The 141,436-nt window shown below is 47.4% G+C and overlaps 4 protein-coding genes, 1 long non-coding RNA gene and 1 pseudogene across 7 annotated transcripts; 4 read left to right on the top strand and 2 right to left on the bottom strand.

The window, feature by feature from the left end:
* Nucleotides 1-3,604: 3,604 nt before the first annotated feature.
* On the bottom strand, nucleotides 3,605-4,052 carry LOC121448700 (huntingtin-interacting protein K-like). The gene has a single exon (XM_041652870.1). It carries the CDS (start codon nucleotides 4,046-4,048, stop codon nucleotides 3,683-3,685), a length of 366 nt encoding a protein of 121 aa, XP_041508804.1. The 5' UTR covers nucleotides 4,049-4,052; the 3' UTR covers nucleotides 3,605-3,682.
* A 17,472-nt stretch (nucleotides 4,053-21,524) lies between these two features.
* Nucleotides 21,525-36,783, bottom strand: Mfsd2a (major facilitator superfamily domain containing 2A). Its single transcript, XM_041652109.1, has 14 exons — nucleotides 36,525-36,783; nucleotides 34,835-34,966; nucleotides 31,932-32,056; nucleotides 26,556-26,694; nucleotides 26,371-26,449; nucleotides 25,725-25,882; nucleotides 25,194-25,284; nucleotides 24,951-25,072; nucleotides 24,694-24,777; nucleotides 24,243-24,326; nucleotides 24,030-24,142; nucleotides 23,681-23,824; nucleotides 23,412-23,588; nucleotides 21,525-21,975 (listed from the first exon to the last, which is right to left on the bottom strand). The coding sequence occupies exons 1-14, from the start codon at nucleotides 36,615-36,617 to the stop codon at nucleotides 21,912-21,914; spliced, it is 1,605 nt and encodes a 534-aa protein (XP_041508043.1). The 5' UTR covers nucleotides 36,618-36,783; the 3' UTR covers nucleotides 21,525-21,911.
* A 14,529-nt stretch (nucleotides 36,784-51,312) lies between these two features.
* LOC121448735 lies at nucleotides 51,313-53,762 on the top strand. Its single transcript, XR_005974386.1, has 3 exons — nucleotides 51,313-51,531; nucleotides 52,181-52,243; nucleotides 52,536-53,762. It is a non-coding gene; the product is annotated as an uncharacterized LOC121448735 (long non-coding RNA).
* A 1,599-nt stretch (nucleotides 53,763-55,361) lies between these two features.
* LOC121447822 lies at nucleotides 55,362-55,682 on the top strand (annotated as a pseudogene).
* Nucleotides 55,683-66,744: 11,062 nt separating this feature from the next.
* On the top strand, nucleotides 66,745-73,608 carry Mycl (MYCL proto-oncogene, bHLH transcription factor). 2 transcript variants are annotated; one of them, XM_041652919.1, is made up of 3 exons: nucleotides 66,745-66,933; nucleotides 67,635-68,142; nucleotides 71,055-73,608. In XM_041652919.1, the coding sequence occupies exons 2-3, from the start codon at nucleotides 67,644-67,646 to the stop codon at nucleotides 71,666-71,668; spliced, it is 1,113 nt and encodes a 370-aa protein (XP_041508853.1). In that variant the 5' UTR covers nucleotides 66,745-66,933; nucleotides 67,635-67,643; the 3' UTR covers nucleotides 71,669-73,608. The 2 variants fall into 2 exon arrangements, with proteins under 2 accessions (XP_041508853.1, XP_041508852.1); XM_041652918.1 differs by lacking the exon at nucleotides 66,745-66,933 and adding an exon at nucleotides 67,028-67,272.
* A 10,690-nt stretch (nucleotides 73,609-84,298) lies between these two features.
* On the top strand, nucleotides 84,299-131,437 carry Trit1 (tRNA isopentenyltransferase 1). 2 transcript variants are annotated; one of them, XM_041651981.1, is made up of 11 exons: nucleotides 84,299-84,494; nucleotides 114,318-114,458; nucleotides 119,798-119,896; nucleotides 120,594-120,739; nucleotides 123,140-123,282; nucleotides 125,354-125,465; nucleotides 125,796-125,908; nucleotides 126,115-126,192; nucleotides 128,703-128,812; nucleotides 129,115-129,232; nucleotides 130,617-131,437. In XM_041651981.1, exons 1-11 carry the CDS (start codon nucleotides 84,321-84,323, stop codon nucleotides 130,784-130,786), a joined length of 1,404 nt encoding a protein of 467 aa, XP_041507915.1. In that variant the 5' UTR covers nucleotides 84,299-84,320; the 3' UTR covers nucleotides 130,787-131,437. The 2 variants fall into 2 exon arrangements, 1 of the variants encoding a protein (XP_041507915.1); XR_005974347.1 differs by lacking the exon at nucleotides 128,703-128,812 and having other exon boundaries at nucleotides 130,617-130,755.
* The last annotated feature ends 9,999 nt before the right edge of the window (nucleotides 131,438-141,436 follow it).

Raw genomic sequence — 141,436 nt, 5'->3', positions numbered from 1 at the left:
CATTTATTATCTTTGCGTTTCATTTCAGAACAGTACTGGGCCAAGTTACAAAAAGACGTGTTATAAAAAGGGGAGTTGGTCCAGAATGTGGAACATTTTACAGGTCAGTTGAAGTGCTTCTGCAGGAAACCAGTGGTTTAAAAAATAACAAGGGAGAAAGAACTGCAGATTAAAGAAACTGCAGGGTTCAAGTCAACTCGCTGTAATATACAGACCTTTCCTAACTCTAAACGGGAGCCAACTCAGCCATAACGGGACCAGAGACTCAGCAGTGACAGGCTGGTCACTCAATAACACCAAAGAACTAACTTAAATTCTGTTAAACTTGACGTGGACACCATAGATAGGTAAGAAAATCGTCTATGCCTTCAGGAAGTGCATAATGAGATATGCAGAGGGAACGAAGACAGTACCCAGGATTTGCTTTACAACATTGTAACAAAGAAGCAGAAATCATGGAAATGGGCGGAGTCTTAGTCACTTTTCTATTGCTGTGATTAAGACGCCATGACCAAGGTAGCGTCTAAAAGAAAACATTTAATTTGGGGCTCACAGTTTCAGAGGGTTAGAGTCCATGGTCATGCTGATGAAGAGCATAGCAGCAGATAGGTAGGCATGGTGTTGGAGCAGGGCCCTGGAGCTCACAAGCACAAGGCAGACAGGAAGAAGAGAGTGAGAGCTAACGGGAAATGGCACAGGCTTCTGAAACCTCCCCCAGTGACACACCTCCATGTGGCCACACCTCCTAATCCTTCCCAAACAGTTTCACCAACTGGGAACCAAGCATTCAAATATATGAGCCTATAGGGGCTATTCACATTCAAACCACCACAGGTGCAAGTACAGTTAAATATTGAATTCCGGTGTCCATGCCCATGAACACATTTCCTTCCATTTTGTATGTGTGTCGTGACAAATAGATTACAAATCAAACATTCCTTGATTGGATCTGAGGCTTACTCCAGCCACGTAATGCATATCTCCATCTATAAACCTAGTCAAAAGTCCGTGGCAGGCAAGGTTCTGGGGGCATGGAGGAGCATACTGTTATTGCTTTGCTAGACATACATGTTATCAAAACACCTTCTAAATATTTATGTTTGTTCCTTGTCTTGTTAGGACTTCTATTGCTGTGAAGAGACTCCATGGCCACAAGAACTCTTATAAGGAAAACATTTAACTGGGGCTAGATCACAGGCTTAGAGGTTTGGTCCGTTATTGTCATGGTGGGAAGCAAGGCAGCATGCAGGCAGATATGATGCTCAAGGAGGAGCCAAGAGTTCTACAGCCAGATCAGCGGGCAACAGGAAAAGAAGAGACACTGGGCCCGGCTTGAGCATTTGAAACCTCAAAGCCACCGGGCAGTGGTGGCACACACCTTTAATCCCAGCACTCGGGAGGCAGAGGCAGGTGGATCTCTGTGAGTTCGAGGCCAGCCTGAGCTAGTTCCAGGACAGGAACCAAAAGCTACAGAGAAACCCTGTTTCGAAAATCCAAAACAAAACAAAACAAACAAACAAACAAAAAGCCCACCCCAGTGACACCCTTCCTCCAACAAGGCCATACCTCCTAATAGGGCCACCCCTTGATAACCAAGCATTCAAATCAATGAATCAAATCTCGGGGGCCATTCCTATCCTATTTAAATCAGTCAGTGCTGCCAGAGAAGCACATCTGCCCTGAACATCAACACAGACACATAGGTCAAAGTGCTGAGAATGAGTGACTTTTGGATAGTTGGCCCTAAATGGGACATCTGCAGCAACAACTCCGCCAGGTTCCTGGAGGAAGAGTTGGCTGGGCAGAAGGTAAGAGCCAGAGGATGGGGGGGAAGGGCTTGTCAAAGGCTCTCTTCTGACATTGTGTGGCGTTCATGAACTCACGAATGTTACCTACACAAGACCGAGACGAAGTCAAGCCCGCAAGATAGATCAGCCAACATCCCGGCGGGCAGCACTAACAGGACGCTGTGGTTATTTTAAGACAAAGGAGAAAACATGAGGGTGGAAAGGGGTGTTTTTGAGGGTTGTCCTAGGAACGTTGGAGGAGAAAGCTGGGGGTGGGAATGATCTAGAAACATTGTACACATGTATTAAATTATTCAGGAATTGTTATTCTAAAAACAGGAACTGAAGAGGCATTCACTACTCTTAAAGAAGACCTGGATTTGATTCCCAGAACCCACACGGTGGCTCCCTTCTTTCTGTAACTACAGTTCCAAAGGATCTGTTGCCCTTTTTCTGGCCTCTGGAAGAGGCAGGCACACACGTGGTACACGTACATACATGCACGCTGGCAAATCCCACATAAACATAAAATAACTTTTGTAAAGATATTCTAGAAACAAAAAGAAAAAGAAAATAAATTTACAAGATAAAATAATGTCCATTAAAAGGGACTTTGGTATGACAGGGTTGAGAGTCACCAGAAAACCAAGCAAAGAAACATGGATGAGAGAAGATACTTGAGACAGGGGCCTAGAAACTTCAAGTTGACTGCTGGAAAGATGGGAGCTGAAGCCAGGAGGCAGTGAGATTCTGAGAAGGTTGTGAAGGTAGGGTCTCCATGACAGAATTTGTGCCTTATAGCAAGTAAAAGGGAGATCAGAGGGCTCACTCTCTCTTTCTCCCTCTCTCCGCCCTCCCTCCTTATGGTAGCAGTTAAAGGGGAAGTCTAATCTGTAAGAGAATTTAGATCTGGGTAGGCACATGGGCATTTCACTGTCTTATGAAATTGTATTTGTTTTGTTTTGTTTTTCGAGACAGGGTTTCTCTGTAGCTCTGGAGCCTGTCCTGGAATTAGCTCTGTCCTGGAACTAGTAGACCAGTCTAGCCTCGAGCTCACAGAGATCTGCCTGCCTCTGCCTCCCAAGTGCTGGGATTAAAGATGTGTGCCACTACCACCCGGCTTGAAATTATAAATTTAATAGCATAAATTTTCCTTGAGACTGGCCACTGGATTACACTTCAGATGTCAATATAAAAAAAATCATAATATAACATTATATAATACACCATAAAGCATCATAACATAAACATTAAAAAAAAGTAATTATTGCCTGCTAAAGTATGGGAACCTTGCTTTGTTTTCAACCTTTTCTCTACCCCCAATGCTGAAAGTAGTATTCTTTTCTTTCTTAAATTTTTATTTTATGTGTGCGAGTGTTTTGCCTGCTTATGTCTGTGTACTGCTTGCATAGTTGGTGCCCAGGGAAGTCAGAAGAAGGCAGTAGATTCCCTAGGACTGGAGTTATAGACATTCTAGACCACCACATGGGTTCTGGAAGCAAAACCTGGGTCCTCTGCAAGAGTAACAAGTGCTTTTAACCTCAGAGCCTTGTCTTCAACTCTCAACAAAACATTCCTGAGTAACTTAAGCATTACCTACATACATGCCCAAATTTTACATAGTCATGAGTCAGAAGACTCAACAGTAGTTAGATATCATTTTGTTTCCAAAATGGCCAATTCAATGCAATAGTCAATTGTTGACTGAGGTTTTCTGTCCTACCCAGTCCTGCAGTTGTTCAGTCCCAAAGAAATACACAGAGGCCTACATTAATCATAAACTGATTGGCCCTTTAGTTCAGGCTTCTTATTAACTCTTTTTTTTTTTTTTTTGAACAGAACAACAAAACACTTTATTTCAGTAATCAGTCCAGAATGTCTGAAAATGCACATTATCAGTTGGTTAGGGCAATAAGAGCCTCCACAACGTTGCCCATGTGTTCCCGCAAGCTCCTTTCTGCTGCTGCTCGAGAGATCTCCATCTCTGTCATTATCAACTCCAGATCTTCCTTCTTGATCGTGACCTTCGCCAGTTCCTTTTCCCGCTCCTGTTTTGCCTTTTGCTCCCTGGACCGTCTGTCTCCAATGACGGACATAGCCGTCTCCAGATTCGAACTTTGGATCTCCTTCTCCTCCGCATAGTCAGTGACCCGCTCCAAGTCAGCAGCGCCACTATCATGCTTCCGTGGCTTCTTGGGAGGCCGCTCCGGGCCGCTGGTCTCGGTCTCTAACTCCAGCTCCACATCTCCCTCGGTCGCCATTTCGATCTCCTCTTATTAACTCTTATAACTTACATTAGTCCATAATTCTTGTCTGTGTTAGTCACGTGGCTCGGTACCTTATTTGGCAAAGCAGTCACATCTTGCTTGCTCTGTGTCTGGGTCATGGCTGCAGACTGAAACTCCCCTCTTTCCACAATTCTCGATGCCCCGTCTCTACTTCCTGCCTGTTTGCCCCACCTATACTTCCTGCCTGGCTACTGGCCAATCAGCATTTTATTATTGAAAATAATACAAGTGACATATCCTGACATACATCTTTTATCAAAGACCATTGTCCCACAGCATTCAGTGGTGAGCAATGCAATAGCGAATCAAACTCTCAGCAGGCATATTACCTCTGTGTGTGTGTGTGTGTGTGTGTGTGTGTGTGTGTGTGTAAGATGACAAGCTTATTCCCAAGTGCATATAATCAAAGGACCCTGAAATCTACTTATTAGTTTATTTATTTTTTTATTTTTGGTGTTTCAAGACAGAGTTTCTCTGTGTAACTCTGGTTGTCCTGAAACTAGCTCTGTAGACCAGGCTGGCCTGAAACTCCTGCCTCAGCCTCCTAGATGCTAGGATTAAAGGTGTGTATGTTTCCTACTGCCAGGCAGACACTGAACATTTGTTTAAATAATTTTTAAAAACGAAATTAAGGTTTGGGGAGATGGCTCAGTGTGTGTGTGCGCGTGTGCACACGCACGCGTGCACACATGCTGAATGTGTGCAGGTACCTGATGAGGGTGTTGGAACTGGAGTTACAGGCCATTGTGATCTATTAACTGAGGTAATGAGAACTGAATTTCTGTTCTCTGCAAGATCAACAATCCCCAGGAAGGAATTTTAATCAGCATAACTATACTAGGGAGACACAGGCAATCAGTAGCTAGCCCTGCCTTCATGAGGGACCAAGATGAGCTCTCAGGTTATATAGACAAGGGACATAAGTGGCTAGGTGGGGGGGAGGGGTGACAAACAATCTTGCATCATTATGTCATCTTGTCTGCTTGACTATCATCAGGATTGGTCAGGCAGGATCCTATAGCGATAACAAAGTCATTGCCACGTGGGCTTCATTTCCACCAGCTACTGCTGTCCGTGAAGCCCAGAGTGACTGCTGAGGAGCAAAGGAGATGAGTAAACTGGAAACAGAAACGTCAAGTTTTGTTTTCACTCATTTACTGTACGTGTATTGGTGCTTTGGTCTGCATTTGTATCTGTGCACCACATGCACACGTTACAGACGGTGGTGAGCTGCCATGTGGGTGCTGGAAAACATACCTGGGTCCTCTGGAAGAACAGTTGGTGCTCTTAACCTCTAACCATCTCTCCAGCCCCCAGAAAGGCCAAGCTTTAAATCCTGCTCTTAGCCACAGGACATTTGTAGGGCAGAGTAAAGAGTTGGTGCCTTTAGCGAAAGCAGACCCCGAGTCTGTGCATGTGTCTGAGTAAGAGTGTGTGTTTCATGTGCACAACGGTTCCAGCACCAGTGTATAAACACACAGGGTATGAGGAACTTGCCAGGAAGGTGCCAGGTCCTGTGTTTTCAGCTGGGAGGTGGCTTCATGAAGAGTAATTGAGCTGTGTGGTTGCAATTTATATACCTTCCTATATGTAAATTAAACTACAATAAATTTAAAAGTTTTTATTATGGGCTGGAGAGATGGATGGCTCAGAGATTAAGAGCATTGCCTGCTCTTCCAAAGATCCTGAGTTCAATTCCCAGCAACCACATGATGGCTCACAACCATCTTTAATGAGGTCTGGTTCCCTCTTCTGGCCTTCAGGCATACACGCAGAGTGAATATTGTATACATAATAAATAAATATTTAAACAAACAAACAAATAAATAAATAAATGTGATAGTTCTTTTAAAAAGTTTTTATTATAAAAACATAAGTGCACAATCCCACCGCCCACACACAAACAGAATATTAAAACAAGTATAACCCGAAGAATAATAAATGATTTCATTTCTAGGAATGTGGTCTGACTTGCAGTAATCTGCTAGTCTTTAATGGGATAGATGGAGGATGCTCTTGAGGCAGAAGCCAACTGTCAGATCTAGACACCGCGGGCGAGCCATGAGGAGATGCCCTAGCAACAGGGACCTTGAGTGAAAACTAGCTCCTCTTGGTCAGGAGGATGAAGTCTCTGGCTCCGTTGAACAGGTCCCTGACCTGGCTAAGGGAGCATTCTTTCTGAAGGTGGCTTCACCTGTGTTAAAGAGGTGTAATGGAGAAAGAATTGGTCTGTAATGAGATAATGTGCTTTTCCTTCCCAGAATTTCCACCCCTTGCACAGGACCATGAGGTTTAGCTGGGTCTCCTGCCTCAAAAAGGTATAACTAATCTTTCTTCTTATCTTCTGTTTGTGTGTTGGGGGGTGGGGGAGAGGGGGAGGGAGGGGGAGAGAGAGAGAGAGAGAGAGAGAGAGAGAGAGAGAGAGAGAGAGAAGGGTCTCTCTGTGTAACTCTGGCTGTCCTGGAACTTACTCTGTAAACCTCAAGCTCATAGAGATCTGCCTACCTCTGCCTCCTGAGTGCTGGGATTAAAGGCGTGCGCTACCACTGCCTGGCCTTCTGTATTTTTTTTTCTTTGAGTGCTAGCCATAGCCTAAGATAATTTTTCTGGTACCTTACTCGTACTTCTCCGAAGTCTTTGCCTCTGCCTGCCACGATGTAGCTGACCTCCACTCTGGCTCACCTCAAGTGAGCTGCTTCTCCATCTTCCCCCTCCTAGCTGTTGCCAAGATTTAGAGGTTTTTCTTTTAAATTCTAATAAAATTGCCCTTGAGCTTCCATTTGAGTCTGCTCTTAAATTCTCTTAGTAATGAGGCTAAAAACCCCAAGAGGGAGCCCTGATTTCCTGAGTATTAGTAACTCATAGGGGATTCCCCCCAAATTTTCAAGTCACAGAAATATGTGATACTCAAGACAGGAAGATCTTTTCAACACCACCCAAAGACAAAAGTCAGCCTTAGACCATAAAGAGCTGTCTGCCGATGTTGTATGCAAATAGGCCCAACCAGCTACCAGGAAGGGATGTTTGATCAGGCGAAGGTCAGTTTAGACAGCCCAGGCCTCTTCCTTGGCCACTGGATCCATTTAAAGACTATAGAGCAGGATCAACTCCTCCCTAATGACCAAGCCCATTTGCCTTGAAGGAAATGAAGGGCTGAAGAGCATTAGGTTTTGAAAGTGGGGGTGGAGAGGGAGTCAAGGGGACACTAAGATGGGTTCCTGGGGAATAAGGAGATTCTTGGAAGAGTTATGAATGCTATGGACAGACAGACAGAGGGCGAGAGCATGGTAGGGGCTCTGAGATAGTTCAGGCTCCAGCTCCGGAGACAGACAGTAGGTGGGTCTCTAGAGTGATGAGCTAGAGCCTCAGCAGAGGACCGACCAAGCCCCCTAGGGATGGTAGTACTTCACAGCAAGAACACAGAGCCAGGCTCTCTGAGTCCCAGGCAGGAGGCAGGTTGTGCTATGCTTGTGTCCCCTTTGATGTTGGAAAGAAGTTCGGGGTGGCAAGGAAAGAGTGTAGTCAGGGAGCAGAGGCAGGCAGATCTCTCTATGAGTTCAAGGACAGCCCGGTCTACTTGGGGAGTTACAGTCCAGCCAGAGCTACATAGTGAGACCCTATTCTGTCTTCCAAAGAAACAACTCACTGTGGGAAAAGGAAACCCACAGACGGAAAATACCCTTGGTTTTGATTCCAACTGAGTCTTTCCTGCTTTGGCTGGGGTCTGACCTCACAGTCTTTCCTGATTGACTAGCTTTAAAAGAATCTGAGCAAAGAAAACGAAGGAAATCAGGAAATCAAGTCAGACAGTTGAGTCCTGAGAATACAGTAGGGGCTCTGCAATATAAATTTTACTGGGCGGGGGTATTAAAACATTTATACGAAGGTATTACAAGGTGGGTTGATAAAAAGATTTGAATTCATGCTATAAACTAAATGCTTTACAGTGTTTGACAGAAGTGACATTACTGGCAGTTAGCATTTCTTACAACATTAACGCACTTCCCAGGTGAGAATTCTGGCGCCAGGATCATCTCACAGGCAGAGTTTTAGTGGGAGCCTGAAGGTATCTGATGGGGGTAGAGACACTGCTGCATAACTGTGGTCTAAGCACAGACATTAAAAGTCAAAGGAAACTCCAATTCCCCAGACTCCAAAATGCAGCCCAAATATCCAGAAATGAGCTCAACTTGGATTATCGGAGGATTCCTGGTGGTTAAATAAAAGCCAGTGTACCTCAGGACTTACGAAGCCAGCTCCTGACTGTGAAAGGAGTCATTTCCCTTACCTCTGGCCGAAGGGACGTGAGCCTACCCGTGGCACCTGTCAGCATATTAGAGCTCATGGCCTCTAAGCTCCTTCAGTATGTTACACATTTCAAAGTCCATGCTAGCATCCTAGCCCTTCTTACTGAAAGGAAGGGAGGGACGGAGGGAGGGAGGGAGGGAGGGGAAAGAAGCAGGATCACTCCTCAGTACAGTAGAGAAGAAAATTTGTTATAGATATTGTGGGAGAGCATATTCAGAGGCAGGGAGGCAGGGACATCAGGGAGAGTCCAGAGTGGACATGACCAGACTGAGCTATACCATGTGAGGAGAGGGGGGAGGGGAAGGGAGAGAGGAGAGAGAGGAACCAGGCAAAGCAGCTTGGAGGCCCAAAGTTACAAAGGGAGTGGGGTAACCAAAATGGTTGGATTATATAGGGAAGGGCAGCCCAGCCCTCTGGGCTGGAGAGTTCAGGGCAGGGGGCAGGTATGCCATCCAGGAGGTCCCTGTCACAGGTAGTGACTGAGGGACGCAGGGAGAACCTAGTAGCCGGTCCTTTGTTGAATAGGCACCTGGGTCATTTGTTCCAGGTTTGAAACCTAGCATTTATCTTCTCCCCTATTCTAACCTTTCCCTCTGCTCCTCACTCTTTTTTTTTTTTTTTTTTTTTTTTTTTTGGTTTTTCGAGACAGGGTTTCTCTGTGGCTTTGGAGCTCGTCCTGGAACTAGCTCTGTAGACCATCCTCACTCTTTTTATAGCCCCACTATTCTTGCTCAAGGAAATAGCAGAAACATAAAAATTCTAGTGAAAGAAGTAGACTTTCCCCAAAACTATCTGACATTCTATTCTGCTTCTGTTCCCCTTCCCCTCTCAGAACGTGGAGGTGCCGGGGTTTTCCAGATTCCGGGGTCCTTGATGCTGCCTGGGAGTTCCTGAAGGAAAGGTGTTAGGACAGTGTTTGCTGTGACTGTCCAGAAAGATGAGAGCCCCAGAGGCTCTGAGTTTTGTACCCCCTAGGAAACTACCAGGAAGGCAGATAATCCTGTCTCCTTCCACTTCTATCTCCTGTTCCTTTAGGATATCTCAGATTCTTCTCAAGCCACTTGGCCACATTGTATCACCTAGGTGGCAAGGACCTGGCACACCCATCCCAAGCTAGTTTCAAAAGGATTTCTGGCCGGGCGATGGTGGTGCACGCCTTTAATCCCAGCACTTGGGAGGCAGAGGCAGGCGGATCTCTGGGAGTTCGAGACCAGCCTGGTAGTTCCAGGACAGGCTCCAAAGCCACAGAGAAACCCTGTCTCGAAAAACCAAAAAAAAAAAAAAAAAAAAAAAAAGAAAGAAGGCAACTTCCCTGGGAGGTGAACAGTCAGGACTCACCCAAGGCCAAGCCTCTTTAGAGCCCACGCCTCTCCCGGAACCAGCCTGAGGCCACAGCAATTAGGGACTTCCTTGATTGCTCTGTAGATAGGAGCCCCGCACAGTCCGCCCTGGAGGAGAAAGGGGCTGGACTCTAGAATCTGGAGTTAGATCTGAACACACAGTCCCTTACGGCTTCTTATCTTTCTTTCTCTTTTCCCTGACTCCTACTGCCAGGCACTGATTTATATCCTAAGGACAATTTTCCTAGACCTTGCCCTAAGGAGCTCACACTCCAGCCAGAGAGACAGACCTAGTGCAATTGATTTTCATTTCTCTTCCTGTCTGTGCCCTAAAGTCTCCACCAGTAACAAATTAGCAAATACTAGACTGTTGATCTCTGGAGAAACATGAGGTTAGATTCCTGAAAGTCTCTGCTAGTCACATCATTGTCAATTGATCAATGCACAACATGTGTGCTTCTATTTAAAGACACTATTGAACAAGTATTGTCGACTCGTTGATTTCATGCCTGAATGAAGCTTACTTCGCACACGAATTCTCTCTGTAAGGCTTTATCACCAGCTTCTTGTCAACAGCCTTTGATATTATGGTTGAGAGCCATTTTAAATAGTGAACTCACCCAGAGGAGCACAAAGATGCCAATCACACCATGGCACTAAACAGACCACACATAGAACAATGGTGAACATGATGGATCAGAAAGAAAGAAGTCAAGAGAATGCCCTTTTCTTTTGTAGCTTATTACAAAGGTCAGGTGTGTCTAGTTGCCACTCAAAAGTCAGTACACAAAAATGTCATGTTCTTTCTCATGTGCGTGTATAAAACGTGAGAATGTGACCACCCCAAGGTGTGGCTGGGGAGGTGTCTTAGTTAGGGTTTACTATTGCTGTGGAGAGACACCATGTCCACAGCCACTCTTATAAGGAAAACAATTATTTGACTGATGTGAAATGTCTTTCTGTACACTATGAATATGTGTGACTCTCATTGGTTGATAAATAAAACTACTTTGGCCTATGGCAAGGCAGGATAGAGCCAGGTGGAAAATCTAAGCAGAGATGCAGAAGAAGGGTAAAGTCTAGGAGATGCCATTCAGCCACCCATAGGACAACATGCCAGCAGACTGGTAATGCCACAGCTATGTGGCAATACACATATTAATAGAAATGGGTTAACTTAAGTTGTAAGAGTTAGTTAGTAATAAGCCCAAGCCATTGGCCAAACATTTCTAAGTAATATTAAGCCTCAGAGTGCTTATTTGGGGACTTATAAACAGGAGAGAAACTTCCAATTATAATTGAGGGTGACTCGATTACAGTTTCCGAGGTTCAATCTATTATAATCATGACTGGGAGCAAGGCAGTACAAGCAGACATGATGCTGGAGCTGAGAATGCTACATCTTGCAGGCAACAGGAAGTCAACCAACCGTCACCCTGAGACAAGCTTGAGAAAAGAGATCTCAAAGCCTGCCCTCCACAGTGATGCTTTTCCTCCAACAGGGCCATACCTCCTTTGTGGATGCCACTCCCTTTGGGGGCCATTTTTTTCAAACCACAGAAGGGAAAGTTTTTATTATAGATATGAGGGAGAGTACGGTCAGAGGCATCTGGAAGAGTCCACAGCAGGGAGAGAAAGTAGTAAACTAAACCAGGCAAGCACATGGACTATTGGGGGGAGGAGGAGCAAGAGAATTGAGGAGAGGAAGACGAAAGAGAGAGCAAAGAGAGGAAGACAGAAGACCAAGGGAGTGCATGGCCGAAATGGCAGGGTTATATAGGAATGAGAAGCTGGGGGAAGAGAAGCCAATGAGCTGGAGAAGTTTAGGGGTAGGGGGCAGGCTGAGAAAAGCTGAGAAGAGCCTTAGGGACTTGTGATACTGAGGGCGGCTGGAGGCCAGCGTATGCTTTAGTATGCTAATATGCACCACGTTTAGTCATTTGTCCAGGAGTTTCTTTTGGACCTAATAATGCAGATCCTGATTTACAGTGTCATCTATTAATGTTTGTAAAGGATTAAGTAAAACACTGCAGGATCCCTGGATCCCCAGTGGCTGCAGCGGCAGAAATGCTGCAGGTCCCCAAGCGGCAGCAGTGGCCAGTGGGCCATGTGGGAGTAGGCAGCGAGCAGCGGGTCCTGAGAGCAGCCAGTCCCAGGCAGGGACAGCACAATTCGAATGGCTGCACTGGGCCACTAGGAGAGACTGATGGATGGGTGCACCACAAGACCACACTGCAGGTCTCCAAAGGCAGCTGATTCCAGGCAGGGAGCCACGCAGAGGTAGGTGAAAGACAGAGACATGGATAGGCACGTCGTGTAGAGTGAGGCTGGATATTTATTTAGTGGGTTATGGAAGGGAAGAGGGAGAAGGAGAGAAGAAGAGAGAGAGAGAGTAAGACACACACACACAGAGAGAGAGAGAGAGAGAGAGAGAGAGAGAGAGAGGAGGAAGGGGGAGAAGTGGGGAGAATGGAGCAAAGCAGAAGCTGCCTCTTAGGGGAGTGATGGAAAAGGAAAGAACTTGGGCTGCAAGCAGGAAGGAAGAACTGCCTGCCTCAGAGAAAGGGGGAGGGAGTGGGCGGGGCTTGTTTCTTAAAGGGACCAGACAGATCATTACAATGTCTATATGCCATGAGGGTAAGAGTGGGTTTAGACTATGAAACCAGCAAGGAGACCATGAGAGGAGGAAGGCTGTTGAAGAAGGGGATATGAGGATGGGGTAGATGAACTTAATTGTCAATTTGACACAGACTAGCCACTGAGAAGAGACTCCAGAGGAGGATTGTCTACATTGGGTTGGCCTAGGCATATAGTACAGGGCTATCTTAATTAAATTTATTGGGACAGAGTGTGCCGCCTCCTAGGCAGGGGATCCTGAAGTGTATCAAAGTGGAGAAATCAGACTGAGCACAAGCTAGCAATGAGCATCCCTGCACTTGTTTCTCTCTGCTCTTGACTGGATAGGGTGTGACTGTTTGAAGTTCCTCCCTTGACTTTCTCACATGAGACTGCAATCTAGAATTGTAAACCTGAAGTAAATCCCTTTCTCCCCTAAGTCACTTTTTGTCCAAGTGTTTTTATCGCAGCCACTGAAATGAAGGCGGAAAAGGAGCTATGGAGGGACAGACGTGGACAAGGGAGCCGGGGATGGCGTAGGAGAATCAGCAAAACGATTTTCTTTTCTTTTTAAAAATGTATTTATTTTGTATGTATGAGTGTTCTGCCTGCTTGTATGTATGTAGATCACATGTGTGCCTGGTCCCCTGAAAAATCAGAAGAGGAACGTGTCTCTCCCAGGACTGAAGTTAAGGATGGTTGGCTGTGAGTCACCATGTGGGAGCTGGGAATCCAGCCCAGGTCTTCTGCAAGAGCAACAAGTGCTCTTAATCACTGAGCCATCTTTGCAGCCTAGCAAAACAATTTTTGCTTGGAATATCAGAAATATCAGCATACAGTATATGCCAATTTTAAAATATAAGAAATAAAACTGATACCGATTTTAAAGAATATTCTTAAAGCCAACACTAGAGAAATGTGAACTGCATAGAAAGGCAATTTAGTCAAGAGCCAGAATTCTTAAAAGATAGAGGCATGTGCTGGCTAGTTTATGTCAACTTGACATAAGTTAGAGTCTTTGGAGAGAGGAGGGAGCCTCAGCTGAGAAAATGCCTCCTTAAGATCAGGCTGCAGACAAGCCTGTAGGGCATTTTCTTAGTGAGTGATGGGGGAGGGCCCAGCCCATTGTGGGTGGTGCCATCCCTGGGCTGGTGGTCCTGGGTTCTATAAGAAAGTAGGCTGAGCAGGCCAAGAGGAGCAAGCCAGTAAGCAGCACCCCCCCCCCCAAGGCCTCTGCATCAGCTCCTGCCTCCAGGGTCCTGCCCTGCTTGAGTTCCTGTCCCGACTTCCTTCAGTGATGAACAGCAATATGGAAGTTTAAACCTAATAAACCCTTTCCTCCCTGTTTTATGGTTTCTTTTTATGTGAAGAGACACCATGGCCACGGAGACTCTTATAAAGCAAAGTATTTAAATGGCCTCCTTACAGTTCAGAGGTTCAGTCCATTATCATCATGGTGGGACATGGCAGCGTGCAGGCAAACCCCATACTAGAGAAGTAACTGAGAGTCTACAGCTTGCAGGCAACAGGAAGTGGTCAATCTCACAGGTAGTAGCTTAAGCATAGGAGACCTCAAAGCCCAATTCCACAGTGACACACTTCCTTCAGCAAAGCCACAGTTCCTAATAGTGCTACTTCCTCTGGGGTCATTTCCATTCAGACTACTACCCTCCCCAAGCTGCTTTTGGTCACGGTGTTTCATCACAGCAACTGTGACCCTGACTAAGACAAGCAACTACCATCCTCAGCACCCCATCTTACAGAACACTGGTACAAGAAAACCCTGTTAGAGAAAGGAAAGAGGGGCCAGGATCAGGAGACTAAATGTTTGGTAAGATGCTTATCAATCAGGACTTTTCTAGCTAGAACTTTTCAGTTACCGTTGGCCTTTCAGTGCTGGTTCCTGCTAGACAAACACATTAGTTCTCTGCATATTAAATCTCACAGCATTTTAACTGCTTTCCTTCCACTGCTGCCCAGGATTGAAGAACAAGGAAAGCTGTTGTGCTCTCTGTTGCTATCCGAAGGTCTTTTGTCTAGATTCTGCACAGCTGAAGAAAGATCGCACAGCAGTGAACGTTTTAATCTCTCTGGTGAAAATTCTCTTTAGAAGTTAGATTGCAGCCAGACCATGGTGGCACTTGCCCTTAATCCAAGCACTCCGAAGCAGAGGTAAATGAATCCCTGTGAGTTCAAGGCCAGCCTGGCCTACTTCATGAGTTCCAGGACAACCAGGGATACACAGAGAAACCCTAACTTGAAAAAAAGAAAAAGTTAGAGTGCTAGGCAAAAGGAGTGAATACAACCTTGCAAAAGACAACCCATAAAGGAATGGCCACTGTTGCAGCTGGAATGTGTACATCAGGCTATGCAAAGGTTTGGCTTTTCTGTGCCTGCCTATGACTATATGTGTTGGTTAGGCACTACGCAGAGAAATCTTGTCTTGGAACTACACCCCCCTACACACACACAAAGTATTGGTTTTGGAGTTTCCACTAGTTTCTGCAAGTAGGCGACTTCACAAATATGGAATGTGCGAGTAATGAAGACCACTGTGTGTGTCCCCAGAGGAGTTCTGTGGCTTGAATCTAAAACACACCTGTTGAGTGTGTGACGGACGCTATTCGGGAGGCTATGGGAACTTCCCTAGGTGTGCTTAGCTGAAGGGGGAAGGTGACTGGGGGAATGCCTTTGATGAAGGGTGTAACTGATCCTCTCTTCCCTGCTCCCTGTCCACTGTGAGGGAAGTATGCTCTTGTGCTTGTTCCTTGTGTTCAGCTTGATCACAGGTCAGCATAAACAGAGGAAGCAACCGTGGACTGAAACCGTGAGCCAAAACAAGTCCCTTCTCCCGCAGGTTGTTTATGCCAGGTTTTTGTCACAGTGGTAACTGGTCTGATTAACACAGGGCCCTGGAGGAACCTTTCACCCAGGCTGAAGGAATCAGAGAAAAGTCTCTGTGTCCCAATGCTCAGGGAGGTCTGTGCATGAAGTCCAAAGGCTAAGTCATGTGGTACAACAAAGAACGGATTTCTTTCCTGTTGCCAGGTGATGCCTGGATTTATTTTGTTTTTTTTTGTCTCTTAGAAATGAAGTCCTTCTATTTTGCTGCATCTCTTCCCTCGATCCTGAACAGTAAAGCCTTCTGCGAAGGCGGGGGGTCTGTAGCCTCATGCAGCTCTGAGAACCTGGAAGGTGACTCTGTGTGACCGAGGAAATGAATTCTAATTTTTAATTGTGTTGAATCTAATTTAATCATAATGAATTTAACAGCCGCAGTGGTAGTGGTGATTATGGCCCACGATGTAGTTACGGCCCATTGCGTGTTGTCTATGCAAGGGTACGCCTTTGCACGTTATTTCTGAAACCTGTTCACCTTTGCAGTGGCAATGATACAGCTCCCACATATCCATTCTGTGCCCCATTTCTTACTGAGTTTACTTGTTTAGTTTTTCAGTTGATCTACTTGGATTCTCTTGGAATAAGCATATCTTTGACAAATGAAGGTAATTTTACCTAGCCTAGGTCACTTTTTGATTTATTTTCTTATCCAGTTGCATGGGCCAGCGCAGTTATTTATGTTATTTGCTTTTGTGGTCCTGAGGATCAGTCCCAGAGCCTTGCTGAGCAAGAGCTCTAAGGAGCTACATCTCCAGGGTCTTCTTACTGTAGCCCAAGCTGGCCGTTGAGTCATGATCTTCAGCCTCCTCCACACTGGGCTTACAAGCATGTGTCATTACTTCAAACATTGTCTAATGGAACTTACATGTTTATATTGGCAATGGGCAAGACTGATTATAATTATCCTTGTTCTCACCAGTGAGTTCCTTCCTTCCCAACCCCCACCCCGCCTTTTTTTTTTTTTCAGTGTAGGAATTGAACTAGGAGCCATGTGCACTGTAGGCACAGACAGCGGAGCACCTAAGTAAGTATGATGTCTTTCCCAGTTATATGGAAGTGGTAGAAACGTGTGGCAGATACTCCTCCTGAGCTCACTGCTCTTCTGGGGACTTCTGTGTCGCCAAATAGGGGTGTCACTCACTGTTTCCCGAGTTAGAACTCTGGGCACCATTTTCCCCTCTCCTTCCCTCTCTCTTCGCTCCCTCCATCTGCTCCAGGCTAACTCGCTGCCAAGCCATCCTCTCTCTTCTCTCCTGCCAGCACCCAGGTGGCATGTTCAGAACTTCATTCACTCTGGGAACATTGCACAAACAGCTTCTTCATTAAAAAAAAGGAAGAAGAAAAGTCTTCCTACTAGCCTGGTGAGATGCATGCGCAGATAAAGTACTTGCTGGGTTTCACAAAGGTAGAAGAACAGACAACACAAAGTTATCCTCTGCCCTTCACACACAATGCTATGGCATGTGTGCCCTCTCATGTCACATACGTACACACACAGACACACACACACACAGACACACACCGTGATCAGTGTCATCATTTTAAAAATTAAAATCTATATCTATATTTTGAGTTTTTCTGCTTTCTTTTCTTCTACTCTTGCTTCCTTGAGTCTTCCACTAGAAATAAGTTTGGGGTTCAAATAAAAGAGACCACAATTCCAACTGCAGCGTGTGGACAAGGAAAACTTTACTCCTGGTCAAGAGAGCAAACTCAGGGCAGAACCATGTCTTTTCCCTATTGGCTGTCATCCACTTCATAGTCTTATCCAATTGGCTAGTCCGAAAAGAACAGGAAATGAAGGAAGAAGGGAAAGGGATCTCTGCCCCAAAGAGGAAGGGGTCATTGCCCTAGGCCATCAGGTTTCTGGAATGCGATAGGAGCCTTTAAGGGGTAAGAGGGAGTAAAATGTTTGCATACAAGTCTTACTAGGTGAGGAAAATAGAAAGATTTTACTTACTTGCCCTAAACACAAGTTTCATAGTCCTGGGTGTAATGGTAAAAATAAAATGCTGCGGGATCCCTGAGTAGCTGCAGTGGCAGAAATGCTGCAGGTCCCCAAGTGGCAGTGACAGGCAGCGGGCCATGTGGTGGCAGGCAGGGGGCAGTGGGTCCCAAGAGCAGCCAGTCCCAGGCAGGGATGGTGCATGGGACCACGCTGCAGGTCTCCGAAGGTAGTGACTCACTACCCTGTCCCATAAGAAGGCATGGATGGGGCTCCATGTCCTTACTGTGAGCTGTGTGTCACTACCCTGTCCCATAAGAAGGTGTGGACGGGGTTCCATGTCCCCACTGTTTTTGTTCTTTTTTTTGTTTGTTTGTTTGTTTTCGAGACAGGGTTTCTTTATAGCTTTGGAGCTTGTCCTGGAATTAGCTCTTATAGACCAGGCTGGTCTTGAACTCACAGAGATTCGCCTGCCTCTGCCTTCTGAGTGCTGGGATTAAAGGCATATGCCACCATTGTCTGGTGAATTTTAGTTGACACGAGGTCTCATTATATAGCCCAGACTGCCCTTGAACTAGCTGTGTAGATCAAGCTGGCTTAAACTCACAGATCTGCCTGCTCTTCCTCCTGAGTGCTGGGATTAAAGGCATGTGTCACCACACCCAGCTAAAGATTATTTTTCTTAATTTGGATGTGTGTGTGTGTGTGTGTGTGTGTGTGTGTGAGTGAATACCACATGTGTGCAGGTACCAGATAGTCCAGAAGAGGGCAGTGGATCCTGTGGGTGCTGGGACTAACCTGGGTCCTCAGGAAAAGCAGCGAGCGCTCCTAACTGCTAAGCCAACTCTCTCACCTCTAGAATTGTGTATTTCATTTTATTTTTATTTTTTTTTATTTTTTTTAAATAAGAATGGAAAGGAATTTGGGAATCCTGAAAAGGTGTCAGGTATAATTTCATTCCAAGCTTTCTTTCTTTATTATTTATTTATTTATTTTGTATTTTTCGAGACAGGGTTTCTCCGTAGCTTTTTGGTTCCTGTCCTGGAACTAGCTCTTGTAGACCAGGCTGGCCTTGAACTCACAGAGATCCGCCTGCCTCTGCCTCCCGAGTGCTGGGATTAAAGGCGTGCGCCACCACCGCCCGGCTTTCATTTTATTTTTAATTCGTCAGTTTGTTTGTTAATGTGTACTGTGAGGGACACACACCATGGCACACATATGTGGAGGTCAGAGGACAACGTGTGACAATCAGGTCCCTTCTTCCACCATGTGGTTCCTGAGGATCAAACTCAGGCCAGGCTTCATAGCGAGACCCTTTACCCACTTAGCCATCTTGCTGGCCTTACGTCCTGAGATTATGTATTATATTCTGTCGGTTTACTGTGGTTCTCTACCAGAAATTCAAGCTCTGTGCCTGTCCAATGTCTTTAGAGCCTGCAGGTGCATTACGTACGACAGACTCCCTGTAAACATGGAATACTATTTCAGATAAATGACCTGATCTGGACCTTTTTTTTTTTTTTTTTTTTTTTTTTTTAACAATGTGGCCGTCTTGTCCTAATATCCCAGTAGGTGGCGCCAAGAGCACACCTGGTCCTCTGCAGTGGTGGGAGTTGGTGTGGGGGAGGGGGATGTAAATAGTTGAGGGCTAGGCCCTGCGCCAAGACCGGTGGCTGCAGTAATGCGGGATCCAGACCGATGGAAGACAAATAGTGCGTCTTCCAATGGATGAGGAAGCGTGAGAGAGGGAACTGTGAGGGCTCTAGAGGGGCCTGGGTGGCCAGTGCCCCTAGAGGCCATTAGTGAGATTTCTGGATTAAGGCTTTCTGGAATCCTAGATGACTTTCCCTCTTTCACTAGGTTATGTATCCGGTATCTGGCCGAGTCACTCCTGTGAATATAGAAGAGGCTTTTAAAGAGCATGGTACTTTTCTGTGAGCCCAGAACTGAAGAGAAGCACGGGTTGTCAGTTTAAATCTTCATAGGACATTTGGGGAAATACCCAGACAGGAGCAAATTAGAGGGCCCGGAGGAACCAGATCTGGCCTTTTAACCTAAGCATTCTCCAGTCAGCTTTCATTCATCCAGTTCCGCACACCCACCCTCCCATTCTTAGCCACGGGCTGTGTGTGAGAGACCACGCATGCAAGGTCAGGGAGGCAAGGGAAGTGGAGGCGCCAGAACTGCCTAGCGGAGGGAGGCTTGCTGGAACCAAGACCTGTTGGGTGAGCACTGCAGGTAGCAGAGCTGAAGCAGGGGAGTATCTTGGCTCAAGAGGTGGGCTAAAGAAAGGACTCAGATCTCAGGCCGGGGAGGTTGCAGGGCCGCAGAGATCCCCAGGGAGCGCGTGCATGAAGACCCAGGTGGGAAGAGGTCTGAGAAGTGATTGCAGAAATAGAAGAGGAGCAGGCTTACACAAATCATTTTTGTGGGTTTCGGTTTGCAGCGCTGGTGATTGAACACGGGGCCTCCTGTGTGGCAGCCAAGAACTCTACTGCTGAACTATTGGCACGGCCCCAAGTAATAATTGTAGCTATTATTATTGCTAGTGTTTTAAAGATAAGCCTTAGGCTATGGGTGTGGTTCAGTGGCAGGGCATTCTCGAGCTTGAGCAAAGTCCTGAGTTTGATGCCCAGGGGCACCATAAATGAACAAATAAATAAATAAATAAATAAATAGAGACAGACAAGCCTTAGTGGCTACTGGGTAGAATCAAGGGAAGAGAAAACAGGAGTGGGTCTGTGCAAACATTATAAAAATCCCTGAGCAGCGGGGGAGGGAGAAAAATTCCTGAGTACACAGTTGCCCATGGCTCCTGTCTTGTTAGGGAGCCTCTGAAGATGGCAGCTATTTTAAAGGCCGTGGGATTGGCCTAGTAGGATCGAACTTGTCATCAGTAAAGTGACTGGTGACAGATGTTGGAGCCTACAGCCAAACAGTGGACTTAAATCAACCCACCCATTTACTGATGACCTTTGTCAATCACTTAGCTTCCCCAGGCCTTGGCTTCCTCATCTGTAAAACCAGAATAATGGCAACACCTTCCTTGTCGGGAACTCCTGACTAAATGAATTAGTATGTATGAACACGTATAACATAACAGGGCCTATTAGAAACACTTTATGAAGTCAGGCGGTGGTGGTGCACACCTTTAATCCCAGCACTGGGGAGGCAGAGGCAGGCGAATCTCTGTGAGTTCGAGGCCAGTCTGGTCTACAAGAGCTAGTTCCAGGACAGGCTCAGAGAAACCCTGTTTTGAAAAACCAAAAAAAAAAAAAAAAAAAAAAAAAAGAGATAAACACTTTACGAAAATTATTATGTTTATCCATAACCACAGACCCTGAATCCAAGGACAAATCATTTCAGGTCAGGCTCCAAGAAACCCTGTCTTGAAAAACCAAAAACAAACAAACAAACAAACAAATAAATAAAAAGCCGGGCGGTGGTGGCGCACACCTTTAATCCCAGCACTCGGGAGGCAGAGGCAGGAGGATCTCTGTGAGTTCGAGACCAGCCTGGTCTACAAGAGCTAGTTCCAGGACAGGCTCCAAAACCACAGAGAAACCCTGTCTCGAAAAACGAAATAAATAAATAAACAAGGACAAATCAATCCCAACACTTCCCTCAGGGTCACTCCTGGTCCCGCCAGCTTTACTCCGCCAGCTTTACTCCCGTGTTTTCAGAGCCTGACTAGGGTGTGTGCAACCCAGTGGTATGGTAGGGTGACCCTTGTGGACTTGTAAGAGCCAACTATTAATTTCTCAGGAACTTACAAGAGTAACTCGAATTGGCTACCACTACCCAACACCCACACCTGGACACAAATAGTCTCCACCTTTAACATTACTGACAACAGTTATGGGAAGTCTTCAGGGACACTACAGACCCACAACTAATACACCTAGCCCCACAGGCTTGGGTATACACATGGTGACAGACACACATGATTTTTCACACATGGGGACACGGGGAGCAGTGGCTACAGTGCTCAGAGGCTCCCAGAGATGACACGGAGCACCACCGACATCATTCTTTGCCATGTGACTTTAGCCACATCCCTTTCAATGCTAGAGCTTGGGTTTTCATCTTTGATCTTTAAGACAGGGACAAGTCCTGCCACGACACAAGGGCTCCACAGGTCCAATGAGATCACAATGAACTGTGTGGCAAGCCAGCACAAGGCACCTGGGACAGAGTAAATGTCAGCAAAGGCTGCTATCATGCCCTCAGGCGCACTGTCCCATTTCCCTGGCACCTGTGGCTTTGTGAGCCCACGGACTATCTGGGTCACAACAAAGGGCTCCATGGATGGTTAAGAATGGAGATAGAAGCAGGCAGCTTTGTTGTCCAGTTTTTATGAAAATTAATAACATTAATAGCTCACAGACATATACATACACATATCACTATGTACATAGTCATTAAGTTATTAATTAGTCTCTGTATAAAACGTTTCTACATTAGTGTTCTGAGCTAGGCCCAGTCAGTCCTTGACATATTCACAGTTGCAGCCCTTGGGCTTGGCCCTGTGGGCAGGCGGTGAGGAGGTTACAGAGCGACCGTGAGCACAGATGTCCTGGGCCGCTCACCCTCCATCCAGTCCTTGGTCCCTGTCTTGACACAGGAAGAACAGCTGCTCAGTGTGAGGACAAAAAGATCCCGTGCCTCATGCTGCCTGGTGCCCCGGGTCCTTTGTGTGGTAGCTTCAGGTGACGTGTGGCAGGTCCTAGAGAATGCTGGCCAGCTCTGTGGAGTCTGTGTCAGAGCAACCTGAGCTGCTGGCTTCGTCTCTGCAACAGAAAAGACAGGTCAGGGGGGCTGGAGAGATGGCTCAGAGGTTAAGAGCACTGACTGCTCTTCCAGAGGTCCTGAGTTCAATTCCCAGCAACCACATGGTGGCTTACAGCCATCTATAATGAGACCTGGCACCCCCTTCTGGCTTGCAGGCACACGTGGAAGGAATGCTATACACATAATATAATAAATAAATAAATAAAAAATAAATAAATAAAAATTTAAAAAAAAAAAGAAAAAAAAGAAAAGACAGGTCAGGCCAAGCGTTTTGACACTCCTCTGCTGCCACCCGCCTTAGGAATCTTGGCCCTGAAGTCCAAGTCAGCTGTCAGTCTTATGTACACTACAGGAGTTTCCTCATTCCCACTGCCGGCCTGGAAACTTCTGGTGGCTCTTCCTGCCGAGCGAAGGGCACGGCAGACCTCAGAGAGCCAGTGGCTCTGGCTGGCTGGCATGGTGGCATGAGTCACTCCACCTTGCCCTATCACTTCTGGCCACACCGGAGGGCCTGTATGCCAGGAAGGCACCTGAGTACAGGCTGCAACTAGAACACAGGGCAGGGCTCAAAGCCTTATCCACATTTCCTGGCTCAACTTCAATTCCCTTCATATGCAGGATAGGAATCGTAAGAATCTTGCCATGGGAGTGGCTGTCGTATCAGCACCTAGAAGGCAGGGCCAGGTTAGCCTTGGCAACACAACTAGTTTGATGCCAGCCTGAGCTAAGTAAATGAAACCCTGCCTCAAAGCAAACAAATGAACTCAGCTGCCTAGGAATGGGTTTGTTAGAAGGTGGTGGGTAAGGATGGGGTCTGGAGGCACACACTAAACACAAGCTCCTTCAAGACGGGAAGTTTTGTTTGGTTTGAGAGACAGGGTCTCTCTACATAGCCCTGGCTGTCCTGGAACTCGCTACGTAGACCAGGCTAGCCTCAAACTCACAAAGATCCACCTGCCTCTGCTGCCCAGAGTTCTGGAATTAAAGGCGTGTGTCACCAGGCCTGGCCTTTTTCTGTTTGTTTTGGTTTGATTTCGGTTTTCCTAACACAATGCTGGCATTCAGAAAGTGTTGCCTGTGGAGTAACTACATACAAGGCTGTCAGTGTAGTGCCTAGCGTGTAATTAAGAATGATCTGGACCCAGCCATCAGTGGCACAAGTTGAGAACTTAGACTGGCACGTGCACACACACACACACACACATGCACACACATATGCACGTGCACACACACATGCACTGCACACACACATGCATGTGCGCACACACATGCACGCGCACACACACATGCACGTGCACACACACATGCACATGCACACACACATGCACTGCACACACACATGCATGTGCACACACACATGCACGTGCACACACACATGCACGTGCACACACACACATGCACGTGCACACACACACACAAACTCTCCAGCCCTCACCGTAGAGCCTGTAGAGCTTTCTTATTCTGTCGCCGTTTCTCCTCATCGATGGGGTACATCTTGAAGAGCAGCAAGCCCAGGAGGATGAGGATGATGGGAGCCATCGTCACCAGCATCTTCAGTGTAAACTTGACCTGTTCTGGCTGGGAGCAGCCCTGCTTCTTGTACTTGGCAAAGCTGTGGGACCCAGAGGGCAAAGAATGGTGAGGATGGAGTGCCTGGACCTTGACCCTGTCCCCAATCTTGCCCAAAACTCACAGGCCACTCACTCAAGACTGAGGGTAGAGACACCAAGGGAGACTCCAGAGGCGAACTTGGTGAAGAAGACATAGAAAGAAAAGAAGATGGGCTCGGTGCCAGGGGAGTGAGGGTGCTTCAGGTGGAAGTCATCGATGACGTCAGGCAGCATGGACCTACGCCGGGTGAAAGGTGGCAGACATGAGTGACCGCCACCTAGCCGCTAGCCCATATGGTATCCATGGCCATGAGAAGGAACTGCCTTCTGGGAACTTGCAAACCCGCCTCATCCCAGACCCATAGGAGAGCAGGGGGAGAAGCCAGCAGAGCACAATCCCCAGTATGCTGGGGAATAAACTCTATGAGCCTGTATATACCTACCAGGGTAGCAAGAAGGCAGCAGCTACGCTGACACCAGCTGCTATGGCCACCACGTAAGTGACAATTAGATTGCTCTTCATAAGGGCCACCAAGATGAGAAAAGGAACTGCTGACTACAACAGAGAATGAGGAAGTTGGGTTACCTAGGAGGCTCCCGTATGTAACCCCACCACCACCTAACCCAACCCAAACTACCCCTTGAGCCCCACTCACTGAGATCCCAACATAGACAGCTGTCTTCTTGCCAAACCGGGTTAGGAACCACTGCCAGATGGGAATGGTGAATGTGGCCGAGAGCTGTGAGTGACAGAAAAGGTGATGCAGGTGGTTTATTGCTGCAGAGGCCCCCAAAGATGCTCCCAGGTCAGCCACTGGCACTGAGGAAGTTGACGGGCATGTCAGACAGGAAGCCGAGAGCAAGCCATCCTCCTGGCTGTTCATAAATACGAATGCAAAGCTGCACTAAGTTGCTGGCGTCCTTGTTTTTGCTGTACTGGGCACCATAACCACTCAGACTCAAATTCTCCTTTTATAACCATCTCTAAGCGATTGTAGGTGAGGTCCGGGGAAACCCCCCTCACCCCATCATGATTAGGGAGCAGCCTGAAAGTATCCTCCAACTGTCCAAAGACCCATTCATCAGTACCATACGCCCTGTACGCACCATGATGGCCAGGAGGAGGTTCTGGAACTCATTTCGGAAGCCCAAGGTATAGGTGCAGAACAAGGCGAAGTTGCCCTCCACCAGCTGGGGAAGGGGCAGGACAAGGAAATGGAAGGGAGAGGTGACTTGGGGATTCCAGAGACCTTGATGTGTCCCACTCCCTCCTGCCTGCCCCTCAGCCTCACCCCAATCCAAATCCTCTCCAACCCCATCCAATTAGACCTCCTCTCAGGATGAGCATCTCAGGCCCCACTCACCATGAACGCCAGGGAGGTAAAGAGAAAGCCCGCAATGAGCTTGACGTAGGGGCCGTGGCTCATGACCAGCCGGAGGCCCTGAAAGAAGGGCATCGACTCGGCCTGCTGGGCCTCATAGGGCTCTAGGGATCAGAAAGGATAATGAGGAGGAAGCAGAAGTCCCTCCCAAAGACTGAAGACCAGGCAGAAGGGGACCACTGCTCCCTGGGCTGCGGGCTGAACCCTCCGCAGGATGTGTCTCACCTCTCTGCTCCCGCACGCCTAGAACCAGAATGATGGCGCAGATGACGTAGACAGAGGCAATGATCCCTGCTGCCAGCAGGTATGCATTTTGCTATGACATACAGAGACAGGGTCAGTCTGATCTCAGCCCAGCAGCCCCACTCCACGATCTCAGGCCAGGCCTTTCTCCTGTGGGGGCCTCACTGTCTCCATCTGTGGACCAGGGGGGGTCATCCTGGACCTGCTGCTGCTTCCCAAGGCTGGGCTAAGTCCAAGTATACAAAACGTTACACGGCCAGACTACGTAGTGTGTGAGCCCACAGCCCAAGTCTTCCCCCCATCTCTGCAACTCGCTGGGACCCCACACGAGTTACTCAGCCTCCCAGGCTTCACTTTCCTTGTCTATAAAGTGGGTATATGTACATACTATTATTTATATTAACCACATGCCCACAAATTAGTAAACACTAGCTCTATTACTACTTTTAGGATAACTGCAAAGCGCCCCATTTGTTCTCCCCCATCAAAGCCCTGCCCAAGCAGGAGCCTCACCGTTTCTTTGAGGGAGCCGGTGCTCTGTGTGCGATTGACAGCCTCTAAAGCCACTTCAGAGTCGTTCTGGTCCTGAAGGCAAGGTGCTTTGGCTTGGCCCACAATTTGTCCTTGGATCGCCGTGCCTATCACTGTACCCAGCACCTCCACAGTCATCCCTAGACAAGAAAAGGATCTTTTTGGATGTGCCTCAAGGCCCATGGGCCCAGGGAAGAAGGTCAGATGGGAACCACTGTTGGCTCCAGGTCAGTTGGGCTAGGGGACAGGGTGATGACATTTCAATCTACATTCACGGCCTTTTTCTGTGTAACCTTCAGAACAGTCCCTGTATCCCTCTGAGTCTCACTTGAGCAATAAAGGGATTGAAACATTTTTAATATGCTTTTATAGGCTGAGGGATGTAATTCAACGGTTAAGTGACTGCTTAGGAGAGACAAGGCTCTGGGATCAATCCCCGGCATCAAAGAGACAAGGGATGGCAGGAGGGGGGTTTGCCTCCCCCACCTTCCCAGGCACACACACGAGTAGAGCAAAGAGCTGGGCCCACAAAGTACAAGGTGTCTGTGGTGGTAGGCTAGGAGCAGAGCGGTCCAGCCCCCCCCCCCCCCCGCGTGGGCAGGGCCAAGCTGATGGGGAAGGGACTTACTGTAGGCCGTGGCGGAGTCGCGCTCACTCTGATCTGTGCTGATGAACATGGTGAGGGCTGAGTAGGGAACGTGGAAACACTGTTGTAGAAGAGAAGCTCTCGGCCAGTTAGAAGGATGGAGAGACACGCAGAGGCCCCAGGGCTCACCCTTGACTCCTGCCCCTCACCAAGTTACCCACACTCACCGTGACCAGGGTCTCAAAGAGGCAGTAGAAAAGCAGGTACCAAAGGAACCCATGCGACTTTTCCATCCCTAGTGGGAAGTCAGGCACGAACCAGATGAGGAAGTAGGCAATGATGGCCAGGGGAGTGGAGAAGATGATCCTGAGGAAGGAGGGGGTCTGAGCGGAGGCTGGAGAATTCTTTTTTTTTTTTTACCATTATTTTTTTTTATTTTTTTTATTTTTTAAATTTATTTATTTATTAAGGATTTCTGCCTCGTCCCCACAACCGCTTCCCATTTCCCTCCCCCTCCCCCGATCAAGTCCCCCTCCCTCATCTGCTCGAAGAGCAATCAGGGTTCCCTGACCTGTGGGAAGCCCAAGGACTGCCCACCTCTATCCAGGTCTCGTAAGGTGAGCATTCAAACTGCCTAGGCTCCCACAAAGCCAGTACGTGCAGTAGGATCAAAAACCCACTGCAATTGTTCTTGAATTCTCAGTATTCCTCATTGTCCGCTATGTTCAGCTAGTCCGGATTTATCCCATGCTTTTTCAGACCTAGGCGAGGCTGGAGAATTCTAAGAGCTCAAATCTGTTCCACAGGTGCCAATCAACAGAGAAGGAAATTTCAACTCTGAACCTCCCAACCCAGAGCCTCGGGGGAAGAGACTGAAGGCCTTGCCTGAAGGACCAGAGTGGGGCCAAGTTCATGAACCAAAATCCTGAGCAAGGAACTTGAAGGGGTCCGAGAGAAAGGAACATGAGACATATCTTTCCTGATGCGAGAGTCCCTGTGAAGGGGACAGGCCTAGCACCTGTCCTCTACCCTCCACGCTTCATTTGTACCCACACAGGGAAGCTAGAATGGGTGGGCGAGGCCAACTTGTGGTGAAGGAGGAGAGGAGAGCCACGCGGGAGGATTGGACCCAGTCACGGAACTATAAGGAGGGTGGGGACAAATGTCTGGCCTGCATGTGAGTTCGCCTCATCATGAGAGGTTATCAATACCTCAGGCTAGACCAACTTCACAGCATCAGCAGAGTACAAAGGTTAAAAGGAAGAAGGCCTCAGACCAGCTCAGGAGGTAAAAGCGCTTGCTGCCAGGCCTAACCTGATATTTTCCCCTGCAGCATGCACAGTGGAAGGGAAACACAAGTTGTCCTCTGGGCTCCACATGTACCACGGCATGTGCACGTGTAGGCACACATACGTGCACACACACACACACACACACACACACACACATACGTGCGCGCGCACACACACACACTAAATATTTTTAAGAAGAGGAAAGTCCTGTGTTACATATGCTTCTGGGACCCATTTCTGAGTCTGTCACTATAAAAACTTAGTCTTAGGCAAGTTACTTAACTTCTCTGAGAGTCACTTCTTCACATATGAAATGAAAACAAGAAATAGTACACTGCCTACATTCAACATTTGCCCAAGTATTTCTGAAGCTCCATGATGTGCTAAGAACTATTCTGAATGTTGAAGATGTGTCCATGAAGAAAAAGAGTGCGCTGATCTCGCAGAACTCACTCTAGTGGTGAACATAAAACGGCACAGTCAGCCCTAAAAACAAAACTCTTGACACATGCTACAACACAGAACCTTGGCCTTCATAGGTCAAATGAAATAGGACTGTCTCTAAAAAAACAAGTATTGTACAGTTTAACTTATAGGGGAGTCACCAAATCCATAGTTTCATATTCATCCTGCAAGATACGTCAGCTGCTAAGGGTACTTACTGTTCCTAATGACCTGAGTTCAAATTCACAAATCAACTCCTGAAAATTGTCCCCTGACCATCCCCCCCCCATATATCCTCCTTGAACCAAAAAAAAAAAAAAAAAAGGAGGGAGAGAGGGAGGGTTTGACAGATTGACAGGGGGAAGATAACGCAGGGATTACTTTTTTCTTTTTTAAAAAATTTATTTATTTATTAAAGATTTCTGTCTCTTCCCCGCCACCGCCTCCCATTTCCCCCCCCTCCCCCAATCAAGTCCCCATTTCTGGGATTATTTTTTGATGAACTCCAAGTTTTAGTTTGAAAAGAAGAAAAAGTATTAGGATACGCTGGGTGGTAGTGGCGCACACCTTTAATCCTAGCACTCAGGAGGATCTCTGTGAGTTCGAGACTACAAAATGAACTCCAGGACATCCAGGGCTATGCAGAAAAAGAACAACAAAAAATAATGGGTTGGAAGACAGTGATGGTCACACAAGGATGTGGACGTTCTTAATGCTACTTTATTGGACATCTTAAAAGGGCCAAGTAGTGATGCCTCATGACTTTAATCCCAGCACTGGGAAGGCAGAGGCAGGTGGAGCAGGTAGATCTCTGTGAGTTTGAGGCCAGTCTGGTCTATAAAGACAGCCAGGGCTACACAGAGAAACCCTGTTTTGGGACAGAAAAAAAAAAAAAAAGCTGGGCATGGTGTTACAGGACTATAGTACCCACATTCAAGAGACAGAAGCAAAAAGATCATGAGTTCAAAGTCAACCTGGGATACAGAGTGAGATCTCTTTAAAAAAAAAAATGAAGGGCATAGGGGCTATTGGGATAGCTCAGCAATTAGGAGCACTTGTTCTTGTTCCTAAGATTAAATTTTAAATAAGACCTAGATTAAATTTTTTCTTTTTTTTTTTCTCCCATTCAGGTCTTTATTAGGTAGATTAAATTTTCAGCACCCACATGGTTGCTCACAACCATTCATAACTCCAGTTTCCGGAGACCCAGTGTCCTCTTCGGACCTCAGGTACCAGGCACAGGTGTACATGCAAACAAAACACTCATACAGTTTGTGTGTGTGCACGCGCATACGTGTGCTGATGTATTTGGTGTATATAGTCACACACACACATATGTTCGATTTTGCTTTTTCATTTTTTTTTTTTTTGACACAGGATCTCTCTATGTGATCAGGTAGACCTGGCTGGCCTCTCAAGAGGCAGGCAGAAGCAGGTGGATTTCTGTGAGTTTGAGGGCTACCTGGTCTACATAACAGGTAGTAGGGCAGCCAGGGCTACATAGTGAGACCCTGTCTCAAAAACAAAGCAAACCAAGCAAGGGTTGAGCCTGGAGGGGATGGCACATGACTATAATCTGAGCATTCAGTGGGTGAAGAATCAGGGGTTGGAGGCCAGCCTGGGCTACACGGAGGCCAGCCTGGGCTACAGGAACCTAGTCTTCAAGGAACAAAACGAAGATCAAGGCTGTAGAATGTTTGCCTAGCATGTGCCAGGCCCTGCATTTGAGTTCTACCACAAATAAATCCATAAATAGGGTAAATGCTAAGCTTGAGGTTTTTTTCATAGTCTTTATACAGTTAGACAACATATTAAAAGGTGGCAAATGCCATGGAGAAAAGAAAGACGGCTACAGCAGGCTAGAGCTAACGCAGGCTAAAGCTACAGCAGGCTACAGCAGGTATGAGACTTGGGGTGCAGTTCACAGCCGGCTGAGAGGGCAGTAACTGAGAAGGCGTGGATGTGACCAGGGAGTCTGCATTGCAGATCTCTGAGGCAAGTGTGGGCTCAGGCAGGGGACAGTCAGTACAAAGGTCCTTAGGCAGGACCTGTGGGCTGAAGGGCAGTGAGCAAGGAAGATGGAATCAGGAGATAATGTGGAGAAAATGGGACACCTCACAGGCAGATGTAAGGACTTCAACTCTGTGGGTTGAAGTAGGCTCAAGTCTTAAGTAAGTTGACAGAAAAAATGTTGAACAGTACTTGGGGCATTAAGTGTTTGCCATGATCATTTCAGGAGGGCTCAACAGGAGAAGTGGCCTTCGGGAAACTACAGGCCAGAGCCACAAGTGGGCAATGCCTGGTAATGACTTCATCTCAGTCTCTCAGTGTGACCCTGCTGACGGGGTCTCACGGGTGGCCTTAGGAAGTTCTGGGGAAAGGAATGTCAGCATTTCGGTGGTTTGCAGGAGGGGTTTTGGAGTAGGAACTGCACTAACCTGGGAGGAGACCCAGCTAGGGCTAACACTAACCAACCGGCTCAGACCCAGCCTCTTTCTGGTCTCTGGGCCTGAGCAGATGCAATCTGGGAGGAATGCAAGGGCCTCTCAGCCTATGAGCCACCCCACGCGTTTCTGACTCTCACCCAGGCACTTGCTACCCAGACAGCAGCCTAAGGGGTTTCCAGCAACTTTCCTGGAGTAGCTGTCACAACTGACCAAGCAAAAGTCCTCAGGTCTCCCTCTCACAGGGAGGCCTTGCTGGCCCTCCTCCTCTTTCCACCCCATCACTTCGCCTCCTCAGAGAACAGGGCTCCTCCTCAATCTTCCCCAAACACTCCATCCTCCTAGGCAGGCAGCTGAACAGCAATGCCCGCCTAGGAACCCGATTTGACTGCGAGTGACCCTGTGCTGTGCGGCAGCGCATCAGACAGCGGCTTCCTATTGGCTGGGCCTCATGAGGCGATGTGGGAGCAGGGCCCCGCCTTCCACCAGCTGCCAGGAGGCCGGCATGGGGCCAAGTCTCACAGGCTGGCGCTCAGGGCTCCCTGAGCAGTTTGCCCAGGTAAAGAAGGCTCTCCTGCCCTCCTCTCCAGCCCCTTGGCCATGAGGTCTGGATCAAAGGCTCCAAACTGGGCTTCTGCCAGGGGCTGGCAGGATTGGGGTGGGTGGGGGGCCTCGTGGGAAAGGAAACTGTGGAGGTGCAGAAGCTGCTGGAAGAGCTTTGAAGGCCGGAGACCAGGTATGGGCGCCCCTGGGGCAGGAAGGCGCCCACTTAAGCTTGGATGGGCTGGAGATGAAAGGGGTACACCCCCCGCCCCCTGAAGCAGGATGTCCTGGAGGGAACCAGAGCCCCGGCTTGGCCTGTCTTGTGCGTCTCCACCGCTGTCTGATCTATGGTAACTGCCTCCCACAACTTGCCCCACAGGCTGAATCTGGCTCCGCGATTCCATTCTCAGAATGGCCCCTACCCGTGCCCTACCATTAACCACCCTGGAGGAATGTCAACTTGTATATCAGTACCTGCCCGGCACTCTTTTGAGTGCTTTCCCTATTAAAATCCTCACCATACCTCTGTTTTACCTTAGGATCAGAGATGTTAAGTAACTTGCTCATGACAGCACAGCTGTTGGTCATGAAGCTGCCATTCAAACCCAGGCAAGCTCCTGACCGGTCTAAAGACCTACTTCTGCCGCTATAGAAGTGCCGAGTGGGAGAAAGAAATGAGGGTTCCACCTTCACCAAAATAACTGGCTGGGTGTCCCAGTGTCCATGTCTGGGGCCGCTAAGGCCTCAGCCTGGGCTTTCGACACCTTCGAGCTTTTGTGTCCTTCCTTCCGCTCAAGCCCCAGACTGTGACAAGAGACAGGACCTAGGGCCAGAGAGCGAAGCCTGGCCTTCAGCACGTGGTAGGAGCGTCTCTACTTACCAGGGCATGAGGCGGCCCAGGCGGGTCCAGGAGGACTTGCTGATGCAGAAGCCCACCAGAGGGTCAGTGAAGGCATCCCAGGCTCGGCCCACGAAAAGGATAATGGAAGCAGGGAGTGGGTCCACCTGCCACGGGGAAGAGGACAGAGAAGAGTCATTCACCTCAGCGGGGCTTCCCTCAGTGCCACAGCCAGGCCGTCAAGACCTGCTCCCACCTGCAGCCTTTAACATTTCCACTCAACCCTTTCTCTGTGCAGCCCTGGCTGTCCTGGAACTCGCTCTGTACACCAGGCTGGTCTTGAACTCAGAGATCCACCTGCCTCTGCCTCCCGAGTGCTGGGATCAAAGGCGTGCACCACCCAGTTTCACTCACGCTCTTAATAGTGACAGAGGCGGATCCAGAGGTTTAGCTCAGTGGTAGCATGATTGCTTGCCTAGAATGGATGAGGTGTTGGGTTCAATTCCCCCACACTGTAAAAAACAATGACAACAGCAGCTGGGCATAGTGGTGCATGCCTTTAGTCCCTGCATCCCGTGGTCAGAGGCAGGCAGATCTCTGTGAGTTCAAGGCCAGCCTAGTTTACTAGTGAGTTCCAGGACAGTCTACATAGAGAGATCCAGTCTCCCAAAAGCAAAATAATAGTAATAATAATAACTAATAATAATGATGGTGATGACAATAGCATCTCTCTGGTAATTGTATTATCAAAGTAGGACGGTTTGAAGCATTTCTGGATCTTTCCTTCCTTCTGATGTCAGGGCTGCAGAGATGGTTCAGTGGTTAAGAGCATTGACTGTTCTTCCAGAGGACCACAGTTCAATTTCCAGCACCTACATGGCAGCTAACAACTGTCCATAACTCCAGTTCTAAGGGGATCATCTGGCACCTTCTTCTGGCCTCATGGGCACTGAACACACATGGTACCCAGAAGTGGTACATAGACATTCATCCAGCCAAAATACCCATCCACATAAAAAAATCTCACCTAACAGAATGAACACAGAATCATTTCCTTCCTTCCCTCTCACAGCTCTGAGCCCTGACCCCTTGATGACAGAGCTAGTATGACTGGGCAATCACAGTGAGCCTCAGTTTCCCCAGCTGCATAAGAGTTATGGGTTGTAGTGTATTTTATGAGGTCAGGCTTTATCCTGGGTATGGTAAAAGGAATCGATAGGTGCTTTCTTCATCTTCTTTTTAAGAATTCATTTTGGGCCGGGCGGTGGTGGCGCACGCCTTTAATTCCAGCACTCGGGAGGCAGAGGCAGGTGGATCTCTGGGAGTTCGAGACCAGCCTGGTCTACAAGAGCTAGTTCCAGGACAGGCTCCAAAGCTACAGAGAAACCCTGTCTCGAAAAACAAAAACAAACAAACAAAAAAAAAGAATTCATTTTGTTATTTTAAATCATGTGATTGTGTGTGTGTAGTGGGGGTGCTGTATGAATGAATACAGGAGGCCAGAGGTATTGGATCCCCTAGAGCTGGAGTTATAGGCAATTGTGGCTGTGAGTGGCCTAGCATGGGTACTCACAACTCAGGTCCTCTGAAAAAAGCAGTAAGCCCTTAACCACTGAGCAGTCTCTCCAGTGACTTCCCCACCGTGACACTGCATGTGTGCGTGCGTGTGTGTTGTGCATGTGCGTGTGTGTGTGTGTGTGTGTAAGGGGGGCAGTCTCCTTTGTAGTCCTGACTAGTCTAGAACCTGGTAAGTAGACCAGGCTGGGCTCTCACTTGAAGGATCCTCCTCTTGGTTCTCCCTTCCCAGTGCTGGGATTGCAGATGCTTGTCACTATGCCTACCTTATAGATGCTTTTTAGAAAGTGGCTGATCACCTCCAAACACTCTAGGTTCTAATACAGAATTTCCGGTTTCAACCTCATCCATAAAACCTTGATTGATTGATTGATTGGTTGGTTGACTTTTCCTTTGTTTTTGAGACAGGGTCCTGGGCTGGTTCTGAAATCCCAATCCTCCTGTCTCGGCCTCCTCCTAACCTAAGTGCTGGGGTAACAGGCTTGTGCTGCCATGTCCAGTTGTTATAACCCTGCTCTGGAAAGCTGGCAGCCTTCCTGAACTGTCACCCCACTTACTCTAACCCCACTTTATGCTCAACTGCAGGTTCCTCTTATTTATAACCCCCTTAGGGCCCAGCTATGGGAACTATTTGAAACCTAGCTACTGAATGGGTCTTCTGTCCTTTCTGGGGCTCATTGTTCCACACCTGCAAACGGAAACGAATATGCACTAATATGTCTCACTTGCCCAGGGATGCTACCCAGAAGAGAGCCAGCGAGGGCACCCTGGAGCCATGGTTACTCAGTCTCCCACTCTCTCATCCAGACAGGGTGAATTCTTTGGATGCCAGGCTGCTGGCCAAGGCTTCTCAAATACACACAGTAGCCCTGCTTCTTCCGATGAGACTCCAAGTACGGGGGCACATTACATATGCCCGCACCTTCAGGTTTTCCTACCCACCACGAAGCTGCCACTTCTCAGGTGAGGGTGGGATACAGTTCTTCCAAGAGCCTGGCAACACCCACTAAAAACCCTGAGCCAAGCCAGCTGACTGTCTTCCAGCCAGGGACATGGTGTGCCAGTCTCTTCTAAGAACAGCGTCACCAACGGGTCCCATTCTCCCTCACTGCCGCTGCTTAGTCCTCCAGGCTCTCTTGCTCCTGCCAGGCAAGGACGAGTTGCCAGCTGTGGTTCCTGGGGCAGAAAGACTCCCCTTCCTGGACACTTCCTAAAGCCTTCTTTCTCATCCACTGGGGCCCTGAGTGGCAGCCAAGGAACACGATCTGGTCCTGTTTTGCCAACGGAGAAAACTGGGTGAACCTACCAAGAGGAGCCTACCACTTCCCACCTCTGCATATTGGAGGTGCCTAGGCCCTCAGGACACTCACCTTAGCCACATCCAGCAGGTAGATCTGCAGGAAGAACCCCAGGGCACAGCCTGTCAGCTGGTAAGGGGCCCCTCCAACTGCATAACAAAGCTTGTTGCAAATGGACAATTGTTGCTTCTTCTTTGGTTCCTTCTGGGGAGAGAAGGAAAGACTGAAAATATGCTCAGGATTCTGGTCTCCAACCTAGAAGGTGCCAGAAGCACACAGCCCTTTCTCCAGCCAACTGGGCCAGGAGGAACGGCTCCACCTTGGGAAATCCCACTTCCCCTACCCCAGAGGAAGTTGCCCTTAAGCGCAGACTCCCCCACCCATCTCCAGACTCTGAGAAAAATTGTTACCCTCCATCTTTAAGGATCTTCTTCCTGACCAGGTGTGTTGTTACATGCATTTAATCCCAATACTTGGGAGGCAGAGCCGGACAGGTAGGTCTCTGAGTTTAAGGGCAGCCTGTCTAAGGAGCGAGTTCCTAGACAGTCAGGACTACATAGAGAAAACCTGTCTCAAACAAACAAACAAATACAAGAAAATCTCCTGGGCCCTCAGTCCTTGCTCCCTTCCAAGTTACTCAGAGAGAGCATGTTGAAGCAGTGGACCAGTTCCCACCCTGCACTAGCTGCCACAACCTGAAAATCCTCTTGCTGCCAAAAGCAGCCTGAGCCCAGCCCAGGCTCCCTCCCCGACACCCCTCAAGAATCCACCTGCCTACTGGGTGAGGACACCAAGGCTGCGGGGAGGCCCCAGTCGAACCATTGCAGCCACAGCTGTTCCTTCCATCTGTCCCAAAGTTCCCAGGTCCCTGCAGACAGTCTTTAGCTCCAGGCAAACCCTTGAGCAGTCCTACCCTCCGGCTCCCTGACACAAACCCATTCCAGCTCCTAGGGGACCTTGGAGAGGGGTGGAAAGGGCTCCAGGTGCAGGGCTCTGCCTTCTCCAGGCAGAGCACTAGGGGAGGCTGAGGTTGCCCGGGGAAAGTAGAGATTACTCATACATGGTAACAGCATAATTGCTCACTGGCTCCTTCCAAGATCAGTTAATAAAATTAAAAGGAAAAGTTAGGCACCTCCCAAGGAGATCTATTGTCAGCGATCCTTTTCCTGGGGCCGCATGGTTTCACCGGGGTGGTTAAATAGATCCACAGAGCTGGCACCCGTCAGAGTCGAGAGACAAGCGACAAGCAATGAACGCTGTGCGTGTTGAACGCTTAGAGTCACACAAACGCTTTCGGTATGCGGCTCCTTTAAGAGCAGAGCCCTTGTTCTTATGAATGAACTTGAGTGGCCCTTCTCAGAGTTAAAACGTGAGAGTAGAGGGGGCGGCGGGGGTGGGGGAAGAGATCGAGAACGAAGGGGACTCTCAAATTTTGGGGATCTCCCCAGATCTAAGGAGAGGAACAGAGTGGCCCAGCACAGGAGAACCTAGAGCTCTAGGGAGAGCCCCACGCCATGTAGAGTTGCCGCCGCTCTTGGCGCAAACCCAGCGTAGGGGTGAGCAAAGGGGCTATATATACAGACTTTCTCCATCACTCCCCGGTTCCGGAACACCCCTTGGACTTTCTTCTTTTTCCAAGTCTCACTGTACCCTGTTACACCCCCCTCCCCTCAGTGTCCCAAAGACCAAGCCTAATCTCAGACGCCCCTGTGCCCACCTCTCGGTCTGCCCACCACCCTTTACCCTCCTCTCGGCACCTCACCTTCACCTGGACCGGCCGTTCACTGGCTTGGAGGATGCCGGTGGGGAGCAGTCCCGCCGCGGAACCGCTCTCGGCGCCCTCTCCTTTGGCCATGACCCGCGGGCCACGCCGTCTGGAACCGGGACGCCGGGATGCTCCTGTGTTCTGACGGCCCGCACTCTCCTGGGGCTCCCCGTTGTAGACGCAGCCGCAGCTACCAGCACGCTCGTCAGCACTGAGTAAACTGCGAACGCCGGCAAGGAAAACTGGCGTGCCCCCTCCGCGCCTCTTAAAGGTTTGGTCCTGAAGCCTCCAGCCAATCCCCGCACGAGCCTGCCCTACTCGTCTGGCGGAGCCTAGCTGCACAGCCACGTTCTCAAAGCCGGCATCCGGCAACGCGTGCTCCTAACCATCTGAGCCAGGCTGAGACACCCACCTGACTCGCCCAAGGAAACTGAACCCCAAGGCTGAAAGTGACCTGCCCGAGGTCCCCCAGAGTGAGTTCTCCCCGAGTCGAGCCTGCTAGCCCATAACTTTTGAACCCCGATGCCCCCCCCCCCTTTAACAAGCGGGAGTCAGGTGGCTTCTCCCTTCCCCCAAACCTGAAGTCATAGGCTGTAACTTCACTATCAATGTCCCTCTTTTATATCTCAAGATCTCTCATTCCTTCTTTTTACCTGTGATATTTAGGGAACCTTTTTCAACGGGACAGGAAAATTTGCCAGCTCAGTGGCTGCCCTTTCCAGCAAGGAAGCTATGAAGTTCTACGAAGAAGTCAGGGCCACAGCAGCCTTTTATGGATAGCTTCTAAGAGGCTTGACACGATTTCATTGGGTGCTCATGAACTCCATCTGAGGGTGGTACTATTATTAACCCCATTTTACAGCCGAGGAAAGGGGGACCACAGAGAAGAGCAGCAGCTGTTATGACAGAGTGTACAGGCCAGGAAGGTTTTGTCCAGTTCCTGAGTCTGTGCTCATGACTCTCCTGTTCTGCTCCTCAGTATAAATTACAGAAGGCTGAACTGGGTATATGTGCTCCCAGACAGGAAGCCCTGGGAGATACAAGACTCCAACAGCCCTCTGTGTCGGGGGGGGGGGGGGGGGGGGGGGGGGGGGAAGGAAGCTCTGAGAAAGAGAATACAGAGGAATGTGGTCCTTGAAAGAAAGGAGGACCTTCATCTAAACAGGCCAAGCATAGCTGCCAGCAAAGAATGGCCTTTTCTTCCACCTTTGCTAAAACGTCACCCCAGGCTTCCCAGATCCCCAGCAGCCTGGGTGAAGTCCAGCTCTCCTTCATCAGTGAAGTTACTGCTGAGATTCTCAGAGGCCGCTTACACAGGACCTGTGTTTCTCCATGCTGGGCTCCTTTTCTTCTTCTTCTTCTTCTTTCTTTTAATTCAAATTGCAGGGAAGAGATATTGAGATCTGACTCCCCCACGATGACCACGGCACACTCCCTGGTGTGCCCTGACCAATCCCATCTGGGCACATCACTGTACAGAAACAAACAGTGTAACAGTGAAGACCCTCAGAAGGCGTGGATAGGACTTTATATCCTCACTGTGAGCTGTGTGTCACTAACATGTCCCATAAGAAGGCGTGGATGGGGCTTTGTGTCCCTGCTGTGAACTGCGTGACACTACCCTGACCCATCAGAAAGCATGGAACCCTTTCTATGTCCCCACGGTTTTGTTTTTTTGTTTTTTGTTTTCTTTTTTGTTTTTGGTTTTCTGAGACAGGGTTTCTCTGCAGCTTTGGTGCCTATCCTGGAACTAGCTCTTGTAGACCAGGCAGGCCTCGAACTCACAGAGATCCGCCTGTGTCTGCCTCCCAAGTGCTGGGAGGAAAGGCATGTGCCACCACAGCCCAGCCCATGTTCCCCACTGTGAGCTATGTGTCACTACCCTGTCTCTCTTCCCTGCTCTAGTCTTGATTTGGCTAAGGAGTTCTCTCTGATCCCTCCCAGCCCTAAATTCTTCCCTGCCTTGAATCACAGCATTCCATAAACGATCTGAATCACCAGGCCAGAGCATGCCCTCCTTGCAAATAAAAACTCTATCTCTTTTACTTCCACATCCCACTAGACTCCAGGGAGTGAATGTGCAAAGACCAGAGGAGCCCATTCAGAAAAGCCACAGCGTCTTAGTGCACCAGCTATCCAGCCGACCCTGGGCATTTCTGTTATCCTCCCTGTGTACAAAGTAGGGACCTGCCTAATAGGGTTGTTTGGGGGCTATGACAAGAAACTGTACAGGAAGCATTTAGCGCTAGAGATTGGGAGCTGAGGCTGGGCTGGTCCCCTCCTGGCCTGATTCCAGTCTGTCAGTGTAGCAGCGCTAAGATTCCAGATATGGCCTGACCAAGCCAGCACAATAGGCCTATTATGTCCCCCAGTCTGGACACGACACATTGTTAATGCAGCCTAAGACTGCTAGGCTTCAGAGCCTTCTCTCCCATGACTAGGTCCCATCAGGTTACGGTTAACTAAATCATTCAGACCCTTTGCACCAGAGCTTGGGGTCAAGTCGCTTCACCATCCTCTACTTCAGGCTCTCGGCGGAAGAATGTCATCTCGCTTATTTCAGCTTGCAGAAATTGTTTTGGACTCCGGCTCTATGGCCCACGATTTTCTTCCACTCTAAATTTAGGTCCAGCTTGCCCTTACAACTTCAGTTCTGTCCATATTGGTCAGGACAGAGCCCGGTAACGCAGCGCTAGAGACACTCATTCACCATGAGCTGAGTCAGGGCAGCTCTAACACAACAATTCCCAAGTACCACACACCCGCCAGGCACGGGGCAAGCCTGTCCTGGAACTAGCTCTTGTAGCCCAGGCTGGCCTCGAACTCACAGAGATCCGCCTGCCTCTGCCTCCCGAGTGCTGGGATTAAAGGCGTGCGCCACCACCGCCCGGCTGAGTGAGTATATGAAGATCAAATGGGAATGCTTAAAATAGTGAGTGTGACATACTGGAAGCCAGTGGTTTTCAACTCGTGGGTCCTAAGCCCTTTGGGGGGGGGGTCACATAGCAGATATTCTGAATATCAGATACTTACATTGCAGTTCGTAACAGTAGCAAAATTACAGTTATGAAGTCACAACAAAATCATCTTATTATTGGGAGTCGCCATGCCATGAGGAACTGTGTGGAAGGGTCTCAGCATTAGCAAGGTTGAGAACCACTGCTGTAAGCACTTTATGAAGGGCTTCATTGTGGCTGTTGTTGTCGCCCCTATTTCTATACTGGGCCAAACCTCACTAAGCCAGGCTCTTTTCGCCTAAGAGATAAAATTTGCATCTAACCAACCAGCTGTGTATCTTTAATCCCAGCACTCAGAAAGCAGAGGCAGTCAGATAGATCTCTGTGAGTGTAAGGCCAGCCTGATCTACACAGACAGGTCCAGGACAGCCAGGGCTATAGAAAGACCTTGTCTCAACAAGAAAACCTGTTTCTGTTGTAGATGGTTGGGGGCTAGATTACATCTAATGACTCAAGATGGTGTTTCTGGCCCAGGAGGATGCTGCCAGGGCAGGTTAGCAGGAGTTGGTACTTGCACGTATTTGTGGAGGGCAAGCGTCGCTGAATGCCATTGCTGCGCTCCGTCACTTAGTGGTGAGATTGATCTATAGTGCCAACCTGTCAGATCTAGGACCCTGACTTCTGGAGACGTCAAGCCCACGCTTTGCTCAACAACTCACTCGCAAATTTACATCCTGTGTGGAGATGCTGTAGGGAGCTGGCAGGTCCTGGAGCAAGGACTTCCTGGAGTAACTGCCCGTTTCTGATCTTGTCCCTTTGTCCCATGAAGAGGAGGTGGGGCCAGAAAATTAGAAGGAGGGAACTTTGAGGGTCCCGAGAGAGGCTCCTTGGAGAGGAAGTGTCTTAGGGCCCTTGAAGTCACTTGAGGCTGCTTGTTCCTGGAATATTGGTTAGGTAATTGTGGATCAGGAGAGGCCTCAAGACTGATCCACCTGTTCTCATGAGGCCGTGGACCACTGCACAGGAACACTGTCTGAGCTGGATGACAGGTAATTCTAACCCCCAGTTCTCAGGGAACTGAGGGATGTGGAGAGTACACGGGGATTCTGTGGGACAATTGGTGCCCCTGCTTCCAACTAGTGCCTGGGGGGGGGGGTCTTCTCAGTCTCCACTGTCACAAGTTCAAAGTTCCTGTCCCCAGACAAAAGAGACAGTCCTACTCCCACTGCTGAGGCAATGTAAAGATGAAGGAATAGCAGAAGCTGGAAGATGTCACCCTTGGCTCACAAGGCCACGCTCAGCCCCACAGTGCTGGGGAAGCTGCAGTGGTTTGTGCCAAGCTACAGATGTCCTCAGGGCTCATGAGATCAAATGAGGAGCTCCTTGAGCAAGAGCCCGGGCAGGTAACATCAGGAGAGAGGGTGAGGATTAGTGCCCGAGCAATACCTCTCCCTTCCTGGCTAGCCGGCATGGGCCCTCTTCATGCTCACACCATGTCTCTGCAAGGAGTCCCTGCCCTACTTTGATAGCCTTGGCCCATTCATAATTGGAAGAGCCTAGACTCAGGTTAATTGGATAGGCAGGAACAGAGCTTGCCTGGAGTTCCTGGAGTCCTACCCACTCTTTGGGCTTCCTTTTTATCCCTCCGAACAGATAGCTGTTTGCCATCTCCAGCTCATAAAAGGCATGCCAGGACCTTTTATGATAATGTTTGATCTCATCCATATTGATTAAAGGCAAGAAGAGATAATCGCGTAGCTGGGACCCATCTAGGTTCGCCGGGTTCCGTCACCGGTTACATATGTGATTTGGGGCAGGTCACAGCTTCTCTAACGCTTCATGTATCTCATCTGTGCTTCTGCTTCATGGTGCTATCCTGATGATCTAGAGAGACAACGTGTGTGTTCAAAACAAACTTTACCGGTCGCAACATATGGTAGCTTCTTTGCTTTACTGTCAAGATGCATGCATGCCTTTGATTAGTAGGCACTGGGAGAACAAACTTCTTACCATGTTTTGAATTGTAGAACTTAATGCACAGTGGCCTCGCGTGCTGTGAGTGGGTGGGTGGACGGAGGTAGGAGGGGTGTGGGCGCTGGAGAACACGAAAGGATGCTTAAAGGAAGCAGGGTGGCCTTGTGGGTACAGTCATGGAAGCCTTCTTTGAGCCAGCAAGGAGATGAACAAAGTATGGTCCATCTTGTCTTTTCAGAGATCACATCTAGTTGTGGAGGGAGATACAGGTTGAATATATCCATGTGGTAGGACCAAGGCCTGGAGAACTCTGTCTGGGTGCCCACACTTGAGAACCCCAGATTCCGTTTGAGGGATAGAGGTCTCGAAAGGCTTCCTGGAGGAGGTAATGACAGAGCTACGTGCTGGAGGCTGAGGCGAGGAAGTAGGATGTGAGGGAACGCCTGGGACGCAGAGGCATGATGGGGTCCGAGAGTGCGGGAGTTTGAGCAGGTTGCACTGGCTAGTGTGGAGATTGGTGGTCTCTGAAGCTGCAATGGCAGGACCTTTGCCTCCTATCCTACAGACAGAGGGGAGCCCCAGGAAGAACGCTAAGCAGAAGAGTGAAGTGACCGCAGCGGCAAAGGGAGGATTCCCATGCAGAGAAGGCATGTTTGGGGCCTGAGCTGGGGGATGGTGACTGCTGCTGAGCCTCAGTTGTGTACTTGGTGAAGACACTTGCTCCTCTTCCTCAGACTCTCATCCCAACCTCCCAGACGTCAGTGGCAGCATGTCAGTCCCTCTAATTCAAGTTTTCTTCTGTTTTCTTTTTGCCTTTTTGAGACTGGGTTTCCCTGTGTAGTCCAGAAACTCACCCTGTGGTCCAGGCTGGCCTTAAATTCACAGAGATCCTTCTGCCTCTGCCTCCCGAGTGCTGAAACTAAAGGCGTGCGCCACCACTATGCCCACCTCAATTCTTAATAATAATCAGAAGATTAAAAAAAATCTGAATAAGACGGTGGTCGTGCACACCTTTGATTCCTCCAGCAGAGTCAGGCAGATCTCTGGAGTTCGAGACCAGCCTGGTCTACAGAACAGCCAGGGCTACACAGAGAAACCCTGTTGGCCTCCAACTCACAGAGATCCGCCTGCCTCTGAGTTCTGGGATTAAAGGCTGCACCACCACACACAGCCTAAAGTTGGACTCTTAAATCTGGAGTTAAAATGGGGCCTGGCAAACCTGGCAGTGGTGGTGCACGCCTTTTAACCCTACACCTTTAACATGGAGGCAGAGGCAGGCAGATCTCTGAGTTTGATGCCAGCCTGGTCTACAGAGCAAGTTCCAGGACAACCAGGGCAACATACACAGAGAAACCCTGTCTCAAAAAAACAAACAAACAAACAAAAACAAAAGATGGGGCCTGGCCTGGGTTCTAGGTTTGGAGGTGTGTTCTGAGCTGAAATCAACTGCTTTGCTCTGCTTTAGCTTTGGTCTGAATTCTAGGGCTTTCTGAACACCAGGCCTTGAGTCTGTGAGCTGGATTCAGCTTAAGACTGAACATAAAATCTGAGCCTTGGTCTTTGGCTTGGGCTGGACTTTGGGCCTGGTCCAGGTGGTTCTCCAAGTTCTGCAAGCTGGGTCCTGGGCTTGAGACTTTGAACTAGGGTTGGGCCGGCTTGGGCTCTGGGTTCTGGGCTCCTAGTTGTATATTATTAGCACTGGGATGTTTTTGAGATCTGGGCTCTGGGTCTCATCTCTAGATGAACTCAGGGGCTGGGCAGGGTTCTAGACTGAGATAGTTAGCTGTAGTCTCTGAAGTGCAGTTTATGTTGGTTATAGCAGGGTACTCCTGAAGGGAGCAAGGCCTCTCACCCCACTCCTCTTGGGAGCTCAATCTTGCTCCTATTGGGACAGTGGAGCCAAGCGAAGGTACTACTAGGTTCATTGAGCTGCCAGAAGGAAGTAAAAGGTAAGGGTAGGGCAAGTGGCAAGTGGAATGTTCTCGGGTGATCAGAGACCATCCTGCCTGCTGTCGAAACCCTTCCACTAAGCAGAGAATACCCTCTAGCCACAGTGGGGTTAAAGCTTTCGGACTTCACAAGCGTCTATTCCCAGTGCCTACTCATGCCTGGATCACTTCTCCCTTGTAACAGACGTGTGTGTTGTGATGTGCATGCACACCTGAAGATGCACTTAGGCACACACATGGGAGTCAGAGGACAACTTTGGGTGTCACCTTCCATCTCATTTGAGACAGGGTCTCTGCTGTTCACAGTTCTGGGAGGCAGGTTAACAGGGCAGTTTCTTGTCTCTGCCTACCATCTCGCCACACGAGCACTGGAATGAGAGGCACATGTCACAGTGTCTGGCTTTCTGTAGGTTCTGGGTTTCGAGTTCGAGTCCCATGCTTACACGGCAAGCCCTTTACTCCTCCTAGTCCCACTCGTGTTTATTCCCTTGGCTGTCCCCTTCCACCTTTCAGGTGCTTCAGGGGTGCCTGCCCAGTGAGATTCCCCTGCTGGTCCTGTGCACTCTCTTCCTTCACAGTGACTTCCAGGGGTTGGAGAGCCGGCCTCTTTGCTTACCCTACACGTTCACTTACCACCTCCAGGGCAGGAACCCAAGGCAGCCAGCTTCATCGACATGACAGGAATTGCTACAGGGAAAATGTTATTAATAAGAGATTTCAAACTGTGCATGTCAGCCGGGTGTAGTGACACACACCTTTAATCCCAGCACTTGAGAGGCAGAGGCAGGTGGTCTCTGTGAGTCTGAGGTTAGCCTGGTCTACTTAGTGAGTTCCAGGAAAGGTAGGACTTCGTAGAGAGGCCCTGTCTCAAAATAAACAAAAACAAACAAATTGCAGGCATCATTCCTCCCTAAGGGGGTTACAGCAGCATCACCTGCTCAGTTTTTCACAGCTGTCTTTTTAGGGGTACACTCAGTTCCTAACTTGATCCACCCCGCTGTCCCAGATCCTCTTTACAGTCCCGGGAAGATACCACGGTTCAGTTCTCCACCAGCAAAATCCCCAGTAGCCTCTGTACAGAAAACCATACTCCCCAACATACACGGGGCAAGCTCAACAGGAGAAGAAACGGTAGGAAACTCCCAAATTCTGTTACTCATTCGGTCCAGAATCATATCACAGCAGGATGGCGGAGCGGAGGGAACAGGATGCAGCAGACAGCTTGGGGCAGGTGTGGCAGTTTTAAACTTCAAAGTTTTGTCCCTTTAAAGTCTTTCTGCCCATGAGAAATGACAAGCTATGCCTGCTCCTCATTGTTTAGTCTTGGCCTTTTGGAACAAGTGGGGATGGCAGTGGGGTGGCTAAATGTGGATCAAACAGACACTTTGAAAGTGGTCATTCTGTCCAGCAGTACAGTCTAAATCCATACTGAAGAAGAGCTGCTTTCTGAAAGGCCTCGGGTGAGACTAGGGCTCACATCAGTTTTCATAGCCATGCCAAAGCCTCTGCACGTGCCCTTCTGTTATGAGCCTGTACCACCGCCTACCATGCAATAGCAAGAGATCTGGCAGCAAGCGGGAACCTGTGATGGTTCCTTTCAGGTGCATAGTGTTCCTATAAGAGCTTTGTAATGACCCTATCTTTACCACAGATCAGGGCACTATCATGTCTTAGAACTGGAATTCGTACCGCCGCTGATCACAGTGATCCAGAGTGTGTGGGCCTTTGGTTGTTTAAGCACATCTCTCTTCCTTTTGCCTCCGTTCCAATCCCCACTGGGTCCCGTGGTCCTGGCAGCCCTGTTTATATGTTCTTAAAAAGCCTCAGGGTGTAAAAAAAAAAAAAAGGAAAGAAAGAAAAAAGAAAAAGGAACAAAAACTTCAAGGCTCAAACCTCTGCTCTCATTTTATTTTCTTCCTTCTTCCTTTCTTTCTTCCTATTTTTGTTTGGTTTTTTTTGTTGTTGTTTTGTTTTGTTTTGTTTTTTGTTTTTCAAGACAGGGTTTCTCTGTAGTTTTTTGGATCCTGTCCTGGAACTAGCTCTTGTAGACCAGGCTGGCCTTGAACTCACAGCTGCCTGCCTGCCTCTGCCTCCCAAGTGCTAGGATTAAAGGCATGCGCCACCACTGTCCAACTCTTTCTTCCTTTTAGTATTGGGGATTGAACCAAGGAGTCACACATGCTAGGATAGGAACTCTACCGCTGAGCTGTCCCAGAGCCCCTTTCCTTTAAACCGCATTTACTTATTTATTGCCTGGAGGGTGCACACACCACACTGCCAGCAAGTAGAGGTCAGAGGACAACTTGTGGGAGTTACTTGGCTCCTCTCCTGCAGGTTTCAGGAACTGAACTCAGGCTGACAGGCAGGGTAGCAAGTGCCTTTACCCACTGAGCCATCTCAACCTTCTTGGCCCTTTTTAACTTGTATGTCTCTGTGTGCACGCACACCCACAGGCATTTAGAGAAATATGTTTACGTCTTCCACCCTGTTTGCAGTGTCTTTTGTTGCTCACAGCTGCATAACCAGGTGTTGTCTCTTGAGTTTCAGAGGATTCTCCAGCTGCACTTTCCATCTTGCCATAGGAGTATCCGCTTATAGACTTGGGCTACTATGCCTAACTTTACACGGATGCTCGTCATTTGAACTCAGGTCTTAACCCTTGTGCAGCAAGCACTTCATTCACCGAGCCATCTCCCCACCCCACCCCCTATTTTCCCTTGTTATTTTGAGACTATCTACATAAGTTGCCAGGCTGTCTTTGAACTTGCTCCCGTAGCCCAGGCACACCTTGAACTTTCAGCCCTTCAGTTTCTACCTTTGCAGTAACCGGGATTACAGGCCTGGATTTTGCATTTAGTGCTGACAAGTCTCATGTTGGTCATTCTGTCTTCCCGGCCATGCAGTAACTAGTTGAGGATGCCTTCACTCTAGACACCATTTGTTGAGCCATCTGTCGGCCAGAGTCCCTCAGTTCAGAGTCTGAGGGACGGTAAACTTGTAGTTTTAAATCATTAAAGTAAGAGTAATAAAAAAAAAGCAAAAAATAAAATAAATAAATAAATAAAAAAGCTAGGTGGTGGTGGCGCTCACCTTTAATCTCAGCACTGCGGAGGCAGAGGCAGGTGGCTCTCTGTGTGTTCAAAGTCAGCCTGGGCTACAGAGCGAGTTCCAGGACAGGTTCCAAAGCTACAGAGAGATCCTGTCTCGAAAAACAAAACCAGCAGCCACAACAAAAAAAAGAGTAATAAAAATTACGACATAGAAGATAAAATAAATAAATAAATAGAATTTTTTTTTTAGATGATGACGTAGGGAAACAGGAGAGATAGGAGTAAAGTTGCTGTATTGCACAGCCCAGGGCCAGATGACTGGTTCGTTCCAAAGAGCTTGCAATGAGATGACCTTCAGCTTGTGGGGACCCAAAGAAGTTCCAGCCGGGCGCTGGTGGCGCACGCCTTTAATCCCAGCACTCGGGAGGCAGAGGCAGGCGGATCTCTGTGAGTTCGAGACCAGCCTGGTCTACAGAGCTAGTTCCGGGACAGGCTCCAAAGCCACAGAGAAACCCTGTCTTGAAAAAAAAAAGTTCCAAAAGCAAGTTCTCCAGGTAGCTGAGGAGGTAAGGGCTGTCAGCGCAGAGCAAACTACGTGTACCGTGAGGAAGTCTTCGGAATATATTGGGGCTGATGCACTGAGCCCACTCCAGGGGAGGATGCCTAGTGCTCACTTGCTAAAAGAGTTAATGAATGCAAGAACCATAATACTAAAAGTCACAATCAGCAACCTTTGTTGACTACTCATCTGAGGCCCAGCACCGAGCTAAGGGATTCATGTGCGTTTTCTCATTTTAATTCATAGCAATCCCAGGAGGTAGACTCTTTATTATCTTATCTCTACAGACAGGGAAACTGAGACTTGGAAAAGTTGAGCATCTTGTTGGTCCCAGAGCTACTGAACTACGGAGTCAAGATGCAAACCCAGGCCCCCTGACTCTAGAATCCTGTGCCTTTCTGTCAACACCAATGCCCTTGACTTTGGACAGTAGCCTCTGTGCAGACCAGAGATACACACCCACTCTCTGGTCAGGTCTTCTGGAGGTTTCTCAGCAACAGTGAGCCCCAGGGAGTATTGGCATTGATCAGACTCAACTCCACTGAGAGCTTCAAAAGAGAGAGAAAGCAGGGAGGGGATTGTGGGAGCCCAAGCATCTAGGAAATGACTCTGGGATTCTTGGAGTTCTACAAAAGAAAACAAAACAAACCAACAAACAAAAACAAATATAAAAAAAACAACTATTTGGTGAGTTTATCTTGAATCCTAGCTTTGGTGAGACTTCATTGTGCTTTTAAAAAGACTGTCTAGTTCTCAGCTCCTTCCTTCCCACATGGCCTGCTGCCTAAGCCCTTAGCACTCACCAGCCCTCTACCCCTCTGGCTTCAAGATTTTGTTATTGTTGTTGTTTGCTTGTTTGTTTTGTTTTTCAAGACAAGGTGTCTCTATATAATAGTTCTGGCTGTCCTGGAACTCTCATGCCTGTTTGTGGAAGGGGTCAGGGAACAGTGAGTTGTGGTGCTCTGTCAGGCAGTAAGCAGGTGTTGAAATATTCCCCATTTGTCACCAGTTCCCCAAAGTGGCACAAATGACTTCTGCCTAAGCTGTTGGCCAGGACTCAGTCACACAGCCACACCTAACTTCAAGGAATTCTGGAAAATAAAGATGTTTTTACTCCATGCCAGCCATTGGGGCAGCTACAAAATAAACTTCAGTGGCAAGTCCAGTAATGGCTCTTAAGGAACAGCAAGTAGTTGTAGTTTCAGAAAGGCTCCGGCCGAGCTGACACTGAAATTGAGATAAGAGTCCGAATTAACCAGGCAGAAAAGGGTGTTTAGACTACACAGGGCATTCAAGGATTTTGTTTTCTTTGAGACAACAGCGAGTAACCCAGGCCTTGAGTCAGGTCGGCAGCTGAGGATGACCTTGAACTGCCGCTCTACCTGCTTCTCACTCCAGAGTGCTAAGAGTCCAGGTGTGTACTGCCCAGGTGTGTACCGCCCAGGTGTGTACCACCCAGGTATATACCGCCCAGGTGTGTGCAGCCACGCTGCTTGTGCTTTGCTGTGGGTTGAACCCAGATCTCTGTGCACGCGAGTCACAGCCCCATTCACAGGGAGCCCTTCTGAAAGTGCTGGTGCTTGGGAGGTTGGGGGGATGTGCCCCGCATCCCACTCTTTCCCTCTCTGCCCTATCCCCTCTAGATAAAATCTTTCTCTAATCCTGGAACTAGGCTGGCACCTGGAAAGTCCCAATGGTCCCTGTCCCTGACCCCAGCAGTGCTGGGGTTAGAGAGACAGCGCTTTGTAAGGATTGCTGGGATCTGTGGGGGAGGCCCTCACATTTGAGCATGCATGCTTACCACTGGGCTATCTCCCCAGGCCCCAAGATCACACATTTTAGTCATCTTGAGAAGGGAGAAGTAGCCCCTGCCTGCTGGAGCAGAATTGTATTCCTGCAGAAAGCAGCCCATGTACATTTTGGACCTAAGAGTGTCCCTAGATTTCCCTGGCACAGGCTTGAGTTTCAAGAGATAACGATTTGTAATTAGACCAAGTGCCCTAGGCAAGGAAGCTCTGGAAAGCCAGAAGCTGGCCACACGCGCTGAACGAAGAACCCAGGAGTGGTCACTGGCAGGATGGCCATTGGCCCTAGCACCTCAGCTGCTGGTCAACAGCAGGGCAATTTGTGGGGTGCTGAGGCTACACAAACTGCCAGTTGGGGCCTCCTCCCCAGACATATCACAGGCCATCCAAAGGTTGTGTTTATTTCCCTGATGTGGCCACAGACATGAGGGCAGGGCAGCCAGCTGGGCACAGCAACTCTGGCTCTTAGGAGTGAACTCAGTCCCCACAGCTCTGTCTCTTCCAACCTTCTTTCTTCCTATAACAAGTGGACAATGACTTTGGCTCAGGTCACTCAGAGAGTTCAGCTGGACATCCCGAATATTTCAACACCTGCTTACTGCCTGACAGAGCGCCACAACTCACTGTTCCCTGACCCCTTCCACAAACAGGCATGCATAGCATACAGACTTAATACACATGGACACCCAGGCCCTTATCTGATTCCATGTCTTCATAGACATACTTGTTCTCACACATAAGTCTCATCTGCCACACACACAAGTCATCTGCCACACACCTGTGACATAAAGGCAGAGCCCTCCCCCTAACATATCACATATAGACCCTATAGACTCCATATCCCAGCACATGCATTGCAGACATAGACACACTAAACATGCAATATTCTAACATGTCCATGCTCTCTCTATATATTTCATGTTATATGTATGTATACCACACATGTACCTATAGCTAGCTACTCATTCACCCACACATCTCCAGGCCTCTACCAACACTGATCCCTATGTTTTCGAAGCAAAGTTCCCAAGCTCCTTTTTTTTTTTTTTCTTTCCAAGACGGACTTTCTTCGTGTACTCCTGGCTGTCCTGGAGCTCACTCTGTAGACCAGGCTGGCCTCAAACTCACAGAGATCTGCCTGTCTCTTTCTCTTCAGTGCTGGGATAAAAAACTTGTGCCGCCATAGCCTGACGTTTTTCTTTTGGTTGTTGTTTTTGAGACAAGATCTTTTTGTATAACATGTAGCCCTGACTATTCTGGAACTCACCATGTAGACCAGGCTGGCCTCGAACTCACAGAGATCCTCCTGAGTGCTGGGATTAAAGGCATGTGCCACCACTCCTGGTGCCAAGTTCTCATGTCCATAGGAATCTTTGCCCTTTGAGCTGGAAGGAGACAGAGACTCAGAGAGGAAGTTGGAGAAGAGTTGACAATGTCTCCATTACTCCAACCCAAACATATCTACATGGCCCATAGGAAAGAAGGAAGACTGGCCTTTCCCCTACTACCCTATGAACCATTGTGTGTTCCTGACGTCAGGGACATGGAGTTCTGGCAGGAGATCCAGCATGATGCCTGGGCTCTGTATCTACTCTACAAGATACCCTGGAGACTACAGTCCCAGTCAGCAGCCTGGAAGCCAACCTGTGCCTGGCCCACCAATGCCACGGGGGCAGAAGAAGCCCTTGTGCAATAGCAGTTGACCCAGGGGACCAGAGGACAGGGCAAAAGGCTTCATAGTCCTCACGTTGCAGGCACTGAACCTGGACAGTCACAGCTTGGTTTCCTGTCATTCCCACATTGGATCTCCTTTTCATCTTATTCTCTTCAGGCATGGAGGATAGAACCAGGGCCTGAGTGCATCATCAGCATCAGGCCTTTGCTTCTCTGTATCCACCCAGACACGGAGCCAGGGAGATTAAACCTCATAGCCAGTAAACGGTAGTTCCTTCTTCTTCCTTTTTTTGTTCTTTAGTCAGGGTCTCACTATGTAGCCTTGGTTGGCCTGGAACTCACTATTGGCAAGGCTGGCTTTGAACTCACAGAGATCCACTTGCTTCTGTCTGTTTAGTGCTGTGGTTAAAGGCACCACCCAGCCTGGCAATGGTAGTCTCTGACATTGAACTTGGACTGTTGGTTCCCACGGCACTCAGAGTATCCTGAGGGCTAGAATGCTGGCTGAGGCTAGGTGGTCCCAGGCCGGGTAATGACTGCAGGCTACGGGAAGCTGTTTTAGGCTTCTCATTTCCCATCCTCCCTGACTAGGAATACCGAGACAAGGGCCTTCTCCTAAGGGAAGTAAAATTGGGGATCAGGAGAGTGGGGAGACGCTTGGCTGTGCTAAGCTCTTAACAGACTGGGATATTGAGTCAACGCTGGCAGCAGGCCAAGACTAGAGCCACAGTTTGAGGCAGGTCAGGGCTAGAATCAGAGTTGGAACTAAATCAAGAACCAGGCCCAAAGCTACTGCCACTGGCTGGAAGAGACGCAAGCCAGGACAAGGGCTGAACCAGACCTGGGAGGGAGGAGATGGAGACCCAGAGAAAGGTGGTCTGATCACGTGTTGGCGAAACCGTCAGGCGCAGTGCTGCGAACAGAGGGAGGAATGCGGGTGCTCACCTGTCTACAGAGGTGACGGGTTTATCATGGCAAAGGACCCTGCATGGAGCTACGCCTGAATTGTGGTCCAAATGTCAGTTGGCAGAGTTGGGTAAGAGAGATCAAAGTGGGAAGAAACCGTGGAAGGTGGAATCGGTGGTCGGAGCCAAGATCCTAAAGCAAGAAAGCCCAGAACAGGGTCTGTTCTGAAAGGGTAGGCAATCTTTCCACCTGGCTAATGTGCGCAGCTGGGCTCAGGACAGTGGCGTTAGCTCTGATGATAAGAACTCGCAGACTCTGGTGACTTGGTGAGGAATGTGAACTTTATTCAGAGGGCAAGGGGATATCACTGGCAGACGTCAAGGGTGGTGATGTGGTCGGAATCGTGTTGTAGAAGAGCCCTCTGGCTGCTGATACAAACAAGGAACTGACAGTGGGGAGACCAGAGAGGCAGCCAACGACACAGTCAGGCCAGGAGTCCCAGATGGAGAGTCACTCATACGTAATGGGAAAGAGGGCAGATGCTGGGTCTGTAGAGAGTCAGGATCTACAGGCTGTGGCGATCCTCTGGAGGTGGGTGTGAAGGAGAGGTGGACCTAGCCAGACACCAAGTAGGCTGGAAGGCTGGAAGCCCATTGCAGAATGGGGCCACATCGGGAGAAACTAGAGGGCAAGCTTGTCCTTCCAGCTCTGCCTTTCACTAGCTGTGTGTCCTTGGACTGTGACTTCTGCTCCCTGAGCCTCAGTTTCCTCTTTTACAGAACGGGAAAAGTTCTATTGCCTCCAGAGGAAATGCACGAGGGCTAGACAAGACATTTCTGAAGGTGAGCCATGAGGGTGAGCTGTGAGGGTGAGCCATGAGGGTGAGCGAGCCATGAGGATGAGCAAGCCGTGAGGGTGAGCCGTGCATAGCCAGTTATTGCATCTGGTCTCCGGCTCCCAAGCAAGATGCCTGCTGACTGACCTCAGCCATGTTCCCGAGAGCTCCGGGAAGTGAGGCACGAACAGTCTGAGGAGCTGGCATGGCAGCCCTATCACTTCTGGCTGAGAAGAATGTCCTGGAATCCTATTTGCTCACACTCCAGCCAGGTGGGTCCTTCCCACTCTTCCCAGCAGGGTCCCTCAGCCCGTCAAGTGGCCCTGGATGGCTGGAAGAGCACTCAGAGGTCATGAACTTGCCTGGAACCTTGCCCCACCTCATCCTTTGTCTGACCACAGCAGGACCCAATCAAAGTCCCCTTGGCCTACTCCACAGTCCACCTCTGCAGTGAGATACCGGGAGCAGCCCATTTCTGCAGGATGGAGATATTTCCGATGCCTCTCCTCCTTTGACATCTTCCCAATTCTCTTCAATATACTTTCTTAACTACAAATGGATTCTCATGGCTGGTCCTACCTGACTCTACACACAATCCTGGGGCTGGTGGTAGCCCTCACTCTGTAGACCAGACTGGCCTCAAACTCACAGAGATCCCCCTGCCTCTGCCTGGGCCTACCTCTGTGCTGGGATTAAAGGTATGGGCCACCACAACCTGGCCCAACAATGACTCTTAAACCCAGCTCCCTCTCCTGGCCACTGGAGGTCTATTGGCACATCACTTTCTGTGTTACTGACCCAGATTCTCTGCCCCTCTGACTCTCTCAGGCTACAAGGTAGACCCTTCTCTAGACCCTCAAAACAGTGAATGCGACAACCTCTTGCCCATTCTCCCAAACCAGAGACACAAACATCAGTCTCGCCTCTTCCCAGCTCCGTGTTCTGTCAGTCCTATTTTTTAAGCAGTTGTCTGTCAGCTGTCCTCTCCACTCTCCCCATGTGAGATGGCTACATCTCCCCTGTTACAGACTCCTGGCCTCAGGGCCAGTTGTGCCAACTCGGATCTTTTCCTTGGTTTGGGGACTCCCATGGGTACACACGCTGCCCCACTATGACATATTTTAAAATTCTTTTATTACAAGATTGTCCCAGAAAGCCATTTTTGAGAAAGGTCAACCATTCAAGGATCCCAACCAAAAAACAAAACAAAACGAAACAAACAAACAAACCAGTGTTTCAAAATAAATTTATCTTTCAGATCCTTGCAACAGGGAATTGCCCAAGAGGTTTTCTTTAAACTTATATGACAATTAACATCATTTTGCAAGAGGACACTCGAAAATACAATATGAGAGAGAGAGAGAGAGCTGCCTCTAGGATAACCCAACAGCTTATAAAACACAGCCTTCCACATTTGTCCATTTTTTTTTCAAAAGACCCAAAACTCTGAGTTGAAATTTCACAACTTTTAAATGTTGCATATCAATTTGAAAGGTTTTTTAAAAGCATTGTGCAGCTTTAGGCTCTCCCACCAATGATCTTCTGTCATAATAAAAATAAAAATTAGTGTTGAAGATCCTTCCCTTGCCTGCTGGCGGCAGCGGATGTGCTGTGCACCGGATTCACCGATTCCAGCACTCTCTAGAGCAATGGAGCTCCCTCCACACTTTCCCTCCAAGGCAGAGAAATGTCTTGGAGCAGCTCAGAGTTTATTTGTCAGTTGCACGCTAGGTTGGTAGAGAAGCCATGATTCCAGTCTACTCCGCGGAGACCACCTCCAATTTCGAAGAACCAAAGGCTTATGGGATTATGGGCTGTTTTGCGTTTACTAGTGCCTCTGTTCAGTGATTGACGGGTGGAAGAATAAGCGAACTCCTTGGGGAGTGAAAGAGTAGCAATCCTCTTCTGGTTCGGTCTTTTTCTGCTTGAGAACCCTGAGCAGGGAACTCCCGCCAAGAATGTGCTTAGGGGGTCCTGGTGGCTCAGCGGGGAGCGGGCCTCGCACAATGCAGGTGCTGGCTGCTCCCTCCCTTCCGTTACTTTGAGGCTCAGGACTGTCCCAGCTGCTGCTTCCTGCAGAGCAGCCTTGGGCCTGCCACATCCGGCTGCCTGCATCCCAGCCCCAGAGACCCAGGCAAAGGTGGAGGACATGGCCATAGGGAAGAGGTGCCCCTTATCAGGCATGGAGCACGTGGCAGTGTCTTGGCTCAGAGAGCTCATGTCCAGACGAGGGTACATTTTCCCGGCTGTGTGACACTCTAACATACTCACTGCTGAACGTGTTAATTCCTTGTCTTTTGCTCTACCACTTCCCTACTTCCTTCCTTGACACACAATGTCAGGGTAGTGAGGTGTGTCCCTTTAACTTAGCACCTTTTACATCACGGGGCACCTTGTTGGGTATGGAAACAGCCGGCTGAGAGCTTTGCTTGGATGAACTCATTGTGTCTAAGTGGAAGTCAGACCTGATGATACACAAGGATTTACCTGGGTTGGGGAGTGACTCAACAGGAAAGGGTGCCTGTCTCCAAGTCTGTTGATTAAGTTCAATCCAAGGATCCCACGTGTCAGGGGACTCCCACAAGTCACACACAGACAGACACACACACTCACAGACACACACACAGACTCACACACACACACAGACTCACACACACACAGACTCACACACACAGACTCACACACACAGACTCACACACACACAGACTTACACACACACACAGACTCACACACACACAGACTCACACACACACAGACTCACACACACACAGACTCACACACACACACAGACTCACACACACACAGACTCACACACACAGACTTACACACAGAGACTCATACACACACAGACTCACACAACACAGACTCACACACACACAGACTCACACACACAGACACACACACACAGACTCACACACACACAGACTCACACACACACACAGACTCACACACACACACAGACTCACACACACACAGACTCACATACACACACAGACACGCGCACACAGACACATACACACACACACACTCGTGATTTTTTTTTTTTAAAGAAGTGTTCAGAGAGCAGGACATCAATCTCTGGGTCACAATGATTATGGCGTTGATCACCACCCAGGAGCAAATAAAAAACGGATGATGTTGAGAAAGGCAAGAGGATTTTTGCTCAGAAGTGTGCCCAGGGCCACATGGTGGACGAAGGAGGCAAGCATAAGACTGGACCAAACCTCCATGTTCTGTTTGGGAGGAAGACAGGTCAGGCAGCTGGATTCTCGCACACAGATGCCAACAAGAACAAAGGCATCACCTAGCGAGAGGATACCTGATGGAGTGTTTGGAGAATCCCAAAAGGTACATCCCTGGAACAGGAATGAATGATCTCTGGACTTAAAAAGAAGGGAGAGAGGGCAGACCTAACAGTTTATCTTAAAAAGGCTATTAAGGAGTAATTTATGTCTCATGATTTTTTAATGTGTACCATAATTTAATTCAGACACCAAAATTCAGATCACGAATGGCTAGGAGTGTTTCTGTCACCGTCTCAGAAACGAGAAGACTGGTCTGTGTTTCAGTGTGTACTCCCTGGTCTGTAGCAGGCAATGTCTAAATGTCAGGAAGCAGATGTCTATTCTTGACTCGATGCTATTTTAATTAGAATTCCCTAAGTCAAAGGATGCTGCCTTTTACTATTGAAAGGCACTTACAAAAAAAGAGTGAAAGAAAGAAAGAAAGAAGTATTCACCTTGTTTTTCCAAGTGGCAAAAGACCAGATCTGTTGGTTAAAGTACCTTTCTCTGGTCATACTGCTAACAGGTGCCACAGCTTAACTCTACCACTTCACCGTCTCCTTGTATGCTGTGTGGGGTTTTCTGTTTGTTTGTTTGGTTGGTTGGTTGGTTTGATTTGGTTTGGTTTTTAGTTTTTCAAGACAGGATCTCTGTGTGTAGCCCTGACTATCCTGGAACTCACTCCGTAGGCTGGCCTCAAACTCAGAGATCTGCCTGCCTCTTCTTCCCTGGGATTAAAGGCATGCTCCCAGCACTGCTGTGTTCTGAGGCCATCTTGGAGGCATAGATGAAGGTGGAAGCCAACCCTGGTCCTCAGGAAGCTCCCCTTCTGATGGGAAAGCATGTTCCATCCCAGGAGATGGCTGCGAGACAAGCAGAAAGGCAGGGCTGAACCGGAACAGGTCTCTGGAGCAGGCGGCAGACCCTGAGCCTGAGGCTAGCACCTTCAAGCCATGCTTGGACAATAATAGCACAACTGTGACTCATTCAAGGGGCTCCCAACAGCCTGGCCTGATGAAATGGACCAATCCCTTCCCAGGGATATCTGTGAGTGTGTCTCTGCAGACCTAGAAAAGCCCAGCCCCTCAGGACAGTGGCTGGTGTGAGAAAGACTTAAGCAGGCATTTAGATCAACTTATGGAGGAGGGGAATCAGAAATGGGAAACCCTGGTTTGTAGCTTGTGTGAGTTTGCATGCAGTAAATAGTCTTCCATGGCCAGTTTCAAGTTACCAGTTTTGAAGACAGACAGTAGCATACTACTCTGTAAGACTCCATGCAAAACAGAGAGGTGGTACCAGTTAAATAGAATAAAAATTAAAAATTTATGTTTAGAGTCATTATATTATTTATTTTGAGACAGGGTGTCAAGTGGTTTAGGCTGGTCTTGAACTCACTTCATGCCAAGAAGGACCCTGAACTTTACCTCCCAGATGCTGAGATTACAGGCGTGTGCTACCGTGCCCGCTGCAGTCATTTTTAATAGAGTTGATTTAAGTATAAGTTTGAATGGCTTAATTTTTAATGACTGTATTTAACAACCAGCTCCCATGAGCTCAGAAAATGCAACAAGTGGTTCTAGTCAAGCTGATACAAGCCAGCTCCCACACAGCACTGGGCTTGTATCATCACTCAGCTAGGCAGCTGTGGTCTCTCTGGCTTTATCAGCCTCCTGCTGGCTGGATTTCGCCGTCTCTCTAGCCTGGGTTTCCCTCTAGTGGACAGAGGAGTAATTTTCAAGTAATTCTGCACCTGTGCAGGGGAGTGCAGCAACCCAGAGCAAAGTCATGACTCATCGGCAAGAGTTTCTTTCTTTAAAAAAAAAAAATGTTTAAATTTATGTGCCTTTGTCTGAATTTATGTGCATAAGAAAGTTCCTTCAAGCTGGGCAGTGGTGGTGCATGCCTTTAATCCCAGCACTTGGGAGGAAGAGACAGGTGGATCTCAGTGAGTTCAAGACCAGCTTGGTCTACAAAGTGAGTTCCAGGACAGCCAGGCCTGTTAACACAGAGAAACCTTGTCTCGAAAAACCGATAGATCGATAGATCGATAGATCGATAGATCGATAGATAGATAGATAGATAGGTAGATTTCTTTAAGAAAGACCATAGTGCCACAGGGGTGGCACACACCTTTTATCCCAGCACTTTGGAGGCAGAGGCAGACAGATCTCTCAAATTGAGGCCAGTCTGGTCTACAGATGGAGTTCCAGGACAGCTAGGGCTACCTACACAGAGAAACCCTATCTCAAAAAACAAAAATCAAGCAAACAAAAAAAGGACAATAGTTTTTCAGTTGTCCTGAGGCACTACACACCTGATATTCCATCCCTGTGGAAGGAATTATCTCCAGAATTTCTGAAACCGTACCCCTCAACTGGAGAAATAGCTCAATGCATAAAGCTTCTGCTATCCACTTGTGAAGACAGGAATTCAGATCCCTCGAACCCACACAGAGCCAAAGACATCGTATGTTTCTGTATTCCCAGAATGCCAGTGATGAGAAGGGTGCTAAAAAAACAAGAGAAGCCCAGAAGGCCAAAGGGCAGCTAGTCTGAGCTAAATACCGTGATGTGCAACCCTCACAAAGAAGGTGGAAGGGGACTGCCACTCAAGGTCCTCTCTGGCCTCTATACAAATGCCATGCCATGTAATCTAGTACCCTGTGTTGCAGTTCAGGATGGCTACACCAGCCCTTCAGGCTTGAGGGCCAGCCCTCTCATTCTGCTTGTCTCTCTAAGAACGCAAACTGGAAGGGCCACTTTGGGAAGCAAGGCTGGATGGCCACACCGTGGGGAAAGGAGCCAATCAGATACCGAGCTGAGCTCAGACCACCCCTTCCCTCACTGAGCTTGGAATCTCTGTAGTGATCTTCCCAACGTGGAAATCCACCTGGCTTCTTCTGTCCCCAAACCCGTGACTGTCCCTCATTCTCCTTTTCAACTTTTCTGCCAAGGAGTCAAGCCTTACTGGGAAATCGGCAGATCATTTGCCTCAATTCTCGCTCCCCCTCCCGAAAAAAAAAGAGCAGAAAACTGACCCTTTGGAAGTTGTCTGCTCCAGGCAAGACAGCAGGCTAAGCAGACTGAGCTTTAATTCTGCATGGCAGCACAGCTGGGGGGCACCATCTTACAGACGGGGAAACTGAGGATAGGTACAAGCTAGCCTAGTTTGACACGGCTTCCAAATGGAGACATCCTCTGCGCAACTTGCTTCTCTATAGGAAAGCTCTTGTTGTCCCGCTGGGCCTGCCTGTTTCCTCGGGTTGTCTGCAGAGCTAAGCACAGAATCCCCAGAACCCTTTCCCACTGCGGCTTAGGGCAAGGCCACATTCCTTAGAGGGTTCTAAGGGAAGGGGTGCTTTGCAGGGAAACCCAAGCAGAGATAACAGAGCCACTAATATGGAGTGGAAAATTAGCCCTTAATCTGGTTAAATGCTCCAAATGTTCCTTTCTTGTTCTCTTCTACCTTTCCCTTTATTTCTGTTGGGAGACGCGCGCGCATGTGTGTGTGTGTGTGTGTGTGTGTGTGTGTGTGTGTGTGTTGTTTTGGTTTGCAGTGCTAGGCCTCAGACTAAAGCCTTACCCATTCTACATCCCCAGCTCCTGGAATCTTCAATATCTTTGAGGCTCAGATTGAATTTTCCTCCTCCAGAAAGCCCTTCACACTCCCTGACCCAGTCTGCAGAATGAGAGGAAAAACCGCACTGTGAAAGGAAGAGCGGGTTTCTGGCTGAGTGTGAGGGTTGAGCACACACTATTTATCCCCACTCACTCCTGCAGTTCACCCGTGCCACAAACAGTTTGGGGAAAAGATGTTTAAACTCACAAGGACAAGATGAAAGTAAAACTTTAAAAAGTTAGACACATGCCTATTATCATATATGAAATAACTCATGCTGGGTGTCGTGTCTCATGCCTGGAATCCCAGCACCCCAGAGGCTGAGGCAGGAGGATGGAAAGATTCAAGCCAACCTGTGCTACATAGCAAGACCTTCTCAAACAAAGAGAAGATAGAGGAAGAGAGGGAAAGAAAATTCACATGGATCTAAATATAGGGGCGGGAGAGATGGCCCTGTGTTCAAGAGCTCTTGTTCACAAGCAAAGGACTGGCAGTCAGGGGCCATCCAGGAGCCAAGTGCAGTCTCACACAGACCTATAACTCCGCACTGAGAGGGGCAGATGCAAGATGATTTCCGGGGCTTGTTGACTGGCTGCCATGCTATCAAAAACACAAGTTCCAATTTCAGTGAGAGACTGTTCCTCAAAGGAAAGGAGGGATGACAGAGGAGGACACCCCATGCCTTCCTCTGGCCTCTGTGCACACCTTTCACACATGTGCATACCACACACACATAGGCACCACACACATGCATGCACCACACACACATAGGCACCACACACATGCATGCACCACACACACATAGGCACCACACACATAGGCACCACACACATGCATGCACCACACACATGCATGCACCACACACACATAGGCACCACACACATGCACGCACCACACACACATAGGCACCACACACATGCATGCACCACACACACATAGGCACCACACGCATGCATGCACCACACACACATAGGCACCACACACATGCATGCACCACACACATGCATGCACCACACACACATAGGCACCACACACACATAGGCACCACACACACACAGGCACCACACACATGCATGCACCACACACACATAGGCACCACACACATAGGCACCACACACATAGGCACCACACACATGCATGCACCACACACACATAGGCACCACACACACATAGGCACCACACACACACAGGCACCACACACACATAAGCACCACACACATGCATGCACCACACACACATAGGCACCACACACATGCATGCACCACACACACATAGGCACCACACACACATAGGCACCACACACACATAGGCACTACACACACATAGGCACCACACACATATAGGCACCACCCACGCATGCACCACACACATAAATGCACCACACACACACATAGGCACCACACACACACATACATGCACCACAGGTACATATGCACCACACACACATAGGCACCACACACACACATGAATGCACACAAAGATCTAAATCTAAATAAAAGAACTAGAACTCTTTAAAGACCATAGGGATGAATCTATAAGGCCTCAGATTTTGCAATTGATTCTTAAATATGACATCAATATTTCTTAAGTAACAACAGCAAAAAAAGCAAATTAGATTTTATTAAAATTAAAAACTCAGACAGGCATGATGGCTCACACTTGTAATCCCAGCACTCTGAAAGTTGAAGAAGAAAGATTTTGACTAGTCTGGATTACACAGGCAACAAATCAGAAAAACTTCACACCCATATAATTCTTATAATTATATAAAATTATAAACAAAGCAGGGTGCAGTGGAGGTTCCTGTAATCCTGAAACTTGGGAGGTGGAGGCAGGAGAATAAGGAGTTCAAAGCCAGTCTTAGCCAGGACCCTGTGTCAAAGTGAAAATAAATTTAAGAGAAAGAAGAGAGAGGGAAACCTAGCAGGTCGTCTATTGTCACACAAGCCTGAAAGTCTGAATTCATCCGTTAACCCATGAAGGTGAAAGGAGAGAACCAACCCTGACCTCCACATGTATGCTCCAGGACGCGTGTCCACCCACTACCACTGCCTCACTATTACATAAAGGGAAAGGAGCCGGAGAGATGACTCAGCAACTAAGAGCACTAGCTGTTCTTCCAGGAAGCAGGAGTTCAATTCCCAAGCCCCCCATGGTGGCTCACAACCATCTGTAACTCCAGTTCCAGGGGATCTGATGCTCTCTTTTGGCCTCTAAGGGCACCAGCCACACAGAGAACCCACAGAGAGACATGCAGGTCAAACACCCATAAACATAAAATAAAATAATAAAAAATAAAACTTAAAAATAAATAAAAATTGATACCATGAAGCCAATTTTTCATAATTAAAAAAACTTTTATGAATCCAAGGCACTATCAAGAACGTGGGAAGAAAAGGGGCTGGGCAGGTGGCTCAGCGTAAGGAGCAATCACTGTTCTTTTTTTTTTTTTTTTTAAAGATTTATTTATTATATATACAACTTTCTGCCTCCATTTATACCCACACACCAGAGGAGGGCACCAGATCTCCTTACAGATGGTTTGGAGCCACCATGTGGTTGCTGGGGATTGAACTCAGGACCTTTGGAAGAGCAGCCAGTGCTCTTAACCACTGAACCATCTCTCCAGCCCCGCAATCACTGTTCTTAAAAAGGACCCAGGTTCAATCCCCAGCACCTACATAGTAGCTGGCAACCATCTATAACTCCAGTACTAGGGGATCGACCCTCTTCTGACTTCTCTTACAGTGCCAAGTATATATGTGGTGCACACACATACACACAAGCAAATACTCATACACATAAAATAAAATCAAGAAATCTAATTTTTTTAAATAAAAATTGAAAAACAAGACAGAAAGACTCATTATGCATTTGAGGAAGGCCTCCAACAAAACAAAACAAAACAACAACAACAAAAAAAAAACACACACACATAGCATAGCAAACAATGAAGAATTCAAAGGGAATAGAAAAAACAGATGGAAAGGGAAATTTTTCAAGCTTTGTAATTATTGGGAGAACAGGGAGCTACAAAAGAGAACATTGAGGGAAGTGTAGCATCATGTTCCACACCTGCGGTTCCAGCACGCAGGGGACTAACCTGGGCTCTACTATTATAAAGTCAAACCCTGTCTGAAAAACACAACAAAATAAAACGAAAGCAGAAAAGAAGAAGTGGGGAGAGAAGAGAAAGAGAGGGAATATTTAGGAAATGAAGAAAAACATTTAAGAAATACAAAACTATAATGGTAAATTAGTAACCCCACAAAAATCCTGAGCTTCATTGTTCATAGTTTGAATCGGGGGAGGAGGTCATGATCTGGTAAGGTATGATCACAGAGCCATTATCCAAATGACTGAACTCAACTCTAGCCCTGTATCACCTGTCCCAGAGATCAGACTGATACCAAATGACTCAAAGCACCAATTTTTAATCACATGGTTGATCTCTCTGGCATGAGTCATCTTAACTTTGTAAGGGTCTACCACTAATCACCTTATTAGTACAAACTATCTGGGGGCCACCATGAATAACGAACACACTCTGATACTTGGGGAATTCCAAGACTCACTTCCTGCCTCGCAAGGACAAAGCCTAGTCAAATTCTTTATTACAGTAGACCCACACAAGAGCACATTGTTGAATTCAGAATGCCAGAGTACAACCTCAAAGTGTTCATTAAAAAAAACAGGTGACATACAAAGGCTTGTAGAACAAATGATGTCTCAGCACACCACTGGGTGCCAGGAAACAAGGAAACAACACCTTTACGATTCTCAGGGGAAATCTAAAATTTTATACCAGGCCAAACTATCCACCAAAATTGAGGTTATGATAAACAGTGTTTCAGAAAGGCTGCATCTCAGAATCTTATTTCCAAGTACACTTTCTCAGGCAGATGTTGGGTGCTGTGCTTCACCAGGGTGAGGAAGTAAATCAAGAAAGAGGAAGAAATGAGTTCTGAATGACAGGCCATCAACGCAGGGCAGAAGCAGCGGGGATTTCCAGGATCAGAGAGAGGGGAAGTTCTAGCCTGAGAGTGGTGAAGCTGGCCAAGAAACCATGAAGTTCAGATTCCAATAGGAAGACGAATGGTTCCCAGACAGTGGTTCCAAGAAAAGAGAAGTGTAACTGACAGATTGATAGCCCGGTATGCTGGGCTGAATGAAGTAATCTTTGTAGCTGGTGTCTCGTATGAATGGGAGGCAGGTGTTTCAACACCTAGTAAGTCCACAGAAACAAAAGTGAAGCAATTCAATGCTGAAGAAGTGTTTTAAAAGGAGTGCTAAAGTCAGGCTGGTAACATACACACACACACACACACACACAGAGAGAGAGAGAGAGAGAGAGAGAGAGAGAGAGAGAGAGAGCTGAGCCAAGTGGGCAAGATAGTTCAGCAGGTAGCAACGCTTCCATGCAAACCTGACCACCTGAATTTGATACCCAGGAGTCCACAGAGGAAGAAGTAAACTGACTCCCAAAAGTTGTCCTTTGACCCGCACACTTAGAGGCAGTGGCAAGCATGCCAGTACTCATACACATCCCCCTAACTACTTTCTTATTACAGGCAATAATAAAGTTAAATTAAATATAGTCCTAAGGCTTGAAGGCCAAAACTCGGAGTTATCAAACTAGCTCTTTTTTTAAAAGGAAACAAATAGTCAATGTCCGTGCTATTTCATATGGTTATACCGTAACTAAATGCATAAGTCACCCTCTCTGTCTCTCTCTCTTCCCTTAGGATTGCCATGAGTTCAAAGCCAGTCTGGGCTACGGAGTGAGAACCCATCTCAAAGCAAAACAAAAATAAATAAGTAAATGATAGATAATTCCAGTACTTGGGAGGTTGAGACAGAAGGATTGACACACGTTCCAGGCCAGCTTGGGTTCAATAAGACCCTGTTTCAAAAACAAAACAAACAAAAATCTCACCTAGATAAATAAGTAACATCTTGAAAAATGCAGACCATGCCAGCACATGGGAGTGGAGGCAGGAGGATCAGGCGTTCAAGGCAGTCTTAATTACATAGTGTGTATAAAGGACAGCCTGCACTAGTTGAGACTCTGTCTCAAAGTAATAAAAACAGAATATCAGGGCTGGTGAGATGGCTTGGTGGGTAAAGGCACCTACTGTCAAACCCAGTGACCAGAGTTTAATTCCCAGAACCTACATGGCAGAAGAAAAGTACTGCCTCCCACAAGTTGTCTTCTGACCTCCAATTACCCCCCCTGCCATGTGTGTGTGTGTGTATACATGTATAACGTATATGCAAATTTTTATGAATTAGAACAACAACAACCAAATTGCAGATAATTTTGATGTCTCGAGGGTTGTATTTGTTACCTTGGTGAACGTTCTGGGTCCAGACATTAACTCAGAAACCACAGTTGTTAGTCCTAAAAGCAGCAGCGTCTCCTCGGAACAGACACACATTAACCAGGCTCCTGAGACTGATATTTCAAATCAGATGCCAATTCATTAATTTATAAGGGGAAGTGGGGCTTTGGAACAGCCTGGGTTTCTCTGTTTGTGGCTGAGTGCATTCTCTCCCAGTGGGCAGATTCACAAGGAGGGCAGAACAGCTTTCTGAGAACTGCTGTGTGACCCAGAGCGTAAGTAAGGTCGGGGAATGAATTGTGTTGCTCCAAACTATGATGCCTCCATCTCCCCAGTCTCTGAGGCAGCATTTTTGTAGCCAGAGACATCTTGATAGATGCTAGTGATTACTGTGGCAACCCTCCTTGACCTCTGACTTTCTCTGCTGCTCAAACCTTTTTTGTCTAGCACCAATACTTTCCTAGCTATAGTAATACTTTTGGCCTGGGTATATGGCTCAGGAGTAGAGCCTTTGTTCAGCTTACATCAGGCCCTAGGTTCAAGTCCCATCACTGAAGAAAAATCATTTTATTTTTGAGACAGGCTTTCAATATGTTGCCCAATGCTCAGTGATCCTCCTGTGGTTAGCTTCCCAAGTAGCTAGGATTACAGGCATGTGCCCACTGTCCCCTCATTACATTAATACCGTCAACCAGGCAGTAGTCTAGATTGTCTCCAGCAAGGGAATTGGTACATCGTCGTGTTACAGTTAGAAGTTTGTGTTGGGATTATAGCATAAGCCACCATACCTGGTCCTGTATAGTCAGTTCTAGGCCAGCCTGGGAAACAGAATGAGATTCTGTCTCAATAAATAAATAAATAAATAAATAAGTAAGTAAGTAAATAAGTAAATGAACAAAAGAAATAACCAAGTAGGCCCATTTTTCAAGCATATATTCCTAGCCTCCTATGAATTCTATGCAACAAATTCTTCCGGCTTATATTGGTGTCTGTCATCATGACCAAAACCCCTGGCCTCTACTGCAACCACCCCAGACAACATCCCAGACACCAAAATGAAGTGTAGTCTCTCTGCATCAGGGCTGCAATCAAACTTGGAGCCTTTTCTGGGCCTCTTGGTACAACACAGAACAGGGCATACAGGCCGTCTCAATAAAATCTGTTTGGCTAGGTCACTCAGAAGTCAGAGCACAAATATTGCCAGCCGTCATTCTAGATGCTGGGATTACAAAGCAACTAAGAGCCAATTTCTGCCTTCAAGGATTTCCCAAACACACCTTAGACACAACAAACGGAACACAGAGAGTCACACACACCCCTGCCTTCTCACCCAACTCATGGGTCATCTCACACCTCCTGTTCCCTGCCCCAAAACAAAGGGAAGTGTTTGTACTTTTGGCTTCAGTCTGTGGGGATGGCAACAGCGTGGAGTTTGGACTAGTCAGACAAAAAGGGTGGGAGGAAGAGAAAGATGGCAGACAACCAGACACCAGACCTTGATGCCAGGTGGAAGATTCTAGATGTGTTGGCTGCTATCCTAAGTTCCTTGGACCTAAATCTCAGGCTGTATAGCTTCTTCCTTTCTCTGAAGGTAGCCTGTGTAGGATAACACAAAGGAATTATACCGCCATTATCTTGGCCAGGGCTTCCAGGCAAAACTTGAGCCCACAGCTAGAAGGGCAAAACAGAGGCCAGAATGAAGTTACTACACCCCTAGGCCCCAATCTCTAGAACAGCTCTTAGGAGAGCTTTGTGTAGAGGATGATTATTGAGAGTCAGGGCAGTGAAGGAGGGGTCAAGTGTCAGTTATGACCTGGAAGGGGCGTCTCACTACCCACCCGAGGCTAAGCTGGTGCTGGTGCTGTTGGTATTCTCACACGTCCCTTCCCAAGATGCTCTTTTTAGTAAACAAATTCTCCCAGGCGACCCTCTGAAGTTATGGCCATCCCTTCATCTCACATGTAAAACCGAGGCTCAGAGACGTTCTGTGCTGCAGGCTTCATAACCTGGAATCTTCCCTTGCTGTTCAGGTTTGAGTCACCGTGCTAAGAAATGGGCTAACGGTTGCTGAAGCAATGGGTTAATTCAAAAACCCGGGTTCAGTGCAAGGGCCGCCAGGTGGCGCGGTGGAGGTGCAGTGTGTCCTCCCTCCCCCCCCCCCCCCAGCCCTACCCCACCTCTATCAGGGGTGGGACGCACCTGAACCCTTTGGGGCGCACCCTGGGAAGTAGGCTAGCAGGGTGGGGCGGGGAGCAGCTCTAGGCCCTGGGTCTGAGTAGGCGGAGAGAGCGGCGTTAGTTAGGTCGCCGGGACCGCAGAAGCCTCTCTGAAGAGTCACGCCTCCACCAGGAGACTGCGGGGCTGCATCAGCTCTTCTGCTCTGCGCTCCCCAGCGTGCAATTTATTAGGGGGGCTTCAAGGGATAGAATAGAAACGACCAGTGCAGCCAGGAGGTGGGGCCAGCCCCACCTGTCGCCAGCGGAGAGAGGGGAGGAAGGGGGTGGGGCTTGTCTCCTAGGGACCACCCCCCCTCCTGGTCCCCGAGCCCCGGGCACGCGACGAGATATAAAGCAGTCGGGAAACAATGCGCCTCCAGATCGCGCTCCCGCGTCGATCCCGGGAGCGTCCTGGCTGCCGTGTGCGAGCGAGGCGGGGGGAGCGCGCGCAGGGGGCGCGTTCGTGAGTGCGGGGCCGCGCGCTCGGTGGCGCGCATGTGTGTGTGTGCGGGCTGCCGGGCTTCCCCGAGCCGGCGGGGAGCCGCTCCGCTCCAGGTGGCGGGCGGTGGGAGCGAGGTGAGGTTGCGGGTGGCCCGGGCGCGGGTCCCCGTGGGACGGGCGGTCTACAAGGCTGCAGGCTGCCTTCGAGACAGCGCGCCCCCGCCCGGCCCTGCTGTGCCCCAGGAGCTGCGCTCCGGGCGGTGCTGGCAAAGTTTGCTTTGAACTCGCTCCCCGCAGCTTGATCGGCCCGCTGCGAGCTGCCCTGAGCGTGCTGACCCCAGGCCAGGCTCCCCGGGACCAGGGATCAGAGCGCGGGTTGCCAGCCGGTGGGCCTGGGGAGGGACCGGAGCCCCGCAGCCGGCTGCGGCGAGGGTCTCGGAGCCGCCTCTTCCCTCGGCCGGCACCGCAGTCAGCACGTCTCCCCTTCCCTCCCGCAGGGAGCGGACATGGACTTCGACTCGTACCAGCACTATTTCTACGACTATGACTGCGGAGAGGATTTCTACCGCTCCACGGCGCCCAGCGAGGACATCTGGAAGAAATTCGAGCTGGTGCCGTCGCCCCCCACGTCGCCGCCCTGGGGCTCGGGTCCCGCCGTCGGGGACCCAGCCTCTGGGATTAGTCCCGGGGAGCCTTGGCCTGGAGGGGGTGCCGGAGACGAGGTGGAATCTCGGGGCCATTCGAAAGCTTGGGGCAGGAATTACGCTTCCATCATCCGCCGTGACTGCATGTGGAGCGGCTTCTCTGCCCGGGAACGGCTGGAGAGAGTAGTGAGCGACCGACTCACCCCAGGCGCGCCCCGGGGGAACCCGCCCAAAGCGCCCGCCACCCCGGACTGCACTCCCAGTCTGGAAGCCAGTAGTAACCCGGCGCCTGCCACCCCGTGTCAGCTGGGCGAACCCAAGACTCAGGCCTGCTCCGGGTCCGAGAGCCCCAGCGACTCCGGTAAGGACCACACCAGGCTAGCTAAGAGGGAGGCATCCCATGGGTGGCCAGAGCTCTACAGCTGTCTGAGGTCAAGCATTGGGTCTTAAACCTTCCCATCACCTCCCCATTTTCTGACTGAAGCTGTCGGTGTAGCCCCCAGCTGTGTCTGTCTGGCACGTGGGTGTGTTGGTAAACAGTTTGGAGAAGTGGGGAGGGAGCCAGCGTCCCTCTGATGGTGATTGGAGCCCCAGGGGACAGGGGCGACATGCTGAGGGCTGGCGCTTAGAGAGGACAATACTGGGGTTGAACTGTAGGGGATTTCTGTCTTTGGGAGGTTTAAAAGGGTGCCCTTAAGAGTCACTTCAAGCTTGAAGCTTTTTTGTTGCTGCCTCTTTCTCTGGGAAACTCACACTTCCCTAAGGGAGAAAAGACTAAGGAACCTTTTGTGCAGAACCAAAGTCTTCATCCTCTCGGAAACCTCCATCTCCTGCCTGCGTTACCCTAAGTTGCTTAGTCTCCCCTCCTATCCCAGTTCCACTGGTTACCACTTAAGCACCCTCATCACCAGTGACCTATGAGACAGGTGGGGGAAGAATAAACGCTCCTCTTAACGGATGGGAAAACCGAGGCTTAGAGACAGGAAATCCGAAGAGTGAGCCCCAGCCTCCTACTGTCTATCCAGCTTCTTTTCCTCAACCTCAGTCTCCCCTGATATTTAGAGGGAATATTTATTCCCCGCAGCTTATTTGGGAAAGGCTCCACCATGCCTGTTGCTTTGGATTTAGCTAGTGTCCAAGCTCCCTCCCAGCACATCTGTGGGCTTCAGCTGCTCGGCTGCATTCAACAAATGTTCAGTGATTCCTACTTTGTCCCACCTCTGGGAGAAGAGCTGCCGTTGAGGTAACGGTCATGGTGCTCCAGGCCTCCCTCCGTGCCGATGAAGGGCAGACTTCGCTGAGGTCAGACCACCCAGCCTCTTAGCCCTCTCCCTACTCATGAGAAGGACTGGAGTGGGTGCTATTGCAGGTGCAGAGGGAGGCTTTGGGCACAGTCACTAATAGTGAAAAGTCACTGCAGAGATAAAAATACCTTACATGGGTGTTTGGTAGGGGACTGGGGAGTTGGCTATGGAAGCTGTTTGTATATTTATTGGGGGGGGGGTTGAGAAGAACACAATTAAAAGTCGCTTTTTCTTCGATCCATTGTGATAAAGTCATTTTTAACATGCAACAAGAGCTTTGTGTGTTTGTCTAACAGCTCGAATGGGAATCTTGAGATCAAGAAACTAATGAAGATGCAGCTCTACCGGGTGGGGGGTTAGAGTAGAAAGCTCATCATCTTGGAAGTTTGGAGTTCTTTATCTGAGGTCCAGACCGCTATCAAAATGACAGGGAGTGGGTCTGATCTGGGCCTCCGTTTCTTCTGGTGAAAACGAGGAGGGATGGACTTGGTTGTCCCGCTTGAGGACATCCCTTATCTTGTGGAATCTGAGACTATGTTCTGCAAAGGAGAATGGTGTCTTAAGTGATACCTTCCTTAGTTAGATACAGCCCTGTGTGCTGTGAGATTTAACAATGAAAATTAAAGGCTTGGGATGTACAGAAACTTAAATCATTTTCTGACCTGCCCTTTAACCTGAACCTGTTTGTGGGCTCCTGGGTCACTCTCTGGCCACATGGCCTAGAACAAAATGCAACAGATTGCAAACAATGAGGGGGTGGGGTGGGGAGTGTGACTGACGGCACAGATCAGCCAATAGGGATTGGGGCTGGGGAAAACAGCATTCCAAACACTCCTTAGCTAGCCAATCACAGGCTTTGAGGCCAGGGGGCTGAATGGTCAGGTTTTATTAATGGAGAAATAATGCGATTGTCCACACAATGGAAACCTTCCTGACAAAGGGGCTCAAGCCTCCTGATATGCAAAAGAGGCAGAGATCGGAGCTCTTCTGTTGTCAGCCAGAATGCTTCCAAGGTGGCCTTCTGTGTTGAGGGCTGCAGAATGTGGGGAGCAGGAGGTCTTTCCCTGATTGCCTGACCAGATTGGGTTCATCTCACAGACCCTCCAGCTAGGGAATGGTACAGACACTTCTTGGTGTCTCTGAGTCCCTGGCATGGTGGCCTTTTTATCTTGGTCATTCTGCTGTTCCTTGTCTGCCTCTGGTGCAGCTCGTTGGGAAACGGTTGTTTTTGTACCTTTGTGAAGTTCCCAAGGCTCTTGTGACCTGTGATTATAAATCCAACCCTCTTCTGGTCCAGTGGTGGGGGTGGGGCAGGTGACCTATACATGATGGATGGCTTTAGAAACCCATTGAACCCGGGGACAAAATGCTCCTGAGGGAGACCCTTCCCCTCCCCTCTGTGGCTGGAGAGAACCGGTTGTCGCCCTCCCTCCTCGGTGTCTTCAGCTGAAAGGATGGTAGAACAGAGAGGTGGGGAATAATAGGATTTATAACTTGTGAAAAGTAACAATTCCCAAGCGCAGGCTGTGCTGGGCAGGAACAAAGGGCAACTCTGCCCACAGACCCCTCATTTACAATTCTGATGGGGCATGAAAGAGCCCTAGTGGGGAAGATCTTTATAGCTAAACTTTGTCCTAGGCCACTGGCTCTTTCCATCCCCTCAGTGGGGGAGGAGGGAGCCTGTGCAGACTGGGGGCTGTTGGCTGGGGTCTGCCTTTTGTTCTTATCCAAGCCTTGTACAGAAGGAAACTGGAGACTATTTTCCTTGTTTATTTCCCCCTTCACTCTGCCATTTTCCTAGAATAAATGAGTTGGCGGTCTCTCTCCTCACTTGAGTTTGGTAATAACTAAACCATGGACACATCACCTATTCTCACAAGCCGAGACATTGCAAACTGAGGCTGTAGGGTGTGTGTATATGTGTTCCTCATGGGATATGTTTCTTCTCTTCCTATCTCTTCTTGGACAGAGGGCGAAGAAATCGACGTGGTAACGGTGGAGAAGAGGCGATCTCTGGACATCCGAAAGCCAGTCACCATCACGGTGCGAGCAGACCCCCTGGACCCCTGCATGAAACATTTCCACATCTCTATCCACCAGCAACAGCATAACTATGCTGCCCGCTTTCCTCCAGAAAGTTGCTCTCAGGAGGGGGCTCCAGAGAGGGGTCCCCAGGAACCTGAGGCTCCAGAGGTAGAAGCTCCCAAGGGGAAAGAGGAGGAAGAGGAGGAAGAGGAGGAGGAAGAGATTGTGAGTCCCCCACCTGTAGAAAGCGAGACTCCCCAGTCCTGCCACCCAAAACCTGTCAGTTCTGACACTGAGGACGTGACCAAGAGGAAGAACCATAACTTCTTAGAACGAAAAAGGAGGAATGACCTCCGTTCGCGGTTCCTGGCCCTGAGGGACCAGGTGCCCACCCTGGCCAGCTGCTCTAAGGCCCCCAAAGTCGTGATCCTAAGCAAGGCCTTAGAGTACTTGCAAGCTCTGGTGGGGGCTGAAAAGAAGATGGCTACAGAGAAAAGGCAGCTCCGGTGTCGGCAGCAGCAGCTGCAGAAAAGAATCGCGTACCTCAGTGGCTACTAACCCAGCAAAAAGCCTGACTTCTCTGTCACACACACACACACATGCACGCATGCACGCACACGTTTATTTTCTATCTTCTCTCCCCCTTTTAGTAATTTGCACATTTTGGTTACAGCGGGGCAGGCTGGACAGTCGATCCCAGAATGCATTGCAGCCAGTGCACACACAATAAGGGCTTGCATTCTTGGAAACCTCGAAACCCAGCTCGCCCTCTTGCCTGACTCATGGGAGTGCCGTCTTCTCTGGCGCCTTTGGCTTCTCAGCGGGCGGCTGACTGAGGAGACTCGGGGCCTGCCTAGCTCACTGGCTTCGGAGGAAAGGCTGATGGATGCTATGCAACAGGTGGTGGACGATGCCAGGGGCTGCAGCCTGCCTGAGATCTCACACTGTGCTAGAGCTTTAGGCTGGGAAAGGATGCTGCTCCCACTGGTGTCTCTGGGGATGACACAAGGACAGCTGGGCCTGGATACTGTCCCTGAGGCCCTGTTTTCCAGGACACAAGCGAGCTGTCCTGGGTGAAGACAAGCTTGCAGTCTTGATCAGCATGGACCATTACCTCACTGTCAGACACTTTACAGTAGCTGAGGAGTGGAAACCTTTAAGATACTTTAGGACATTAGGCCACACCCTACCCTCCACTCTCAACGCTAGGACTTTGAAAACATTTAAAGGGCTCGGCCTATAGAGTCTTTGTCTCAGAGCTCTCTGAGCCTCCTCAGAGAGAGACCTGCTTATCCTTACAAGGTATTTTGTTTGTTTGTTTGTTTGTTTATGCCTTTGTTATGCAATTGGCACCACAGGGCCCTTTCAGACAGATCAGAAATATTTCTGCAGGACGTGCGAAAATGATTCATGGGAAAGCCTTGGCATCCTGGCTCATGAACATCTTCCTTGCCCGTGTGTTTTCTGCAGGGCCATTTGAAGCCCAGCTTGGAACCTTCTCTCGAGGCAGACACAAAGAGCCCAGGAGGAAGTGCCCGACCACTTCCTCTTTCCCTCCTGCCTCTCAAGTCAGTTCTTGATTTTTGTCGAAATTCTGCAGGAACAGTGTAAACCTGTCCTTCTGAGGCAACTTCAAGGAGTTTGCTGGCTCTGAAGCCACCATCCTGGTTCTCTGGGTCACCTCCTTCTCACAGAATCTGGGCCTGATAGATACTCTGGGGGGAGCTGCTGGGATTCATCGGGTGCCCCAGAAGGTACATGTGGGTTGTCAAGATGCCCTAGGAGCAGAGCTAAGCCAACCCCAACTGGTTTTGCTCCAGCTGTGTTCTGCAGCACCAGGTGGAATCTAGGTACAGCCCTCAATAGGGAAAGTGACCCAAGCTAGCGGTGGTCATGTGGGCGTCCTCGGAGATCCTAAACTTTGCCTGAACGAAGAGTCAACCTTTTCGGAACTCTGCCCAGAAAGGCCAATCCCTTCCTGCTGGCCCTGCGTTTGGAAGTAGGGGAACAGTGTGGGGGGCGGACAGATGGTAAATACTACCTGTGCCTCTCAAAGACCAGCTGCCACTTCCAGATCTGCCCACCACGATGGCTTGGCATTGCTTCCTGGCCTCAGAGAAAGCTTTGGAAGTAGCCGTTCTGCCTGCTGGGGCAGGACTTTCAGGCACCAAGGGGCTCCTGGGACTCTGGAAGGGTAAGTGGGAAGCAGGCTACTGAAGACTCATCTGAACGGCTTGTGTTCTATAAGCTGCTGCTGGGTTACGTGCTGCGCGAGTTGTTTTTTTTTTTTTTAATACTGTATTTTTGTATGCTTTTTGCAAAGTGGTGTTAACTGGTTTTGTACAAGAAAAAAAAAACACAAAAACCTCCTGTTGCAAGGGTCTGGTTTATTTTGAAAGGCAAGTTTACCTGAAATTTTGTATTTAGTTGTAATCATTAATTGCTTGATTTTAAACTGTTGCCTTCTGGGACATCTTCTAATAAAAGATTTCTCAAAAATGTCAGAGTGGGGGTAGCATATGCCATCTGAGTCCTCCCGAACCGGAGAAAACTATTTCAGAGTAGCCACAAGCCATCTGGGTGGCTGCATTTTTCTACCACGTTGCTAACCTGGTCATTCCACTCTGGGTCCCTGAATGCCCTTTCAGACATGCCTAAACAATGTCCTGTCTGCTCAGGGCTCAGGGTTCAGTGAAAACAAAATTCCCTGGTGAATTGCAGAGTGCTGAGCTGTACGTTCCAAGGCTGGAAGCCTGGCTCTGCCGCGGCTGTGGCCTTCACTTTTGTCTATCTGAATCCTCGATGCCTTATCTGTGAGATGAGTAGAAAGAGCTCACTGGGTTTTTGCGGGTTTCAAGTGAGGTTGTAGATTTTTAATTTCTTTCTAAGTTATACAGCCTCATACGGGGACTGTTCTTACGGAGTCCTGGTTTTATTTGGTTTTTGTCTTTTATTTTATTTTGAGATAGGGTCTGTCTCTCTACATAATCCTGGCTGTCCTGGAACTTACTACTTAGACCACGCTGGCCTAGAATTCTCAGACATCTGCCTGCCTCTGCCTCCCACATGCTGAGGTTAAAGGCATGCACCATCATGCTCAGCTTGTTTTTGGTCTTTTGAGACTGGGTTTTATTATTAGATAGCCTTGGTTGGCCTACATAGACCAGGATGGCCTTGAACTCAGAGAGCATCTACCTGCCTCTGCCTCCTAGGTACTGGGACTAATGGTGTACAACACCACACCTAGCCTCATAAAACCATTTGTAGGATGGTTTTATTTCCCTATCTATCTGTATGCCCGTCTGTCTGTCCATCCATCCATCCATCCATCCATCCATCCATCCATCTGGTTTCTCAGGGTTTCTGTGTAGCCCTGGCTGTCCTGTAACTGACTGTGTAGACCAGACTGGCCTCAAACACACAGAGATCTGCCTCCTGAGTGCTGGGATCAAAGGTATGAGTCACCACCACCCAGCTAGCTGTAGGATGGTTTTAAAACAATTCTCTGAGAATTTCTGGTATAATGATTTTTTTCCTCTCTCAATTAATGAGAGGAAAATTAAGGCTTTGCAGTGTTCTCCCATTAATTGTTGTGAATGCAAGGGGAGAGGATTTGTCCATAGCCCTTCCTCCTGGATCACTGCCTATCCCTAGAGCCGGAGGTTGTTATCCTTTACATGATTCTGATCAGCTCGTTTGATATGGGAAGTGCCAAGAAGGAACAGGAGAGTCCACAGTCAGTTGCTTGTTCCACTGCCTCTGTTTGGGGCCACTGTGCCTGGCCCTTTCTGGGATGAAGTGAAACAAATGTCCCAAGAGCAGCTTGCCACCCCGCAGCAGCATCTGTGGCCTGGGTTGGATAATTTCACTCCAAAGATGCCTTCTGTGAAAAGAGAACAGTTGCTATTCAAAAGGCAATGGACACCCTGGGGGAGAGGAGGCTGCTTGGGTCTCCACTAATCCTACCTTACAGTTGGGGCCTCACTGCCTGCCTTGCTGCCTGGATGCCTGTGGAGCTTCTCCTGGGGCTTGGGACATACAGTGCAAGGCCCTGAGTTCAATCTCTGGCAGCATCAAAAATGAACAGAAAAGCTCTTAGCTCCTTAATCTCCAAGGTGATCTTTATTACAGCCTGGTAAGTAAGCAACAGCAATCACTGCCATACTGTACTGCACAGTACTGTACTGGGGCCCAGTGTGTTTTCTTGCCCAAAGTCATACAGTAAAACAAGTTTGCAGGGCCGATCTTTTGTCGAGTGAGTATCCCATCGGACTGCCTCTTTCTGGACCGACTGCCCCTAGAACCTCAGAAGATATTTCAGAAAGCTTTTCTTTTCAATTTTCAAAGATTTATTTATTGTTTTTGTTTTGTGTGTATGGGTGTTTGCCTGCATGTATGTCTGCACCGGCCTCGGGTCGCCAAGCGTTCTGAATGATAACAGGATCTCACGTAGCCTAGGTTGGTCTTGAATTCACTATATAGTAAAAAATGACCTTGAACTTCTGACACACACAACCCCCCCTCCCCCGCGCCTCCACTTCTAGAATGCTAGGATTAAAGGCATATGCTCTCATACCTGGAAAATACTATCTTTCTTAGAACTCCCAATAGCTTCTTTATTTGCTGTGGTGTACTTGATGGTGCTAGGAATTGAACGCAGGGCATGGTACATTTGAGGTATATACTCTTCTGAGCCCATTTGTCAAGAGACTGATTTGAAGGATTACCCCCACACACTCCTCGAGAAAGAATCCCTGAGCCTTCTTAGAGTAATAAGGACCCAGGGGAAAGGCGGCAACGCTAGCTTCTTTGCCAATCCTTACGATAACCTAGAGAGCAGGGGCCGGGGGTGGCCCCATTTCACAGAAAAGCAAACTGGACAATTCGGAGGCAGTAAAGCTGCTCTCTGAACTCACACACTGTACCGTCTGGAGCTACCCAAGTTTCAGCTCCTCTGAGTCAGTCTGAGAAAGGAAAGGGGGAATAAAGCCATCTCCTGGGGGGGGGGGGGGGAGGGAGTTTCTGGAATGTGAAGTATTTTAAGCTCTTTCCTAGCTCATTTCTGCAAACTCCTACCTCTGTCTTTGTCTGTGAATAACTCAGAGTTTATTCCTGGATTTCAGAGAGCGGTTCCTACAAATTAGGTTTGCCTCTGAAAGGTATACCTGCAGGACTGCACAGCCACCTTGGCAGGAACATATTAAGGGGCCATGGAAAAGCTACATTCAGCGTAGAAAACAGGTCATCCTTTTTGGACAATAATATGAGCGAGGCTAAGGTGCATGCCATACATGCGTAACTCCTGCTCCAGTTGGCTGTTACAGGGGAACTGAGACGCCTTAGACTCTCCTATTTGATCTGAAGTGGTCATAGGTGCGCCTGAGATCCAGGTGTTCCAGAATGTTCGCTTTAGAAGAGGAAAGGGATCCTGGCTGCGCAGAGGGCTGTTGTCTGGGACGGATCTGAAAGGTGACAGGCTTGCTGGAGGTGTTTTTTTTTTTTTCTAAGGAGAAGATAGCCAGAGATCGTGGATGTTTGAGTGGCTAGCACGGGGAAAGTATCTAAATGTGTCAGTTTAAAGTTCCCTTACCCGTGGATATAGCTACTGCAAACTCGGTGGGCGGCCTTTCGGGTTTAATGTCTGTTTATTTAGGATGACGCTGCCAAAGGGATCCGACCATATTAATGTTACCATTCTCTTGGCAAGGAAATGTAAGTATGTTCTTAAAGTCTCTAATCAGGTGTGCTATTAAACGATTAGGCTCAGGGCCAGGGGTCTACTAGGAGCCTGGCAAATACTGGATTGCCTCTAAACTTGAGAACAGTAAGCTAAGGGGCCACTCAGACCCAACAGACCTCAATTCCAAACGTTGGCTCTGCATTTTTCTAGCTGTATGATTGTTGGCAAGTTACTAACCTCGCCTGGCTCCAATTTCCCCAACTATTAAAAATTTTAAAAAGATACAAAGAATAACACCTTCCTAATTGGGTTGTTGTGAACAACGGTAGCTGTTCAGTAAATGATTGGTATTATCGAAACAATATTAGCGAGCCAATTTAGTGAACTAGAGATGACTCAAGAGGTTAAGAGCACTGGCTGCTTTTCCAGAGGACCTGGGTTGCATTCCCAGCACCCACTTGGCAGCTCACAGCTGTCTGTAGCTCCAGTTCCAGACTTCCTGGCCTGCACAGGCATCAGACAGGCATACCCATGGTACACAGACTACATGCAAACAAAACGCCCAGATACATAATTTTTTTTAAAAAACAAGCCACATTTAGGCAACAGATGAGTCATATTCGAAAGGTAATGGACAGAAGGCATTTTAAAATGAGAAATGTTTCCAGCAGGCGCTGGGGAGATGGCTCAGCTGGTAAAGCACATACCCCACAAATGTGGGGCTCTGTGTTCAGTCTTTAGAATCCATTTAAAAGCAAAAACCGTGTATGGTGGAGTCTGTTTGCAATTCCGGTGCTGGGGAGGTAGAGACAGGTAGATGGCCAGGAAGCCTAGCCTATCATCAAGTCCCCAGTCCCAGTGAGAGACTCCATCTCAAAACAAAAGGGTGGATGAGTGGTGGCACACGCCTTTAAACCCAGCACTCGGGAGGAGGCAGAGACAGATGAATCTCTGAGTTTGAGGCCAGAGCTCAAACTACAAGAGCTAGTTCCAGGACAGGCTCCAAAGGTACGGAGAAACCCTGTCTCAAACAAACAAAAAGAAAAAAGAAAAAGGTGGATGGTGTCTGAGGGGAACTGACCATTGGCTGGGAAAAGTGTCTATCTGTCCCCCTCCCCTCCACAAACATGCACCCCCCTCGACACATGAAATTTTCATGAATGATTTCTTAAACTGTAATACCCACACTGGTGTGCTCATGTGATGCTGAATCATCACGGAAGGAACACTAAGGGTTTGGTAGCCTGAGATAGGCAGATGAGAAAGGTGAGAGCAAGTCTGGAGACTCTGACTGGCCCCAGCATCCAGGTTTCATGGTAGGCAGAAGCTGTATCTCTATAAACCTGTTTTAAACGCTCCATTGTAAGACACAGGGCATTGTGGTGCCTTTGGACAGACATAGCAGACTGACCCCATTCAGTGGTTCTGGTTAGACTCTTAATTGGTTTGAGACAAGATCTCCCTCGGTAACCTGGGCTAGCCTGGAGCTTACTATTAGACCAAACTGGCCTGGAATTTATAGTAATCCTCCTGAATCAGTCACCCAGTATGCTAGGATTACAGGTGGGTGTTTAATCATGCCTGGTGCTCTTTAAAACTTTTTTTTTTTTTTTTGGTTTTTCAAGACAGGGTTTCTCTGTGGTTTTGGAGCCTCTCCTGGAACTAGCTCTTGTAGACCAGGCTGGTCTCGAACTCACAGAGATCCGCCTGCCTCTGCCTCCCGAGTGCTGGGATTAAAGGCATGCGCCACCACCGCCCGGCTCCTCTTTAAAACTTTTATTTTGAGATAGGTCCACCCAAATTGCCCAGGCAGGTAGGTCCCTTGCCATTCTCTTGCCATAGCCTTCTGAGAAGCTGGAATTGCAGGCCTTGCCTTATCAGGCCTGGCAGAGGCAAATGGTTCTCAAACTTCTGTGCGTCTCCCCACCCCTAAGACTGTCACAGAAGTTCAGGGTCTGGAATTTGTCCTGTGTCTTAGCGTTACTATTGCTACAACAAAACACCATGACCAAAAAGCAAGTTGGGGAGGAAAGGGTTTATTTGACTTAACACTTCCTATTGCTGGTCATCATTGAAGGAACACAGGACAGGGATTCAAACGGGGCAGGAGCCTAGAGACAGGAGCTGATCCAGAGGCCATGGAGGGGTGCTGCTTACTAGCTTGCTCCTCATGGCTTACTTGGCCTGCTTTCTTATAGAACCCAGGACCACCAGTCCAGGGATTGACCCTTCCCCATCAATCACTAACTAATTAAGAAAATGCCTTACAGCTGGATTTTAATGGAGTTATTTTCTCAATTAAGTTTCCCTCCTTTCAGATACTTCTAGTTTGTGGTGGTGGTGGTGCACACCTTTAATTCCAGCACTGGGGAGGCAGAGGCAGACAGATCTCTGTGAGTTCGAGGTCAGCCTGGTCTACAGAGCAAGTTCCAGGACAGTCAGGGTTACACACACACACGCACACACACACACACACACACACACACACACACACACACACACACACAAACCCGTCTTGAAAAACAAAAACAGAACAAAAAAGAAAGAGAAAAGAAAAGAAAGGAAGAAAAAAGAAAGAGGAGAAATAGCCCAAGTCAAAAGAGACAGAGATCGGGGTTATATGGCCATAAACCAAGGAACATGAGGTGCTGCTGGCAACTACCCAAAGCAAAAGGAGAGAATCCAGGGGCACGACTTTCAGACAGCTTGATATCAGATATTTGGCCTCTAGAACTGTAAGAAAATTAATTTGTCTCGTTTTAAGCTACCGGTTTGTGGTAATCTCTTACGGAAGCTCTAGGAATTAATTAAATGTGAATTTATTATGAAATACTTCCCAGAAGAAGTTCTTTTCTTTGGGATATATAAGACTGAGTTTTTAGATGATTGAGTCATGATAAAGTGAAAAACAAAACAAAAACAAATAAAAAAAATAAGACTGAGTTTTACTGCAAGGGTATCTTGGGTTGTACCCAAAAAAGTTAATATGTTTCCCTTTTTTTATGCCATCCTGGCTGGCCTGAACTCAGAGAGTTGCCTGTTTCTGCCTCCCAAGTGCTGGGATTACAGGTATGTGTCATCTGTGCCCAGTGAGTTTGTTTTTGACCCAGCTTTCTTACCTTGAGGACCAACAATTCAGGCTTCCCATAGCCTGTTCTTTCTGCTCTGCACGCCACAGTACCCTCCAGAATCCCACCTTAAATGTTCACATCTTCTACACAATCTGCTTTAGATTGACCCCTCTACTCTACTGGCTTCATTGCTTGCCTTCTTATACCTTTTCCCCTAAAAATGAAAAATCAATAGGTTATCTAGGGGCTGGGAGATGGCTCGGTCAGGAAGGTGTTTGCTGCCCAAGCGTGAGGACCTGAGTTCAGATTCTCAGCACCCACATAAAAAGCTGAGCATAGTGGTATGTGCCTGCAATTCCAACGGCGACAGGAGGATTCCTGGGACTTACTGGCCAGCCAGTCTAGCCAAACTGGTGAGCCTTGGGTTCAATGAGAGACTGTCTCAAAAACCAAATTGAAGACACTTGATGTCAACCTCTGACCTCTGCAGACATTCTTGTGCACTGTACACACGAGTATGTACATGCACCCCCCCCCCCCCCACGCACATCCAAACTCTAACAGAATTGGAGACAATGAAATGAGCACTCATGACATCATCTCCGAGCATGTTTCATCCTGGTGCCTGTCTCTGGTGGGGCTATGCCCTCCCGTCTACATTTGTTTTTCTTTTCTTTTTTTTTTTTTTTTAAAGAAGGTGAGAACGGTACAGAGAGATCCAACCTAATAATATACTTCCCCCTAGGGAAACACACACACGCTGTGAAAATTAGGTACCTGTCCTTGGTATTTCAGAAGGATAGGAAGGAATCACTACTCTCCAAGTAGCCTGGATGTTCCTAGAACCCAATTCTTTTTTAAAAATTCTTTTCATTATTTATTTATTTTTATGGGTATTGGTGTTTTGCCTGACTGTGTATGTCTGTTGGATCCCCTGGAACTGGAGTTACAGACAGTTGTGAGCTGCTGTGTGGGTGCTGGAAATTGAACCAGGGCCCTCTGGAAGAGCAGCCAGTGCTCCTAACCGCTGAGCCATCTCTCCAGTCCCTAGAACCTAATTGTTATGTTTCTAACATACTTTTCCTAACTCAACCTATTTTGGCATTTTTGCCTTTAAAACTAAGATTTCTTTTTTTTTGGGGGGGGGAACCATAGAGATGAGTACCCAGACCACGTACTTGCTATGAATCCAGGCTGACCTCAAACTGGTGACAATTCTTTGGTTTCAGACTTCCAAGCACTGGGATTATAGGCATATGCCATCACTGGCGATTTAAAACTAAGATTTCTGAGAGCCTGCCATGGTGCTCATATTTCTAATGCCAGTGCTCAGGGGGCAGAGGTAGGAGGATGGTGGAGGGTCATCCTGGGCTAGGTAAGGAGAATCTGCTTCAGAAATAAGCAAACAGAAATAAGATTTTTTAGCTGAGGGTTTAGGCTGGTGGTAGAGTGCTTTCCTAGAAAACACGAACCCACTGGGTTTGTTCTCCAGCACCCACGCAAGCAAGCAAGCAAGCAGGCAAACAAAACCCCTCTAGGATTCCTTTGTTTGCAGTAGTCTGACATGAAACATGAAGTATGTTAGAGGTGGGTTTCTGCAGCGTCCTTTCAGCCCGGGCTATGAACATACACGTTAAGTGACATACATATTCTTTTCTCTTGAACTTCCTTTCAGAACAGAGTGAGTTTCTTCTCCTCTGGTCCCATGGAAGAGAGGTTCAAGCTCTGTACCTGGGAATGAGTACAAATAGCTCTTCCAACTCCCCGTGTGCCTTCTTTTATTTCCTCATTACCCTGGCAGTGCTTCCTGTTCAAAGGCTTTATGCTGTTGCTGTCTCAGAAGCACTTATCAACTCCTGGTTATAGACTTCCATTTCCTATTTTCCCTTGAATTCAATGCCTGTGATTAGAATTTCGAATTACAGGATATCTTTCAGGAACTGTTTTTAGTATAATTCAGAGTTCAGAAGATCACTACAGTAGAACCACAAATAAAAGAAGCGTGTGTTAGTGTGTGTGTGTGAGGAGGGGGGTGGCTAATGCCCTTGTTTTCTTTCGGTAGGACCAGTGGAAAGGCAATGAATGGACACGGCGCTGTGCCTTTTCTCGCTTCTCCTCATTTGTTTTGGACCACAGGCTCCATTCTGATTTAGGAGTCTCTGCTGCTCAGCATTTCAGTGATAATTCTCCCCATGATCTACAGGATCCCTGTTCTCCTTGTTTCCATAGCAACAGCCCTGTGTTGCTTGGCTAGAAGCAATTTTCTGCTGCTGTGGTGAAGCCCTATTTTTTTTTTTCATTCCTTTCTCTCCAGTTGCCTTGGTAACCAGCCTCTTCCTCTTCTGGTCTCTTGGTGGTAAATTCCACCCTCCTGTTTATCTCTTTCTCTAGTAACAGTCACCTGGTCGTGACTTGGACAGCGCGAGCCCGTCTGTGAGTGAGCGTAGCCTGTCGTCGTCTGGCTGTCATCGTGAAACCAGCCTCCCCTTTCTCTTTATGTGCATCATCCCTCTGCCCTGCCATCTTTCTGGTGGTTGTCATGGTAACCATACCCTCTGAAAGTCTCCAGGCAAAGGCTCTACAGTTAACAACCGTCATGTGAGAGTGTCTGCCAATATGTGGCCACACATCTCCATTTTAAACTCAGCCCCAGGTGGGTACCACAAATTAGAGAGAACAAGGCTTTTCATCAAAATAGCCTGGATTGAGTAAAGGAGGTACTAGGGACCCAGAGCTAGTAATAGGAGTTCTCTAAAACAATATATGTCGCTACACGGTTTAGCTTAGGTTTGTAAGAGTGGTCATTTTGCCTGAAGAAATTCAAGTGACTGGAAAATATAATGGCAGTCACTCTAGACAGGCCAGTCACATGCTGTGGATTGGGGGGGGGGGCAGGAACACTATTTTGACCCAATGAATTCTGGCTTTACCTGGGAGCTAGACAGAGGCAGCCTCAGAGAAAAAGCGTTTATGTCTCCCTTCCCATCCCAAGTGCTGACTGAACCCAGAGCCTCATGCTTACTAGGCAGATGCTCTACCATTAACCTGCATCCTCAGACCCCCTAAACTGCCTGACTAGATAGAGGTTGGCAGAAGGGGTCCTTAAGGGTCTTCACACATTTCTGGAACATTCTCTGCCCTCAGGCTTTTGCTCTTACTTATGTAGGGAGGCAGATGGGGTTGTACAATGATATATAATACGAACTGTTCAACAAATGGTGGCCGTGCTGTGCGGGGCATTTGCAGCAGGCACTTTCCAGACATTATCTCACTTTTCCCTTATGGCAATCCTCAGAGGAACTGAAAGAGAAATCTTTGAGGTTAGGAGGTGAAGTAAGGGACTGGGGGTACACGCCGTGCTAGAGTGCATGGTGAGCATCCAGGGGGCCTGGGTTCAAGTTCCAGATCAAGAGGGAAAAGAGTGATGTTAGCGGAAGGTCGCACAGCGGATGAGTTTGAGAGCTGAGATTTGCATCCAGGTTCATCTGGTTACACAGGCGTTCTTTGTTCATTTTAAACTTCATTTTGTGTGTGTGTGTGTGTGTGTCTGTCTGTCTGTCTGTCTGTGTATGTACACAGAGGTCAGCATCAGTTCTCTCCTTCCACCATGTGGATCCTGGGAATCGAACTCAGGTCATCAGAGTTAGCAGCCGGCACCTTTACCTGCTGTGCCATTCCTCTGGACTCCCCTGAGGCTGTTTCTTAAAGGGGTGTGTGAAATCTTTTGAATTTTGTTCATTTTTGGCTGTAATTTTTCTTTCCCTCACTTAAATCTGCTTTATCCTGCCCCCTCCCCCCACCCGACTTCTTCTATTTTGTGGGTTGTTCGCTTGCTTGTTCTTTTGTTCTCAGCCTCTCTCTTGCCAGCGCTGGCTATGCCGAGGGAAAGTTGTGTCCTGCTTTCTGATTGTGTCTCAATGACTGTGGAATGACAATATTAGAGCCAAGCCCTTGCCTGACAATTGGACAGATCCGACTTTGAAGAATGCCAGTCTCTGAGCTTAATAGCTCCAACAGAAGTAGGCAAGCTGTTTTTCTCTGTCCATTTAGTCGTTATTGGTGTCTGTGCTAGGCTCGAAAGATATGGCAATGACCTAGTCAGAATTTGCCCCTTGTTTTTGTGAAACTAACAGCCTACAGTAGAACTCAGACAATAAACCCGAGGCCAGTTCTGCAGTTTTATACTGGAATTAATGCTATTAAGAAAGTGAATTGGGTGTCCGGACGCAGTGTAGACAGAAATTTTAGCTGGGTTACCATCTCTTTTTTGAGAAAGCAAGTCTTTGGGCTGATCCCAGCTAGTCGAAGGCAGTTACGTCATAAGCCTTCCAAGCTTGGAACCTTTGTCCGGCAGTTTCCTCCTCCTTTGCACCCTCCCTTCAGAGCCGGAGATCCGCGCCGGCGCACTGACTGTTGCCATGGGGACAGCTGCTTCGGCGCACGCGCAGTTCTCTTCAAGATGGCGGCGGCTGCGGCTGCACGAGCAGTTCCTGTGAGCTCAGGATTCCGGGGCCTGCAGCGAACGTTGCCACTTGTAGTGATTCTCGGGGCCACTGGCACTGGCAAGTCCACCCTGGCTGTGCAGCTAGGCCAGAGGCTCGGCGGCGAGATCGTCAGCGCAGACTCCATGCAGGTATGGCAGCGTGCTTGGCCCAGGGCCTGGGAACCCTGGAGGTCGCGTGCGGGCCTCTGGACTCATCGACACCCTGTCGCGTGGCTGCAGTGGGTGAACCCCGGGGCTTGTGGGGATGCGGATGAAAAGAACCCACACCTGCTAGAAACCCATCCAATGGCAGACAGTGCCGACTGTATCTTGTGATCACTTCTCAGGCCATTACTGTTTCATAGATATTACCAATAGTTTTGTTTATGGATAAAAATGTTGGGGCTTGGGAAAGTGAAGTGGCTTTGTGCGTAGCACATTGCAAATAAGCGGAGGAGAGGTATTTGCACGTGTAAGGTTGACATGTACCCGACGAATTTCAAGAAATGAAAATTATTCCGGAACTTTTGCCATAATCTTAATTCTAGCCCGGTGAGACCAAGATAAATCAGATGCCACCTGTGAGTGGGCAGCAGTCTAGGCAGGCGACCCGGATCGCAGTCAGAAGCAGCCATTGGGGCCGCGCCACTTCAGATTAGCAGTGCCCTTTATTTGAACATTACTTTCTTGGTAAAGTGGAGGAAATGTCATTTCCCCCAGTCACAAGGCTGCAGTGATTGAGACGTTTGAGTGTGACACCGGCGAGCCAGGGTGGCCAGCTCTGAAAAAGGTCAACAATTGTGGTAAATGTCGCCTGGAGCTGAGGATTTTTTTCTTGACCCTTTTGTCCTCTTTGAGATAGGACGTGCAGAAGGGATGTCGTACTCATCTCCCGTGGAAGCGTTCGTGCTGGAGAGTAGATGACATCTTGGGGGAAGGAAGGATTACAAAAGCCGTTAGATGTGTTTAAAGGTTCAGCAACTTACACAGTCAGTCACCGAACCTAAACCGGTGGGCACTAATCAAAAAGGGTGGTTCTTTACCCCAGTCCACCTCCTAAGGCTCCTGGTGTGGCTTCTGCCCTCATTGTTTCGCTTGTCGATGCTAAGACCAGCATATGCTAAAGTGGTCGGTAACGCAGCAACTCCTGTCGTTTGCAGCCCGTTTTGTGCCGACTTTGGGGGGGGACAGAATTTAGCTTGAATCTCAGCCTGAGTTTCCCCAACTTTGGGCTGACTTGAATAAAGATGCATTTTCTTCTTCTGTAAAATAGGAAGAATAGCAATAACAGCATTGGGATGAATATGAAGTAGAATATATGAAGCATTTGATACAACTTAGTGTTAAAAAAATATGGTAATAGTGAAAAAATATGGCCGCCATTATTTTTTGTGTGTGCAGATAAGGCCATACTCCTTATATTGGAGAATGATAGTCTGGGTAGACATGACCTAAGGCAGAGCTAATAAGTGGACAGGGCAATTTCCAGAGCGTTTGTAAGTGGGCGGGTTCAGGAGAATAGACTACAAATGCTGGATTTCATGGTAAACTATTGCATGTTATAGAATTCTTGGAAAATCACTGAAGGTCAGGGAGAGTCTCTAAAGAAGGGCCGAGGCTGGGGAGGCGGCTCAGTCAGCGAAGTGTCTGCTACTCACGGACCTGAGTTCAGATCCCCAGGACTCCTGTGAAGACGCCAACCCTAGCATGGGGGGCTGTAAGACTGGAGGATTCCCAGAGCTCACTGGCAAGCTAGTTCAGTCAACTGGTGAGTGCTGGATTTAGTGAGAAACCCGTCTCAAAACATAAGGTGGAGAGCAGTTGAGGAGGACGCCTGACGTTGACCCCTCTGGCCTCTACATGCATTTCTGTACTTACACATACACACATGCACACACAAATTCAAAAAATAAAAATGCGTAAGAAGATATGAATTTTAAAGAAGAGCCTGAAGTTGGGCAAGGTGGCATACATTGTAATCTTTGATCTTGGCAAATCGAGGCATGAGAAATCGAGGCCTGAGAACTGCCGTAAGTTGGAGGTCAACCTGATATACGTAGGAAGTTCCAGGCCAGCCAGGGCTTCATAGTGAGACCTTGTCGGTCTATAAGAGCTAGTTCCAGGACAGGCTCCAAAGCTACAGAGAAACCCTGTCTCGAAAAAAAAAATTAAAAAGAAGATTAAGGTTTGAAAAATAGGAAAATGTTACAGAGAAACCTTCTTTCAAAAAAAAGAAGAAAAGAAAAATGGAAAGGTATATAACAGGAAGTAACCCAAAAGAAGGCTAAAACTGGTGGAAGAGTGTCAGTGGGGTAGTGAAGAGACTTCAGTAGGGCTGGATCATAGTCTTCTGCCCTGGGAGATGAGGACAGGGTCAGAGCAGTCTGTTAGGAACACTGATCTGTGAGCAGTGTGCATAGTGATTGGGAAGAGCCTCTGAAGGAATTCAAGTGGTCTGAATTCTAGTCCTGAGCCCTGCACCTCGGAGACTTGATTGCCTAGGGCTTCAGTGAGATGGAGCCGCACTATGCTAAGAACCATTCCAGGCCTTGTGTTCTGCAGTTCTGGGTTGGTGAAGCCTGAGTGGAGATGGTCCAGTTGAGGCAGAAAGAATGAGCCTCGTGTGGTGCAGGATTCAGGAGTTGGGGGCCTGGGAGCGTGATCAAGCCCCAAGTCAGGAAGAGTTTGCAGGATATCCAAGGTCAAGTCTGTTCGTGGCTATTTGGGGAGCGTTGTAGACAGGAGTGTATTCCAGAACTCTTGGGTTTGAGCCTCCCATGATTTTGTATGCATCCAGCGTGTTGCGTTTCTTTGTTCAGACCTTTCTCAGAATCATCCCTCATCTATCAGACCTAGTCCCTGTCAAACACCCTTTACGTAATTTTTCTTGTTTGTTTGTTTGTTTGTTTTCTTGAGATGGGAGCTTCCTCTGTAGCCCAGTCAGGCTTCACACTGGTAGCAGTCAGCCCCAGCCTCTGGAGCACTGGCGTTAGAGGCACGAGCTTCCACACCTGGCTAATCATTTTAACTTCTGTTAAGTTTTGAGTAATTGAGGGGTTGTGGGGTTGGAGATGCTCTCTGTAGTGGCTGTACCTCAGCAATGGTTATTTATGCGTAGCTGTGTTATCCAAGGGCCGCTCAGAGTTCTTTGTTTTTCACTGCCCTGTAAATCGCTCACAATGTGGTAGACCTTTTGTTTATTACAAAATAGTTCATTAAAATCGTACTTTTTTTTCTTGTGGTGTTAAGAATTAAACCTAGGGCATGCTAGGACAGTTTTTAACCATTTAGCTACACTCCTAGCTCCAAATAGCACATCTTTTGTGTGTGTGCTTGTGTATGTGTGGGTGCCCGTGCACATGTGCACATGCATGTGGCGACAGAGGGCAACCTTTGTGTCGTCGCTAGGTGCTCTTCACCGTTTTGTTTGTTTCTGAGCTAGTCTGTCTCAGAACTCTACCACATTCTCATCTCCCGCTCCCCTGGGTCCTTCCAGCGCTGACCTTCCACATTCACGCGCTCCCCCCCCCCCTTTTAAATAGCTCGCTGTGTTCATTTAGTGCTGCCCGCAAGGGCATCCTACCAGTGGCCACAACCTCAAATTACTTCCCTCCCTCAGCCGCCATCACTTGCAAATATCACCTCAGCTAGGGTCGGAACTTCATGAGTTTCTCCTCCATCCACACTGGAATTTTGACTGCATGTGTAGGTGACCACAGGTTCTGTGAGGCCGTGAGCGCAGCAGCCATGTCGTCATGCTCAGAAGACAGCATTGTAGCCTTCTGCGCCATCCGGTTCTTCCTTCTCTCTCTGTTTCTCGTTTTCCTTTTATGTGAGTGAGTGTTTTGCTTCCATGTATGTCTGCACACCACATGCATGCAGTGTCTGTGGAGGCCAGAAGGAATTAGAGCTCTTGGAACTGGAGTTACAGATGGTTGTGAGCCACCCACCACATGGGTGCTGGAAATCGAACCTGGGTCCTCTGAAAGAACAGCAGTGTTCTTAACCTGAACCACGCCTATCAGCCCTGTTCTTCAGCCCTGCTCCGTCAGTGTCCCCTGAGCTTTGTGGGGTTTGATACAGATGGCTTGTTTAGAGCTGAATAGTTGACAGTTATTTTGAACCCATCGACCAGTTAGTTACTCATGAGTCCGTGCCCTGACTCCTGCCCGCTGCGAAGAGGGACCCTGACCAAGCTCGAGAAAGCACTAGCTGTGGAGTGACTTGGCTGGCGCACAGTGCTGGGCTCAAAGGTGAATTTCTTAGACCCTCTGATTCTAGCAGGCTCCATTCGGTGCTGTGTAGGAGGCACAAGTGGGTTCTGTGTATAGGGAAGGGGAGGCTGTAGGTCCTTTGCTGGTGGTTCTCTCAGACCCGTGTATTCCTCCCACTGTGGCCTCTTCTGGTTCTTGGGTGCATACAGGCACATTCAGAATTGTATGTTTGTGATTAGAACATGAGGATTAAATTTCCTTTATCCTTGAGGATTATTAATATATGAAAAACATAGAATATTCTTGATCTTTTTGAGCTGTGTTTAATTTTAGACTGTTTAATTTTGGATGTTCATAACATTTCCTCTTGGTCCCAATTGAAGAAGACTGATCTTTGATTTTTTTACTTTTAAGTGCAAATATGCGATAAAATATTCATGTTCTGTTGACTGTGCAGAGTTACACCCAGTTCTGCTTTCTGCCTTTGCTCGCTGTTGTGCTCTGCTACAATTAGAGCTCATTTTCCAGCCAGCGAAAGGAGGGGATGCTTTTTGTTGCTGTTGTTTTGTTTTTTTGAAATAGGGTTTCCTCCCAGTGTAGCCCAGGTTGGCCCTGAACTCACAGTCCTTTTGTACAGCTTCTCAAATAGAAATACTATTTTAAAAAAGATTTATTTTATGTATGTAATTTTTCTTTTATGTAATGCATAAATGTGTGTTTATTTTATGTATGTTTGTTTACATATATGTATTGTAGAGGCCAGGGGAGGGCATAGGATCCCCTGGAACTGGAATAGTAGATGACTGTGAGCCACCATTTGGGTGCTGGGCACTGAACTTGGGTCCTCTGCTAGAGCAAGAGCGCTTAACCTTTCAGCCAGCTCTCCAACCCCTAGAGATACTTTTCAGTGCTTTCACAGAATATAATTTATAAATATGTAAACAAAATGTCTTTTTGAAGAGAAGGTCTCAAGGAGCACTTCAAACTGAGTGTTTAACTGGAGAGCCAAGAGAATGATACTGAATTCCTATTCCTCATCTTCCTTCCTCCTGCTCCTCAATGTTGGGGTTGTGGGTATGTGTTACTACATTCTCTCTCTCCCTCTCTCCCTCTCCCTCTCCCTCTCCCTCTCTCCCTCTCTCTCCCTCTCCCTCCCTCCCTTTATGATTTTTCAAGAGAGGGTTTCTCTGTGTAGATCTGGCTGTCCTGGAGTTCCCTTTGTAGACCAGCCTGGCCTCAAACTCAGAGATCCGATGTCTCTGCCTCCTGAATGCTGGGATTACAGGCATGCGCTACCATTGCTGTGGCTTTATACTCTCTAAAAAAATTAAAATTATTCTTATGATTTTATGTGTATGGGTGTTTTATCTGCATGCATCTTTGTCTATCACTTGCTTGTTTGGTAACCTTTGGAGAGCAGAAGAGGGCATTGGATCCCCTAGGACTGGAGTAACAGGTGGCTCTGAGCCACCATGTGGGTACTGAGAATCAAGGCTAGGTCCTCTGGAAGACCAGACAGAGCTCTTAACCACTGATCCATCTCTCCAACTCCTAGATTTTATACTCTGGAAATTAAAAAAAATATTTTCAATTTATGTGTAATAATTGTTTGTGTGAATGCTTCCTATATGGGATGCCCGTGGGAGCAAGAAGGCATCAGATTGCCCAGAGCTGGAGTTCTAGGTGGTTGTGAGCTGCCATGTGGTGCTGAGAACAGAACTCATCTTCTGCCAGAGCAGTACATCTTAACTGTGTGCCATCTCGCGAGTCCCTTGATCCTCTTGTTATATCTTCCCTGTAAGTAACATAAAGGAGATATATTTAACAGTTCAGGAACTGTGCCCAAGACCTGTAGATCTGTTACTGAGCATAGTTCTCTCTTTAGATGAGGCAAGGGCTGTAGAATTCAGTCACAGGGAATGAATGCCCTCAGTCATCCCTTACAGGGGTATGCTAAATTTTAATCAGGATCTAAAATGCACCTCAAGATTCATAATGTGAAGCCTGACTAGGCAGTATACAAACTGTAACAGCACTTGGGAAGCAGAAGCAGAAAGACCAGAAATTCAAGTCATTCCCAGCAATATAGTGAGTTTGAGGCCAGGACTACATGAGATCCTGTCTCAGAGAACAAACGACAGGGCCATTGAGATGGTTCAGCAATGGTGCTTGTTGCTAAGTTTGAGGACCTGAGTTTGATCCCTGGCCCCAGCATGTGGTAGGAGAGAGCTGACTTCTAAAAGTTGTCAGCTGGCTCCATATAGATTCTGTGGCACAGTGCACTCTCCTTCCCCATGAGTAGAGGTTTGGGTTGTTTTTTTTTTTCCAAGACCTGGCTGTCTTGGTACTCACTCTTGTACACCAGGCTGACCTTGAACTCAGAGATACACCTGCCTCTGCCTCCCAAGAGCTGGAATTAAATGTGTGTGCCACCACCACCTGGTTAGTAGAGGTTTTTTTTTTTTTTTTTTTTTTTTTTGGTTTTTTGAGCAGGGTTTCTCTGTGGTTTTGGAGCCTGTCCTGGAACTAGCTCTTGTAGACCAGGCTGGTCTCGAACTCACAGAGATCCGCCTGCCTCTGCCTCTCTGCTGGGATTAAAGGCGTGCGCCACCACCGCCCGGCTGAGGTTTTTTTTTTTAAAAAAAGAGATTCATAATGTAGATCGTGGTGATGTACATCAGATGGAATATTGAGCGGACTAGTGGTCACTGGATGTGTTCTTAGGGACTTAAGCTTGGTATAGCCAAAAAACTAGAATTTAGCATCAAGTTGGTACCCAAGATGGATGTTTATTGAGACAGAGGAGAAACTCAGTCTGTGGGGAGCCCAGACAGTGCTGGAAACCTCGTTAACAGCCGTAGATGAAAGCGACGTGAGTGGAGAGTGGTAATTAGAAAGGCTTTTCAAGTTTCCAAGTAGAGTTTTAATTTATTTTTATTTGTTTATGTTTTCAGATGGGGTCTGTTGTATTGTCCAGGCTGGTATTAAATTCATGGGCTCAAGTGATGTTTCCCCTCAGCCTCCCAAGTAGCTGGACTATAGTCCCTGTGACTGTTATTTTTGCATTTTCGTATTCCATCTAGATGTGCTCCTTGGGTGTTTATGTCCAGAAATGTGCCAGTAACTAAATGAAATTTAAATAGTGTCTCGTGTGAGTCCAGATGGGCATGCATACGTGCCCACACACACACACAGACTGATGCCAGGCATCTTTCTTTGTGACTTTCCAGATTTTTGTTTTGTTTTGTTCTGAGACAGGGTTTCTCTATGTAGCCCAGGCTGTCCTGGAACTCACTCTGTGGACCAGGCTGGCCTTGAATTTAGAGATCTTCCAAGTGCTGGGATTAAAGGTGTGTGCCACCACCGCCTGACCCACGGAGACCTTTTACAAGCAACTTTTCTAGGGAAGACTTTGTTTTGATACGCATTGAATAAATATTTTAATAGCACAGCTTATGCCATTAAATACTTGTACTTGAGCTGAGGCAGGAGGATTCCCATGAGTATGAAGCCAGCCTGGGGATAAAGAAGGGAGTGCTGAAGTTCAGCCCTGAGGTAATAGCAGCATACTGCTAAGGGTTACAGGTCTGAAGTGGGGTGTTTGTCCTGAGAGCCTGATGAGCAATGACTTGAGCATCTGCAGGGCCTGCCTCGCTCTGCTTTAGGCCTGAGGTTTGTGGACTGGGGTGTCAGAGCGATTCTTTGAGGGTCCCTCCCGTGCTTTCTGTGTGGCTCTTTCAGAAGTGACCCTTTGTACTGATAGTAGTGTGATTTTTTCAAACCTCAATTAATTCTCAGAGTATAGAAACATAAATATTCTCACTCAGCAATGAGGGTCAGAATTCAAGGGGAGGCCAGTAACACAATCCTTGCTTTCCAGCATGGAAATATTGAAGTGCAGGAAGATTAAAGAGCCGCCCAGAGCTCATACTGCAAGACATCTGCGCACCTGGGAACTGGATCTGGTAGAGTCTGCCGCAGTGCGGGAAGATGATCCTGAAGGGCTTCCTTTCAGTCTGGGTTGTCATCTTGGCGTGCAAATCCAAGGCAGAGTGCATTGCCTTCAGTGACTGCGAGACCTGAAGGCGGTCGCTGATCGTGTACACTGCCTTCTTGAAAAGGGAGACCGCCAGGTGTATGCTCAGAGGAGATAAAGCATTCTGTTTGGGTTTGTAGAGAGGAAATGTCTCTAATGCTTCAGTTCTTCGGGTCCTGGGGAGAAGCGCTGTCACACGTAGGCGCCCAGCTCCCTTTGTGTTTTCCCAGAGCTACAGGAGAGAGGCAGAGCGGCTAGTCAGCAGGCTGTGTGTCAGCTAAAAGACTGGAACTCTGTGTTCTGTTCGTCTGCTTTGGGACATAATTTAGGAAGTGTTTTGTACTAAAGGACCGTCTGTCTGATAGTGCTCTAGGGAGATCTGGGAGGCACGGGGAAGGATAGGAAAGGCTTCTTAGGACTCAGATCAAAGACACAAAGACCTGTTAACCAAGAGAAACAAGTCCTGTCCAGAGGATTCCTATCACTGCCGGAGGCTGCAAACTTTAAAATGACGAAATGTGACTAGAGGCCAAAAAGGAAATTTAAAATGTTTTTGACTCGTGGAGAGAGACAGAGAGAAATGGGTTTCTAGGTCACTTGGTTTACTTCCATATTAAATAAAGTTTTATTTTGTGTAGGTTCTGCATATGTGGTCACTTTTTGCTACTACAGGGAGACCCTTCATGTTAGAAAGGAGAAGTGACTGCTGGCTGATAGAAACCACAGGGGAGAGAGCACACATGAGGCTTGAGACTGAGGTTTGTGAGCTGCCCTACAGCTTAAGTGTCAGAGATGGTTCGCCACCATCTAATTCCCTTGCAGAGGATCCCATGCTCTCTTCTGATCTCCTCCTGCACCAGCATACATGTGCATGCAAAACACTCATAACCTAGAATAAATAAACCAAAAATTATTTTTTTAAGAAGGAAACAGCATAATGAAGACATTGCATTGTCTCCCATCTCCTTAGAAGCACGTGTCCTTCTTCAGTTCAGGAATGGCCGGCAGCCCTCTGGCACACAGGATTCTTGAGGGACTGTCGTAGGAGGTGAAACTGAAAACACAGATCCTAGGAACAAATTGTCGAGCTACTTAAAAGCCATACCATGAGGTTTGGGGTATAAACAGGGAAGTGAGAGTGACCCTGGCTGAGTGGAGAGTGGGTCGGAGAGGGAGCCTGGGTTCTGAGCATTCGCCTGCATGGCTGAATGAATTAGACATTTTCTTCCCTAGAATTTTTTTTAGAGAACAATGATTTTGATTCATTGATAATTGAAGTCTGTTTTTAGGTTTCTTTCTTTCTCTGGCATACTTGCATTTTATTAAAGAACAAAGGCCATATAGTCCTCAGATGCTCACCCAGCTTCATCTTGACTGATCTGGAAATAGTAAAAGTCACAGTCTCCTTGTCAGATGCCAGGATTCTTCTGAAGCATCTTTTGGTAAGGTGTTCAGTACCTTTTAGAGAACTGCTCTCGGAAATAGCTGTGATTTTATTCTCCCAGCCTTCAGTGAGAACATTCCAGTTTCCCATTGACTTTAATCCTCTCCCTAGAAACTCCATTCAACATTTCCATCTTCTGCGATGAGCAGAGACCAAATCAATCAAAACTCCTAGGTGACAGCTTAGGCTTCTTGTCTTTCTACTGCATCATCTTGGCCAGGGCTCTGGGTAGAGCTTTCTTTCTGGAATCTCCCAACCCCCAAGACAGGGTTTCTCTGTGTAGCCTTGGCTGTTCTGGAACTTGCTCTGTAGACCAGTCTGGCCTTGAACTCAAGAGATCATCCCGCCTCTGCCTGCCAAGTGCTTCGATTAAAGGTGTGTACTACCACTGCCCAGCTCTTTCTAGAATTTTAATTTGTATTTATTTCATGTGTGTGTGGTTCTCTGTGTGTGCTTACGAATGTACCCCAGTGCACGTATGGGGTGGGACATGGGTGGGTCTGAGGACAACCTGTGGGAGTTGGTTCTCTCCTTCCACCATGCAGGTTCTGGGGCTTGAACTCAGATCCTAAGGCTCAGTGCTAGCCACCCTTAACCTGCAGGTTTGTTTTTTAAGACAGTCTCACTCCTTTACCCAGGATAGCCTCACATTCATAGTACTCCTGCTTTAGCCTCCAGAGTGCACATGTCACCATTCCTAGTACCACTGTCCCGATTTTGCTGTCATTCTACAAGCATCCTGGCCTGCTGCCATCATCTGTCCTGCTGGGATGTAAAGTTGTAATTCCTCTTCCATTCAGCGTTGGATGGTTTTGGCAACACATTTCTAAGGAACTTGGCCAGACGCTGTCATATAACTGAAATGAGAAGGCAGAGTAGCATGGAAAGAGAAATAGCAAGACAAATACAATTTTAGTTAAATGGTCGAAGTTCCCTCCACTGATAATAACTCGTGTTGATTATTCCTAATATAATGCAGTGAAGAAAGTATCAGCTGTCTAATTCTGAGAAACCAAAACTCAAATTGAGGGGCGGTCAAGAAAAGAACTGACTTACCAAGGACATGAAGATAAAGAAAACTGAAAGCTGTCCTGACTTGAGGACACCGACGACACATGATTAGATGCAATACGGTATCCTGTACTGGATCCTGAACTGGAAAAGCAACATTAGTGGGTAAAGTCCACATCTGTAGGTCAAGGACCAGGCTCGAGACCCGCTCCTAGTCTCAGTGTATCATGGAGGTGTCAGGTGAGAGGACAAGCCGGATGAAGCCAGACAGACATTCCCTGTATTGCCCCCTGACCTCCACACATGTGCCCACACTTACGCACACACATCACACACACTCACTTACTAATAAAAAAAAATTAAAAAGAAACCAAACCAACCACTAAACAATATTTAAAAAAAATCAAACAAGCAAAAATTCCCAAGCAACATTTTGGCTAAGGATGTAGCAGTTAGCAGGCAGAACGCTGACCTAGCAGGAGCCCAGAGCTCGGGGTCCTTCCCCAGGACCACAGTGAACCAGATGTGGTGGCACATGTCTGGAGGTGGAGACAGAATAAGGACTGCCAGGTCAGCCTTGACTACTTAGTGAGTCTGGGGCTAGCTTGGGCTATATGAGACCCTGTTAGAAAGGAAAATATAGAATACCTATAATATATTTACTTTTTAATAAAATTTATAACGTGAAAAAGTAGTCTCAGCAATTATTTCTGTGGGAACCAAAGTTACCAACTACAATACTGTGTAGCCTTATTTTAGCCGCAGAATTTAGTAGGAAGCTCCTTTTACTTTCACCTGAGTGCATGTGAGAGAGAGCACAAGTGTGCAGACGTGTGCAGACATGTGTGCAGACATGTGTGCAGGAACAGATGCTGGTCTTGATGTTATCCTCCTGCTTCAGCTTCCTGAATACACCGCCACATTCAGTCCCCATACCCCATCCCGATTTAGTTGTGGTGGACATTTGTAACTGATGGATGCTGCAGTCTATAGTTCTGGTATGTGTGTGGTGTGATGGGTCATACCTGTGCCATGGCAGTCCTGTGAAGTCAGAGTCGTTTCTCATCCTTTACTTTCCTTCACCAGAGAGTTTGTTTGGTCTGCCAGGAAAGCCGGCCTCCCTGGACTGTGAGCTTGGCCTGTCTCCACTTTTCCTCCCACAGCAGAAGTGCTGGGATACAGTGCACTGCAGGCATCCAGCTTTTCATGTGGGCTCTGAGGAGATGAAAGTGTCTGAAGATCTGTCAGGCTTGTGGGGCAAATAGTTTTACCTGCTGAGCCATCTGCCCAGCCTTGGTGGAAGGAGAACACTGACTTAGAAAAGTTTTTTTTTTTTTTTTTTTTTGGTTTTTCGAGACAGGGTTTCTCTGTGGCTTTGGAGCCTGTCCTGGAACTCGCTCTGTAGACCAGGCTGGTCTCGAACTCACAGAGATCCTCCTGCCTCTGCCTCCCGAGTGCTGGGATTAAAGGCGTGCGCCACCACCGCCCGGCTTAGAAAAGTATTTTTGACCTCCACACAGGCACCATGGTATGGGCCCCTAAATAAATTTAAAGTTACTTAAAAAAAAACTCTAGGGGGCTGGAGAGATGGCTCAGTGGTTAAGAGCACTGACTGTTCTTCCAGAGATCCTGAGTTTAGTTCCCAGCAACCAACGACATGGTTGCTCACAACCATCTGTAATGAGATCTGGCGCCCTCTTCTGACTTGTATACACTGTATACATGATAAATAAATTTTTTAAAAAAAGCTATTCTGGTACTTGTGAAAGTGGTATTTAACGTCAGTTTTCATGTATAGTTCCCTAATGATTCTCGATGGTTTTGTTGACCTTTTCCCCCCAGGCTTAGGGATGGAACCCATGCTAGGTTAGCAGTCTAGCTCTGAACTACAAACACCAGCCCTGCCCCCAAACTCTGAAAAAGTTGCTGACTTTTCCTGTCCAGTACAGGGGAGACTCATGATCTCATACATGCCAGGCAAGTGCTGTGCCATGGGGCTGTAGCCCCTCGCTTGTTTGTTTGTTTACTTATTATTTTTCTTTTTGTTTGTTTTTAATTTGAGCCAGGGTATGTTTAACTAACTGTAGCCCAGACTGGTCTCAGGGTTGTAGGTATCTTCCTGTGTCAGTCTGCTAGTGCTGTACTTAGCACGGACCTCTGTAGGCAGCTTCTGGCTGCTTATTTTTAATTTGGTTGTTTGTCTTTTGTTGTTGATCTGAATGTATTGCATTATATTTCTTTCAAGAAAGTTTGTGTCTCCTTGCTACTGCCCTCTGCTAATCCTGTATTATCTATCTTTTGTTTTTGTCAGTCTGGTAAACAGTAGCCTGCTTGCCTTTCCCCTCTTTCTCCTCCTTTTTCTAGTGGTGGCAGTTGCCTTTTCAAGGGTATATGGATTGGCCATTTGTATTTTTCTGCTTTTGAATTTTCTGTTCTTAGTCGCTGTGTTCACTTCTTTATAATGGTTTTCATTTGTATGTTTGTTGATTTGCAAGACTTTTCTGGGTGTAATACTTGGTATTTTGTTGGTGGTGATGGTGGTAGTGGTTGTGTGTATGTGTTGTTTTTGTTTTTCTGAGATAGAGTCTTGTGCAGCTCAGGCAAGCCTCAAACTGACAGTGTAGCCATGTTTGAACTTCTTATTCCTCCCAACTCCACTTCCCCAGAATTGGTGTAGAGGAAAAGGTCCTGGCCCACTTCCTGTGAAAAAAAACTTGCCAAACCCCACCAGTCCTTGAACATGAAATTCCACCAATTCCCACCCTGGAAATCTCCAACCTGGAAAACCGCTCCCCCAAAAGAACCCGTATAAGCCTGCCCTGCTCAGCTCCTGCTGCTTCTTGCTGGAGCAGAGGCAGCCACCCTCCTGTGATTTTTCCCTCCTAATAAATCTCTTGTGTGAGGTTTGTTTTGCTTTAAGACTGGGGAGTTCCCTGGCTCTCAACTGCCAGGATACCTTTTCACTGCAGAGCTGTAACACTTCACTGAGGGAGCCTCTCCCTCAGAGCTGTAATACCTCCACCGAGGGAGCCTCCCTCAGAGCTGTAACACTTAGAGCTGGGACTATAGCTATGTGCCTATATACCTGGTTGGTATTGTCTTGTGTATTAGTTTTTTAGTCATTTGCCCCACCCCCATTTTTGGTCCTACAAACATAATTTGCATATTATTGTAGATTAAAATTCTTTTAAAAATAATTCACATCTGAAGTTTATACTTCTCTAAAGTGGTGGAGTTTACAGGCGACTCATATTTGTAATCCCAACATTTTGGAGGCTTCCACAGGAGGATCTATTTGAATTTGAACCAGTCTGTACTACACTTAATACCTGTTTTCCTCCCTTACTTTGGGGTTTGTCTTAGTCAATGTTCTATTGCTATGAAGAGACCCCATGAAAACAGCAACTCTTAGAAAGGAAAGCATTTGGTTGAGGCTTGCTTACAGTGTAGAGGTTCAGTCCACTGTCATGGTGGGAAGCATGACAGCACCCAGGGCAGATGAGGTGCTAGAGAAGGAGCTGAGAGTTCTGCAACAGACTCCTCAAGCATCAGGAAGACAGGGAGGGAAGGAAGGGAAGCAAACAGACGTAGACAGAAAGATGGAGACACTGGGCCTGGCTTGAGGATTTGAAACCCCAAGGCTCCCCCCACCCTCCCTACTGCCTTTAACAAAGCCACACCTACTCCAACAAGGCCACACCTCCTAATCCCTGTCAAGTAGTGCCACTCCCTAATGGCCAAGCTTTCAAATATATGAGCCTATGGGGCCTGTTCCTATTCAGACCACCCCAGGGCTCCCTATGTTGTTGTAGACCATTGCAGATGACCATGAAGCCCTTCTTTGTCAACGCTCTTTCCTGTCCCCGTCCTTTCCCCTCTCCTCTCCCTGCCTGCCGGTTTCTTTCATTTCTTTCTTTTGTTTGCATGTGTTTATGTGGCAGTGTCTATGTGTGTTCATGTATGTGGGGTGTTTGGAGGTCCAAAGTTGATGTTGGGTCTCTTCATTCCTCTCCTCTTTACTTACTGAACTAGGGTCCTCTGCTGAATCTGGAGTTTGCCAGTTGTGGCTACTCTAGCTAACTAGCTTGCTCGGGATGCTGTCTTTGCTGCACACTTCTGCACTTTATGTGAGTTCTGGAAATCCAAACTCTGGTCCTCGCGCTTGTGTGCTGTATTCACAGAGCCTATTCCCCACCCCTCCTCTTTCCTTATTTACATCTTGTAGCCTTTGCTGCACGTTAGGGTCACTGCGGGTCACTGGGGAGTATCAAAAGCACTGCTACTGATTAATGCCTAGCAACTGTTGATGGCAAACTTCAAAAGCCAGTATCCTTTCCTAATCTACAGTTTGTTGTTACTCTGAGGTCTTTCTTTCACCTGGTAGACACATTTGTTTCCCTGGAAAGCTGGGTTTTACTCTTTTAGCCCAGATAGATAGATAGATAGATAGATAGAACTTTGGATAAGTCATGACATGACTCTTTGGGTCTCAGCTTTCTCTTTGGGTATGTTAGGATGGGAAAATGCTGGGTTAGAACAGCAGCTGTCAATATTTTGTTAAGAAACACGTGTAAATATTTAAGGCTGTAAGGGTCATACATTGTCTTAGTGTTTAAAGCCCCTTTTGTTATTGGGGCTGTTAGGGCCCTAATACTTGAGTTTAGCCTCTTGTCTTTTGTTTGTTTTTGAGACAGTCTTACTATGAAGCCTGGAACACTCAATGTAGACCAGGCTGACTTTGAATTTAATAGAGATCCTTCTGCCTCTGCTTCCCTAGTACTGGGATTAGAGTGTCTGCCACCCCTGCCTGATGTCTGGCACCTATCTTTAATAGGCCAGTTAAACAGACAAGCATAGTGAACAGCAGGGCAAGCGGATTTATGCAATGTGGCCACAATGGGAAGAGGAACAGATAAAGAATGGGGTCCAGTGACACCCCCCTCCCCGTCCCCAGCCACATTCTAGTCAAGGTGTGCTGCTACCGCCTTGTCACCATCTCGGCTCCAGACTTGCCTGCAGGCGATCCAGCATGGTGTTGGAACTCTGAAATGTCTTCCTAGGAATGCAGTTCCTCATCTTTGGTACTAGGGTTCAGCCAAGTTCCTCATCTGGTGATACTAGCGTTCAGCCTTTTCCTTCTCCCAGCACGGGATTCCTGGGGAAATTCCAATTCCTTGGGGATCAGTATTTGAATAGTCTGATAGCCAAAAGAAGGGCACTGGGGTCTGTTTGGAATAGCCTCATTCCTGGGCCATTGATTTGCTGCCCAGCCCAAGGACCACACGGCCACGGCGGGAGGAGAAACCACCTTCTGCACTTGTCCTGCCTCCCAACACTTTTAGGCCAGTTACACTTTTAGCAAAAGTAAATTGTGGTTCTCTTCTTTCAAGTACTTGCCAGGGGGCTCACCTCCAAGAGCCAAGGAAAATCATGTTTAATCACCAGTAATTAAATATATTAAATATAATGCCATGCAGTTAATGTAGTACTTACCGTCTGCTGGCACTGTTCTAAACACTACATATATTAGCTAATTATCAGACTACTCAGTGAAGAATGTAGATGTGTTCATTAGCCTCACTTTACCGATGAGGAAACTTAAGGCAACATAAAAATTAGATGCTTAACCTGCCAGTTGAAGACTCCAGATGGGTAAGCTGCCTGAATTTAAAGCTAACAGCCTGCTCCTTTATACTGTATACACAGCTAGCTGCCTTCTCTAACTCAGACACACACTTCCAGGTAGTTCAGTTTCTCAGATATCGCTGAATACAACGTCAGAAGTAGGTCACCAGACCTGGCCTGAGCATCTCTGTCTGCATACGAATCGTTTAGCATGACTGCAGCTGCATTAAAAAAAAAAAGATTTATTTTTAATTATGTGTACTTGTGTATGCATGAATGTATGTACTGGCATTTGAGTGCAGATGCGCATGAAGGCCAGAGAGGGTGTTGGATCCTGCGGATCTGGAGTTACAGGTAGTTGTGAGCTGTTTATTATAGATGCTGGGAACTGAATTTGGATCCTTTGCTAGAGCAGTGCTTTCTCTTAACGACTGAGCAAGCCCTTCAGTTGAATTTTTCTAAATAAAGCTAAAAGGCCTAATTGCCATGATTCTGTAATACACTCCCTCTTTGTAACCAAGAGAAGCTGCAGATTTGGGACTGGAGAGATGACTCAGCGGTTAAGATCGCTGGCTGCTCTTCCAGAGGATCTGTGTTCAGTTCCCAGCACCCACGTGGTGGCTCACAGCTGTCTCTTACTCGAGTTCTGGAGAATCTGACACCTTCATACCAATGCACATAAAATAAGGTAAATTTTTTTTTTTTTTTTTTTTGGTTTTTTTCGAGACAGGGTTTCTCTGTGGTTTTGGAGCCTGTCCTGGAACTAGCTCTTGTAGACCAAGCTGGTCTCGAACTCACAGAGATCCGCCTGCCTCTGCCTCCCGAGTGCTGGGATTAAAGGCGTGCGGCACCACCGCCCAGCTAATAAGGTAAATTATTAAAAAAGAGAGAAGTTGTAAATTTAGAAAGCTAACCTTTGACGAAAGTGAAGTTAGCAGGGTGAGACCAGCCCTTTCGCTGTTGAGCATCTGCTTAGTTGAATTTGATAAAAGGAAACTCACTTCTAGGTGGACCTGCTACTCTAATCCCAGTATTGGTGACTTCCATAGAGGATAGCCACCAGCTGGAGGATGATGGCCTGACCCACGGAGAGAGTACCAGGTCAGTCAAGGCTGTATAGTGAGACTCTAGCTTATAAAACAAAATACATTTTCTAGTGCCAGTATTCTGGAAAAGAGTTTTTCATCCTTTTCTGATTATGTTCAACCCCCACCCCAGCCCATCCCCTGAAACTTGGACTGTTGAAGTGGTTAGATACGAGAAACACGAGGCTTCCGGGGAGAGTGACCTGGCCAAAGCACAAGCTGATTTGTGTAGATCGGATATTACAGCAACATGGCTGCAAAAACAGTGTTGTAACCTGGGGCTACGGGATATATTGTGATTTCTTCACAGAAAGATGGAAGCAGGGAGATGAAACTTCTGAAGTTATATATAGTAAGTTCTGTGATGGTGGGAAATGAGGGTTCTGTGGGAGCAGAGAGGGGAGGTGGGGAGGCCCTGAGGATAGCTCAGCTCTCACAGGGACATGGTTTGAAGGAGTTTGGGGCTGGATGGAGTCTGATTTTCTTTATAGAAAAGTGTAATGTGGACCTCTGTTGGAGAGATTATACTTTGAAGATCAAAATCAGTGAGGCAGCTAATAGAATAATCTAGCGCAATCGTGTAGATCAGTTTGTAACGACAGTGGGAAATACGATGGTGGTAAGTGTTCAGATTTTTATTGCATTTAATTTTTGTGTGTTTATATATATGTATGAGTGTGTGGGTATGCTTGTGCCATGGTGTGCATGTGGAGGTCAGAGGATGCCTGACTAGAAGTCCTTTTTTCTCCTTTTATCTTGTTGGTTCCAGGATTCAAAGTCAAGTTGTCAGGCTTGGTGGCAAACATCTCTTCTTACCAAGCCGTCTCACTGTCCTGTTGAGGTCATTTTTTAAAATTAGCATGAGTTGGGTATGGCAGCGTATGACTTTAATCCCCGCACTTAGAAGGCAGAGGCAGATGAATCTCTGTAAGTTTGAAGCCAGCCTGGTCTGCATAGAATTGTCCAGGACAGCCAGGACTACACAGTGAGACCCTGTCTCAAAAAATAAATAAGTAGCTGGGCGGTGATGGCACACACCTTTAATCCCAGCAGGCAGAGGCAAGCAGATCTCTATGAGTTCAAGGCTAGCCTGGTCTGCACACTGAGTTCCAGAACAGCTAGGACTGTTACACAGAGAAACCGAGCCTCGAAAAATAACATACAAACAAATAAATAATTAAAAAACCCGTATGGGCAAAATTTGAGGTAGATAGGGAATGTGAGAGAAATAGAGGTACCAGAAACCCTTTAAGGATTTTGATTTATTGCCTAGGTGGTTTACTCAGACGCAGGAGGAGATGAGTAGCTCATTTTGCGGCATGTCAGATTTTAGGTACCTGTTTGGGGGCGAGGATGGTGACGCATGACGACTGCCTCTAAAGGATGGCTGTACTCCGAGTGCTTTTGTTTATGTGAATCATTTCATAGCGACAGGAACTCTTGGAGGTTAGGGTTAAGATTACCCTACTTTGTATGTGGAGAGTCTGGGGCACAATGGTTAAATAACGGGGCTAGTGAGTGGCAAAGCCTGAGCCTTGTCAGGCATTCCGAGCCCTATGCTGTTGAGCCCTTCCTTGCACTGCAGGCAACTTTCACTGGGATGGAAATGTCCAGTTCCGTGGACAGGCCTGGCACAAGGAAGACCTACACTGCAGATACAGGCTTGGGAATTGTCAGCACAAAAACAGTTGTAGAGGCCATGGTATCCAGAGAGTTTGTGGATAGGCTGGCACATGCTATAAAGACTGCGCTTGTCGATAGTGTTCCCGTGGTAGGCATTGCTAATAGATCACTGGTCAGTAAAGGAGACTGAGGAAGGGCTTGTGAGATGAGAAGAAAACCTGGAGAGAGTGGTGCTGTGGGAGAGAGCGCTCAGCAGTAGTGTATTGCTGCTTTTCCAGACTTGTTTTGGAAGTTGAGTGAGCAGTGTTGCTTTTGGCAGGCAGGTTCCTTGTGACTTCAATGACATCCACAGAGCACTTGAAAGTGGGGCCAGTGAGAAAGAAGGGTGGTGGTGGTTATATTGGTCTGTAAACCGAGATCGTGGTTTTCTAGGTAGGAAAGAATGTGGTTGGAGGACCGCAGGATCTAATGTGGGGAGGGAGGGAAATGAAGTCATAACAGGCCAATCACTTGGAAGTAAAGAGCCAACTTAGGGAGAAGCCTCTCCTCTTACTGTAGATGCTGTACTGTGGTGTCCTAAGCCAGTCAGCTCAGTCGGAACTCCAGAGTGCCTAGGGCCAGGGCATTGCTGGTACTACAGTCATGGGTGCACCCTGCAGGATGGCAGCCTTAGGGGACTGGAGCTTTAAATGGAACCCTCAAGATCTGGGAAGAGATTCTCAGGTGGATTTACTGGACAGGATCTCCCTTTCAGGGCCTGTTGACATTGGGGCAGGTAATGCTTGGTGAAGGGGCCAAAGGACTCTTCTGTTTATCATGATTTATTTATCTTTTCAGTATAACTGGTCCACAGGCAGTGAGTAGTAGCACTCTTTTTCCTACAATTTTGATAGCCGCTGTGTTTGCAGGCAACCACCAAGTGTCCCCTGGTGGACAGAATGGCTTCCAGTTGACAGTTACTACTTCCTAGTTCATCTGGCTTCCTTCACTTCTGTTATAGTATCCCCACCCTTGTTAGCATTTTTGGGCACTCCAGCTCTGTTGATTTAGAGAGGTCAATTTTCTTAAGCTTCCTGGCCTTTTCCTGGAAAAATTTCACTCTTGAAATAAACCATCAAACAGGCAAGACAGAAATGTATTCCCCTATAAAGTTCAGTTTAATGTTAAATGTTTGATTTTGTTGTTTTGTTTAGTTTCCTTAACAGGGTTTCTCTGTGTTGCCCTGGCTGTCCTCGTACTCCCTCTACAGACAAGGCTAGCCTTGAACTCACAGAGTTCCACTTGCCCCCTGCCTCCTGCACGCTGGGATTAAAAAGGTGCGACAGTACTGCCTGGCTTAATGTTCAGTGGTTTTCACGTGGTATTTAGGAACTACTACATTGCACAAACTTTAACATCTCAAGAACTGTAAAATCTGTCAATTGATTATGTGTGTATGCTTGCGTACACGCATATCTCGGGCGTGACTAGTAGGCACAGATCTTTTCCATCACTCTCTACCTTCCCTTTCTCGTCTGAGTCTCTCCCTGAACCCGGTCCTTTCGTGGCTAGGCTGGAAACTAGTGAGCTGCAGGGATCCTGTTGTTGCCCTGGTTAGAGCAGGATTCCCACGGTTGCAGAGCAAGTGCTCTAGCTGTGGAGCCCTAAACATTTTATTTATTTTTGAAACACATTACTCTTTAGCCCAGGTTGTCCTAAACTTCACTGTGTAGTCCAGGCTAGTCTTGAGCTCACAGCAGTCCTCATGCCTTAGCCTCCCAAGATTTTTTTTTTTTTTAAATTAAGATAATTTTAGTGTATGCCTAGGCTGGCTTCCAACTCAAGATCTCTCTACCTCTATTTCCTAAGTACTAGAATTGTAGGTGTGCACCATTGTAACCAGCTTTAATCAATGCTTATGCTGCTTGCTCTGTTGTTACAGGTTTTTGTATCTGTCTCTTGCAGGCATGACTAATTTGGCCTCAATGAGAACAGGAACTCTTTTTTTTTTTGGTAGGGAGCATTAGGCATTTTGGGCAAGCATTGGACCACTAACTACATTCTCTCAAATTTGCTCCTTCCTTCCTTCCTTCCTTCCTTCCTTCCTTCCTTCCTTCCTTCCTTCCCAGTTTTATTTTGATGTGGAGTCTTAAGTTCTCAAGGTTGATCTTGGACGTGTAGTCACCCTGCCTCAGCCTCCCAGACATAGTTGGGATCAGAGCAGGTTCCACCATGCCCAGTAGGAACTCTTAACCTTGTTTGCATGCCCAGCATCTGACAGAATACCCGAGGGTAATGGGCTCTTAGTAAATGTGTGCTGGGACAAGGCAGGTTAGATGATTGACTGACTTAAACCTCTAATTTTAATTGTTTTTAAAACATTTTTTTTTCTTGGTTTTTCGAGACAGGGTTTCTCTGTGGTTTTGGAGCCTGTCCTGGAACTAGCTCTTGTAGACCAGGCTGGTCTCGAACTCACAAAGATCCGCCTGCCTCTGCCTCCCAAGTGCTGGGATTAAAGGCGTGCGCCACCACCGCCCGGCTTAAACCTTTATTTAGTGTGCACCCATGCATGTTTGTGTGTATCACAAATTATGTAGGTGACGGGACAACCCACAGCAGGCAGTTCTCTCCTTCCTTCACGTGGGTCCTAGTGACTGAACTCAGGTCATCAGGCAACAAGCACTTACCTGCTGAACCATCTCTCTTCCTTAAACTAAATTCTGAGAACATTGCAGCCATCACAAAGAAACCAGTACTGTCATAACTGGCATGTACCACCACTCTCAGTTATATAGTGCTGGGAGTAACTCATGACCTCATTTGTGCTGGAAGTAACTCATGACCACTCTGCCAGCCCATCTCCCTCAGCCGCTTCTGTGTTCTCCTGTCACAAGTTCCCTTGGGAGCAGGGGAATGGAGCCGAGTGACTTGTTGTCTTTGAAAGGTTTCTCTTTAGCTCTTTCAGCTTCCAGACTAACTGTTCTAAGAAGCACCCTGAAGCTAATTGGAACTGTATATGAAAGTGTACGCAAGGCATTCAGCCACAGGTGTAATGCGACCTGGTAAAAGAATGTCCTAAACATGAAAAATAAATAAATGATAAAATTCTAAGCATGACTGTGGCATTTGAGATACGGATGCCACTTAAACCTGGGCCCCAAAATAGCACTTTACAAAATGATTTTTCCTAGGTTTTGTTATTATTTTTGTTTCTATTTTTCTCTTTCTGCGGTACCAAGGATTGAACCTAGGATGTGCTGGACAAGTGCTTGCTCCCCATTGAGCTGTGTGTGCCTTCAGCTCCCATTAGGTGTGCTTGAATATTATCTTTAATGCAAATGAGTAGGTGCTTATTCTTGTGATTTTACTATTTATTTATTTATTTATTTTTACAGGAATGCCTGTTTTGCCTGCATGCCTGTCTGCATATAACATGAGTGCAGTGCCCACAGAGGCCAGGAGAGGGTGTCAGATTCCCCTGGTTTGGGAATTAGGGCAGTTGTGAGCCACCTGAGTGAGTGCTGGGACTTGAACTCAGGACTTTTGCAAGAACATCATGTGCTTGAGGCTGGAGAGATGGCCCAGCGGTTAAGACCACTGGCTGCTCTTCAGAGGTCCTGAGTTCAATTCCCAGCACCTACATGGTGGCTCATGACCATCTACAACGGGATCTGATGCCCTCTTCTGACAAGCAGGTGTACATGCAGAGTATTCAGACATAAAATTAAATAAAGAAGGAGAAGAAGAAAAAAAAAAAGAACATCATGTACTCCTAGCCACCAAGCCGGCCATCCAACCCCCTGTTTTTACTTAGCTTTGCAAGCTGATTTTAACAGACAAAAAATAAACTAGATGGTAATGGTGCACACATTTAATCCCAGAACTTGGGAGGCAGAGGCAGGCGGATCTCTGTGAGTTTGAGGCCGGCCTGGTCCATGTAGTTAGTGAGTTCCAGCACAGCCAGAACTGTTCAGAGAAACCCTGTTCAAAACAAAACAAACCAAACAAACTAAAAGAAAAAGAAAAAGGAAAGGAAAAAAAAACCCAAAGCAGCAGACAAAATACCCATAAAATGTATTACTTATATCCATACAGCTCAACAAATTGTCAGAGGGAAAAAATGGAATATTATCAACTCTCTGAGTAGTTCTGAAACTGTTGTCTCATTGCTGATATTCTCTGCTTTCACACCGTGCCTAAAAGCTGTCGTCAGTACTTTTCTGAGATGGCGTGAGACGCACACATATAAACCTAGCACTTGGGAGGTAGAGGCAGGAGGATTTGAAGTTCAAGGTTAGCCTCAGCTACAAGGTGAATTTGAGTTTAACCTGTACTGCATGAAATCCTGTCTCCAACAATAAAAATTAAAAGTAATAAATTCAGAGTAAGTATACATAGCTCTGTATATTTAATCTGCATTTTACATGGATACATGTACACATGCCATGGCGTGCATATGGAGGCTGGAGGACAACTTGCACGATTTACCAGTGGATTCTGGGGGTCAGACTCAATGTCAGGTATGGTGGCAAGTGATCCCTCAGTTAAACACAAGTCTGCCTTCGTCTGCTGCAGTTGCCCTGTGTGAGTAGAGTCATGTTTATGGGGCCTCAGAAGCTTGAGCCCTTTTAGGGCTGGTGTGTGTCGCTCGTCAGTCGCTTGTCTTCAAGGCTTGTCTTTGTTTTAACACAAATCACAGTTCCTTCTTTCTTTTTAAGGCTGTATAATATCCCATCTTAGGATGTATAATATACTCCATTGTGTGTTTCCATTCATCTGTTCGTGGGTATTTGGTGTCACTTCTGCTTTTTGGCTTTGGAGAGTAATGCTGTTATGAACATGGTTACATAAATATGTGTTCAGTGCCCTGCTTTCATTATTTTGGATATAAACCCAAAGGAAATTTGCTATGTCATGTAATAGTTCTATTATTTTTTGAGGAACTTCCACATTATTATCCTAGCTCTGCCATTTAAAAAAGTTTTTTTTTGTTTGTTTGTTTTTTCGAGACAGGGTTTCTTTGTAGCTTTAGAGCCTGTCCTGGAACTCACTCTTGTAGATCAGTCTGGCCTCGAACTCACAGAGCTCTGCCTCTGCCTCTGCCACGTGAGTGCTGGGGTTAAAGGCATGTACCACCACTGCCCCGCTTAAAAATGATTTTAAAGATTTTTTTAAATGTGTCTGTCCATCTGCATGTGTGTATGTGTACCATGTGTGTGTCTAGTGCCAGAGGAAGTCAGAGGAAGGCAACGGATCCCCTGGAACCGTAACCACAGTAACAGTTATGAGCTGCTCTGTGGTCTTGAGAATTGGAGCCAGATCGTTTACAAGAGCAACAAGTGCGCTTAACTGCAGGGCGATCTCCCCAGCCCCTGACTCTACCACGTTTGTTTTTTCATAGTCTATATCGGTCTATCAGGTTTTACTTGTAGAGGCTGATGGACTTTAATCAAAGCTACGAAAAACGTGGTTTAGCAAGTATAACAGGGCCAGAGAGAAGGACTCATGGGAACAGACACTTTGTTCAGACTCTTTATTGAGACCTGAAGGAGCCCTTCAGTGGAGGACAGAGGGTATTTGAGGCAGGAGATACCTGGGGTGAGTAGAGAGACAGCAAAGCTGAACTGAAAACCTGAGGCCTGGGCAGTGGGGCTTGCCTTACCTCCACTCCCTTGCTTCTCTACGTCTCAGGCCGCAAATTGAACTCTAGCACCACGAACACAGAAAACTTGTGTTGCTAGTCCCCCAGAGCAGAGAGAGGAAGAGGAAGAACTGTTAGACCTCAGAGATAAACCATTGGCAGGCCACAGCTGCCCCTGCAGCTGTCTTGGTTGGCTCTGGCATAGTCTGGGGTTGCCTGTAGGTTGTCTGTCAGCCGTGCAGGATGAGGTCATAAATCAGAGAACTCTGATCTCTCCATGAGTCACATGTGCCCTTCATGCTTGTCACTTTGATACAGCGATGCCAAGGAAAGTAGGCTAGAGCATGGGCCACTCAGCTTCATGGTGGCCTTGCAGGCAGTGGGCTGGGAGCCTGTTGCATGTCCCTGGTGGCAACTCAGCTTCTTCTGTATGGGGATCATAAAGCTCAGATAGCCGAGCTCCTGCCATCTCATCTTGGCTTTCAGGGTTAGGTCAGAGAACCATAGGACCCTTTGGTGGTTATTTCTTCTTCCCTTCTCCTCTTCCTCCTTATTTTATTTAATTTTTGAGACAGGATCTCATAATGTAGTCTTGGCTGGCTTGGACCTCATGCATAGACCAGGCTGCGTTCAAAGGCGTATGTTACCACACCTGGCTCATTTTTGTGTTCGGAGGCACGATCTTGCTCTGTAGGGCTAGCCTAAACCTGTGATTTTTTTTTCCTTTCACTTCTTGAGTGTTAAGATTATAGTTGTGAACTACATGCCTGACCTCAGATATCTTACAACTCATCATAAGAGATTTTTTTCCATGGAGACTTTTAAGGGGAAAGACTCTATGTTTTGTTAGCAATATTTTCTTCGACTTGGCAGACAGATGGCATCAAGAAGGACAAGGCAGGTGTTTGGGAGACGAGCTGTCTTGCAGCTGTCTGATCTTGTGGTTGGTGCTGACAAACTCCTAGCTGCCACCACTGTCATTGCCTAGGAATTTGGGGCTGCTGCTGTACTGGCTATGAGGGACGCTCACAGAAGTGTCCCTTGTGGCCAGGTCTGGACTGTGGCAGAGCCCAGAGACTGGGCGATGCCTTGGATGTGAAGGCCTTTGGGGCCTGGTAGATGTAGGCAGAGTCCTTGCAGTAGTAGGAGAGGATGCTTTCCAGGGTCTTCTGCATGCTGTCTTCAGTCTGAAGGGGATTCTGGGTATGGAGACTGGCAGTGTGAGTAAAGAAAGGCCATGTTGGTCTCAGCCTTCCTTATTGCTGAGAAGGTGTGGAAGAGTTGCAGGGAGAAATCTACGACAGCTCCTCTATGTCACCTCCAGTGAATGACAGCAGAGGGCGTGGCTGAGAAATGGGAGGAGAATCCACAGGGAGGTGGATAGCTAGTTAGGCATGGTGGGTGAAGGTTTAGCTGGTGGGTTCATCAGTAGTACAGCTGTTATTTTGCTGGTTGAGTTGGTTGTCAAATTGGTTGTTGTCCAGATGACAGATTCCATGATATGTGCTCCCTTTGCTCTCCTCTAGCACACACTGGATGAAACTGGCCTTGAGCCTACTCTGTAGCCAGCAGGAGCTGCTGTGCTGTAGGGAAGGGTCTGTAAGGTCAGCTTAGAGGCCTGGTGATGTCAGTGACGTCAGCCAGGAACTGCAGAGCCAGCCCAGAGCCCTGTTCTGGGGTGTATATACCGTTTAAATTTCTAAGTGTCCCAAAAGTTTCAGTTTCTTTACATCCTTCTTAGCATTTGCTTTTCTGTACTGTTTTTTCTTCTTTTCTTTCCCTCTTTCTCTTTTTGTAATTTTGTTGTTGTTGTTGTTATTGTTGTGTTTCAAGATAGGGTTTCTCTGTGTAATAGCCCTGGCTGTTCTGGAACTCAATTTGTAGATCTGGCTGGTGCGGAACTCACAGAGATTACTTGCTGCTTCTGTTTCCTAAGTGTTGGGATTTAAGGCATGCACCACTGCCCAACCGTATTTTTAATTGTTTCTTGTGGTGCTAAGACTCTAATTTAGGAAGCCTTTCCTTTGCTAGGCACGTGCCCTTCACTGAGTTACACTTCCAGCCTCACCTGATGCTTTAAACAAGCAAACAAACAAATAAGCTGGGCATGGTGCACAGATCTGAAATCCCAGCACACGGAGGGCAGAGGCCAGCCTGGTCTACAGAGCAAGATCCAGACCAGCCAGAGCTGTTCAGTGAAACCTTGACTGGGAGTTAACTAATATGAGATAAGGTTTAAGCTGGACTAAAACTATTTTGTTTCAGATTTATTTATTTGTTCATTTATTTTGTTGTTGTTGTTGTTGGCTTTGTTTTTTTGAGACAGGATTTCTCTGTGTAGCCTTGGCTGTCCTGGAACTCGCTTTTAGACCAGGCTGACCTCGAACTCACAGAGATCTGCCTTGAGTTTCTGACCCTCCTGCCTCCACCTCCAGAGTGTGGAGATTACAACAAGCATAGACCACCATGTGTTTCTCCCCACACTGCAGTGTGTGGTTGTGACTGAACCAGGGACTTTGTGCATGTTAGGCAAGCACGGCATTTCCGGCTCTATTTTAGATTTGCTCTTTTAGTGTGGGGATTGGCGTACAGGCCATGGCTTTCATGTGGAGGTCAGAGATGGAAGATGGGGATCAAATTCAGGCTCTTATCAGGCTTGGTGGCAAGTGCCTTTACCCACTCACTGAGCTGTCCTGTTCTCCTACCTCTACCCTCCAACGTAAGACTGTTCCCTAGTATACGCGTGTGCGCGCATACACACACACACACAAACACACACACACATGCACATTCAGACACACAGAAAGAGAGACTTTGACAGAGACAGAGATACACAGAGAGAGAGACATACACAGAGACACAGAGATGGAGACCAAAAGTAGTAGGTTAAATTCCCATGCCTGTCACCTAGCTTTAGTGTGGGCAGCTTGGCCGATGTTGCCGGTCTGCCCTTTCCTCATTCCTGCATGTGCATTTTCAGTTGCATAGAGTCACACAGTGATGTGTAGGTCAGCCTCCAGCAACTGTATAGAACACTGTGCAGTATGGTTAAATCACCAGTGACGCTGTGGCAGACCCAGTCTGTAGTCGTGTATTCTGTGATCGTCACCAAGAAGCCTCGTGACTCAGACTTTAAGTGACGTGTGTCATTTTGTGCGTCCTTTAGTTTTGTTGCTTTGAGAGAGGAGCTCTCCGCGCAGTGCAGACTGGCCTTGAATTTATAATCCTTGTGCAGACTGGCCTTGAATTTATAATCCTTGTACCTCAGCCTCTCCAGTGCTGGGATTACAAGTGAGTGCCATCACCTTCATTCAGCTCATCATATTTTATGTTCTGTCCTGATTAATCTGATGCTGTAGTAGACAAAGGATTAACAAATCGCTTAAAGATGACAATTTTTTATTTTTATTTTTGGCTGGGCAGTGGTGCCACACGCCTTTAATCCCAGCACTCAGGAGGCAGAGGCAGGTGGATCTCTGTGAGTTCGAGGCCAGCCTGGTCAACAAGAGCTAGTTCCAGACAGCTAGGACTGCTACACAGGGAAACCCTGTCTCGACCCCCCCCCCCCGCAAAAAATTACTTTTTTATAAGTTATGGATTTTTAATTATAGTTTTTAACTCTATGACTACAAGTTAAACTGTGATTTCATTTTTCCTGGTATTTCTGGCTTTTGTAAATACTTTGAACTGCATGGTAGGCAGTTCTGTTTCTAGTAACACAGGCCTACTGGGCTCCTTTGGCTGGAGTTATGCTTACGTGTTTGCTTTTCTATTTTTTTTTTTTGTTTTGTTTTGTTTTTTTCGAGACAGGGTTTCTCTGTGTAGCCCTGGCTGTCCTTGAACTCTTCCCACAGACTAGGCTGACCTTGAACTCTCTGCCCGCCTCTCCTCCACAGTGCTGGGGTAAAGGTGTACTCTACCACATCTGGCTGTGATTACTTTTTCAAACTTGCCATCTTAAGGGCCTCTAGGACAGTGTTTCTCAACCTGTGGGTCATGACCCTTGAGGTTATCAAACGGCCCTTTCACAGGCCACCTAAGACCATCTGCATACCAGATATTTATATTATGGTTCCTGACAGTGGCAAAGTTACAGCTATGAAGTAGCAGCACACATAATTCTATGGTTGGGTCCCCATGTTAGGGGGTGCAGCGTTAGGAAAGGTGAGAAGCTGCTCTAGAAGATATTCCTTCAAGGCAGGTCGGCCATGTGAGGGTCCGATAGAGAAGTGTGGACGGTGAGCGGACGTGAGTGTGTGTCGCCCCTCACAGTGCTTAGTGAGCACCAGGTGAATATGAAGTGCATTCGATGTTGGTGAAGCCATTCGTTGATAACAGCATTCGTGTTATCATTTCCACTGCACTTAGGAGCGGTTGAGGTTCAGAGAAGTTAGTGCCTGTGTGCTCTAAGAACAAAAGCTGGTAAGTGGCAGAGCCAGGATTGATCTGAGGCAGCGGGGCGCCAGGGCTCCCTGGTACCATAGCACTGCCTAGCTGCTTGACACTCCGGTAAGTAAAGGGACGTGTGAGACAGAAACCAACCGCCTTTAGCATCCGGTGCGCTCCGCGGAGCTTGCTATTTGTTGGTTCAGCGCTCCTTGTAGGATCAGTGATGACAGGGAGAACATTTCAGCCCAAACATCCCTGTTCTCAGACTAGTATTCTCAAATCGGGTCTCCATCAGAGACCTTGCGTTCAGACAAAGAACACTTGAAGTTTTAGTTGAACTGGCAGATGAAGATGAAGAGCTTGCACGTGGGCTGCCGCCCGTCGTGTTTCGATGTGCGTGCTGCCCTGGGCACTCATTGAGCACAAGGCCACGGGGAGAATGCACGTGTTTTATGTGTTTGCCTAGACTGGCCACTTCTTCATAAGATGGAACCTCTCTTATATGAATCCTAAAAGCCTTTTAGAGCCCCTTAAATCCAAGAACTACTGAGCCTTTTGGAATAGAGTTATGAACAATGCAAAACGTTCCCTTTTCTGGAGACCTGTGATAAGTAGAATAAATAAAGAAGCTGTTCGATTTTAGATGCTTCGGAGTGGCGTTCCTTCTCCTGGCATGGATTTACATACTTCCTTAATCTTTAAGCCAGGCTAACAACTACAGTGTGACAAGCAAGCTAGCGCTCTGTTTTATTCTTTCTATGACTTAGCTTTTGTACCCCTGGCCCGGTTCCCAGACACAAGCTAGACCTGTTGCTTGGGGTCAGCCAAGGATTTGGCTGAAGGGAGAACTAGAAGTCACTTCTACTCATCAAGTGTGTATTTTGTGGAGGGCGGTGACTTTCTCACATCCGCTTTCTTTCTCCTAGGTCTACGAAGGGCTAGACATCATCACCAATAAGGTCTCTGCCCAGGAGCAGAAGATGTGCCAGCACCACATGATCAGCTTTGTGGACCCCCTTGTGACCAGCTACACCGTGGTGGACTTCAGGAACAGAGCAACTGCCCTGATATCCTTAAGGAGCTAGAAGTTCCAGGCTGGGTGGGCTTCTAGTGGTGCGTTCTACGCGAGAGCACCCACTCCCAGAGGCAGCTTCCCTCGGGTCTCATTAGCAGTGCTGACTCAGGCTCCACTCCAGATCTGCTAAGTTAGAGTTTGCACTATCACAAGAGGGCTGCATGGTTCTCTCTTTTAAAGTTTATTTTTACTATTGCATGTATGTGCATGCATGTGCCATGTCTATGTGTGCCAATCAGGGTACAACCTTCAGGAGTCATGTCTCTCCTTTATCTTGTTGAGGCAAGGTCTCTGTTGTGTCTGCTACCCTGTGTACTCCAGGCTGTCTGACCTGTGATGAGCTTCCAAGTGATTCTCCCGTTTCTGTCTTCTATTTTTAAGTGTGCATACGGGGATTATAGTTGTGTGCACCACATCCGGTTTTTTATGTGGTCTCCAGGACCGACCTCAGGCATCAGGCTTGCTGGACAAGTGCTTTTAGCCAGTGGGCCATTTCAGCAGCCTACACCTGATTCCTAAGGATATTTGGAAAAAACATTTTATGACTAACTCTAACTCTAAACTTACCTCTTTGGGCCATGTTGTTTTTACTGGGTAAAGTGCTTGCTTGCACCACTGAGCCTCAGTTTCCTGCTTTCTCAGCGGAGAGACGAAGTTATAGATCTGTACTGGCAGTGAAGTCGCTGAAAACCTGAAAGGGCTTGTTGGGTGGGAACGACAGTCCTGGAAAAGAGTGAGAAAAGGAACTTGGGAATGGGGTTTACACCTATCATTTTAGCTCTAGGGAAAGCTGAGGCAGGAGGATTGTGCATTCAGTGCCAGCTTGGGATACATGGAGAGACAATCTCAAAAGCATAAAAACAAAATAAAAAATGAGTGATGTAAGAGGCCTGCTTTGTATCTTAAAATTCAGGTTATCTTTATTATCTGAACTGCCAGCTATTAAAACAAACATTGAAAAGTTATGATAACCACTAGGGGATGTAGCCAGTTGTCAGAGCACTTGACCAGTATGAATGAATGAAGTCCTAAATTCAATCCCCCATAATAGGGGGGGGTCTTAAACTCCCCATTGAGGGGACATTGGCAATAACAATTATAAAATTATAAATTATAACAATTATAAAATACTGGGTGAATTTGTAACATGGAGCCGCTGAGAGCACAGCAGGTAAAAAAGCACTTGCCATGTAAATCTTATGACCCAAGATGGGTCACCAGATCCCAGTGTAGAAAAGGAGAAAACTGATTCCCAAAAGTGTACCACACAGCAGACGTACCTAAACATAGACACATACACACACAAGAAACAAAACCCGTAACAGAATAGGAGATATGGTGTAGACTGAATTCAGTGTATGCATTTATCTTACACATTTCAGAATGGTAAAGAATGAATGATGTTAGCACCAGGGGAGGCAGAGGCAGGCGAATCTTTCTGAGTTTGGGGTTAGCCTGGTCTACATAGAAAAACCTTGTCTTGAAAGAAAAGAACGAATGGAATTGTAATTATTCTTAGCATGGTTGTTTTGGAAGAAAGTAAAATTAGGTCTTTTCATATGAGTTGTATTTCATAAAACATTAAAGATTTCAGGTGAATTTTGGGGTCAAATATATGTACACATGTATATTATGAAACTTGGAACAAATAGAACATACAGTGTATGAAGTAGTTGTTTGATTTTTGATTCTAAAGTATGGTTGGGCTTTTCCTCTTTTTTTTTTTTTTTTTCCCCAGACAGGGTTTCTCTGTGTAGCCCAGGCTGTCTTGGAACTTGTTTTGTAGACCAGGCTGGACTCAGAGGAAAGCAAGAGGACCAGAAGTTCAAGGTCATGGCAGCATAGGGAGTTCTAGGCAAACCTGTGCTAGGAAGCTTGTCTCAAAACATAAAATAAGAAGACTTGTGAACCAGAATGCCTAGGCATATGCTCTAGGGACACTCTTGTCGGAAGGTTTTTCTTAGACGTGCATCTCAGTTCTGCACTTAGTAGCAATAATCACCCGAATTCTCACTCTTAGAAGAATGTGCAAAGTTTGCTTTGCTCATAGAAGTTTTTGTTGTTGTTGTTGGTTTGTCTTTTGTCTTTTTGTTTGCTTTTATTTATTTTGCTTTTTGGGTGGAGGTTGATTATTTCTTTCAAGACAGTTTCTCTGTGTAGTCCTGGCTGTCCTGGAACTCACTCTGTAGAGCAGGCTGCCCTCAAACTCATAGAGATCCACCTATCTCTGCCTCCCAAGTGCTGGAATTAAAGGCATAGACCTCCACTACCTGGCGTAGAAGTTCTTTGTAATAGTAAAAAATGAATAAATTGTAGCCACATGCATCAGTCAATATGGAAGAATTTTATAAACAATATAAATGTTGGAAATTATAGGCTACATGTCTGTTTTGCCACTGTTATTATTATAAAAGTTAAAAAGCAAAACTATGCTTGATGTGGTGGTGCATACCTGTAATCCCAACACCTAGGATTGGAAGGTCAGGCCACTGACTACACAGCAATTTGAAACCAGCTTTGGACAAACAGAACACATAAACTTGGGGGAACAAGTGACTAGTGTTCTTAATACATGAGGGACTCTTGCGAATATGGAAATACTTCCAGGGCCTTGTCTGTAATTCATAGGAGCAAGTACAGATATGGTGATAAACATGGAAAAGGTTTGCCCTCCTTGCTATAGGCATGCAAATCCAGACAATGAGGTAATGTTTTTGCCTTTCAAATGGACAGATTAAAATGCAGATAATAGGGGTCTGGAGAGATAGCTCAGCCGTTGAGAGAACTGACTGCTCTTCCAGAGGACCTGGGTTCAATTCCTAGCACCTACTTGGCAGCTCACAACTGTCTATAACTTCAGTTCCAGGGGATCTGACACCCTTACACATATGTACACACAGTGCACATAAAATAAAAAAATTGCAGATAATAATTTCAGGTCTATCTACTTTGCAGAGCTGTTCTGTCAGATGAGATAGTATATACGAAAGTTCTTTGGAGATTAACATCTATCACCAAATATGAGGTCTTACTATAAGATAACTGGATTGTTCATGAGTGTTTAATGCCTTCTAAGGACGGAAGCAGCAGAGGATGACATCAGACCAGCGCTAGGTTAGATTTGTGAAGTTTGACTAAGCGCATAACATCACAATGTCAAACTGAAAGTTCTTAACAAGCTCCAGAATCCCAGCACTCAAGAATCCAGTGCAGGAAGATGGGAAGCTCAAAGCTAACCCATACATAGGTCAGCAGGCTTGGTGGCAAGCACCACTACCCGTTCAGCCGTCTCGCTAGCCCCTGTCTGTTTGTGAGGTATGGTCTATGTAGCCCTGGCTGGTCCTGTCCTTACTATGCAGCACAGGCTGGCCTTGAACTTAGGGAGTTCTCCTGCCTCAGCCTCTTGAGTGCTGGGATTATAGGTCTGGGGCCTGGTATCAGTGTTCTCACTGGTCCTTTGTTGGTAGAATCTTCCCACCTATTCTACCAGTCAGAAGGATTCTGGTGGAAACACTTAACCTAGTTCTGCAGGTTGTCTGGGAGGAAGGAGCGAGGAAATGATCGACTGCATACCAGCAGTCATCTTCCTTTTTAAACAAACAACATCCTAGTTAAAGCAAGTAATTATCTGCTCGGCAGATTCTAAAGAGAATCCCAAGAAAACTCTAGAACAACGGTGGCTGCAGTCAGTTGAGGACTCGCTAGTTTTCAGGCGTTACGTAGATGCTTGCTGCACAGTTAAATGTCCCTGAGCACTCTGGGGCTTTTACAGGTGAGGAAGCTGAAGCTCAGATAGGTTGAGTAATTGACACGAGAAATTGAAATCTGGTGAGGTCTTGGTGGCTGAACTCACTATGGCTCAGTAATGATAGAATCTGACTGAGAACTGTGGTGTGGGGAACCAGCCTGTGCTTTGTTTTAGCAGGCCAAGTCCCACACTAGGTGTCACCTTAGTGAGCAGCCTTGCCTTGGGCTTGTTAAACTTATTTAGAAGACCAACAAAACTAAGAGTTTTAACAGCAAGGCCTAGACATTTGTAGAACTAGATACCATAGTGTATTTATGCCTGGTGTTCTTTTTCTTTTTTTCTTGTTTCTGTTTTTAAATTTTAAAAAAGATTTACTTTATTTTATGTGTATAGATGCTTTGCCTACATGTGTGTTTGTGCACCAAGGGCATGCCTGTTGCTAGTGGAGGACAGATGAGGGCGTTGGATTCCCCTAGAACTGGAGTTACAGATGGTTGTGAGCTGCCATGTGCGTATTAGAAACATCAAGCACGGGCTGGAGAGATAGCTCAGTGGTTAAGAGCATTGCCTGCTCTTCCAAAGGTCCTGAGTTCAATTCCCAGCAACCACGTGCTCACAATGAGGTAATGAGGTCTGGTGCCCTCTTCTGGCCTGCAGACATACACACAGACAGAATATTTTATACATAATAAATAAATAAATAAATAAATATTAAAAAAAAAAGAAACATCAAGCACTCTGAACCACTGAGCTATTTCTCCAGCCTCCTCTTTGTCTGTTTGTTGTTTGGTTTTGTGGTTGTTTCTTTTTGCGACAAGGACTCACATCCCAGGCTGACCTTGAACTTCTGATCCTCCTGCCTCTTCCTCAGGGCTAGGATTACAGATGTGTGCTACCAAGTCCAGTTTATGTGGTGCTGGGAATTAAACCAAGGGCTTCTGCATGTTAAGCAATCACTCTTACAGCTGAACTACATCCTCAGATGCTGCGTCTGGTTTATGCAAGTCTCTGCATGTCTAGCCGAAAATCATTCCATAAAGTTCAGGAAACATTGAAGTCAGTGCCACTTCCTTTTGTTTCCTCCCTTTTAACCCTAACTCTCCAGACAAATGTGATTTCTTGTTTTGTTTTTTAAATATTAACCATTTTATGTGTTGTATGGCTGCTTTGCTTGCATAAGTCTGTGCACCACATGTGTGACTGGTGCCTGAGGAGGTCAGAAGAAGACGCTGGGTTCCCGGGGGCTGGAGTTGCAGATGGTTGGGAGCCACACACGGGTGATGGGATTAAACCCAGTCCTCTGGAAGAGGAGCTGGTGCTCTTAACTGCTGAGCTGCCTCTCCAGCCCCTCTGCCTGCCTCTCTCTCCCTTTCTTTCTTGTTTTCCTTTTTTGATGTGTGTGTGGTGTGTGTGTGCTTGTTAGTGTGAGTATGTGCACGTGTGTACATGTGTTCATAAGCATCCATGGGTGGAGGCCCAAGGTGTGATCCACATGCTGGCCTTTGTGATTTCTTGCTAATACTCTTCTTCCCTTGTAAGTCAGGATTCTCTTATTGATATTAAATAATTTTCTTAATGTTTACATTGAAGATATTTTTGCTCGAGACAAAATTCCTATTGTTGTGGGAGGAACCAATTATTACATTGAGTCTCTGCTCTGGAAAGTTCTTGTGAATACCAAGGTAAGTCTAGTTCACGAGTAACTCACTAAAGGAATGGTTCCCATTTTTCTCGTGCCAAATAATTTTAGTGGGAGGAAGGCTGACTCTTACCTGTTTCTTAGAGTCAGCAGCTGTAATTTTCCTACTTAATATTCTGAACAGATGCCACCTCCGTACGTGAGTGCACTCCTCCAAGCCGGCCCGAGGGGAGCGCTTGTGTGTGGGAAAAGGGTTCTGCGTGGATTAATTAGCATCTCTGTGTAAGTTAGCACTACATCAGTCTGACTCAGCATTTCCTGGCTGCCAGCACAGTGTCAGAGATGTCCAACATTGACCTTTCTTATGGAGGTGCCACTGGGTAGGCAAGGCTTTGCAAGTGGCTGTGTGCTGGCAGTTTCGGTCAGTCTTCCTGGGAGGGGTGCACTGCATTCCTGGATATGTTAGAGTAGACATGGTAGCTCAGGTAAGATAGTCAAGCAGGGCAGCAGGGTACTTCCCTGGGAGGGAGCCGCCCTTCCTCCTCGTTTATTGTGGCCTCCCAGCACTTACACAGCGTATTGGAATTTTTGGTTTATGATCTGTCCCTCGCTGGATGGTAAGATCTTCAGATCCATCTCTGTTTTTTATTTCTAAGGCTTAGCAAGATGCCTGACCCATTTATAGTCTCAGTGTTTATTGAATAGTTGGAATGATTTTATTCTAAACTTTCATGTACTAGCGCCCGGAGATGGGCACCGGGAAAGCGACTGACCGGAAAGTGGAGCTTGAGAAGGAGGACAGCCATGAACTCCATAAGCGGCTCAGCCAGGTAGACCCCGAGATGGCCGCCAAGCTACACCCACATGACAAACGCAAAGTGGCCAGGTAAGAAAGCCGGGGTTCTCCATTCGGAGTTCCTATAGAGCTGGGAGGCCAGGGGGTAGGGATTGGGTTGTTCTGTCAATGGGCTTGGAGGTTCTAACTTAGGCCCCGTCTTAGTCCAGCTCCCTCAGTAAACAGTTGCACCCTACTTTGTTGTTACATTTTAAAGGCATAGTACAATATTGTTTTTCCCCAGGGCCTATGTAATCTTGCTTCATTTTCTATTTGATCTTTGCTTGTATAACAGTTTTCATATAAATTTTTCTGGCATGCAGTTCGTTTACATTGTGACTTGAGTTTCATAATTGGTTGTGCAATGCTGAGTTGTGCCCAGCAGCTTTCCCAGCGGAGGTGGAGTTTATAGCTGCCTTGTAGGTTGGCTCACCTTTGCACATGGAACTTGGTTGTAGAGAAGAGAGGTAGTGAATGAACCCTCACATACTTTTTTAGAGTTGTTTGGAATTGGAACTACATACGCTACTCTATTTTTCTGCGGTGTTGGGAGTGGTTCCTGTGTTTGGCACAGGAGACCATCTAAGGATTCACTGTGTCGTGGCTACACACATCCCTTGTTATGCTTACATAAAATATTCTACTCAAAAAAAAATTTTTTTTTTTTGGTTTTTCGAGACAGGGATTGTCTGTGTATCCTTGGCTGTCCTGGAACTCACTTCTTACCCCAGGCTGGCCTTGAACTTAGAGATCCGCTTGCCTCTGCCTAGGCTAAGATTAAAGGTGTGTGTCACCACCGCCCAGCTTCAAAAAATTTAATACCAGTGTTTCTTATATTTTTTTTCATTATTCTGCCTTTGAAGAGCCATTTAAGAATACCCCTACCTCATTGTGCCCTATTCCAGTGAAATTTTACATTAAAGGAGAACGGCCTTTCTCATACAGAGATGTCCTTGGAGGGCCACATTCTATTCTAAGTGTTTTTGTCCTCATTGAAGGGCTTTCCACACTGGTAGGAATGGTATTCTGAGGGAAATGCTGATCGTACTAAGTAGCCACTCTTTCTGTTGTTGAGATAGGATCTCATGTAGTCCTGACTAACTTAGTGAAGGATGGCCTTGGCTCCTGCACTTCTTTTTTTTTTTTTTTAAATAATTTATTTAACTTTATTTTATGTGCATTGGTATGAAGTATCATGTTCCCTGGAACTGGAGTTACAGACAGTTGTGAGCTGCCATGTGGGTACTGGGAATTGAACCCAGGTCCTCTGGAAGAACTGCCAGTGCTCTTAACCCTCTGAGCCATCTCTCCAGCCCCCGACTCCTGCACTTTTTGTAGTTGTATGACAGTACTTGGAATCGGGCATCTGTCACCCAATATTTCCATTTTTTTTAAATTTTAGGACATTAAAGTGAACCTTCCATTCCCAGTTCTGCACATTGGGACGAGAACTTGTCTTTGCTTTCTTCTCCTTTCCTAATCAGATCTTATTTCTTACTGTGTCCCCTTGTGCTGTTTGAGAACTGTGCCTCAGGAAGGGTCACTAGGCTCCAAGCAGGAGCTCCAGTGTCTCCCATAGGGAAGATAGAGACCTCTTATCATCTCTCTTGGGTAGAGTCTGTATTCTTCCCGTAAATAAGTGAGGTACTGTTAAGTTTTTCCTCATAGATGCTTTGAGTGGCCATGGGGATTGAAGGACAAGGGGTCTCACTCTGCTGTTGGGGTTTCAGGAAACAGAAGTGGGTCAGGAAGGGAAAGATCACTTTCCAGCTGATAAATTGCAGTCACCTGAGTGGAGAGTGTGGCTTTGGGAGCTCAGTTACCTGGTGCTGTAATATAACAGGATGCACACAGACGTGGACGTCAGCTTAAGAATGAGCGTGTGGGCTCTGTCTCCGATAGTCTTTGTTCCAGGAGAGTGTGCTGGATTAACCAGGAGCATTCTTGATTAATTTTAGACATATTTAAAAAGAAAGTGGATGAGCTGGATGTACGGCATGCCTTGGTACTGTGGGAAAGGCGTTCCGGCGAGACCAGACATGTTGGCTTGTACAGAGTGTCCCAAACAAGCTTTTACTGCTCACTTGAAAGTGAGTCTCCTTCTGTTTGTGTAGAGGAAACCTGTTATTTCTGAACCCGTTTAACTAATTCTAGAATGTGTGTTTAAAAGAACAGTGTTATTTCTCACCCAGAGTTTAGGGCCTTACTGAATAACTGTAGGATTAGAATAAAGCTGGAACTTCTTGGTTTGGGAATTTATGCGTGAAGTTGACAAATGAAACTAAGGATGGCCTTGTCTCCTGGTCTGCTTGTATTAGTATCCGAGTGCTTGGAGTCAGGATCTGTCACCACACCTGACTCCTTCCTGTGAGACACTTTCTCTTTATTCCAGTTGAGAATGAATATTTCCTAATGGGTTCCCCACCCCACCTCCTATCTTCAACAACTTAGGAGCTTGCAAGTGTTTGAAGAAACAGGAATCTCTCACAGTGAATTTCTTCATCGTCAACATGCAGAAGAAGGCGGTGGTCCTCTCGGAGGCCCTCTCAAGTTCCCTAACCCATGCATCCTCTGGCTTCACGCTGACCAGACAGGTAAAATATCTTCCGTCTGGAGTTCATCCAAGGTAAAATGTAGACTACTAGGTTCTTGTATATCTACTTAGAACCCGAGGCTGAAAATGAACACTGACGTATCTGCTGGGTTTATTGTGGCAGTCGTCCTGCCTTCACTCAGGCTCCGTGCTGTTCCCGTAGGTATTTCTGGAAAGGGTGGAGGAGAATGCTGCTTCTCAGACCAGTATGGTTCTCAGTGCAGTGGATGAGAGGTACAAAGTGGAAGAGACTGCTGTTTAGAGAAGGTTGAAAGATAAGTAAGGGAAGGTTTCCCAGAGGGAAGTCTGACCTTGAGGTTGACTGAAGACTGATTGATAGACCTGAGAAATAGGTCTGGCGGCTAGCTAGCTAACCTGGTAGCATTTGTTGCTAAAGTGTTATGTTGCCATTTGAACGGTGATAGTGCACACCTTTAATCCCAGCACTTGGGAGGCAGAGGCAGGTGAATCTCTATGAGTTTGAGGCCAGCCTCGTCTACAAGAACTAGTTCCAGAACAGGCACCAAAGCTACACAGAGAAGCCCTGTCCCTAAACTCCCCACCCCCCCAAAAAAAGTATTGTGATGCCCTGTTTGTTTCCCCAGCAAGTATTCAGTGAGCCCTGAGTAAAATGCCATGTACTCTGTAGTTGCCGCCGTGCCGAAGAGAGGAGTAAGAACTCCTGCCCTTGCAGATCTCCTGGGGGTGAGGTGCTAGACAGTTCTGCAACAGAGGAATGTTCAGAGTGCTTTGGGCCTAAGATAAGAGATGGTGACCATTCTCTGGGGAGTAGGGACACCAAATGTGGTGAATCGCCCAGGCTTGAAGACATTGTTAAACTTCACACACTTGCTCCACTGTCTCCCGGTTTTGTGAGTTCTTTTTTGTTTGTTTGTTTTGTCTTGTTTTTAAAGACAGGGTTTCTCTGTGTAATAGCTCTAAGCTGTTCTAGAACTCAGTTTGTAGACTAGGAAACTGGCTTTGAACTCACAGAGATCCACCTGCCTCTGCCTCCCAGTGCTGGGATCACAAGCGTGTACCACCACCACCTGGTCTGTTCTGTGAGTTAAGACCAATTAGTTTACCTTTATGTATTCCAGCTCTTCTATAAAATAGGAATGATAATAATAGTACATATTTCATAGCATCCATTAGGGATTCAAAATACTAATACTACACAAAGTTGTGGGATGGGAATATGGCTCAGAAGCAGAACAGTTGTCTGGTATGCACAGAGCTTCTATTCAGTTCCTAGCTCAGCAAAATAAATGAGTAAGTCAATGGAATTCAGAGCACTTGCAGTGAGCTCCATACATGACCAGTCCTCAGTCAACAAATCTCAGCGAGGCAAGAAAAAAGCTGTGCTCATTAGCAGCAGAGAGGTGGCAGCAATGGAGACACAGGCAGATGGTCATAATTATAAGGATAGTTTGCTTTTAAATCACTTTCAGTTATATGTTTCTGGAAAAATGTAACTTTTCTATAATGAAATGTTTAACATCAACCCTTACACTGCAGTTCAGTATAAACTAATGGCTTTGACTCATGGCAGAGCCACACCTGGCTGCTGCACCTGGTGATGCTCTACCACTTGGTAGTTCAGGATGCACCAAGATGTCATCCGGGGATTCTGAAATGAAATAACAAAGTTAGAGTAAAAAAAAAAAAAAAAGGACAAAAGTTAAGAAAAGTCAACCCTGGATGTGGTGGTGCACACTTTTGGGAGGCAGAGGCAGGAGGATCTGTGTGAGTTCCAAGCCACCCACTCCACACAGTGAATTCCAGGACATCCTGGTCTACACTTTGAAAAGCAGTGGGTGTGCAGTCTCCATAGTGAAGTATTCGCCCTCCATTCCAGCTAAGGCAAGTGCTTTATTCTGGTTTGCTTTGCTATGCACAGTCTAAAGTACAAGTAAATACAAATATGAATAAATAAATATGAATTGTTATATACTCTGAGATCTGAATTCTTTCATTTGGATAAAACCCGTATTGGGGTAGCCTGTTCAGTTCGCCATGTGTGTGTCAGCCCCTGCCGCGTGCTGCTCATTCATGGGCTGTTTTGGCTCAAGTTCTAGATGAGCGCTTGGACAAGAGAGTGGATGCCATGCTCGCTGCCGGACTCCTGGAGGAGCTGAGAGATTTTCACAGGCGCTATAATCTTAAGAACATTTCAGAAAATAGGTGAGGATTTGGCTGCTGTTCTGACCTACTCTTCATTGCTTGCCCATAGTTGCAAGACCGTAGACATAACACTGGCTTTGGATCTACGTACCAGTCTTCAGCCTTGGCATTGGCAGGGCTCCTTGAAGGTTTATTCTATACCTGTTGCAAGAGTAATTTGTTTTTCTTCAGGCATTCCCAGAAGTTACTTTTAAGAAAGTAACCCAGAGACTGGTGGGGCGGGAAGGGGAGAATTTCAGGCATTCACTTTTCTCACCGATGAGATAACATCCAAGGCCCCTGCTAGTTTTCAGAGGCTGTGGCTCACTGCTGATGCTCTCCTGTTCCCAGCCAGGACTATCAACATGGTATCTTCCAGTCAATTGGCTTCAAGGAATTTCACGAGTACCTGATCACTGAGGGAAAATGCACACCAGAGACTAGTAACCAGCTTCTAAAGAAAGGTGTGAATTCCTCCATCTAAACTAGTCTTGGACATCCTTGGGTGATAGTCTGGGCTGAGGCTAGAAGAGTCCCAGCTAAACACTGAGATTGTTGTCTGTGAAGTCTAACAGTGTGCTCATTTCTTTTGCTCTTGACTTGGGAGGGGTTGTCTCCTGACAGACAGAAATGCTCACCTGAATACCACTGTGTCTGCTGTATCTTCCAGGTATCGAGGCTCTGAAACAAGTAACTAAGAGATACGCCCGGAAGCAAAACCGATGGGTTAAAAACCGATTTTTGAGCAGTAAGTCCCACTTCTCTCCTTCTCTTCTGGATCCGTTTTGGCAGAATATTGATGTCTTCTCACTCAGCAAATGAACAGTAGCCTCTAGATCTGTCCTGAGAGTTTAGACCACAGGTGGGTCTTTTGCATAGAATATTATTCAGGGGTGTTATCTGGTGATGTCTTAGGGAGGAAAAAAAAACAGATAAGTTTCCATTGAAGAGTTTCCTTACTCCTTGAACAGAAAGTGGTGGCTGTAAGCACAGGTAAGAAGAGCAAGACAGCAACACGTGAGCAGGTTGGGCGTTAGCTCCGATTCCAGCTTCTGTTTTACACCTGAGAGCAGGCAGAACGCTGCGGGAGCTTTCCTAGTTAAAATGGTCCTGGTCTGGTGATCTTTAATAGAAAGGACACAACATTCTCTGTTTACCCTCGCTTTATCTTTGTGGTCAGATACACGGTGGGCACTTGAATTGCTTCAGCTGACACTGTAATTGGACAGAACTTTTAAGGGAGAGGGAAGGAAAGTCTCACACTGTCTCTGTCACCAAATACTGTGCTGTAATAGTTGTATTGAGGCTTCATTTATTTTACAGATAAGAACATGAAGACCTAGTAAAAGTCCAGTAACTCCCCTTCTCCCACCCCCAGCTAGAAGGCAATAGAGCCCAAATACAGGCCTGGCTTTTTTAAGTCTAGGCCCATGTTTCTTTGAGCTATGCTGTTGGCTGACCAGCATTCATACAGGCCCCCAGGTCCCCAGTTGTGTGCTTATGAGCTAAAAGGAGATAGATTTAAGTGCAGTGAACTCTAGTTTATCCTGGGGACACTTTTAGAATACTCTTCTGCGTCATCTCCGGTTGATTTTACCAGCAGACCTCTGCTTTCAGCTACAGCCTCCAGCCTTGCCCTTTGGTGCTCTTGACCATGTACACCTTGATACATGGTGCCACTTCTTTCGATTTCCCCTTTTCTGCCTGTCTTGATAAGTAGTAGGGATCCCAGCCTAGTCTCAGCTGAACTGGAGGTTCAGAACCACAGATTTCAACTGCAGCTTCCCTTCCCAAGTCTGACAGTAAGTCTGAAACAAAAGGCTTTTTTGTGATAGTTTGGAACTTCCTCTTGTGGTAAGGCCACAGTAACTCCTGTCTCTCAACCAGGAGGGGTTAATGGCACAGTGTCATTTGCCTGCACCTCATTCTGTGCAGGCACAGTCCTGGTGCCAGAGAGAAAGGCACAGCTGCCCTGTAAGTCAGGAGCCACATTTGATTGGGCAAGGCTAGTCTTCTGGGATATGGTCTGGCAGAGAGCCAGAGGGACTTCCCCACCCCAGCTTGGCCTTGGACCCAAGCCAGAAATAGCAGCTGGGAGCCGAGAACTTGTTGAAAGGTGCTTAGACAGGGCACAGAGGCCCAACAAAGGACTTAGAGGAGAAAGGAAAACGTAGAGTGGCCTAGAAACAGGTGCAGAGCTTAACTAAGGCCAGGTGTGCTGTGGGCACTGCCTGCACCCTCCTGGTCTCACCTTTCCATGTGCTGGCAGGTGTAGGCCAGTCCGGCTTATGAAGAATCTTATTTGTGGTTGGCACACTCAAAAGGCCAGCACCTGTCAGCCGTTGGCATCCTAATGCCTTTGATGTTTTTGTCCATGGGACAATGCTTCTTGCCTTCAAGTAGCTGACTTCACCTAGCTGTGGAGATGGCCCAGTGTGTCTGTAGAGTGTGGGCGGACAGAAGCTAAACTATCACAGCACAGTTGCCCAGGTGGTGGTGTCTGCTCTTCCATCCCGCCACGTGAAACACGTGAAACCTCCCTTAGATATGGCTCTTAAAAGAAGGTGTTTAGGAACCTGGCATTGTACAACATGACTATAATCCCATCGTTTGGAAGGTAGAGAGGCAGGAGGATCAGGGGTCCAAGACCAACTTCAGGTACCCAGTGAGTTTGAGGACAGCCTAGGTCACATATGTCTCTGAATCAAAGAAAGAAAGAAAGAGAGAGAGAGAGAGAGAGAGAGAGAGAGAAAGAGAAAGGAAGGAAGGAAGGAAGGAAGGAAGAAAAGAAAAAAATCATGAAGGTCAGAGTGAGATTCAACTAGACCAGCCCCAAGACTAGTTCTTGAGTTCAGTGGTGCATTGGTTAATGCTTGTGGTTATCCAAATGTTATCAATGACATAAAATTTAGAGCAGGTACACACTCAGGGCTCTTTGTTAGTTCCTCCTGTGAAATGCTGTTTCTATCACAACAGCCCACACAGTGGGCACAAGACCTGTTATTCCATTTTGATTTCTTTACTGTTCAAAGATTCTGCTCTCGAGTCTGTTTGCATGGTCAGGAATGTTGGCTGCATACAAGTCAAGCTTGTGGGTCTTTGGAATTGTGGCTCATATTTATAGTAGGATGAATAGCATGGTCAGAATGTCACTCTTTTGGCCCTGTGTGTTCCTCTTGAGGGTTTTAAGAGTCCTGGAAACAGAATAGATTGGGTCTCGTAGTCCAGGCTCACACAACTTTTCTTTGTCATCATTAGGACCTGGTCCCAGTGTCCCCCCAGTATATGGCTTAGAAGTATCTGATGTTTCAAAGTGGGAAGAGTCTGTTCTGGAACCTGCTGTCAATATAGTACAGAGTTTCATCCAGGTGACTATTAAGGAGGCATGGTCTGTTGTCAGGTTTGCAAAGGGCTTTCTTTTGTTGACACTTGCTGCTAATTTGGGGAGCCAAATCCCTTTTCAGTGAAGTAAAGCATCAAGCTGGCTGCTTTTAAATTCCTGGAGCTTGTTTTAACATTCACTTTTAGAAAGGTTGTTGCTAAAATCTGTTAACAGCCCACCTGCTCTCTGGGGGATGAAAAAGGAATCTTGGAAAAATCCCACTCCCCTTAATATCAGAAAATTGTCCCCAAATCTCTTGAGCTGAATGTCCTTCCCCTTGCTCTCTAGGGTCACAAACCTACAGCCACGCCAATGAAGATGGCGTATGATGAAACTGAGAACAAGAGAAGTTACCACATGTGTGACCTGTGTGACCGGATCATCATCGGGGACCGGGAATGGGCAGGTGGGGATAGAAGGGGCTGTGTGTGGGGGGGTGTCATGGGTTCTAAATTGGGGGAGTCACACTTCTTAAAACTTAGTCTTTAATAGTTGCATGTTGGAGTCAGCTTTGTAACAGGACAGATTCCTGAGAACCTTTCCCAGACTAGAGAATTGTCCCATATCCTGAAGTGTAGAAGACCTTCGCCCTCCAGTTGTGCGGGAGCAGAGGCACAGCTGGGAGGGAGCAGGTGTGCACAGGGTCCTCAGAGGCCGAGAGGGTCTTTGTAGCACTCTCAGGCTAACTTGTCAAACTGTGATGGTAGGTGGGGAAAAAGCTGTGAGAGCTAGCCTGAGCTAGCCTGATCCAGCTGCAGGAAGCCTGCTCAGAGTAGTTTTGCTTGGATTCTCAGAGTAGATGTTTCTCTCCATATCGGCCCATAGAATGATTAGGTTTATTAACTGACATCTCTGACAAAATGAACCCCATTGTCAGAGACTGGGGGCGACTGTGTGCCCATCCAGCAGAAGAAGCCTTGGTTGTTGGTGTATAATGATGAAAGGGGAAGAGAAAGGGTGTCTGATTGCTTTGTGAAGGAAACTTAGTGCTTCGGTTTGTCGAATGGCCTTTGGGGAGAGCCTTAGAGAAGCAACATTTGTGAGCCTTTGTGAGCTTGGCTGTGTGAGCCTTCTATAGTGCCATCTGTCGCGTCCTTGCTCCGTCTCCTGCTGCCATGGAAAGCAGCCCAGAGCCCAGGTTTGCCTTACGCCTAGAGAATAAAGCTGCCTCTTCTTCCCACACAAATTTCCTCAGTTTATTTCCTTACTTATACTTCCAACCCCCACCCCCCCAAAAAATGATGCTTTTGCTATGTGTAAAAGAATTTTAGCTTAGGATCTGTGGGTAAAGAAGCTTGCCAGTAAGCAATCTCCTACCCCTGCATGCATGCACAATTCAGTAAATAAATAAATTTTAAAATTAGGCTAGCCATCCCTCTCTTTAGGTGTTCCTAGAGGATAATTCTTGCAGAACAGGATATTAAAAATGAGCCCCTATGAGACAGTCATTGGGTAAGAGTGAGAGTTTTGGCGGGTCTGTGCGGCAGTGACTGGGCACGCCCACTGCTGCCCTGCAGAGCCTCAGTCAGTGTGCAGCGCAGGCGGGGGGGGGGGGGGGGGGGGGGGGGGGGGGGGGGGCGAAGGCAGGGGCCTGAGCGTGATGTCAGTCTGCGCTACAGAGTAAGGCCTTGTCTCAAACAAACATGTGGCTACTCTGTTATTTATTAATAGTTAAAGAAAAAGATTGTATAGTTAAATTCAAATGTTTGGTTGGGTTTATTATTTTTTGTTTGTTCTTAGAATTCTAGAAAGCTGATATCCTTTTGTTTATTTGGTTTTTGTCTTCTCAGCACATATAAAATCCAAATCTCACTTGCACCGATTGAAGAAAAGAAGAAAGTTGAACTCAGATGCTGTCCCTCCCATAGAAACCCAAAGTAGTTCCCCAGACTGTGACCCGGAACCTAAAGAGGGGAAGTCCCCAGGGCAGCATGAGCAAGAGCTGAAAGCCAGGGTTTGAGAGATGTGCCTGGTGGCCTTTGCAGAGATGTGGCGATCAAGTGCAGGAGGGGGGAAGTGTTGGTGTCCCACGCCTGGCCGGAGGAGGGCTGGGCAGAAGGCCCCTCTATCTTCTATTCTGTGGTGTGGCCTGCGGTGGGAGCAGCAGGCCTTTCAGCCCTTGTGTGGCTGTTGTGTCTGGTAGTGATGTAGTGCAGGGTGGGATTTTTTTTTTTTTGAACCTTAAAGGTTTTATTTTAGAAAGAGGCACAGATTGCACATTTTCTACTTGAGGATCTTTTTTAGTGGTGAATACCAAGATTCAGTACATCCTTTAAAAGAGAGTTCTTGTCCTGGGTACTGGCTAAAAATATCTCGCTTCCAGATGCTTTTGTCAATGACTGAAGTATTGTAAGGCACAGTCAGGAGTTCTGGATGTGAGAGAACGGCAGGAAGGAGCAGCCCAGAGAGACGATGAGGCGAGCTGTCCCGGCTCTGAATCTCAGAAGACGGAGAGGGGTCAGGCGGAGGTGGTTGTGACCCGGGTCTTGAAGACTAAAGAAAGATCTGAGTCTGCTGAGCTAGCTGCTCCCGTGCAGAATGGCTGGCGCTGCTGTCTTTCTAGGGTAGAAAGCTATACGTTCTTTTGAAATGTAAATAAAAAGGTTTGCAAAAGCCCTCTAGTTTATTCACAGTGTGCCCTGTTGTCAGTGTGGCAGCTCTTTCTCCAACTCTGCTCTCAGCATAGATACAGCGTATACCCAGCACTCCCGCTCCTCACTTTTCTGCAGGGTCTCTCCCTGGGGGTTTGTTATCTGAAGCCTTCTGTTCATTTGTGTAGAGCATAGGGTCAGTGTGTTTTGCTGTTTTGCTCGGTATTCCACATTCACAGTGCTGGGTGTCAGCACTACTGTTTTCAATACATTTCCATCATTCCGTTAGAGAACTCTGCACCGAAGCTGTAGTTCTTCAGATGCGTTTGTTCCAGGTCTGTTGTGTGAGACCCTGGAGTGGACTAAAGGGAACAGAGAGATGTCAGTCGGTCTGCTTTTGGGGAATCTTAGGAACATCCTTGTAAACAGCCAGTGTACCAAGAGTTCTTAAGGTCAGAGAGATTGCAGATTTCAGGGTAAACGGGAGAAGAAGGAGCATCTTGAACTGGGCATGGTGGCCCAGCACTTGGGAGGCAGGGACAAGTGGATCTCTCAGAATTTGAGGCCAGCCTGGTCTACATGCGTTCCAAGACAGCCAGGACTGTTATACATTGAAATCCTGTCTCAAAAAACAAACAAAAAAAAAATGAGGAAGAAGGAGCATCTTTCAAGGGTATAATTTTTAGAATCCCGGCACTTGAAAGGCCGTATAAGAAGAATTATGTGTTCCAGGCCAGCCTGGGCTACATAGTGAAACCAAAACAACCCCACACAATAGCACAGCATGAACAAATTGGGTCTGTGAATTACTGGACACACAGGTATGAGACTCCACCTGACGTGCCAGCCTCCTGCTGATCTTGTGTGTATCATGTTTTGTGTGCACGCCATGAGCGCTCCTTTCATCCAGTACCTGGAACTTAAGTTACGGATGATTAGGAGTTGCTGTGTGGTTTGCTGGGAATCAAATCCAGAGCCTCTGGAAGAGCCTCAAATGCTCTTAACTGGTGAGCCATCTCTTCAGCCCCACAACATGCCTCTAATCTCATTGCTAGGGAGCTAGAAACAATATCAGGGGCCCACTGGTTGGTAGCCTGGCATAATATATGCTGCTAGAGGCAAGTGAGATGCACCGTCCAAAAATGAGGTGGTAGGGCAGAGAGGCAGATTTCTGAGTTCGAGGCCAACCTGGTCTACAAAGCGAGTTTCAGGACAGCCAGGACTGTTACACAGAGAAACCCTGTCTTGACAAACCAGGAAATAAAGTGGTGGTAGGGCAGGTCAGTGACTTGGTGAGCAGAGCACCCACCGGCTTTGGGAGGACAGGGACTGAGTTCGCCTGAGGGGCAAGGGGATAGAGAGTAAAGCTCTCTCTCATTGCCAGCCAGCCTAGCCAATCCAGGTTCACAGTGAGGCCCTGTCTCAAAAAAAAAAAAAAAAAAAAGGGGAGAGCTAGTGAGGTGACTCAGCAGGTGAAAGTACCCATGTAAAAAACTAGATGTCGTGTAGGCTTCTGTAATCCCGAACTCCTGAGAGATGGGCGCGGGGGACGGGACAATCCTGTGAAGCTGTCGGACTAGCTGATCCGGGGCACTAGCATGTACCAACAAGATGCACGCAGTCAGGTAGTGAACTGACTCCCCCACATACGCACAGCACACACACCTACAAAATAAGAACTTTTTAAAGGCAGAGAGGGCCTCCACATGCATGCACACACAGGTGTCCGCCCACCTGCACGCACGCAGAAAACACAAACTGGTGCCTGAGGGGGAGTGTCACCTAAGGTCATTTCTCTGGCCTCTGCCCACGCATGCGCACACATATATACATGCCCCCACACATACACAAAATAGAAGCAAAGGAACCCTTCAAAGTGTGGTTATGTCAGGGTGAAAGACTTTGACCTCTTAGCAAAAGTACTGGCCGGCTCTTAATAAATATATTCTCCTGTCAAAGAAGCCAGCGGTGCACCCCCGCCATCTTGGTCTTTGTGTGTGAGTTCCCCAGACGGTGTATTACTTGAATCAACAGGCTGGGAAGCCACATCTTGGGTGCGGAGTGCTTACAGTGAAGCCAAACAGTGCCAAGCACTTCAGGGACGTTGTCTTCCCCCAGCCTTGGAGGGAGAACTGTGGGAGATGCAGGCCCAGGGGGAGCGCGGCTAGCCAGCTAGCTGGGGGCAGGGAGGGGGGTGAGCAGCCAGAAGATTCTAGCTGTTGAGTGTTGTGTGGAGTTGGCTTTGTTTAGGGAGGAAGCTTAGTTTCTGAAATGCCTCACTTGGCTTGCTAAATATATTTTAAAGCCTTAAAAATGTCAGCAGACAATCAAGAAAAACAAGTTTTACTAATTCTACCTCAAAAGACCTCTTTAATCCTTCCATCTGAAATACCAGGAGTGGTGGCTTCTCTGAACTCACTTCTCTGTCTGCTGGAATCTGAGACTGTTTTACCTCCCGCACCCCACCAGTCAGTGTCTAATGGTTTTCTTAAGTGCCTGTTAAGTTCAGGGCACGGTGGTTGAACCCACTGCTCACGTTAGAAACGGTGAGATGGGAGATGAAATTCCTGCAGCAACCGTGAAAAGGCCTGGGGCCCTGCATCGCCCTGCTGCTCTCTGGTGGAGGCGGCCAGGGAAGGACACAGTCTTTGGCCCCTTGGTTTCCATCAGGCGACCGAGAGACGCATCAGCTTTTGCTCAGGTAGAAGCTGAAGTGAGAATATGGATGTGCCAGTCACAGCAAGTGTGGTAAAGCCGGGACACCTGGGGTCCCTTCACCAGCACGTCTCTGGCCAGCTGGGAAGGACCATTGAGACCAGCGAGGGCTCTGCTCACACTGCACCGTCTGGCCTCAGCTAATCCCTGGACGAGCAGGGTCCTTCATCCAGGTCCCTTGAGTTTGCCGCCAGCGGTGTTGTCTGAGTGCCTTTGGTGATTAATTCCAGCACAAAGTGAGCGGTTAGACTCGTCTTCCTCTTAGTAGTAGAAGGAGGAGGAGGAGGAGGTAGTGGAAAAAGAAGAAATTAAGATTTATTTTTAAATTGTGTGTGTGTGCACGTGTGCACGCACCTGCCTTTTCCTGCAAATGCCCTGGGAGGCCAGAGCTGTTAAAGCCTCTGGAACTGGAGCTACAGGGGGCAAGGAGCTTCCTCATGTGGGTGCTGAACCAAACTTGTGTCCCTGCATGGTCTTAGCCATCTCTCCAGCACCTTCCACCCCTATTTGATTTTTTTTTTTAATAACGAAACTGTACCTCAAAAAACGGTGTAAGGGGAGAGCTGAAAAGTTTTCTGGCTTCCCCCTGTGTCCACAGTCATGAAGCATCTTTTAAAAAAAGAAGTACTCTGGGGCTGGAGAGATGGCCCAGCGGTTAAGAGGCCTGTTCTGTTCTTCCAGAGGACCTGAGTTCAATTCCCAGCACCCATATGGCAGCTCACAAGCATCTGTAATGGGGTCTGATGCCCTCTTCTGGCCTGTAGGCACACATGCAGGTAGAACACGCAGACATAAGTAAATTTTGAAAAATCTCTCAAGGTACTTTGAAGAGTTGAGGCTAACTCCAGCTGTCTGGCTTGGGCCTATAAGATGCCAGCCAAGCCTGGTCGCCTGTGCTGCGTTCATCTGTGACCTTCAAGGTAGTGGGAAAGAGCCAGTTGTCTCAGGCCTCTGCATGGATGCCCGTAGGAGGGCACATATACAAGGAGGTAGAAACAAGTTTAAAAAGAAATTATTTCTCTTGAGACCTAATGAGGAAGGGTTCATCTTTGGTCGGTGCACACAGTTTGCCCCGTTGTAATGCTCAGTAGGTAATTGCACACCGTCTGCTTCCACAGTCAGCAGTTTTCCACACTAACTACTGAAGGCTGGGCTACAGTGTGCCTGTTGTTTGTAAGGCCCTGGGTTTGATCCATAGCACAACAAAACCAAAAATTCACAGCATATTAAAAGCTAACTACACAACAGACACACACATGAGCTTTTGTGAATACAGTGGCTGTGTCCCCAGCAGGGAGAAATAGTCAAAAGCTCATTGAGTCAGTTACATAGAGGCTAAGTGAGTCTTAACATAAGCAGTCTGTTTCACCCATGAAATGGTCTTCACACAAGCTGAGGAGGACTTGGGGTGGTAGCTACAGGCAGGAATTTCCTATTTGACTAGTGCCCACTTGGATGCAGTTTTCTCCAGTGGTGGCTGGTCATTTGTAAAGCCATTCTAAATATTCACAAAGAAAGGGGCTCGGTCGTGTGAGCTGAAGTGAAAGGCTAGGCTGCTGTAACAAAGAGACTCAACAGCACAGTGGCTTAAAGGACAAAGCGGTCATTCTTCCTCACTTAACAGCACTGGGTTCTGAGTTAGTCTCTCTGAGGAGAGCAGACCAGGTCAGTAGGACAGCTCTGCTCCCGGTGGTCATTCAGGGATACAGTATCGTGTTGCTTCAGCATCCTCTGGAGCTCAGTCTTTCTCTGTGCTTGAAGCTGGTCATCCCTGCTCATCCCTGATCCCAGCGGGAGGAAGGGGAAAGAAGACTGGAGAGGTATGCTTGTCCCCCTGAGGGTCCCCGCCAGTCTGCTCACTGCTCACTAGCCATGGGCTCACCATCCATATGACCACACCTACCCACCAGAGAGGCTGAGAAATGAGCCAAGTCCCATGTCAAGAACTGAGGAGAGCAAATTTGGGTAGACTCTGTAGCCTTCGCTAAATTGCTGTCATCAAAAACTCAATTCCAGACTTGTTTAGTGAATTGCCTCTGCTAACTTGTTAGGGGCCAATTTCTTTTTCCTTTTTCTTTTTCTTTTTCTATTTGTGAAATAATAGGCCAGGCAGGATGGTGTGTGCCTTTAATTACAGCACTTGGAAGGCAGAGGCAGGAGGATCTCTGAGTTTTGAGGTCAGCTCATTCTACAGAGAGAGTTCCAGGACAGTCAGGAGTAAACAGAGAAACCTGTCTCAAAAAAACCAAACTAAAAAAGAGAGAGAGAAAGTCACAGTCACCTAAGCTAACCTCTGAACTATCATAAAAGTCGAACATGATGAAATCCTGGCTGGTAGAACTTTGGGAATAAAAACATTACAAAGATGTGACGCTCTTGGGCCGTGGCCAACCACCAAGGTGCTGAAGGGAGGGGGGCATGAAACTGAGCTCCAGTAGGACGACTGCAGGTTTCTTTTATGGGGGAAACCCCACTATTTGTAATTGTAGCTGATCGCACTCCTACCCAGTCTGTTCTCTGTATAGTTAAGTAGCCTCTTCGAATACAAAACAGAATTACCTCCTCTCTTGAGGGGTGGGGCATCGTAAGAATTAAGCGAGGCCCTTTTGTGAATGGTCCCTTGACCTGTCACTGCAATGTCCGGCTAGTAGTAGGTGTGGGTTAAACTGGTCGGTTTTACTGGAGAGAACCTGTGAATGCTGCTAGCATGTGGACTTGGGTTATGTTTTCGGTTCTCAGTACTTGACCAGGGCAAGTTCTGACTTGGCCAACCGAACACCTTAAGGCCAAAAATGACACCTCCTTTTCACCTCCCAGCTTTGGTTGGTCAGTGTCTTTGCTTGCTTGAATAGTCTGTTTTCTTCTGTCGCGGATCTGGCTCCTGCCGTTTATTCCCATTGAAGTGCCGTGTCCCTACTCTTTGCCTAGTAAGCACCTGCACACACTTCAAGGCTGAGATCTCATGTCCTCTCGTCTGGAGAAAAAGCTTTGGGATGCAGAGGTGGCTCAGCAGCTAAGAGCACTAGCTGCTCTTGCAGAGGCCCCGGATTCAGTTCCCAGCCCCCACACCAGGTAGCTCACAACAGCTACAGTGAGACCCCACCCCTCTGGCTTCTGAGGGCACCTGTGCTTATGTGTACACACACACACACACACACACACCATCCAAAAAATAAAAAGTATGGCTCTTGGCAAGGTTTTTCCTCCCCGTGTGGTCACTAGCAGCTTACACAGCACACTGGTGAGGGCTTACGCAGCTCTTGCTGCCTGGCACCATCATAGGTACCTTTACCCACACTAGCTCAAACTTCACAACAGCCCAAAGGAGCCAAGGAGCTACTGCTATTATTAGCTCTATTTTACAGTTGAGGGAAGCTGTTAAGGGCAGGCTGGGATCTGAAACGAGGTGGGTGGTTCCAGTCCCTTTAGTGTTCCCTCTTCTGCTGTGACACGTCCTACCTGGAACTGTCTTGCTCTCACTGGACTGGAAATCCTACCAGAATGTGAATCCTTTATTGTAAGACCAACCTGGAACAGTCGTGGGTAGTCAGTAGCTAGCCAGGCTGGATCCTGCAAGGCGTGCCTCCCTAGTCAAGGCTACCCTTCATCGAGCATTCACTCTGCCAGGCATTGTAGGCGACACACATGTGTGCTTCATAATGTACCCCTAACAGCCCATGCATTGTGTTAGCACCACTTTGCAAAGGGACCAACGTGCAGAGAATGCTGGCAGAGTCGACGACATCTGAGTAGTAGCTGGGTGCTGGAAGAAGCTCTGGGGGCAGGGCACCTACAAAGGCCTGCTCCTGGAGGCTCTCTGCAACGGTGTGTGAGCTCGGGCTGCAACTCACCAAGTATCTGAGGTCGGACTTCGACTCATGACAATCATCCTGCTTTGGCTTCCCAGGGGCTGGGATTATAGGTATCTGCCAGCACATCCAGGGTTTTTTGAGTGTGTGGTTTTTTTGTTTGTTTGTTTGTTTGTTTTTGTTTTTTGAGACAGGGTTTCTCTGTAGCTTTGGAGCCTGTCCTGGAACTAGCTCTTGTAGACCAGGCTGGTCTCGAACTCAGAGATCTGCCTGCCTCTGCCTCCTGAGTGCTGGGATTAAAGGCGCGCGCCACCACCACCCGGCTTGTTTTTTATCCTTTTTGCTTTAAGCCAGTCTTTACATTTTTTTCCAGCTTCATTGAGATATTATTGACAAAACTATATATTTAAGGTATATAACACATTTTGATTATATCTTATGAAGTGCTTAGGCCATTTAGTTAACATCCAGTAACTGAGATTTGAAGCCAGATTGGGTTGACTCCAAACTCATGCCCTTCTTGCTTCACTGGACTTCAAGCATGTTCCTGTAGGTGTATTTAATGTACAAATTATTTATACAAGAAGAGGCCAAGAGAAGAAAAGGTTAGAAAAATCCTAAAGTGCTAACTGTATTAAAGACTCATGATTACAAACTAAACAAGCCAACTTGAACTCAAAAGGGTGAATTTATCATCAGATCACTGAACTGCCTCATCAAATGCAGAGATAGAGCATTCGGTGAGTCTTGCCTTTAATCTCAGTGATCAGGATCCTGAGGCAGGAGGAATGGCCCAAGTTGTGTCAAGTTCATCTCCACCAAGGCCAGGAAGACATCTAGTCCTTAGACACTTGTACTACTTAGCCCATGGCTATGGAGATGCCCGCAGCCCGTCAGCTCTTCCCTTGTCTGCAAACAGGCTCTCTCTATTGGGCTGAAGCAGGTCTGTTAATAACACTTAAGCCTCACGTCTTAACAATCTGGGTACCAAGAGATATCTCACACCTGTTAGGGTTCCTGGTGTCAGGACAATAACAAGTGTTGGCAAGGATGTGGAGAAATGGAAGCTTGCACGCTGTTAATAAGAATGAAATGGAGGAGTTCCTGTGCAAAAGGGGGGGCTGGAGAGATGGCGGCTGTGATCAAATGCACTTGCTGCTCTTGCAGAGGGCCCAGGCCCCTTTCCAGCACCCCCATCTCACAGCTGTCCATGACTTTAGCTCTAGGAGATCCACCCTCTTCTGGCCTCCACAGTCACCAGGCACGCATACATACCCCCAGACTCATACACATAAAAACAAATCTCTTTTTAGAAGTTAAAAACAATTTGTGGGCAGGGAGATGGTTCTGTGGTAACGGCTTTCGTACAAGCATAAGGACCTGAGTTCATGTAAAATGGGATAGCTCCATGTGTCTGTAACCCCAGTGTTGGGGGGCAGAGATGGGGGTTTTAGGAGCCAGCCTGCCCGAAAGAAGCTGCTAGTTCAGTGAGGGACTACTACAGTGGAGAGCGATGGAGGAAGACACCTACACCCAACCCTGGCAAGAGCACACGTGCACCATACACACCCTTGCCTGCACGCCGCACACAAATATCACACAGATTATTTTAAAAAGTTGCCATGGAGCCTAACACTTCCACTTCTGAATCCATATTTTAGGATCCAAAGCCGCATCTCAGCGATAGCTGTGCATCTGTTTTCATAGCAGGAGCAGTAGAATTAATTCACAACAGTAATGGAGAGGCAGCGACCCAAGTGTCTCTCAAGAGACAGGTGGATAAACAAAACTGTGAAGTGTATGTACGGTGGGATCCTCAGCCCACAGAGGAAGTACTGACAGAGGCTGCATCGTGAGTGGACTTTCAGTCACATGCTGCTAAGTCAAATAGGACAGCCACTAAAAGACAAATGGGCATCTAGAGTGGACGAATAGGAAGTACCCTGATGGCTACCAGGGCCCAAAGGGAGGGGCAAATTGGGATGGTCTGATGGCTTAGGATTTGGTTTTGCAAGATAAAAAGCACCATGGTTGCACGGAAATCAACCTGCTCAAATGGCGTTGAACTGATAACTTTATTTTGTTTTTTTTTTTTTAATATTTATTTCTTATGTATGCAATATTTTGTCTGTGTGTATGTCTGCAGGCCAGAAGAGGGCACCAGATCTCATTACACATGGTTGTGAGCCACCATGTGGTTGCTGGGAATTGAACTCCGGTCCTTTGGAAGAGCAGGCAATGCTCTTAACCGCTGAGCCATCTCCCCAGCCCTTATTTTGGTTTTTTGAGACAGGGTGGTCTCTGTGTAGCCCTGGCCATCCTAGAACTCACTATGTAGATCAGGCTGGCCTGGAATTCAGAGAGATCCGCCTGCCTCTGCCTTGCAAGTGCTAGGATTAAAGGCATGTGCCACCACTGCCTGACTGGGCTGATAATTTTTAAGACTCTTCCCCTATCCCAGACATTTTTTCAGATTCATTTTTATTTTATGTGTATGAATGTTTTGCCTGCAGGTATGTTCGTGCACTCCTTGGCAAATGCCAGGAGAAGGCATAGGATCCCCTGGGACTGTTGTTATAGTTGTTAGCCGCAATGTGGGTACTAGAACTCAAACCCCAGTCATCTGGAAAAGCAGCCAGTGCTCTTCGTCTCTGAGCCATCTCTCAAGTCCCCAATGAAAATAAACTTTGTTTTAGAAAAAGGAGCCAAATGTGATGTTATGCTTTTATAATCCTATAACTCAAGAGCCTGAAGCTTCTAAGTTCCAAGAAAGCCTGGGCTACCTAAGAAATATGTCTAGAGGACAAGTTCATGGAAGAGATTCATTAGCTCAGGTTGGATGCCGTACTTCTGCTGAGGCCCATCACTCATACTAGGATGGATTTCTAAAAGGATGAAGCAGTTCCCATGGAAACCACATGGACATAATGGATTTGCAGTCGTTTCTAGAAGGCGTATGGGGTTGGAAGAAGGGGAAGGGTGCTGGATGCAGTGTTGCATCTCCACTGTGGAGTTACTGCCTGCAGGGAGCATGGCCTGTTCTCTAGCAGCGGAGATGGGCTTCAGATTCAAACTCCACGTAGGTGGCTCTGCTGTGTCTCCATCAGATATCTGTAATAATCACTCCCTGCAAATGTGTAGCTTAGCAGTGTTTGTACAGAGCAACTTACCTCACAAGTTCTTGCCAAAAACCCTTTTGCACAAATGAAGAAAGAGTCAGCATTTCAGTGACTTAACAGGGTTGGCGTTATTTGACTGGTGAAGGCCCAGAGGCCAACGTGAGTGCGTGTAGGCATAAAGGAGGATTTATGGACTCATGGGATCCAAGGAAGAGTCAAGCGTATGTGTGCTCCCCACTCCCTAAGGGCAGATGATGCAGCTGGGCTTCAGAACAACTGCCATCAAGGACTCCGACGCCGCCAGCTCTGTCTCTGCCGTGCTTGCCTGCTGCGCGTTCCCTCCTTGCCAACCAGTGCTGCCCAAACAGCCACAGAG

Source organism: Microtus oregoni, unplaced genomic scaffold, assembly GCF_018167655.1.
Source record: "Microtus oregoni isolate MIOR12 unplaced genomic scaffold, Mior012 000005F_ref0000423, whole genome shotgun sequence".
Taxonomy (NCBI): Eukaryota; Metazoa; Chordata; class Mammalia; order Rodentia; family Cricetidae; genus Microtus; species Microtus oregoni.
The sequence above is the reverse complement of the archived record's forward strand: the minus strand, read 5'-3'. Positions and strand labels throughout refer to the sequence as shown.

Excerpts from the sequence above, each read along its gene's own strand:
- LOC121448700 (XM_041652870.1), bottom strand. The coding sequence starts at position 4,048 with ATGGCGACCGAGGGAGATGTGGAGCTGGAGTTAGAGACCGAGACCAGC.
- Mfsd2a (XM_041652109.1), bottom strand. The coding sequence starts at position 36,617 with ATGGCCAAAGGAGAGGGCGCCGAGAGCGGTTCCGCGGCGGGACTGCTC. Across the intron at positions 25,073-25,193 it reads AGGCGTGCGGGAGCAGAGAG|AGCCCTATGAGGCCCAGCAG; the intron begins GTGAGACACATC and ends TCTGATCCCTAG. Across the intron at positions 23,825-24,029 it reads GCTGCCTTCTTGCTACCCTG|GTCCATGCTGCCTGACGTCA; the intron begins GTAGGTATATAC and ends CACCCGGCGTAG.
- Mycl (XM_041652918.1), top strand. The coding sequence starts at position 67,192 with ATGTGTGTGTGTGCGGGCTGCCGGGCTTCCCCGAGCCGGCGGGGAGCC. Across the intron at positions 67,273-67,634 it reads TGGCGGGCGGTGGGAGCGAG|GGAGCGGACATGGACTTCGA; the intron begins GTGAGGTTGCGG and ends TCCCTCCCGCAG. Across the intron at positions 68,143-71,054 it reads CGAGAGCCCCAGCGACTCCG|AGGGCGAAGAAATCGACGTG; the intron begins GTAAGGACCACA and ends CTTCTTGGACAG.
- Trit1 (XM_041651981.1), top strand. The coding sequence starts at position 84,321 with ATGGCGGCGGCTGCGGCTGCACGAGCAGTTCCTGTGAGCTCAGGATTC. Across the intron at positions 125,466-125,795 it reads AAGAACATTTCAGAAAATAG|CCAGGACTATCAACATGGTA; the intron begins GTGAGGATTTGG and ends TCCTGTTCCCAG. Across the intron at positions 128,813-129,114 it reads TAGTACAGAGTTTCATCCAG|GGTCACAAACCTACAGCCAC; the intron begins GTGACTATTAAG and ends CTTGCTCTCTAG.